The following is a 131423-nucleotide window of genomic DNA, read 5'->3' as shown; positions in this document are numbered from 1 at the left end:
CCGTCCAGACACTTTTCTCCCTTGCTTGTTGAGAACATGCTGAAAACACTCTGCATTCCAGTCTTTAATGGTCAGCAGTCTCTCTCCTCTGAACCTCTGCTTCTTCCATGTCACCCTTCACCTTTCAACTTAATCTCTGTCTCCCCACCACTCCAACTCACCCTGGCTCCTCTCCAACCCCACATCATTGCAGAGACTGTTCCTTATGCCCAAAAGCCCTTTCCATGCATCCATGGGAAACCTTAGTCCATCCTTCAAGGCCTAACTCAAGCATCATCTCCTCCAGGAAGTCTGCCCCAATTCCCCCAGCAAAACCTCTACTTCCCACCATGCAGGCCTGGCCTCACTGGGGTGGAGACACCTGCATGGCTACCTGGCACCCTCATCCAGTGAGGCCTGAGCAGCCAGGAGTGAGGGGTGCTACCTACGTGGGGGGGCAGTTGAGGAGTCAGTACCCATGAGTGGGCCTAGCGCTTGTGTTCCCAGGTCCTCATGTGCAAGCAAACCCCAAATTCAGGCCTTCCTGGGGTGATAGGATTTCTGATTGACTCCAGGAGTCTGTGCTAATGCTAATGCGGGGTTGTGTGCAGCAGGCAGTGTAGACAGGACTTGGAGTCTGGTGGCCCAGGTCACCCCAGCTCTGACACTGGTCTTCTGGCCATGGCCCCAAGCAGCTGCTCAGTCTCTGGGAGTGAGAGCTTCCATCTGGGCTGGTCAGAAAAGTAAATCAAAGTCAGGTTCCTTGCCCCACACTGTGGGAGCTCAGCCTCCGCTGTTTCTTCCCCCTCCATTCCTCCAGGAGAAGTTGAATCTCATCTAGGGGGGCTCAGGCAGGGCCCAGAAGTTGACATCTGTGCCGCGCTCTGGGGACTGGCTCAGCCATACTTGAGACGTGCGGCTATAAACTGTCACAGTCATTCAGGAAATAGTTCTGCGCCCGCCGAGTGCCAGATGCTGTTTGCTGTTTGTGAGGTTGCCGTCTGGCCTTCTCCAGTACATCCTGATTGTCCTCCACCGCCATCACCCCTGATTTCAACCTTGACCCCGAGTTGGCCTTTTGGGGACTGTCCCAAGATCGAACGACACACTCCTTGGCTAACCCCCCGCTGTCTGTGGCCTCGGGGGTTCTATGACATTTCAAAGCAAGGAGAGAAACCAGGATCAGGAGTCCAGCCAGACCCATTTTTCACTTGGCTTTAAAATATGCCCAGAGGCACCAATTCCAGCTCTCAGGAGCAGAATTCTCCACATTCCCAGTGTGTTTCTGTTGAACCCCAAACCTCAAATACATTCTGATGTCTCATTTCCTCAGCGCACCCCGGGGTGACTTAGGCCAGCTCACTGGGAGCTCGTCAGTTCGTTTTGAGTCACCCCGAGGTTTGTCAAAGGAAGGGTTTCTCATCTCAGAAATTGGCGCTTGTTCCATCAAGCACGGCTGGTTCCCACCAACCCTCTGCCTGCATCTGTGCTGTTCATCGCAGGAGCCTGTGGCCAGCTTGGCCCTGCCTGCCAAAATCTGAGCCCCTGATGACTCAAAGGGGCAGCCCCAGCAGCCAGGCAGGGGCTTGTGGACATTGGCCAGGTGTGAGCTGAGCTCCTGGGTTCACTATGGTCAATCTGTGACTCCCAGGACCCCCTCTCCTCCACTGTCAAAAGAGGGACCTTAGCATGTGTCTTGGTGGTTGCTGTCCAATGGCTGGGGTCTGTGCTATGCCTGGCATACAGTAGGTGCTCAATGAGGAACTCGTTATTAAGTGAACAGTGAAACTGTTAGTCTCTCAGCCATGTCCGACTCTTTGTGACCCCATGGACTGAAGCCCGCCAGGCTCCTCTGCCCATGGAATTCTCCAGGCAAGAATACTGGATTGGATAGCCAGTCCCTCTCCAGGGATCTTCCTGACCCAGGGATTGAATCTGAGTCTCCTACTTTGCAAGCAGATTGTTTGCCATCTATGCCACAAGGGAAGCCCTCATTATTAAGAGAGAGGCAGGGAAATCTCTGGTGGTCCAGTGGTTAGGATTCTGCATTTTCATCGCTGAGGGCCCCAGTTCAATCCCTGGTCAGAGAACTAAGATTCTGCAAGATGTATGGTGCAACCAAAACAAAAAAGAGAAAGAGAGAGAGACACACACACAGTGGGACTTCAAAGTAACAAGCCATCTCTTTCTGCTTAATCCTGCTGGCCCCTGGGAGGTGAAACTGGAAGTGAGGGGACTGCCGTGTCTTGGGACAGACCTGATACCACTGTCAGCCTCCAAGCTGACTTCTGCATGAGTAAGTCAGGAGGCCAATGGAAATGCACAGGGACAGCGTCAGTTTGGGTGACCTCGCACTCCAGTGTAAGCATGTATCTCAAGGATGTCTTTTTGAGTGGGAGGGGCTCCTGCAAGATTTTTGCCTGGAAGAAAAGTTTTGGCAATTATTTTCATTACTGTTGTTGCTATTGTTGGCTTGTCTAAGAAACAGCTGGGATGTTCATGGGCTTCCCTGATGGCTCAGGTGGTAAAGAACCTGCTTGCAATGCAGAAGACCCAGGTTCAATCCCTGGGTTGAGAAGATCCCCTGGAGGAGGGCACGGCAACCTACTCCACCATTGCAGCAGCATTCATAATAGCCAAAAAGTAGGAGGAAGCCGAGTGGCCATCAAATAATGAATAAATAGGGAACTTCCCTGGTGGCCCCTGGGCTTCCCTGATGGCTCAGCAGCAAAGAATCTGCCTTCAGTGTAGGAGATGCAGCCAATCTCTGGCTCAGGAAGATCCCCTGAGCCAGGAAGGAAGGAAGCCTGAGAAGGAAATGGCAACCCACTCCAGTATTCTTGCCTGGGAAACCCCATGGACAGAGGAGCCTGGTGGGCTGCAGTCCATGGGATCCCAAGAGTCAGAGATGACTTAGTGACTAAACCAGTGGTGGTCCAGTGGTTAAGACTTTGTATTTTCAATGCAAGGGGCATGGGTTTAATCCCTGATTGGGGAACCAAGATCCCTCACGCCACATAGCGCAGCCAAGAAATTTTTTTAAAAAAAGAACAAAATGTGGCCCATCCACAAAATGGAATATTACTCAGCCATGAAAAGGAAAAACAGACACATGCTCCAACATGGATGAAACTCAAAGACATCAGGCTGAGAGAGAGAAGCCAGAAAAGAAAGGCCACCTAATACATGATCCTGTGTATCCGAAATGTCCAGAGCAGGTGAATACATGGAGTTGGAAAGCAGATTAGTGGTTGTCAGGGGCTGGGGAGGGTAAGTGGGGAGTGACTGCTAATGGAGACAGGTTTTCTTGTGGGGGATGATAGAAATGTTCTGGAACTAGAAGTGGTGGCTGGTTCACAGCATGGTGAACATACTAAATGCCACTGAATTATACATTTTAAAGCATTAATTTTACTTTATGTGGATCTCACCTCGATAAAAACAAAACAATTTTTAAAAAGAAATAATTGGGAATAGAAACTTCAATTGTAAAATGTTGCTGTTTTGAATGAAATTCTTTTCATGAATGGAAATGTAAAATAAAATAAAATTTAAAATAAAATTTCATCAAGGTACGCACAGATAACAAAATATGGTACATACACACCAGGGCAAACAGTGTGCACAATGTACATACATCGTATAGAAAGTATGGAATATTATTCAGCCTTAAAAAGAAGGACATTCTGACACGCACCACGACATGGATGAACCTTGAGGACATTCTGTTGAGTAGGATAAGCCAGTCACAGAAGGACAAATACTGCCCGATTCCATTTATATGAGGTCCCTAGAGGAGTCACCACCAGAAAGGAGAAGAGTGGGTGCCAGGGGCTGAGGGAGGGGCGTGGGAAGTTAGTGTTCAACGGGGACAGAGTTTCAGCTGGGGAAGATGAAAAAATTGTGACAATGGTTGAACAACAATGTGAAGGCACTTAATGCCACTAAATTGTACATTTGAAATTGGCTAAGATGGTGAATTTTACGTTATGTGTATTTTACCACAATTTAATACATAAGCAAATAGGTAGGAAAACCAGAGTAATAACAGAACTGACCTGTAGCCTCTTGGTCTCACAAACAGTAATTTTGCATCTCCTTTGCTAACAGTATTAGCAACAGACACACAGAAAGGATGAAAATTCAAACCCTCTTTTCTATTTTCATTAGGTAATTCTACATAGAATTCTAATTCATTGTAGAATTGGCTAATGGCTACAGTCCATGGGATTGTAAAAAGTCGGACATGACTGAAGCAACTTAGCACGCACGCACACCAAGGCTCCCAGGAAGAATTCCAGGGATGCTCAGCCTTCCCGAGGACCAGTTCTCTTAGGACACTTGTTTGAGGAAGATGACAAACAGTAGAAAAAGGTGTCCAGGGCTTGAACAGACTCCTCCCAGCCTCTTGGGTAACAGGAGGAAGGTGATGTGGTGAGAACAGGCTCTGCTGCCATTTAACCAACTACAAGTGGGAGGAATTTTCTAGATCCAGTGTCACAGGCGCCACAGGCCCTCGGTGAAGGGCAGACTTAGACGAGAGGAGCTCCCTGACTTCAGCCCTTCAGAAGCCTTGCAAAATCTCCCCTCTGTCCAGGGTCCCTGCAGCCCCCAAGAAAGTACACAAGCCCCGGGGAACCCTCAGTCTGTTTTGTGGGGAGGTGACTCAGCCTATGACTGATGGAAAATGCCTGCTTGTTTGCTCAGCCACGCTACTAAAGAATTTTAGTTCAGGGAATACATGTGGCAGTGACCTAGGGTTTGGGGTACAGTGTCAGCAAGACAATATGTGCCAAAACAGGGTTCAAAGGGGCTGGTGTGGATGTGAGAGAGGCAGTCAGACAAAGAATTGCTGAGAAACAAAAAGACTCACAGACTTAGAAAACTTGAGGTTGCTGGGGGGAAGGATTAGGGAAGGGATAGTTAGGAAGTTTGGAATTGACATGTACACACTGCTATATTTAAAATGGATAACAACAAGGTCGTATAGCACATAGAACTCTGCTCAATGTTACATGACAGCTTGGATGGGAAGGGAGTTAGAGGGAGAACAGATCTATGTATATGTATGGCTGGATCCCTTCCTTGTTCACCCGAAACTACCACAGCGTAATCAGCTATACCTCAATACAAAATAAAAGTATAAAAAAAAAATTGCTGGAAATGTGACAAAGGCCCTGAAGACAAACTATCTCCCCAAATGCCACATGCAGGGACTTCTCCTGAGCCAGGACACAGGTGTGGGGAACAGAGATAATGCTGTCATGGGTGACATATTCTATGTCTTAAGGGAGTGCCCCCTTCCACCCTCCCAGCTGAAAATCAGGTTCCTGTCACTTCCTCCATCAAATGAACCACCTTCCTTGGCCCAGTCAATGCTTGAGAGAGAGAGAGAGGGCAACTGGGAAAAGCTTACAACTCAAGAAAGTGGGATGAGGAATGGAAAATGGGAGAATTCTCTCCCCCTGTTGTTGTTGTTCAGTCACTAAATCCTGTCTGAATCTTTGCGACCGCATGGACTGTAGCACACCAGGCCTCCCTGTCCCTCACTGTATGCTGGAGCCTGCTCAGGCTAATGTGAGTCAGCGACACCATCCAACCACCTTGTCTTCTGTTGTCCCCTCCTCCTTCTGCCTTCAATCTTGGCAGATGTATTTCTTGCTTGGAGGGCCAGGCAGGGGAGGTGAAGTAAGCCTTGCAGGTCAGAGAACTGTGACACGGGAGACAGGATGATGGCTCTGTGGCCTCAAACAAGTGTCCTAAGAGAACTGGTCCTTGAGAAGGCTGAGCATCCCTGGAATTCTTCCTGGGCTGGAAGTGATCTGCTCTGTGGGAATGTCTCAGTCAAGGGCTCATGCCAGGGCTCATGCATTCCAACTACCCAGGTTTAAGCGCAGGAGCTTTCTACACAAGAATGCCAAGCTATTTCCAGTAAAGTCTCATCATTAGCTATAAATATAACCACGGTTGAAGTGGTGACAAGCTCATGATACAGTCCTATGGTGCCACAGATGGGCCATGGCATCTGGCCCCCCTTGAGTGGAAAGTCCCCTGGCCAAGCCTCCGGATTAATGGTACCATCTTGGTTTGGGATAAGACTGCCATTTTCCTGAATGGTGGCTGATAATGGACTTGGTATGTATAGGGTGTTCAGTACACTTGAGCCTCCTTCTCTCCCAAGACCACAGAATCATACAGAAAGTTAATGGCAGGGCTGGGCTTCCTGTCTTCCTCAACCCAATATAACTTCTTTTAGAACAAGACTCCTGTAATAAGGAATAATATAGTAGCTTATTTTTAATATGGACAGAGTTACCTCTCAGCCTGTTCCTGGGTAGTAGAACTAGGATACATACACCCTACTCGCAAAATGCAAAGCAATCACTATCGAAGCAGCCACAGCTTTAATAATAACCATGTGATTCAGTAATAACAAAACCCACTACTACTGGCTGGGGGGAGGGGGTAATTGGGAGCTGTTGTTCCATGGGTAGAGAGTTTCAGTTTTGCAAGACGAAAAAGTTCTAGAGAGCTATTGCACAACAAAGTAGATGTACTTAACACTACTGAACTGTACACTTGAAAGTGGTTGAGATGGTAAATTGTATGTCACATGCTTTTTTCAAACCACAATTAGTAATAAAAAATAAAAAACACAACAACTACTACTGTTCTGACTACCTTGAGCATCTAGAAGTTTCTGGATTCTCACCACAGCCTGTGGATTCTGCTGTGGATTCTCACAACAGCCCTGAGAGATAGACGTTATTATTGCCACTTTACAGACAAGTAAAAATGACTGCAGAGGTAAAACTGGCTTCCCAGGCTCATCCCACTACCAAGAGGGGCGCTGGATTTACACCAAGTCAGTCTGACTCCAAGGCTGTGCCCTCTCCAACACACCCATGGCCTCTGCACAGCTTCATGTCTTCTGTGGTTTCCCTCAGAGAAGAGAAATCATAGGACTCTTATCCCAGGATCTAGAACCGGAAAGGAATCAGAGTTCTGGTCTACCACGTTGTCCTCTTAGACCCAGGATCCCTACTTCCTTTAAAAAGTATGTTTACTGTGGAACAATGGCTACATCTTGTCTTGGGTCTTTTTTTGGCTCTTGGATTGGAAACTCTGTCCTTTGTCTTTAGTACAAAGAAACAGTATTCATAGCAGACCACTATCTCAAAAGTCCTTATGCTTCTGGTCTTTGGGAAGGCCTCTCTCTTCCCTTAGTTGAAGTTAGTGTAGAAGAAAAACTGTTGGCAATTCAGTATTGTTCACTTATTAAACTAGTGTTTCTTATACTAGTTTTTTAAAGCTTATAAGATACATATACTTATATTATTAATATATTTATATCAATATATTATTGATATTGATATAATTATATTACTGATTTACATTATATACTGTATTACATTATATGATATTATACTATATCATATGAAACTTGTGTTATTTTTAAATTTTTATTTATTTGGCTGTGTCAAGTCTAAGTTGTGGCACACAGGCTCCAGAGTACCTGGGCTCAGTAGTTGCGGTGCATGGGCTTAGTTGCCCTGCAGCATATGGGATCTTAACTCCCCGACCAGGGATAGAGCTTGCATTCCCTGCATTGCAAGTTGGATTCTTTAAAAAGGAATGCATTTGAGTCAGTTGTAATGAGGTGAATGAACCTAGAGCCTACTATACACAGGGAAGTAAGTCAGAAAGGGAAAAACAAATATCTTATATCAACACATATACATGGAATCTAGAAAGATGGTACTGATGAACCTATTTGCAGAGCAGCAATAGAAACACAGACATAGAGAACAGACTTGTGGACACAGTAGGGAAAGGAGAGAGTGGGACAAATTGAAAGCATAACATTGAAACCTACACATTACCATATGTAAAAGAGATAGCCAGTGGGGATTTGCTGTATGATGTAGGGAGTTCAAACCTAGGGAGGTCTAGGTGGTGATATGTGACCACCTAGAGGGGTGGGATGGGGTGGGAGATACATATTTTTCATTAAACTTTTTGTTTTGTATTGGAGTATAGTCAATTAACAATGTGGTGATAGCTTCAGGTGGACAGCAAGTGACACATTTCTCTATTGTAATATGATTGCCATGGTAGCAATTAGCACCTCTATCATATTATATAACGATCATTTATTTTGAGTGGTGGGAATAATCAAGTTCCAGTCTCTTAGCAAGTTTGATGATTATAATGCAATATGGTTGTCTACATGTGGACAAAATATTTTCAACAAAGATCAGGCTGGCAGGATGACATCTACCTCATTTTCTCCTTATACATTAACTGAGATCCTAAAATATGTGCCTTTTTAGAGATCTGAACAATAATCTTAAGGACCCTATAGCTAGAAAGTCTTCATTAGTTGCATAGTCCAAACTCCTCGGCCAAATGAGGAACCTGAGGTTGGGGGGCCAAGGTCACAAAGCAGAGACCACACAGCATGGCCATCAGAAAGCAAATCAAAGTGAGATATTTAAAGACCCGCTACAGACAAACACAAGTGCAACCGTGCAAGCCCACATCACGTAATTTCTTTGGAATACGCTCGCGATGAGATCACATTTCCATTTCCCTCTATGTTTTTCCGACAACAGCTCATGATACAATTTGTACAGCTCCTGGTAACTTTTACTGGGGAAAACTTTGGGGAAAAAAAAGGACCATGTTTCAAAGGCACCAGATCTGATAAGGAAGCAGAAATATTTACTCTATTATTTCAAGAGGCAGGTTCTTTGTTGGTCAGATACTTCCTGTTTTAAAAATAGCTTTCTACCACTGTTTCAGGACTAGAATGTCCTTTTAAATGAACTTGGCTTTGAAGATGTGATTTCATGTCATTGGAGCAAGTGTGTAATCAATCATCCTTTGGCAAAATGCTGTTCAGACCAGGTACCCCGGACCCTTGGGTTCCGGTCAGACTGTAGCTGGAGCTGGGTCACTGGCCTGTGAAGGGGTTGGGAACCAGTTGCCATGGGTGGGAACCTGAGGGGAGGGCGCATCAGCCCCTAAGCACTCCCAAGCACCAGGGTGGTAAATTGATGATGCTGCAGAATCACAAGCTGCTGCCCATCTGACAGATGTGACTGGTAAAAAGAAGGTGTTAGTCTTGATTTTCTCAGGTGTGACCATGCCTGCCGGTTATGAGAGAAGGTCCCACAGGTCTTAGCCGCGTGCACTTGACCATGGAAGGGTGAAGTGATGTCATCACTGAACTGCTTTAAAGCACATTTGCAGAGAGAGGGAGAGAAAGAAAGGGATGCGTGAAGAGAAAGTGGCAAAACCCAGAGAGTGAGGCTAAGTGACAGGGGTTTATTGTACTCTTCTCGCTATTATGTTTGGAGATTTTTCACAACAAAGATTTTTAAACTGGATACTCTTTGTTTTTTCAGGAAAGGGTGTAAGTGTTCTCTGCCAAGGAAGAGGCTGAGTGAGAACGCACGGGAGTGTGAATGGATTGGTGGATTTGAAGCTGGCTATTTACACAGCAGCTTCCCAGATGGTGCAGTGGTAAACAATCTGCCTGCCAATGCAGGAGATGCAGGTTCAATCCCTGGGTGGGGAAGATCCCCTGGAGGAGGGCATGGCAACCCGCCCTAGTATTCTTGCTTGGAAAATTCCATGGACAGAGGAGTCTGGTGGGCTACAGTCCATGGGGTCACAAAGAGTTGGACACGACTAAGTATGCACACACATGCACATTTAGACATCAGAGGTGTGTGTGTGTGTGTACCTGGGGAAGAAGGAAACAGGATTTAAAACTGGTTAAGGGGGGTTCTTTCACACCCCACTTAAATCAAAGGACAGATCATTCAGATAGAAAAATAAGAAAACATCAGCCTAAAATGACACATTTCAGTTAAGTTCAGTTGCTCAGTTGTGCCCAACTCTTTGTGACCCCATGGACTGTAGCACGCCAGGCTTCCCTGTCCATCATCAACTCCCAGAGTTTACTCAAACTCACGTCTATCGAGTCGGTGATGCCACCCAACCATCTCATCCTCTGTCGTCCCCTTCTCCCGCCTTCAATCTTTCCCAGCATCAGGGTCTTTTCAAATGAGTCAGTTCTTCGCATTAGGTGGCCAAAGTACTGGAGTTTCAGCTTCAACATCAGTCCTTCCAATGAACACTCAGGATTATCTCCTTTAAGATGGACTGGTTGGATCTCCTTGCAGTCCAAGGGACTCTCAAGAGTCTTCTCCAACACCACAGTTCAAAAGCATCAATTCTTCAGGGCTCAGCTTTCTTTACAGTCCAACTCTCACAGCCACACATGACTACTGAAAAACCATAGCTTTGACTAGATGGACCTTTGTTGGCAAAGTAATGTCTCTGCTGTTTAATATGCTGTCTAGGTTGGTCATAGCTTTTCTTCCAAGGAGCAAGTGTCTTTTAATTTCTTGGCTGCAGTCACCATCTGCAGTGATTTTGGAGCTCAAGAAAATAAAGTCTCTCACTGTTTCCATTGTTTCCCTATGTATTTGCCATGAAGTGATGGGACCAGATGCCATGATCTTAGTTTTCTGAATGTTGGGTTTTAAGCCAACTTTTTCACTCTCCTCTTTCACTTTCATCAAGACTCTTTAGTTCTTCTTCGCTTTCTGCCATAAGGGTGGTGTCATCTGAGGTTACTGATACTTCTCCCAGCAATCTTGATTCCAGCTTGAGCTTCATCCAGCCCAGCGTTTCTCATGATGTACTCTGCATATAAGTTAAATAGGCAGGGTGACAATTTACAGCCTTGACATACTCCTTTCCCAATTTGGAACCAGTCTGTTGTTCCATGTCCAGTTCTAACTGTTGCTTCCTGACCTGCATACAGGTTTCACAGGAGGCAGGTCAGGTGGCCTGGTATTCCCATCTCTTTAAGATTTTTCCACAGTTTGTTGTGATCCACACTGTCAAAGCTTTGGTATCGTCAACAGAACAGAAGCAGATGTTTTTCTGGAACTCTCTTGCTTTTTCAATGATCCAACGGATGTTGGCAATTTGATCTCTGGTTTCTAAATCCAGCTTGAACATCTGGAAGTTCATGGTTCACATACTGTTGAAGCCTGACTTGGAGGATTTTGAGCATTACTTTGCTAGTGTGTGAAATGAGTGCAATTGTGCAGTAGTTTTAACTTTCTTTGGGATTGGAATGCAAACTGACCTTTTCTAGTCCTGTGGCCACTGCTGAGGCAAAAATAAGGAAACACCAGCCTGAAATGACACATTAGACCAGAGAGATTTACAGTAAGTCCCCCATATATGAACAAGTCATTCTGAGAGCCTGTTTGTAAGTCTAATTTGTTCAAAGTTAGCCTAGCTACCCAACTAACACAATCAGCTGTATCATACTGTACTGTAATAGGTTTAGGATATTTTTCACACAAATAGTACATAAAAAACAAACACAAAAAAATAAACACTTTTAACCTTACAGTACAGTACCACAGCTGACACACAGGGGCTGGCATCGAGTGAACAGGCAGGAAGAGTCACTGGCTAGAGGAGGGAGAGATGATGGAGCTGAAGGATCTTCAGCAATAGGAGTCGGAGGGCAAGCTGCAGTTTTACTCATGGCTGTGATCTCACTCACTCACATTGATGGCACAGATTCTGGCCTTGAAGTAAAGGTACTGGGCTTCCCTGGTGGCTCAGGCAGTAAAGAACCTGCCTGCAATGCAGGAGACACAAGAGACCGAGTTTGATCCCTGGGTTAGGAAGATCCCTTGGAGAAGGGAATGGCAACCCTCTCCAGTATTCTTGTCTGGGGAATTCTATGACAGAAGAGGCTGCTGGGCTCCAGTCCATGGGGTCACAAAGAGTCAGAAATGACTGAGTGACTTAACACTTTCACTACTGTACTCTACACAGTACTGTAAAGTACACAAAAGCACACCATTTGTAGAGAAGGCATGCATGTGACAATGTACAACAGACACGTGAACTAACTTACATGACTGGACATGTGAACACACGTTTGCATTTTTTAAAAGTTCACAACTCGAAGTTTCCTAGGTAAGGGACCTTGAGTTTTGAGGAGTGGTCAGCTGTGAGCAAGGGCTTCCTCAGTGGCTCAGACATAAGGAATCCACCTGCAACGCAGGAGCCACAGGAGCCATGGGTTCAATCCCTGGGTCAGGAAGATCCCCTGGAGAAGGGAATCTCACCCCATTCCAGTATTCTTGCCTGGAGAGCCCCATGGACAGAGGAGCCTGGCGGGCTATAGTCCATAGGGTTGCAAAGAGTCGGACACGACTGAAGTGACTTAGCACGCATGCACATGGCTCTGAGCACCTCAGGGAGAGGTGGTCCAGTCAGTTCTCCCCCAAAGGGATATAATGGGGAAAGCAGCATGGGTTTTCAGATTTATTCTGATGGTTCTGCGGCAGGAAGAGAAAGCCTTATAAGGATTGCCTCCAGCCATGTTCTAGAAACTGCTTCCTCTTCTAGAGAGGATTAGGGCCACGTCAGAGGTTAGGAAGCCCACCAACCTCACAACAGGTACCAGGTCGCAGACCCAGATCACCTTCCACGGACACAAAGCAATCTCTCTCCCTCCAGGACCTCAGGGAGATTTACCGAGACTTGCAGTGTCCTGGTTGATCTCACTCCCCTAAATCTATTATTAAACACCAGTTTATGGTTTACTTTCAGTCTTACAGAGTACCGCTCTGATACAAGACTGTGTGACTGAACACCTGGGTCTGAAAAGCTGTCTTTCCAACACAAACCTCTCAGACTTTCCTGGCAGTTCAGTGGTACAGAATCCACCTGCCAATACAGGGGTTCAATCCCTGGTCCAGGAAGATTCCACATGCTGCGAGCAACTAAGCCTGTGGTCCACAACTGCTCAGCCCATGTGCCACAACTACTGAAGCCTGTGCACCCCAGAGCCCCTTCTCCACAAGAGAAGTCACCGCAGTGAGAAGCCCCTGCACCTCAATGAAGATTAGACCCCACCTGCTGCAACTAGAGAGAGCCCTTGCAGAAAGACCCAGCACAGCCAAAAAATTAAGAACACCTGTCCCCAGGTGATGAAGGTCAACATCAATGGTAATGAATCCGGTTGATGACATGGACTCCATATGATGTGACAAGAAGGGCGTTTCACCCCAGAGGTCCTCCCCAAACTCGTCACCCCAGACTAACCATGAGAAAAACATGGACACGTCTCAACAGGAGACCACCTACAAGACAGCTGACCACTCCTCACAACCATTGAGGTCGTGAAAATCAAGGAGAGTCTTGAGCAACTATCTCAGGCCAGAGGCACCTAAGGAGACACGACAACCAAATGTCATGTGAAATATTGGGATAGAAAAGGGGCATTAGGGGACAAAACTGACGAGATATGAATCAGGTGTGTGCGCTCACTCAGTCGTGTCCAACTCTTTGCAACCCCATGGACTAGAGCCCACCAGGCTCCTCTGTCCATGGGATTTCCCAGGCAAGAATACTGGGGTGGGTTGCCATGTCCTCCTCCAGGGGATCTTCGCAACCCATGGATCAAACCTGCATCTCTTGCATCTCCTGGATCGGCAGGCCGATTCTTTATACTAGTGCCACTTAGGAAGCCCCATGAAGCAGGTGTACACTTTAATTAATAATCGTGTCCCAATATTGGGTTCCTTTGTTATAACAAACATACCAGCCTGAGATAAGATGTTAAAAAGAAAGGAAGTCGTGAGGGGCTTATGGGAACTCTTCCTCTTCTCTTTGTGATTTTTCAACACATCTAAAACTGGTCTAAAAAATTAAGTTTCTTAAAGTGCAAAAACAAGCAAAGAGATGCCTCTCTCAGAACGATTCCCTGGTTGGGCTAAGGCATCTGGGGTAGGAAGGGGGTTGTCAACAGATGCCCAAGCTGAGGATAGAAGGGGAGAAGGACTGGAACCCAGAGACCCAAAACATGCTCTGAAAAGGAACTTCTCAAAAAAGGGCTTTTATGGGAATTCCCTGGGGGTCCTGTGGTTAGGCTTCCATGCTTTCACTGCTGAGGGTGTGGGTTCAATCCCTTGTTGGGGAACTAAGATCCTGCAAGTTGTGAGGCTTGTGAAAAAAAAAAGAGGGAGAGAGAGAGAAGGGCTTCCAGGTAGCAGAGGGGCTGGGCCTGTGTGTGCCCTGCCATTTCCAGTAAAGGCTGCTTCTGACGTGGAATAGTCTGGGCCTTGTTGGTCCTGGAAATGGCGTCTTGCCCCCTTCCTGCCTGGTTTTAAGGTCAGGGCTTCTCTACTCTATTTCTATGCGCTCAGGCTGCTCAGAGTCACGCGTTTGGACCATCTTCACCTGAGAGATGTTGGCCTGGGCCGTCTTGTCTCCCTGGGGACGTAAGAGGCCAAGCAGAAAGCAAATGTGTGATAGCCTCAGCAACACCGGAGGTCATCCCAACAGTGATGTCCAAGCTTCTGGAAGGTTCTAGGGGTTTCTGGGGACTGCATGCTGGTGGAAGTCTCTCCCTGTGTGCCAATTCTGAGTATAGGTTCCTGGTGAGGAGGCCCGCCCCGCTGGCCTTGCCCCTTGTGCAGACTGGACGGGGCTCCAGTGAACTGCATGGTGGGAGTCTCATTTCATACGGCAGCATGGTGACTGAGGGCTGCCTGCCCTGGTTACAGGGCAGTGAGGTCACTGCCCACCATTTCAAAAGCACTCTGCAACCTGAGGTACAGGGTGACCTCTGAAAACTTCCCAAACTGGCTTTTTTCTGTGGCCTCTGCTCAAACACTTAGAAATTTTTTTTCCCCTTCGGCATGTGGGACCTTAGATCCTCGACCAGGGATTGAACCCATGCCCCCTGCACAGGCAGCATGGACTGCAGGGAACTCCCTCAAACACTTAGGATTTAACCAGAGATATTTGACCTGGTCCTCCACGCTTGCCCAAGGCCGGTCTGCCTTTGTGACATCACGCGTGGACCTTCATGCAAGGAAAACAACAGGTAAGTGAAAAAAAAAGGATTCTTGTGTTTTGTATTAAAATATTTTATATTAATCATTCAAACTTAATTTTTATACAATGAATGCATACATCACCGGGGTGTCTGTCTGAGAGGGGAGTCAGGGAGGGGTCGGGTGGCTGTGAGCAGCAGATGAGGGTAAGGAGACAGGCGCTTCCTCTGCTCGCCCCGTGCTTTGCCTGCCGGTTCCAGGAGGGAGGCGGGGGTGTCACAGCGAACAGGTGGATCCTCAGCCTCTCCCTGGGCCTCCCGCTGCTGGGGTGAACCATGTCTTCTCTTCCTGGGTGAGGCATCCAGCACCCAGGGCTCTCTGACCAGCAAGTCCTTGATGTAACAGTGGCTGTGACTCGGGGACCGCCAAGAGTGAGTGTGTGTGTATACGTTGGAATTTCCAAGTCCTCTCCTGTCGCATGCCCGACCCGTGGCCCTTCTGCCTCCGGGCACTCGTGTGCGGGGCCTCGCCTAGGCGGCGGGCATGTCGGCCTTGCTGAGTGCGATGGCCAGCTCCAGGTCTTCCTGCTCCTGCCGCCGCAGCCGCGCCAGCCTCTCCTGCTCTGCCTTCTCGCTCTCCCGCTTGGCCCATGCCAGCTGCTGCTCCTCATTGCCAAACTGCAAAGGAAAAATGGAGGGTGGGTTACACGGCCCCCGAAATGGTGCCTGCCTGCCAGCTGGCTGGGGTAGTGAGGATGTGGAGGTCTGCCGTGAGTGGATGGGGGGTGTGGGGAAACGCCAGGCTGGGATGCGTTGCAGGGAGGTGCCTGGTACGTGGGGGTGAAAACCAGGAAAAGCCAGAAGCCCCCTCTTGGTTGGGGATGCAGAGGGAACACACATGCCCCAGTCTTGACCCCCAGTCTGGAAGGGGGTCACATGCACTGAGACACGCGGGGCTGAGTCTGACCTTAACCGCCACCTCTACCTCGGAGAGAAACCAGATGCCCCATCCCTGCTGGGAGCTGAAGCAGGCGGAGGCCAGGCATCAGATTAGCGACACTGAGAGACTTTCGGGGACCCTCCCCCCCCGGCCTGGAGAAGGCTTCACGGGGGGGTGGGGGAGGGTGGAGGGGTGAGATGGAGAAGCTCCGCTGGGCCTCCTGTTGGGGGACGGCACGGGCGTCTTGAAGCAGCTGGGGAGCAGAGTCAGCTGATCCCCAAGGAGATGGGACGGCGAACCCGCGGAGCCTGGGCCTCCATGACAGGCCGTGATGCCTGGGCGAGAGGAGCTGGGGCTGGAGACTTCATGCTCGAATAGATCTCTGAGTCTCCAATGTGTACAAGGGCCTTGAGGCCAAACAAGACGACAGGGTCCTGAGACGCAGCAGTGCTGTCTCAGCCATGGTCCCAGGGGCTCCGGGAGGTGCTAAGAGCCACTTTGTACTTGAACATTCACAGGAGCCCTCAGCAATCATGCTGTCATTTGGTCCAGGAGTTTTTCATTCTTGGTGGTGGTGAGGGGGTAGCGGGGGTCCTTTTCCAAAAGGTGCAACTTTTAAAAAAATTTTTTTGAAACAAGAGAAGAAACCATTTTGATCCCAAGATGGTAATTTAGTCGCTAAGTCGTGTCTGACTCTTGTGACCCCATGGACTGTAGCCTGCCAGGCTCCTCTGTTCACGGGCTTCTTCAGGCAAGAATACTGGAGTGGGTTGCCATTTCCTTCTCCTGAGATACGTGATTTCAAACCATTCGAGCGATGGACTTCCAGCTCTATGTAAAGGAAAGCAAAGCCACTTCCCCTGGTGGGCGTCCCCGGCCCCTGAGGCCCCGTGGTCACTGTGCTCTGTCTCCAGGTGAGGTGCCTCCAGCACCACTGACCCCCAGCAGAGCTGCAGCCCGTTTGGGCTCCTAGCCTGCCTGGGTTGGCATCTCTCCTCTGTGCGGAGAAGTCAGCTGAACTCCAAGGATCTGGGACAGTGAACCCATGTGCCCCAGAAAGGAGCTAAGATTTTCCCAAGGACATTCCTGGCACAAGCAAGTGGGGGCAATCAGACTGGCAGTTTGTCAATGTTGCATGACCTGACCGCCACTCTGGGGGTGATGGGGCCAGACAGCGGGGGCTGGGCAGGGGAGGGCTGGCTTGGGGAAGCCTGGTTTGGAGCCAGGTGTGGCCCCGAGGAAGAGGAGGAGGAGATGGGACAGCCCAGGAGGCCTCCCTCCACCTGTCTGGGGAGTCAGGCAGGGGCAGGTGAGGGTCAGCATGAAGAGGAGCCGCCCTCTGGGCACAAAGGTTGAGTCCTGGTTTCTTAGAGAAATGGCCCAGAAAAACACTCAGGGATCAGATGGGCCTCCAGCTTGGACTCCTGAAAGCCAGTCTCCGGCCCTCGTATTTCCACCATTGGCTGCCCTCCCCTCCCCCATCTCGTACTCTTTGGGGAATTTTCCAACTCCTCTTCAGGAGAAAAACAAGGAAAAAACAACAAATGCCGATGGGAACGCCACGGTGCTGCTGACAGTGGTGGGAGGGGACAGGCAGCGGGGCAGACAGGGGACCTCGCCCTCGCCAGCCCAGAGGAGCAGGCGGGTTGTGGGGGGCCGACGAGTAACAGGCCCGCACCTCGGTGGGGCCTGCTCAGCCCCGGAACCTCCCGATCCAGGAGTCCGTGAGTTCAAAGTAAATGTGCGGATGGGTACATTCCAGATGCCTTCGGGGAGGACTCGTTCGAGGCGAGCTTAGGCTCCAGGATGCAGACTCACAGCGGGCACGTGGTTGGAGGCAGACTGAAGGCACGGGCTTCTCTGTGGCTCCTCCGTGTCTTGAATCAGCGGAGCATCCCCTCCCGGGCCCTGGCGGCAGCCCCTCGCCTAGGCCACGCTCTGGTCCTCCGATCTGGATGCGTCAGGTGCGTCACACGACGGCCCGAATCTGGAACACTGGCGCGTGCAGGGGCTGTTCGGCAAGTGGCCAGCTCCGGTTTCTACTTTACTCATGACGGCGAGGGACCAAGCTGACCCGGCAGGTCATGAGCACTCTGCCCCCTTGAGACACTTCACACACCGGGGCCTCATAGACTCTGGGTGGTTTGATTTTGGAGGCCTCTCCGTGGAAATCTGAGGTTCAGAGCCCTCCACCCATGAAGTAACAGCACCCTTCCTCCATGGGGATGGATAACGTGTGCGCCCCATCTGCTGTCACCACGCGTAGGGACACTTCTAGCCACTTCCCGTTAGCTCGCTTATCCTGCTGTTGAAAACGCATCCAACTCGTTTGATGAGGCAAAACGCAACTTATCCCATCTGATATTTGCTCTTAATTGCGGACTTCCGAAAGAAAGCACTATTTGGCTCACCTAGAAATATGACTTCCTAATAAAACACATTTGCCTGAGGCAGAAAAGGCTTGTTTTAAAAGAAACACCAGAGAGGTTTCCTGTGATCCGCTACAAGCACAAGAAACCCATTGATGGAAACTTGGGGTTTGTAAATCAGAGGGTTCCAGAGTGGCAGCACTGGGGCACCAACGGGGCGGGGGAGCGGGATTGGGTACTCGCGTGACACTGGCTTCCCTGACCTCCAACGCGGACCAAGCTGCTTCTGCATGGGTTAACATGTCCTGATGGCATGCTTAGAACGTCTGATCTGAAAGAGCCATGCTGCCAGGCTGCTGAGCAGTCAGAGATCACTCTGCATCTCCCCCGGGAAGCTGAAATACACAAACTCGAGGAACCAACTTTGGCCGTTTTTGAGTTGGCACCCATCTCTCAGGTCCAGTGAACAAAGAAACCATTGGGCAATGGACCAAGTCCCTGGATGCCACAAACATGAAAGATACTCCGAGTCCCCAGGGGTGGGACAGTTCTGTATGACTGAGGGGACAACACAAATCAGCTAGATGTCCTGCGTTCCCCCACTTCCCGTCCCATCACAAGGGGCTGAACCTCCCAGTCAGCTGATTTCCCCTGGGAAGACTGGGGTGCCCGAAGTGGGAGAGGTGATTTTAAACATAAGACAGCAGGGCTGCAGACTGAGTGCAAGTCGATCAGTCATGTCCAACTCTTTGTGTCCCCATGGACTTGTAGCCCGCCAGGCTCCTGTGTCCATGGGATTCTCCAGGCAAGAATACTGGAGTGGGTTGCCATTCCCTTCTCCAGGGGATCTTCTTGACCCAGGGATCAAATCCAGGTATCCTGTATTGCAGGAAGTTTCTATACCACCTGAAAACTGGCAGAACCCAATTCCTTGCCTGGAACTGAGGGTGACTCAACCCCACAGGTGTTTTAAAATAGGAAGTTAACAACTGTGCTGAGATGACCAGAAATGATGAACTAAATGATAACTTGAAATCTTGGGGGGTAAAAAAAAAAAGTGTTCCAAAAATCAGCCATTGGGGGGCAGGAAGGGGACTGTAAGAAATCAAACTGTACATTTCAGAGAGAGAACAATCATTTCTTCAAACTGCTGTTCAAATCCACTTACCCTTCCCCCCTACCTTAAACAGAGTACCCGAGTCACACGTGAATAGCTCAATTTTTTTCCATCAGTGTTTCATTTTTCTTTTTAACCAAAAAATAAAAGCAGTGCTATTCAAGAAACTGTAGATAAAGCAGGTTTTGTTTCTGGCTTTTATTTAACAATGTCACCATTTGTATATATCCAGTGTGCACCAGCTGTCAACAAAACCGGGCCAACTGCAGTTGTAAAATATTTACAGGTTGCCAAGAGCCAGGAACGTGTCAGCATCTTGGGCGATTTCAATAAGCCACAGACTAGCTGTGCATGAGCTGGATCTGACATGAATCAGGCGTGCACTGGGCACTAGAACGGCGGTGCTTGCTTTAAGACAGACATTCTAGGAGCTGAAGCATCTATAAACAATACATCTCACACCTAACGAGGAAACAAGGTACTCTGTCAAACCGAGTGAAGAAAGCCTTTTTAAAAAAACCATTAGGTGCGCAACAGTTTCTGGGAAGACAATGTCTGAAGCTCTCTGAGAACAAGATCTTTGGGTACTCATGAGGGTGCTGAAAGCACACTAACATGAAAGCCTTTTACAGCCTGGAATCTTTTTTTCAAACCGAGACACGGAGCCAGGCTTTCAAAATCCCCGGGTTAGCTTCTGAAAAGGCATTTCACTCTGCTAAATGGCTTTCTGAGTTTTGGTTTTGTTTTTTTCTCCCTGCACAAGGAAGGGGCTTCAGAGCAGCTGTTCTAGGTTGCATTTTGGTTTTCTCCATAGCTGATAAAAAGTTTTTTTTAAAACAAATCAAACTGCTTTCCCTTGGTGTGATCTGCCTGGATCCTTGCTGCCCTAAACTGGGACCATGAGAACTCTCGCACAGAGACTTTTTGAGGACAGCAGCACCCAGATGTAACTTTAGCGATCTTGTTTTCGTACTTCAGAAGTGTTTGACGTGGTGGCTTCCCCCCTCCCCTCAAAAATGAACAAACACAAAAGCCTCTGGGCAACAGAACTACAGAGAGTCTACCCTGAAGGATAAAGAAACAGGCAACTGGGCCATCCTGCCAGAAGGAAATGCATCCTCATCACAGAGTATCCAAACCAGTGCTCTTTTTTTTTTATTGAGAAACCGTTTTTTTCTTACAACAAGCAGCAGTACAGAATAAATAACACGGGTGATGGCGTGAGGTTCCGGGAGACTTGGGCCAGGAGGAGGTTTGCCATTTGAAAGAGACAAATAATAATAATAATAATAATAATAATAGTGATAACCCCAAGGAAGCTGCAAGCGGAGCGGGGGAGGAGGGGATGGCGCGAAGGCAGAGAACTCAACTTACAGAGGTGAAGTCTGCAAAGCCCAAAGAGGAGGCTTTAGAAGGTTTAGCTGAAGAGGAGGGAGCAAATGGATCTTTTCCACTAAACGGGTCCCCAAACCCCTTTTTATTTTGGAACGGGTCACTGCTGTCGGCCCCAAGTGGCTGGAATGGATCAGGGGGTTCGGTAAAGTCTGCAGAACCAAGCTGGTTTACGGGTGTACTTTTACCTGGAAAATTTAGGAGAAAAAAAAAAGGAGAAAAAAAAAAAAAGAAGAAGAAATACAAGTTACTGACCAGGGACAGAACAAGAGTCCTGCCTGAGGAGCTGGGCACCAGCTCCCTGGGAAACTCTATCCTTCACTTGGAAAGAGCTGGAATGTGGCTCGCTCGTGGGACGGACTCCGGGGGGAATCGGCGTGGGTCTCTGCTTTCCTCTCCCTTTATCCCGGAGGCTTAATGGTTTTGTGGGCGGTCCTAGAAAACCACTTCAGATGACCCTTCTCCTCTCCCCACCCACCACAGCTAAAATTTACATCATCTTTAGAAAGCTCACATGCAGGCGTGTTTCAAAGTGATTCATTTTAGCAGGGCAACACATTCACTATCACACTGAGTTTTTACAAAGTCATGGTCGAGCAGAAAAAGATCACTATAAGAGGCCAACAATTAAAAAAAAAAAAAGGGTGGGGGATTACTTGCAACTAAACAGGAAGGATGGGGAATTAGTTTCACGACATGATGTGGAGTTAGCCATGTTAGTGGTAAGGGTCTGTATGCAGCTCACCAGACAAACCCACTCGGCCATCCTGGGTTGAAATTCATTTCTGGCTCCTGCGTCTGTCCCTTTGGCTCCAAGGGGGCAGGCTTTGGGCTTTTGTGGGCTCTTGCCAAGAGGGTGGCTCTGGGAGGCCCAGGTCCCAGCAAGGCAGATCTCCATGAGGACACGGGAGACAGGTGTTTAGAATTGGTAGGAAATGAGGCTGTGAGGCCACGCTTGGGGGGTGTGGCCCAAGGACAAGGGGCTTCTCCCACCAAGTCCTGCCGACATGTCAGAAACATCCACGAGCAACCAGACCCCTCTCCAGGTCTGCTTGGCAAGGGGGGCCCACAGGATGAGCCTCCAGGATCTGCTGGGTTTGGAGGCCAGGTTCCTGCCTGACGCCATTCATTTGCCCAACAGCTGCCTGGGGTACTAAGGTACCCAGGGGGTGAGACGGTCAATTTGGCAGCTCTGTGTCCAAGCCCAGGCTAGGGCATACTTAACATGATTCTGATCTGTTAACTGAGTTGCCCGTGTTTTGCTCTTGCAATTCTAAGACTAATGTGCGAGAAGAAGCCAAAAGCCGAGGGCCACGTTTCATACAGAACCCTGGACGTCAGCTGCACGTCCAGAGGCAGGCCCTGGTCCTAAGTCACGCCTGACCTGTCTGCAGCGCCTGAGCCCAGGGCACCTGCCTTCTCAACCTGCTGGCCTCTGCCATGCCACCTGCCCGCATGTCCATCTCCACGCCCAGCTCCAAAACCATACTCTCTGACGCTGCTTCCTAAGGCCACATTCCTGAGGGTCCCCAGGGGGCCCTAAGGACTTCTGCCTCTGTCCCCTTGAGTTCTGAGACCCAGACCAGGCCCAGTGCCTCAGGCCCAGCTGGCCTGCTTCTGTCTGGGAAGTGGGCATGAAGAGTCAGGGGTCAGAGCCCGTGACTGACGCCCTACCCCGCGTGCAAGCGGGGCTTGGCACACGTGGGGCCTGTGACAACCTGACCTCAGGCCCCTTTGGATACACGAGTTTTTTTTACTTGTCACTCAACATAGCAGCTGGGCGGCCCTAAGGTACAAAGGCTGCCCTGACTCCATCAGTTTCATTCTGAACCTCGAGTCACCAGAGACGTGGTTCTGCCCCCAGGAGAGCCCACGGAGAAGAGACAGGGGCGGAGCCCACCAGAAGCGGTGGTGAAAATCCCCACGCCCCCTCCCACCTGAATCGGGACTTCTGGTTGGGCGGGTGATGCCAGCAGTGTGGATGGAACACAGAGGCCCCGAGCCGCCCCCGCCCCCGAGAGCTACCGCTGATTTCTGTTTGCATGTTTAAGGAAACACCGAGAGTCTTGACTTCCCGAGGCTCACACAGGGCTCTTGAGACATAGGCAGCTCTGCACCCAGCTCTCCGTCACCTCCCGAGGTTGGATCAGAGGACTATATGCCCTTGCCTATGGCCTCATGGGGCCCCCCTGCTGACCTCTGGCCTTCCCAGGTTCTTAGTGTCACAAACAGCACAGCCTTGCCCACGTGTGTCTATTTATAGGAGACGTTCCCTGGTGGCTCAGACAGTAAAGAAACTGCCTACGTACGAGGCAGGGGACCTGGGTTCAAACCCTGGATTGGGAAGATCCCCTGGAGAAGGAAATGGCAACCCACTCCAGTATTCTTGCCTGGAGAATCCCATGGACAGAGGAGCCTGGAGGGTTATACAGTCCACGGGGTTGCAAAGAGTTGGACACGACTGAGCGACTCACACTTTCACACACTTTCTGGAGGTGGGGCTGTGGGTCAGGAGGCGTGCCCACTGCAGCCTGACCTTCCTAGTACCTGCCCAGGCTCCGACAGGAGACACCCTGACCTAGAAGGGAGGGGAGGGGGAAGGCTGCAGGCTTGGGGAGGCTGTAGGAGGTTCCTGGTGGCCACAAGTCAGGTCACAGTCAACCACGAGGCTCCGGGGGCCAGGTGAACTTCTCTCTGCCAAAACCCCTGGGTGGGCCCCACCTGCTGGTCAGGGACACCTCCCTGGAAGGGCGGGGCCAAGTCCACTGCGCAGGACAGTGGGAATTAGGGCCCCTCTTCCCCAGGGCAACTGGCTTCTTCAAGGGAAGTCCTGGGGGCTGTGCCCACACCCCACCTTCTGTACAGGCTGGGTTCTCTACTTCTGGTCCCTCATCTCCTATCTGAGACAGAGCCACAGACTTCAGGCTGCTCCCCCTCCAGCACCAAATGCTTCCCCTTGAGCTGTCCTCCTAGCTGTTGGCTTTGCTCTCCCTCCCAGATCACAGCCCCTTAGGCTTCAGACAGCAGGGAGACTCAATCTGGGTGCCGGCCTGAAGAACCACCTCCCCCAAGCCTATCTTACACAGCAGCCTACTCCCTGGTCCAAGAGATGAGCTGATGGGTGAGTCCAGGCCCCCTGGGCCCGGCACCGCAGGCAGAGGAGAGCCTCTCTTCAGAGGTGAGCAGGCAGCGCTGGCGGGAGGGGTTGGGCAAGACCTGCCCCGCAGCTTGTCAACTCCAGGCTGTACAGCTGGGAGCAGTGAATGAATGGGAAGCCAGGCAGATCACGGGGGCACCCTGGGCAAGGAGGAGGGTGGGCGTGAGCTCCAGGAGCTCTGGTCCCCAGAGTGACACAACCACCCGAGGTGGTGGTCCTCGCCTCCCCTGGGTCCCTGGGAACTACCCCTGCCACAGCCGCTGTGGGCTTCCAGCCCCATGGGCTCCCTGCACTCAGCGAGGCGGCCCTTTAACTCAGAGCTGCGCTGACCCCGCTGAGCTCTCCACCCCAGCCTTGGCCATCCCGCCCCGGCCCAGCACAGTGCCCTGCGCTCGCTGCTACCCAGGCCCAGCGGCCCTCCCCATGTGGGGGCGCATATTCAGAGGCCACCCTCCCCACTTCTGGCGCAGATACCGCTGCAGCCCTTGTCATGCTCTGTCATTAGGTCACTCGCCGTGTATTTCTTCTCTTGCCCAAGAGAACACGAGCTCCAGAAGGCAGAGCGCTTGGCTGCCCACAGCTGTGTCCCCGCTTCCCAGACCGCTCTGTTGAACAGAGCTTTCTAACATGCAAGCTCCACCGTGGCGAACTCAGAAAGCACACACAAAACCCTTCCTCACCTCATCCCCTGACACCCCTCCAGGGGCCCAAGCCATACTTTGCTCCCCCAGGACCCCAACCCAGGGCTTCTCTCAAGGCAGTCCCTCTGCCTTAAGTGCCTGGGACCCACCGTCTCCCCAGGCCTGTGTTCAGCCCTCCTGGCCCAGCCCTGGGCAGGGAGTGGGCTGTGGACCCCTGGAAGATGGGGAGGAACATGGGAACCACCCCCCTCAGCCTCAGCTTCCTTATCTGTGAAATGGGGTTGTGATGGGATGAACTGGTCCCCCACCCCCAATTCATTACGCTCAGGTCCTTTTTCCCCGGTATCTCAGGATGTGGCTGTCTTTGGACACAGGATCTTTGCAGAGGTAATTAAGTTAGAATGAGGTCCTCTGCTGCTAAGTCGCTTCAGTCATGTCCGACTCTGTGCAACCCCATAGACAGCAGTCCACCAGGCCATCCCTGGGATTCTCCAGGCAAGAATACTGGAGTGGGTTGCTATTCCCTTCTCCAGTGCATGAAAGGGAAAAGTGAAAGTGAAGTCGCTCAGTCGTGTCCAACTCTTAGCAACCCCATGGACTCTAGCCTAGCAGGCTCCTCCATCCATGGGATTTTCCAGGCAAGAGTACTGGAGTGGGGTGCCACTGCCTTCTCTGGAGGTCCTCTGAGCGGGCCCTAATCCAACAGAACTGGTGATCTTGGGAGAAAAGAGAGCAGGACACACACATGCACAGAGGGGAAGGCACGGGGGTGGACACCGTCTACAAGCCAACTAGAGCAGCCTCAGGAGAAACCAACCCGGGCAACACCTTGATCTCAGACTTCCAGCCTCCGCAACTGTGAGATGGTCAGTTTCAGCTGTCTCAGCTGCCCAGTCTGTGGTATGTGGTATGGCGGCCCTAGGATACTCAGGCGGGGTAAAAGAGCGTCCGCTCTCCATCGCCACCAGAGCTGGGGTCGGCCTGTGAGGGGGCTGTCTGCTTCTGTAAATCAAGTTTTACCAGTTTGCCAATGCCAGGATGGCGTAGCTCCAATACCCAGAGGTCAGGACAGCTAGGCACCCCTCCATGAGCTCCACACGGAGACTGAGAACCCCACCTGCAGAGCTGCTCAGATGCCCCCCGCGCAGGGTGGTGGGTGGGCGTGTGCAGCCCCCGGGCAGGGGTGGCCTCCCCTTGAGCTGCCAAGTTCCCTGCACTGGACCCCACCTGTTGGGCTCCCTCAAACCCTCCATGCGACCTCCCCCTGCCACGGTGCAGCAGCACCACAGCCCAGGCCTGCCCCCCTTTAGAAGAGCCCCCCCCCGCCCCACAGGGTACACCCAGACACAGATTCTGCCTCGCTTTCCAAACCCCAAGGGGTGGTGTCACCAAAGGCTGATTGTGAACAGACAGACATGATCCTGAGCGAACCCTGTACTGGGAGTCCCTGGGACACCTACACCCCTCCCTGGGCCCCGAGGGATGGGGCCTCACCTGACAACCGACCCGGTGCACGCACCTCTGGCGGGGCGCCCTGGGGGATGGCCTTCTGAGGCATGGGGACACTGACCTCGGCGGGCACAGTCCCTGCAGCCTGGCCACCGCGGTTTCCCTCCCACAGGTACCTCCACCAGGCAGACCTCCCTGCGCCGTCCAGCCCGGCAAACGTCCGAGCACGCATCACGGGGTCAGCTGACCCCAGCCAGGCCCTGAGAGTGACCACAACAGTGCAAATGTTCAAATACACCATCACCCACTTCGGTGCCCCCCTTTTTTTTTCAATTAAGAAGAGCTTCCTCCCCTGGTTTAGGGGATTTTTTTAAAAAAATCACTTTGGGGGCAGGGGTTGGGGGGGTGGGGGCAGTTAAGAATCTAGCCGGCAAGAATGTCAAGCTGAGGTTTCTAACAAGCACGGAGATGATAGGGGAGATCTTGAAAGGAGGCACTCACACCCAAGAACGGCCCGGGGCCTGGTTTTGCTCCACTGCCGAAACCGTTGTTATTTAGAAATCATGACTATGTTAATATGAAACCAGGGCACATCAACTGCTCCTGTTTTGGAGCGGTGGTGGCGGTGGGGAAACGGTTTTTTCTCGGTTATCTGTTCTTGTGCTTGCGCATAGAGGCTGAGTTATCAGACCTGACACGTGCAAAACGAGTGGCCTCCCAGCTTTGGCCTGACACGAGGCTCACGAGCAGAGAAGCCTTTTACAAAAGACACCCTTGCCCTGACTGCCCTTGGTCCACAACACTTCCCACTCTGCGCCCCCGTTTATTTTTAGCAGCTGCACTTTTCATACATTCTGGGGCTGGTTCCTGCTTTTATGTAACCACTTCTGCTAAGTCCTTGTTTTTTTCTGAAGTGGTGCTCATATTAAACGTGACAGGGTAACTCAATCTGCCTCCGTGCCCCTGGGCAGATCTGCTGCCCAGTTTTATGCCTTTCTGTGGCTCCGGGCACTGAGAGTAAAGGAAAGAGGCTTGTCTGGGGCGTGTTTCAGAGAAGAGAGCACAAATCTTTTTTTTTTTCCCTTAAATTTTGATATAAAACTAATAACCAGGATGACACCTGGCCTGTCATTCCTAGACATCTGCCCAGGGAAGGGAGGCCTGAGTGGACGGGAGGCTGTGACGGCAGACCATCAGATAAAGACCCTCCCCCACCCCGGGGCTGGAAGCTGCTGCTGAGCCCCCCAGTGACTCCCCAGCACTCAGAGGAGGCTTCATTACCAGGGTGGGGGAACCAAGGTTGAAGACAGGACAGAACAGGGCTTATTTGAAACCGCAGCAGTTTCAGCAGCTACCCTAGCGGTGCACCGAAACCGCACACAGGACAGCCTTGAGCAAAAACAATATGAACCTGATGGTTTACCACGGTGTGTGCTGTTAAAAAAAACCTTGGTGGCCGGCCCCACCCTGTAGCAGTGTCTTTAGTTCTCCTGCTTCTGAACTTTCCGAGACCAAGAGGGGCCCCAGCACCCAGGATCAGGGAGCGGCAGACCAGGGGGTGCCGGGGGGTGTGAAGCCCTGGGCTGACCTCTCCCTCCTAGCTTCTCTGGGAAGGTCTCCGCCCCAAGAGTCGAGAGTCGGCAGGGAGGGGAGAAAACAATGGAATACAAACCCCCCCACGACTTACAAACACTGAAGGAAGGCAGACTCTCCTGCTTGCAAATTTTTACCTCGAAGGAGAGTTTAACAGGTTTGGGTGACTTGCGGGGCGGGGTGGGGGTGGTGTCTCAATAAATCAGATGAATAGAACACAATCAAAAATAGACGTGAGCCAGAGTCTGTGTTTCCATCCCAACCAGAGAGTTGCTGGGCTCTGTTTATAAGATTCAGGACTACAGTTGGAAAGTGCAGCTCTGTAGATGAGAGATAAATACAAAAACAACCAAACACAAAAATAAAAAACAAAGGTCTGTGGTCAGGACAGCTGCCCCACCTGAGCTATTACTCTCCACAACACAGGACGTTCCCAAGCTGCCATTTGAGGCAACACAGGACACACACAACTATCACTCGTCCCACACAACAGAGGACACCCACACAACCGTCACTCGTCCCACACAACACGGGACACACACAACTATCACTCGTCCCACACAACACGGGACACCCACACAACCGTCACTCGTCCCACACAACACGGGACACCCACACAACCGTCACTCGTCCCACACAACACGGGACACCCACACAACTGTCACTCGTCCCACACAACATGGGACACAAACAACTGTCACTCGTCCCACACAACACGGGACACCCACATAACTGTCACTCGTCCCACACAACACGGCACACCCACACAACCGCCAGACTTCTGAAAGTCATTTTACGGGAGAGCTATGGCTGCGGAGGTGCCCTCCTTGTCACCTTGGCTGCTCCCTTCCTGCCCCCTGAACCCGGCAAAGAAGCTGAACTGGGGGGAGAGAGAAAGCAGGCTGTCCAGAGCTTCACCTTTCACATCCATCATCACTCGGAAACTTTTTATTTACTGAAAAAGATTGCTTTTCACCAATGCACATGAGAAGCACCCGGCCCCCTCTGGTGGGACGAGGAGAGCTAACTTCTCGGGACGTGACCCACAGGGCCACGCGAGCGGCTTGCCAGCCAGGAGCCCTGCAGAGAGCAGCCCCACTCACTCTGGCTCATGCACACGCGAGGAGAAGGCAAACCCCACAGATCAAAGCCGTGCCAAGCAGCAGAGCCCCGGCAAGATAAAATCTGAGGTCCCCACCATCACAACGTTGAGATTTTCCACTAAAAATATTTACTGAATTTTAAGACAAATTTGCTTAATGCATTGAAGGGAGCAGGATGAGGTTTGGTTCTGAACTGTTGAGAAAAGCTGAACAAATATTTACTATCATCCACCAGGCACCCCTACAACTGATGAGCTTGTTTCACCCTCTGCAAGGTGCCAGGGGTGGTCAGAGGTAGCGAGCCCAGGGGACAGTGGGGTCACTGCCCCATCAGAGGGAGAAGGTGAGAAGGGGAAAATGTTGCCACACTTCTGGGGTCCTCAAAGGACAGATACCCTTATGACTGAAAAACACACTTTTTAAGAGGTTTCCACAGGAGATGCCAAAGACATTCGTAAGAAACCTGACAGGGGCTACTTTGGTTCTGTAGCAAACACAGGGAGAGGGTTCGTGACTTATCAATGAATTTATAAATCATAAATCAGCCTTCACAACAAAAATAATACAGCCTGGCAAGTCTCACAGTTCTGCTTTTCTTTTTTTAAAAATTATATTTGTTTTTTGATTTGCGCCTGCAACACTCTGCTGAATCAGCTGTGTGCTGGCCTTACACATCCCCTTGAGGGCCCTTGTGGGCTGCCTGGGGGGGACAGGGAGATGCTAGCTACAGCCATGTGGGGGGAGCCCTGGGGCCGCGGGGGCCCAACCTTTGTTCCTCCCTCCAGAGCGGCGCCCGTGCGGCCAGGATGCCACCTCAGCACGGGCAGGGAGGTGCCGTGCCCACACTGAACAAAGTCCCCAGGGTGGTGCGCGGCGGGTCTGGGAAGGTGAGAAAGCACTCGTGTGCGCTGGAGTGGGGGGTGCAGAGCCCACCGGGAGCCCCTCCCAGTGTGGGGGCAGCGCGAAAGGCACTGAGAGAGCCTGGAGTAGAGGGGGACCCGCCCACCCCCGCTCTCCTGAGGGCCAGTTCCCACCGCCCACTCACACACACACTGCCGTTTTTCAGGTGACAGTGGCGGCAGGAGCGGGGTTGACTCAGTGCTTTGAATGCGAGGAGTGAAGAGATGGGGGACCACATTCACTCTGTCAGAAAAGCCAGCACCTCATGGGGAACATCTCCCTGGGTCCCCCTCACCTTGCTGTAGGTGGAACCAAGGGGCTGGGGGGGGTACATGGGGCCTCCGCCGTGTGCGAGGAGGGGGCCGGGGCCAGGGCGGTAGCTGCTGTCTGTTCACACCTACACACAGATGCCAGACTGGGGATTCCAGGCCCTCGCACCCCACCTCAAGGCCTTGCTACAAATCCCCCCAGGCCCCGGCAGGCTGAGCCCTGACTCCTCTGCTGCAGGCCCCCCGAGTCTGGGCACTTGCACCCCGCTACACAGCAGGTGACAATAGTGTCACTCAACTCCCACTCAACCCACCACGCGACTCTGGGTGCAGGAGGGTGGGCGTGGGCTAAGGTAGGCAAATGCTTCTATTTTTGAACTCAGTCGACTTTGCAAAACAGAAATTCACCCCAGAGAACAATTCGTCTCCAGGCGTTTCACACATTAAGAAGCTGAGAGGAAAGTGACTTTTTTCCCTTGGCCAGGAGCTGGCTCACAAGCACTGCGGTCAGGGGTCCTGCCCAGTCCCAGCATGGATGCTCCTGATAGGCGGGGTGGGGAGGGGGTGGGCAGCCCGCGGGAAAAGGAGGGCTCCACTAGGCTGGGTACCTGAGGTTCCCCTGGAGCTTCCCGACCCTGGCTGACTGGCAACTGCCGCGTTTTTCCACATTCGAGCTGGCAGTGAACTGAATTTGTCCTGTTCTAGAACTATCACACGTACCCACTGAATTATCTCTCTGAAATCATCGTGGGAACGGAATTCAAGTAGTTAAGTTCAAGGCTGAGGTGCTAACCGCTACGGCTCAACTGGAGAAGCCATTTTCAGAGTGGATCTTGTGCGATAAACAAGGGGTCGGGATCCACAGGGGCACTGCGTAATCGCTCTGGTTTCACGCCATACTGCCTGGCCTCTCAGAGCCGAGCACACACCCCAGCTGGTGCCATGGAGGGACCCAGAGCTTCCTCTGCGACCGGCTCCTGGGTGGCAGCTCCCGGGACAGTCAAGCTGACCACCGGGCGAACGGGCTGGCCCCGGGGGCGGGAGGACACCAGAAAAGCACCCAGAAGAAAGATGCCGCATTCTGCGACCCTGTCCTGTTACCGTGTGGAGTCAGTCACAGGTGGGGGAGGGGACTCGGGTTCTAGGGGAGAAATGATGATTTATTTTTTCAGAATCAATTGAATCAAACAGGACCCTAGTTATTAAATAGCATCCCGCTGTCCGGTGTGGGTTGGAAGGATACTGAGGAGGGGGAGGGGGCAGAACGACACACCACGGGAGTGTGCGTGGCTTTATTCTGCAGGTGAAAAGGTCATTAGCTGTAATAATAATTAAACTGGGGAGAGGTTAAAGGTGACTGGCTGGTTAGCGGTGAAGGCACGCTAGCTGGTGTCACCCAGGCGCTGCAGGAACCGCAAAGTGGGGCTGCACTTACAGGAAGTGGCAAGGGTGGGGCCTGGGGCACAGGATCCCGCTATCTGTCGCCGCAGGCGCGAGGGCCCAATCACTGACACCCACACAGCCATTTCCTGCACTTGAAAAAAAAAAATCTGTTTCTCCCTTTGCAAATCAACAACTTTTACCTAGAAACTCTTCGGCGGTGAGTTCTGACTGATCTCGATCTCCGGTCCGTTGCAGAAAGCATACCGCTGTTTACCTGGGGGAGGTGTACCAGCGCTAATTCTAACTGACAGGTTTCGGCGGCTGCTGGAGCGGTCTGTTTTGCATCTGCCTAGAAGAAACTGAGTCTTTCTACCCAAACAGACACCTGCTAGTTATTACATACCTTGATAGACCTTTCTAGAAAAGACCTCTGGGCTCAGAGAACTCAGTGCCAACTCCAGAGCTCCATGAACATGCCCCAGAGGGTGATTCTCAAAGGTTCTCGAGCATCCGCTTTCTGGCCTGGGTCAGAGCCAAGGGCTGGCCCAAGCTGGCCGGCCCAAGGGCTGCTCCACTCGGATGCACACACCTCAGATGCCAGAGCTCTTTCCCAGAGAACCCTGGTGAGGCTCCCGGTTGGTGGGATCCCCACCGTGACTGCACAGGCTGACGCTGTGTGTTGACTGCATGTCAACTAATCTTTCATCAAACTTAAAAGATGCAACCAAAACTCAGCTCCCATAGGCTGTGAGCACTGCAGCCTCTGGGGCACAAAGGCTGGCACCCCCAAAGCCAGGAGTTAACTCAGACCCAAACATCCACCTGGTCCCACATGAGTGACGACAGCTGAGCTTTGCCAGAGAGGACCCTGGAAGCCCTCTTTGAAGTTCAACTACCCACGCTATTTTTTTTCAGCTGCAAAGATTTCTGCTAAACTGCCAACTCATGGGGGAAAAGGATCCTTTGAGAACTCCCTGTACATATATGACAGCCTCAGGCCCAACCTCTGTCTTTTCCTGGGGAAGGAGGACCCTGAGTCTTAGTCCCTGTACCCCAGGGCCGGGTTGGTGGGTACATACCACGCTCATCACAATGCTCATCAACTGTACAAGGCACTTACCAGAGAGGCCACATGCTAGCCCACAGCTGCGCCCGAGTTCAGACGGGGAAACTGAGTCTCGGCAAGGTTAAGACACTTGCCCAGAGCCCCTCCCCGGGAAACGGAAGCAGCCAGAACGTGAAACAAGTCTGATCAAGCATCCTCTTGGGATTCTAGCAGGACAGGGGACCCAGATGCCAGAGGGATGCGGCATCAGACTCGCCTGTCCTGGCCTCACACATCGGAGCTGACTCCAGACACAAAGACCTGGTGGGGTTCTAGAAATCTCTGGGTCCCCTCCAGGCGAGCCTTAAGTGGGAGTGTGGTTAATCAGACCCATTTCCCATACAGAGTGGTGAAGGTGACAGAAGAGCCCATTCCTTCCTCATGATTTCTGGAGTGTGGGTATGAACCTGTATATGTAAGAAAAACCATGATCACCCGGCAGGCTGGACTGTTTGCTCACCTACCTCCATGGAGGAGGGGGTCACGGCTCCACCGCCAAGGCCACACGGCCTTGGGAGCAGGGGACCCGCCTCAGCCCCTCTCTGCTCACCCTCCTAGGACCAACACTCCCTCGCACGGCAGGTGGCCCTTGAGTGTGACGACGTGGCACATTCATGTGCTGGCCACGTGGCCCCTCCAAGCAGGAAAGGGCTGGATCAGCAAGAAGCGCAGAAAAGCACATTCCGTGATGCCCTCACTCGCCATCTGCTGGACTTTGTTTTCTCACAAAGACAACAACCACCGCCTGTGGACATCCCCTTGGTTGCTTCTCATCTTTACGAGCCAAGAGAGCGAGAGCTGAGCCTGATGCTTCCATAACAAACATTCTAAGCGGGATTTTCTCTGACTTTCTGCTGACCTGTCTTGCTCATGAGAAGACAATGGCCAGGCGGCTCCAGTTGAAGAGGCCTCGCTCCCTGTGATGTAGACGGGGGAGAGGAGGGCCATGCACATGGCTGGGCTCCAATCCCACAATCAGGGAAGCAACCTGGAGAGGACAAGTCCACGCCCTCCACCAGCATCCACCCTGCTCGATGACACCTGCTGGTCAGGCAGCCCTCGCAGGGGCATCGACACGGCCAGCAGTTTCCAGGTTGTTACAGGTTAGTACGAAATCACAGCAGAAACACCACTGGAAGTGCTCTGGCAGCACCTGCCACACAGCGTGTACCTACCACCCAGCAACGTGTACAATGCAGGGGTTTCCTGTTCAGCCACTGCTTCTAGGTAAGAGAATCAGATGAAAGACATTTAGGCCTCTACGTGGGCACGGTGTGGCCGCTCACGGGTTAAGCACTGCATGCAGGCTGACTGCTGTCCAGAGCACCCGCAGTTCATGGCGTGGTTCTCATTATAGCTGTCTAAGGGGGCGTGGGAGGCCTGGGAGGGGGGTAGGGGTCACTGGGTGTAGGGCTGGCCCTGCTGCCCCCAACTTGCTACGTGGACCTCTCTCACTTCCCTTTCCAGTTCTGATAAGAGGGCATCATGGTCCGGTCTTGTGGGTCCTGCCAGAATCTGGCAGGCTTACAGTCGTGACCTTACACTCTGAGGGTAGTGATGTGAAGAGGATACTCGGGGCACCCAGCACCTTGCCAGCTGTGGCTCAGCAAGGGTGCAGCAGGCCAAAGCCATGACGAGCAGAGGCAGCCTGAGACGCCCGGGTTACACGCCCAGACTTCCCCTGACACGGACAGGGCTCTGAAAAGCCTGAGCCCTGGGGCCAGCCCCCAGGAGCCGAGCTGCGCCTCCAGAGGGCTCTGCTTTCCAAGTCTACGGCACGCTAAGGGCAGAAGCTGAGCTGGGTGGGGAAGCTCACTGAGGGAGACACAGGGGAGGTGCCAGCTGAGGGCGACTTCAAAGGCACCCCCGCACTGGTTCAGGGAAGGGGAGGAGGCTGAGACGAATGTTTCCAAGAAACCCTGAGAACGAAGCTCAGCGCCTGCCGCAGCCAGCGAGGGGAGCAGCTCCTCCACGAGGCCCAACAGATGCCAAGCTGCTGGGCGTGCATGTGCGTGTGCATGTACATTCACGTGTGCAGCGTACGTGCAGGTGCGTGCAAGCACTGTGTGAGCGCGTGTGCATGCAGCCGTGCAGCGTGTCACTGAGTGCACAGGTTTGCTATGGCTCCCGTCTCTGATGGAGAAGGCCCAATGCCACTGCATCAGGAGACCAGCCAGTGTCCCGCGAGGGCCACGGCCTCTAAGGTATAAGCGGCCTCTCGCAGACACAGGGAATTCCTTCAGAGTTTCTGCTCCCCGCCCCCACTCCCTGCCCCGTTTCAGGGTAAATGCCTTTGAAGCATGGTTTATAGAAAATCTGTCATCAATTCACCCCGCCCACTGGTTGTGCTTTCTCTCGTGTCCCATCCACAAGGAGGCCAAACTGAGCACTGCGGGCAGAGGTCCTGTCCTCCTGAGACAAGGCCCTGGCTGGCAGGGGAGGGGAGAGGGTGCGTTTGTAAACGGCTTCCCCTCTGTGCGGTTCTAATGACAGGTGTAAGAAGGCTGGCCACCCTTGAGCTGATGACCTCCTGTAAGTAGTGACCTCAGGGGGTGGAGGGGGCCTCCACCTTTGCCCAGCAACAAGGCGGAGGCCCTGGGGCTGCCTGAGGGGGCAGGGTGCACTCAGGTGGGAAGGAGAGAGTCACTCTCCAACAGACAGGACCAGGAGAGGAAGGCAGTGAACAGAAGGCATGATCACAGGAATATGTGGTTCTTCTACGACGCTACAGTCTAGGGACAACACAGGGGATTTTGCTAGGGGACCAGAGCAGACCATGAAGAGGGAATACACTAATGATTGGGAAATTGCAGTGACTCCCTCTGCCACCGGGAGCAACAGCTTCCTGCTTTTATGTATGATAACCTGGCCTGTTGAACTATCGCCATCACCCAAGAGAGGTACCCCGCACGAGCTAACCATCCTCAGCACCCTCAGAGGGGCTCAATCCTGAGAGAAACCAGCAACAGCCCACAAAGAGAACCAACAGAGAAGGAAGGGCTGCAGGAAGCTCCCTGTTCGGAGCTACCTGCCTAGATGCTGCGGCAGGAGCAGAGAGGAAGGGAGCCCCAAGCCATCTGGCTCCTCTCACGTCAAATACGGCCAAGGAAGACCTCCCACCCCTCCCCAAGTCCTGAACCAATCTGGAGGCGCAGGATGGGTGCAGGGGCTACAACCACTGCTTCTGCCACCCCCACCCCTGGGCCCTCCCTGAGCCAACCTGGCAAAGAGCTTGGGAGGGGTGGGGAGGTCAGAGGGGCTACGCAGCAGCTCTGCCAACCACCAGGAGGGTTCTTAGCCCCCAGCCTCTGAAGACCACCCTAAAGTCCCACACAGAGCCCAGAGCCCAGGGCCCACAGGATGAGGCGAGGGCAGGAGGGACCGGAGGTGCCTCCAGGCACACAGTGTGTGAAGAACCACGTGACGGGCAGAGGGGAGCCCCTCTGGCTCCGAACACAGACCCTGCAGCATCTGCTCTGGGCTGGTGCACAGAGGGGCCCTCTGTCCCCCCGCTGCCCGGCGACAGGGGGCAGGCGGCTGCGAGAGAAGAAAGCGTACTGACCGCTGGGCGGTTTAGGCCGCGGAGGAGCAGGTTTCTTCGGAGGCACAGCGGGAGTGTCCTGTTTACTTTTAAAGGGGTCATCTGAGAATCCTGCCCCTCCAAAGGAGGAGGTGAAAGGCCCAGAAGTTGGGGGCTGCAAGAGAGGACACGAAAAGAGAGGTAGAAACAATCATTAACATGGAGGCAGGGATGTCCACTGAGCCCTCCAGGCTGTGCGGCATGGCCCCCGCTCGGCCAGAGGGCTGCTCGCAAGCCCCCTGCTTTCCTCCACCCTCGACAGACAGGGTCCTCTGGCCCATGAGGGGCAGCTGGCAAACATATGAGGCAGGCGAGAACACCCAGTGCCTCGATGGGCTTATGTCATGTGGTGGGGCTTGGGGGCGGGGAGCTGTTCCCTGCCACCTGCCTGGGGGTATCGGGTCTTCCTGCTCATACTTCAGAGACGTGTCCCACCCCCTCTCCCTTCAGTCAGTGTGAGGCACTCGGTCAGAGTGGCACCAGACCCTCTCTGTGTCGCTGAGCTGCCCCCCCAGTGACTCAAGCTGGAGCCCACCCCACCCATGTTGGCACAGCCACCACCGCCTCCGATGGGCTCGTTGCCTCTGGCCTGGACCCTCCACCAGCTTCCTCCAGCCCTGGTCTCACCCGTGACCGCCCCCTGCCCCGACATCTACCATCTCACACCCAAATCAGACCACGTCACACCAGCCACAGAGAGACGCCTGGAGAGACAGGTGGGCAGGAAGGTAGGTGGGAAGGTAAACATGACAGGTGAGTTGGGAGGCCAGTAGATGAGTCGGCAGTAGCGCTGAAAGGCCTTGAGGCTTAAAGGTAAGTCCCAGTACTCCTCACGGCACACAGGGCCTTCCTCATAGCCCCCCAACCCCCTCACTGCACAATGCTTCAGCCTCACCCCTGCAGGGGACTCAACCCTCTCTTGGCAATTCTCTGGTGACTGGAGCCCCGGGTACCCCATCCCTAGGCCTCCACACACACAGGGTCCCTGATCAGGGGGCGCTCAGCCCTTCCCGTCCACCCTGAGCCCCTGTTCCTTCTCAGAGATGGCCTGTTCCTTCTCACTGCCGCCCCCAGACCCCTCCCTGCCACCCCTTCCTGTACCAGCTCGGATGTCCTAGAGGGAGCTGACAGGACACATCTTACCACGCCAGGGTCGGGTACCCAGGACCCTCCTGTCTAACCGAGTGGCCTGAAAGTGAAAGGCAAGAGGCACTGACAGGGTGCACACCTGCCTGCGGCGGGCAAGGACTCGTCTGTACGTGCGCACCCTCCTGGAGCACCAGCATGGCGCTGGGCACGACAAACCTCCACTGATAGATGGATGGGCGCAGAGGATCAGTGGCGCCCCAAAGGGAGATCACTTTATGGGTGGGGGATCATGTTCACTCATACAGAAAAGAACTAGGGAAAAGTAGAGAGAGGAGATTCAGAGCTGTTGGACACAAAGGGAAGTAGTGGACACTGGAGTGAAAACGCTGATATAATCCTCAAAAAATCAAAGGAACGGAGATGCACAGGGGGGCAGGGGAGACTATGCACGGTGGGTATGGTGGGGGCGTGAGGAGGGGCACTTGCAATGCTCCCCCCAGTGTGGATGGAGGGGCCAGTCAAGGGGCGGAAGGCAAAGCAGGGACAGGAGAGCCCACTTTTGGGACTTCCTTAGGTACCGGGTTCCCACGCGTGGAGGGAGCAGTGGGGAGAAGGGCGGGCATCAGTCACAGGGTTGTGGTCATGGGGACAAGGACACAGCCAACCCTGTCCCTGGTACCTAGTTCCAGATACTCGTCTTGGGTGGGAGAGAGGCAGCTGGTCCACAGAGATAAGGAGGGGGCCCCGAGAGGGCGGCAGCACCCTCAGCCAAGACCGCTGGGCACCCCGGTTCCTCCCCCGGAACCTCAGAGGGCCCCCAGGGTAGGAGATGCTCACTCTGTGCTGACCTTAGCACATCATCCCACCGGCCTGGGCACAGAGTCCTCCTGCCACCCCTTCCATCTCACATGCCGGGAAGCTGAGCAACTGGGAGGAAACACAGCCTGCTGACCTCACAGCACCCCAGGGTGGGAGACGGAGGGGGAGGGGGAGGTGGGCTGGGGATCCGTGTCATGGCCTCCTGGCCCTCGGCTGCTGGCAGTCCACCCCTCCCACGGGAGGTCTGGGGGCTGTCCTCATGCCAACGGGGTGACACGCCCAGGTGCAGGCAAGAGGCAGAGCAGGAGAGGGGCCCTTGGGAGGACAGGGGTCAAGTGGGAAAGGCTCCTTTCCCTTCCAAGACCACTGGACCCGCCGGGAAGCCCTGGATGAGTGGTGCGGCTGGGCTGCGGCAGAGCCGAGAGGAACCTCCGTCCACGGCTGCCGCCCCCTCTCCCGGGCGCTCTCTGGAGTGCCTGCCCTTTCAGGTACACAAGTCGGGCAGTTTCTATCTGCTGCAGGGCCCCGCTCCTGGCTCCGTGCCTCTGCCTCCTCTTCTGTGGAGTGACAATCATGACTGGCCCGCACTCGCAGGGCTGGGGCGAGAAGTCGCAAGGGAACATAAGCGGCTCCAACCGGCGCCTGAGCCACATCAGCAGAGACAGCACAAGCAGCATCATACTGAGGATGTGGACGTGACTAGGATTCTCCTGGATGCCCGCAAGAATCTGCAAATGCCCACTGGCCACAGACACTGTGTTTCTGCTGCTTCCTATCATCCACAGAGCCTTTCCCAGATGGAGCAAGCCGGAGAGCCAAGGTGCAGCGTGGACCTGCAGCTCAGCTCTAAAGTGAGTGGGTTAGGGTCTGCTGTTCGGGAAAGAAGACGGAGCAGCCGCTGAGGAGATGGAGAGCGTGCAGCTGCTTCTGCTTCTGCTGTTCCCAGGACATGCCCTGGGTTGACAGCTCTCTCCATGCTTGCCACAACCTGAGACAGGTAGGCGAGAACCAAAACCAATTTCTTGGCAAACAGGGGGCGTGACCAGCTCCCAAGGCCCCTGCGTGGACCTGTTCTTGTCCTGGGAGCTGGGTATGCGCCAGCTCTGGGGAAGGGGTGCAGAGGGACACCCGGGACCCTCTGGGTGCAGACCCCCCGCCCCCGCCCCCAGAGCTGCATGGCACATGGTGAGGCCCTCGTCCACCCGGCCTGTGCACTGCACCCCGGAGCGCGAGCTGCACTGAGCCTCCCGGCTGGCTGGGGACACCGTGGGCCAAGCTGACTCTCCGCCCCCTCATCTGTCTAAACCCACTGCGTGGCTGGTGGACCGGCTCCAAAGAGAAAGAGTTCGCCCACAGCAGGGAGTTTTATCACTTCTGACACCAAAAAGCCTGCGTCATTTCCGAATCCTGACTTTCATGACTTGAAGTTTCCCAAGAAGCCTCCTCTGGGACCTGACTGGTTCCTACTCAGGCTGCGGCTTCAGGGAAAGTTGCTATTTTTAGAAGGGTTTCAGTAAAGCCGGTAGGGGCTCTCTGGCTGGGCTATAGCGAAGTGTGCTCCAAAAAAAAGAAAAAAAAAACAGAAAAGGAAAATGCACAGACAGAAAAGCTACTATACAAGACACAGCTCTAAAAGGTTTACAGTTTAAAGAACTGACTTAAAACAAATGACCTTCAAATTTAAAAAAAAAAGCCCTAAATAGAAATGCATGCTTGAAAAACGACTGAAAATGGGCTGACAAAGGGCAGTCAAGTATTTCATAGCTGGCTTTTTTTTTTTTTAATCCTAGGGTGGGAGGGGTGAAATAATTAAGCTGGAGTCTTGTTTTTATTCTCAGATACTCTCTGAGATCTACTTTGGGGAAGGTGTTCTTAACGCAAGGTAATACTGCCTAGAAAAATCACCTCAGGTATGAGGGGACCTCAACTAAGAGTGCAAGCCTGGAGAAACTCCCAGAGGAATCCAGGGAATTCAGACTGCTGGCGGGCACTCTCTCCTCCAGCACTGCCAGGCAGAGTGGGGGACATGCCAGTTTTGGGTGAAGTTAAGAAAGGGCGCCAGCCTGCATGGCCTCCCCACCCCACTCAGGTGGAGAAAAGACAGTGATGTTCAAAACACACACACACACACACACACACACACACCCCAAGCAGTTAAAAAAAAACACCTTCTTGCCACTTTACTTTCATTTCCTTCAGCATTTTATTTATACACACAATGTTGTTCTTGAAAAACAGAAAGGGAACCAAAAGGGAAAAACAGAGATCTATGAGATTAGGGCACTGAACTGAGCTGGGCAAGTGGCATGAGATCAGGAGCTGATGGGATCGTGGAAACAAAACAATGGAGAACCGGACAAATTTTCCATGGCCCCAGCCAGCCCTGTCCCGCCCAGCACCACCAACAGGAAGGGGCGCTGGCTTTGAAGTCACAAGTGCACGTGTGTGTGGCCTGATCTGGGACACGAGATCAAAGAGAGGGAAAGCGGAGTAAAAGAGGGAAAACGCAACTGTAGGTTAGAAAGGGCACCAAGAGGGAAGGGCCAGGCTCTGAACTGCCTGGCTCGGGGTCGCCTCTGCAGTGAGCAGAGACACAGGTGGGTGCTGCCTGGAGGCGGCGGCCTGGGTCCCGGCAGGCGGCCACTCCACACACAGCCTCCAGCACTCCCTGCCACAGAGGGCTTGGATCATGCCCTTGTCCTCGTCCCCTTGTCCCAGCTCGGGGGCACTGCTCTCCCTCATTCCCCTGCCTGGGGCCGGCCCACTGGGGGAGAGGGCCCGCTTGTGCGGGCTTGAAAACACAGCGTGAGCCCCTTCCCTGGAGACTACCGCCCCCGTGTGGCAGAGCTTTCTTTGCGTCAGGGGACAGCTTCCCGCCCGCTACGCAGGGATATAAGCCAAGGACACATAGCTCTGCTCAAGGAGCGTATGTAACAGCCACACAGTGACAGGTGAACATGAAGGCACATCGCAGGCTCTGGTCCCTTCTGGCCGATCCCAGACCATCAGCATCCCAGTTCCCATAGGAGGGTGACTCCCTCCAGGCGCTGGAAGGAGACAAGACGGAAACCCCAGCACCGCCAGGTTCCCTCCCGCGGCAGCCAACGGGCAGATGCTCTGTCTCCAGCCAGGAGTTAGATTTGCTACCTCGACAGTTTACACTCACGCGCTTCTCTGAAAACCTGAACAAAACCTCAAACGTTTCTTGGAAGCCACATGCCACAATCACACGTCGCTAACCACAAGCACTCAGCACCCAGACAGCCGTGCGCCCCTCGGGCTGAGTGAGGCAGGCGGGATGCCCCTCTGAGGAGCTGGCATGTGGGGTGCGAGGGGGTGGGCAGTACAGGACTCCAGGCTGTGGGACTCCCACCTGCTCCAGGGTTCTTTCTGCAGCCACCCCACCCCCCCACCCCCCAGCTAAGGGGCAAGATCAGGGACAGGAACTGTATCTGCATGTGGTCACCAGGGCCCCAGTGGCCATGGAGCCGGGCCACCTGGACGGGAGCAAGTGGCTGGAAAAAACTGGAGGAATAAATGGAGAACACGGGGGCTTCAACAGGCTGTGCTGCACCCGGTTCTGTATCCTTGAGGGGGACCCCACCCTCCCAATGAGGCCAAGACACATACACCAAACTCTTCCTTTAACTCTTGTTAACCTGGGCTCGCAGTCGAAACCAAGGGATGCTAAAGGTGAGGACGGAGAACAGAAGCAACAAATCAACTCCCCAAGGCCACCGTTTTCAACTTCCCAGCAGTTTCTTCTGGAATGTACCTCAGAGTCATGGGCTCTCTACTCTTATTGCTTGCTCTGTTTCGGACAATCTCTACCGACGGACTTCTTGCTATGTTAAAGACTGAGCTCTCCAGCCACACCTCCTTCGAGCCCCTCTCCACAGAGTGATCACACCGCGTGTGGGGCTACATTTACAGTCAGTTCAGGTAATTATAGCCACATAGACACCGCCCAGGCCGAACAGGAGTGACTTATGGGCCTTCCTGAACAGCTCACTTTTCACCCGCATATTTATTTACCGACTGAGCCCAGGCCTCGCTTTTCACATTATTCTCAGGTTCTGCCCACAGGCAGCTCCAGACACATCTGCGTTCGGGCCCATGGTCCCCGGTTCCGGCCTCAGCGGGCTGCACGCCAGGCCTGGCCCACTGTGCCCAACACCTTCTTGCTTTGTTTGGCCATTGGGACGGCTTTATCACCTGAGGTCTAACGGCCATGAGACACCAGCGAGGGCAGGAGGGAGCCCCTCATGCCCATGCCTGCGCGGCAGCGGGGCGGGGGGAGGAACTCAGGGCTCTGGCAGCGCCACTTGGAGGAAGGGAAATGGGTCCAGCCACAGCCATGGACACCTTCTAGACCCTGTCTGCGGACTCATGACCTCACATGAGCATGCATTTTGCATTTCAGAGTTTGACAGGTGCCAAGGAAATACATACGTGGCGTGAAACAACTATGCCTGGCAGCCCGTGACAAGACCACGACCACGACCACAGCACAAGGACACTGGCAGAGGCACAGAGGTTCCACGGGAGAGGTTTTACCTTGGACATCTGGCTGAAGTCAGCAAAGCCCTCAGCACTACTGAAGGACCCACTTCCAAAGGGGTCTAAGGCTCCAAAGGGACCTGCAAGCAGCACCGGGAGAGGCAGAGTTACAGCGCGCTCACGGAACACGCCTCCTGGGGGCAAGCCGAAGTGTCGGCTCTCAGACCTCAAGAGCACCAGAGCAGACCCAGGGTGGCCACGTCTGTTTGCGGGGTGGCGACTCCGGGTGCAGGTCCTCAACCAGGACCCCCCCCCGTCCCCCCGCCCGGCCCACTCCGGCTTGTGGTTGGTGCAGCTCAGCCAGATGGTCTGCGGCCACGAGAGCTGGGGGCACTCAGCCCTGTGGCTGGGCTGCCAGCCAGCATTGTTCACAGTCACGGAAGGAGTGACAAGCCCCCCATGGAAGGACAGGCAGGGCCTGGTGTCTGTCCTGCTGGACCAGGAAGGGGGAGTGAGAGGGAGGGGGCTGCCGCCCACTCAGCTCACGTGGGGAGGGCATCTGTGGGTAGAGATTTCTGTTGAGCTTTTTCCTTTGGTGGGTAGTGTGATTTTCCTGGAGTAGCCCACAAGCCCACCTATGAAGTCAAGCTCTGTAACTAACAAGCCAAGATGTGAGGCAAGGCAGCAGTACCAAGTGGGGCCTGTTCCCACAGGCAAGGTGGCGGGGGGGGGGGGCAGTCCGCAAATGCTCCCCTCCCTTAGAGGCACACCTAAGGGTTTTACGCTGTGAAGGGAGGGTCCCTCAAACCCAGCGCCCACAGCACAAGCCTCAACAGAACTTTGGATTTATTTAGGAAAAAAAGCCAAACATACAAACCAAACATTCATAAGGAAGACTGAGTAAAGAGTAACTAGTACGTTGGTGTTATTACTGAATTAATCCCTACAGCCAAGCTTCCTTTCTAGCAAGAGGCCAGCTCCCCCTCAGGAAGACGAGGGCCATGGCTTGGGCCACACTGCCTCGGGTGAGGATCCGGGTGCTACTTACTAACGACACAAACGCTGAGGACACACCAGCTTTGGAAACAGGTGGGCCATTCTACTGCCCAGGGAAGAGTGAGAAGTAAAAGAAGCCATCGGTCTCACCTGATCCTTTTGAGGAGACACTGGAGGATGAAAAAGGATCGCTGGATTCAAAGGGGTCGAGCTGAGTGAAAAGGAGAGAGGAAAGAGTGAAAAGCAGTTCCTGTGCCCATCACCTATTCATTCAACCACAAACTCTCTGGACATCTGCCCCAGCCAGATGGGGAGGACACAGTGATTTAAACCAAATCCTGGCAGAGTCCAACAGGCCAACCCCTCCTGCATATAATACCAACAAATACTCTGGACCAGGAAAAAAAAAAGCAATCACCTGAAGACCTAGGAAGTGAATCAAAGCAGCAAGACTTTGGAAGAGAATTGAAATTTGGCAGTAAAAAAACAGTACAAGGCTGAGTTTTCCAGGTTTTGTTTGATCTTGGCCCACTGCTCAGCTTGTGGGATCTCAGTTCCCTAACCAGGGACTAACCCGGCCACGGCCATGAAAATACTGAATCCTAACCACTAGACCACCAGGGAACTCCCAGGTTTTCCGTCTTGATAGCTACAGTCTGCAAATATTGAGAGGCTATGGACTCCAAAAGAAAACTCACTGTCTTTCCGCACTGAAGCTCAGAGGCGGGAATCCCAGGACAACCACAGCCATGAAAAAAGGGATGTGGCCCAGCAAAAAAAAAAAGCCCAGGGGAGAATTAAGCTGTCTTCATACCTGCAAATGATGTAGGCTATTTTTGTTAAGACTGTTGGAATTTACTAACCATAATTACAACGTATAGTCCGAAGAATGTTAAGTAACCTCCTTATCATGTTAATCAACTGTTCTCTTATGAAGATCTATTGTGTTGACTAATTGAACAATAATTCAAGTAGAGTATCCCAGAAAGAAACCCGCTTGCACTCCCTCTTTGGAGTCTGGCTGGCGGCCTTGAGTATCGCCAGCGGCCCCGACGTGTCCTGACATCGTGTCCTTGTTGACAGGCCTCGTCCTCTGCACATGGCTTCATCCCCAGGTGGCTGGAAACGACCTGGGGTTGTGTTTTATTTGGGAGTTATTTGGCCAGGGCCTTTTGAACAGCAGGGTCCCAATGAAGTGCTGGATATTATTTATTAGAAAATAAACTAATTAAAAAAAAAAAAAGAATAAACTTTTCTCTTTTTTTTTTAACAATAATATCCTTTCAGAAATTTCTATTTTGTAACTGCATGACTTAATATGGTGATAAAACAGTTATTAAAAGACTATCTTTTCCAAAGCTTAAAAAAAAAAGGTGGGGGGATGTGGGGTCTAGAAAGGAGAGGCAGAGAATGGGAATCCCAAATTCCATGATAAGCTCTGCCCAGGTCTCAGGCTGACCCCTACACTGTGTGTGGGTGGGCAGACTCAGAGCAGTCTATAGCTAAGGCCACAGGAATGAAACCACAGGCCTGACAGGGACAGACTACAGTGTGAGTCTTACCAAGTTAGTTGTCTGCTGAAACAAAACCATCCACACTCTTTGGAAGAATGCAACAGAATCAAGTCTCCACAACAGAGTACTCACAATGCACAGGATATATCTCTAAGTTATTCAAAATACAAAAAACAAGAAAAATATGGTTCTCAAGGGAAAAAGATAATTAATGGAGACGATCCCAAAATGACCCAGATACTGGATTTCTCAGATGAGGATGACTTTACAGCAGCAGTGACTGGGCTTAATGAGATAAGGGAAAATACACCGCAGAAGAACAATAAGACAGGAGATCTTAGTAGAGAAGTGGAAACTATACAGATGAAACATGGACATTCTAAAACTGTAAAGTACAATACCCAGAATAAAAGCTTCAGTAGATGAGCTAATCAATAAATGACAAAAATGTAAGTGAAGTTGAAGGTAAATCAGTAGAAATTACACAATCTGATAAAGAAAAAGAGGAAAAAAGAAAAAAGAAAAACAGGGCCTCAGGGAACTTTGAGGATAATATTAACACCTGTATGACTGGAATCCCACAAAGAGAGAGAGAGAATAAAAAAGAAAAATTTTTTCGAAGAAATAATGGCTGAAAACATGGCAATTTTGGTGAAAGACCTAATTTATAGATATAAGAACTTCAGCAAACCCCAAGCACCATAAATAAAAAGAAAACTATCCAGACCCTACACAAACTACTGAAAAGCAAAGATAAAGAAAGGTTCTTTAAAATAACCAGAGAAAGGAACATATTACATGCAGGGAACAACTATCTGAAAGGCTGGTAACTTTTCATTAAGAACAACAGAGACTAGAAGGTAGTGGGACAACATCCTACAAGTGCCAAAAGGAAAAATGATACTAGATTAGGCACAAATATACTCAAGGATGACAACAAAGCAGTCCTGAATCACAAGGGCTAATGTAAGTTCTTCAGGCTGAAGGAAAATGATAATGGAGGGAAAACCAGATCTTGAGAAAGGGATGAAGAACTTGAGAAATGGTGACTATATGGGTGAAAACAAGAACTACTTTTCCCCTCTTTAAAACTGATCAGTTCAGTTTAGTTCAGTTGCTCAGTCATGTCCGACTCTTTGTGACCCCATGGACTGCTGCACGGCAAGCTTCCCTGTCCATCACCAACTCCCGAAGCTTGCTCAAACTCGCATCCATTGAGTCGGTGATGCCATCCAATCATCTCATCCTCTGTCATCCCCTTTTCCTCCTGCCTTCGATCTTTCCCAGCATCAGGGTCTTTTCCAATGAGTCAGTTCTTTGCATCAGGTGGCCAAAGTCTTGGAGTTTCAGCTTCAGCATCAGTCCTTCCAATGAATAATCAAGACTGATTTCCTTTAGGATTGACTGGTTTAAAACTGATTTAAAACTGACTGTAAAACTGGTTTAAAACTGATACAGTGGATTAAAGCAAAAATTATAACACTGTCTTAAGGCAATTAATATATTTAGACATGTTACATTCATAGGACAACTATAACAGAGACACTGCTGTTTGGGGATAGGTGGATAAATGGATCTACATGATGGCAAGTTTTTTACATTTTACATTAAGTGTTGTTTGTTGATGCTGTTCAGTCGCTAAGTTGTGTCCGACTTGCTGCAACCCCATGGACTGTAGCACGCCAGGCTCCTCTGTCATTCACTATCTCCCAGAGTTTGCTCAAATTCATGTCCATTGAGTCTGTAATGCTATATAACTATCTCATCCTCTACCACCCCCTTCTCCTTTTGCCTTCAATCTTTCCCAGCATTAGGGTCATTTCCAATGAGTCGGCTTTTCGCAACATGTGTCCAAAGTATTGGCACTTCAGCTTCAGCAAATGATGTAGTACTAATTCCAAGTAGCCTAAACAAAGTTAAGTGTGAAAATGGCAATCCCTAAAGCAACCTCTAAAAATAATAAAAAATAGTATAGTTAAAAGAGGCCAGTAAGCACTACAAAATGGAATCCTAGAAAACATGCAAATAACCCAAAAGAAGACAGAGGGGAACAGACGAATAAAACACAGAGAATAAAAGGAAGTAATTAATAAAATAGTGACTTGAACCTAATTATATTGATAATTGCATTAAATGTGAATAGACTAGAAACTTCATTTAGAAGGCAGAAATTTCCAGACTGTATAGAAAAGCAAGGCCCAACTGTTGATACATGCTCAACACAAAAGACATCAACTTCAACTCCCAGATAGGTTGAAAGTAAGTGGATAAAAAAAGATAAAGCATGCAGAATAAGCATAAGAAAAATGAGGTGGCTGTTTTAAAACGTGATAAAAATAGATTAAGACAAAGATTATCACCAGAGGAAAAATGGAACCCTTTTAAAGAAAAAAGATCACTGCATCAGGATGATGCAACAATCATCAATATGTAGGCAACTGACAGATCTTCAAAATACATGTAGCTAAACTTGACAGAATTAAGGGAGATATGGACAATGCTGCAATCCTAGGAGAAGATTTTAACACCTCAGCAACTGGTAGAGCTAACAAACAAACACCTTAAAAATAGATGATCAGTCCTCTATTAGAACATAATGGAAAAGAATATGAAAAAGAATATATATATATATATATAAATATATAATTGAATCACTGTGGTGTACACTAGAAACTAACACAACATTGTAAATCAACTAAACTTTCAACTAAAAAAAAGAAAGAGGGGGAATTCCCTGGCCACCCAGTGGTTAGAACTCAGCACTTTCACTGCTGTGGCCCAGGTTCAATCCCTGGTTGGGGCACTAAGATCCCCCAAGCTACATGGGCGTGGCCCCCTTAAAAAAAAATGGGGAAAAAAAATAGACCTTCAGAACAACCACCTTGACCTAGCTGGCATTTACAGAACATTATACCCAACAATGGCAAATAGATATTCTTCTCAACTGTACCCTGTATGTTCACCAACAAAGACCATAAAACGAGTCTCAATAAATCTAAAAGGATTGAAAACATACAAAATATGTTCTCTAATAACAATAAATCTAATTAGAAACCAATATTATAAAATACCTGGAGGGGGGCAGTACTTCGAAATGAAACAATACCCTTTAAATAATCCATGGTTCAACAGAGCATTCACAAGGGAAATTGAAAAATATCTCAAACTGAATGACAATGAAGATACAACATAGCAAAATGTGTGGAATGCACCTAAAGCAGGGCCTGAAGAGAAATGCACAGCCTTTCTATAAAAATAATCTTATTTATTTTTGGCTGTGCTGGGACTCCGCTGCTTTGCAGGCTCTCCTCTAGTTGTGGCAAATGGGGACTATTCTCTAGTTGCGGTGTGCAGGCTTCTCGTGGCGGAGGCTCCTCTTGTTGTGGAGCACAAGCTCCAAGCGCTCGGACTCAGCAGTTATAGTTCCTGGGCTCTAGGGCACAGGTTCAATACTTGTGGCACATGGGCTCAGCTGCCTCGCGGCATGTGGGATCTTTCCAGACCAGGGATCAAGCCCGTGTCTCCTGCAGTGGCTAGGTGGATTCTTTACCACTGAGCCACCAGGGAAGCCCAGAAATAAGTAGCATTAACCACTTACATTAGAAAAAGAAGATCCAAGATCAATGACCTAAGGTTGGATCTTAAGAAGTTAGAAACAGAAGAGCAAAGTAGGAAGAAGGAAATTATGAGCAGAAATCAGTGAAACAGAGAACAGACAGGAGAGAAAATTACCAGAACCAAGTTGACTTGTGGAAAAGATGGATAAAACTGATAAACACAGAGGTGAGAACACAGACCACCAACATCAGGAATGAAAGGGGACCTCACAACTGGCCTCAGAGACAGAAATGTTCCAGGTTAATCCTTGCCTTCAAGGAGCTCTGGGGCTGGTGCTGCAGACCAGTAGGCCCATGGACATGTGAAAAGCCAAGGCATGGGTAAAATGAGGACAGAGATGCAGCCTAGAACATTCAGGAAAGCTACGCATGGCCCTCACTTAGACACGAAATTCTCATTCCATCACAAAGTCACTTTTCTGCTTTTTAAATCCTCGCTGACACCAATTTAAACAAGTCTGTTGGGCCTACTGTACAAAACACATGGTTTACTACTTGCTGGGGGGTGGGGAGCACACTCAGGGCAGCCAGGTTGTGCGTCTGGATTTCCTCCTGCAGTGGCTGGGACCCACTGGGGCACGCTGATGCCAATGTCACATCAGCACTGGGCACTCAGAAGGCAGCAGGGCAGACCTGTGGGAGTGTGTGGTACTCTGTTTTGTCTCTGTTGGGGGATGCAGTGGCCAAGCAGAGAACCCAGCCAGTGGGCCTGAGCAGAAGTAAAGGGGCACAGAAAGGGATGGAGGGGTGACAGCTGTTCAGGACACAGTTCAAGTTGATGTGGGCTCACCGGACTGCTGGATGTGACACCTTGCTTCACAGGGCAAGCCTCCACAGGGACCAGCAGAAACGGTCACCGTGCCATCCAGGAAGGAGGTTGGGCCTTCTAGCCAGCTGCCAGGTAATGGCCCGGCCTCTGACCGCTCTCATCTGCCAGGCCTAGCAAGCTCAGTTTGAGAGATGGAGGCCCTGACTTGGTCCAAGGGGGGTGGGAAAGGCTGCCTTCATACACGTAGAGCACGCACACAGGCCGCACTGGGAAAGCGGCCCTCCTGAGGTCACTCACCTTTGACGGTAAGGAAGGGTTTTTCGTGAACGGGTCTGAGGTAAATGGGTCGCTCTTTGTCTGCTTCTTAAAGAAGTCATCAGGGGTGGAGCCACGGAATGGGTCACTTTCTTTGAAAGGATCCCCACCAAATGGATCTGGAAGGTGTTTTGGAAGGAGAAGAAAAAAAATGCCCTATGAATAAACGCTATGCTTAGTGAGAGAACTCCCATAAAAAAAAAAAACCACGACTGACTAACACCACTTACATGAAATTCTAGCAAACCATAGTGGCAGAAAGCCAGTCGGTGGTTGCCAGAGACCTGGTGGCACAGGGGTAGAGGAGCACTAGGGGACCTTTAGGGACAATGCAGATGTTTTCTCGCTCATCTGGCTATACACATGTTGAAACGCATCCGATTCTACACTCAAGGTGGGTGAGTTTTGTGGTATGTTCATTATACCTCTCAATAATGCTGATTTTAAAAATAAAATCAGTAGAAACAAACAACGTGGGTAAGTCCATAAGGACAGAAAGCAGACTGGCGGCTGCCAGGGGCTGGGTCGGGGGGAACTGGCAGAGGAGGTCTCCTTTTGGGGTGACAGAAACGTTCTGGAACTACATGGAGGCAGTGAGTGCACTCCACAGTGAACCCGCTACAGGTCAGTGCAATGTGCACTTTACGATGCTTAATCTGTGCTATGCAAGTTTGTTAAGCTTGTGTTACACGGATTCCACCTCAATAGGAACAAATAAATAACAGGGGAGAAGGAAATAAACAGGCAACATGATGCCAGCACCACCACGCCCAGAGTATGTTCATGTGGGGTGCAGGCCTGGCGACCGAGAGGGGAGCCCCCATCACCTGGAGGGAACAAAATGTTGGGCTTTTTTTTTCTTTATGATGTGGACCAATTTTAAGTATTTTTTAAAACCTTTTGTTTACTTGTTTTGGCTGTGCTCGGGCTTTGCTGCTGCTCGGGCTCTCCTCTAGCTGTACGGAGTGGGGGCCACTCTCTCGCTGTGGTGCTGGGGCATCTCCCTGCGGCGGCTGCTCTTGATGCAGAGCACAGGCTCTGGGTGGGGTCCTCCCGAGTCAGGGACTGAACCTGTGTTTCCTGCATCGGCAGCTGGATTCTTTACCACTGAGCCACTGGGGAAGACCAAGATGCTACGCTTTTGTGCAAAGTGATGCTGTCCTTCCCTGCTTACACCACTGCCACCCTGAGTTTGTGCGGGCAGAAGTGCCACTGCATGCAGGTACCACACAGGACACCCTGATGCCGCCACAGTGACACAAGCAGGCACAAGTGATCAAGCATCTGAACAGCCGTCTGGCTATCAGGGGCTGGCTTTCTGGTTCTAGCTCTCATCATGCTGTGTGACTGGCAAGAAGGGGCACCAGAAAGGGAGGGACAACAGGGCTTCCTTCAGAAGCTCACCTGGCACAGTAGGCGGCAAGGTGTTTCTCCATTTCCCCCAACCTGAACTAGGACTGGGAATCCTCTTCTTTTTGAATTTTTATCAGAGGAGGGCACGGCAACCCACTCCAGTATGCCTGCCTGGGAAATTCTATGGACAGAGCCGCCTGGCAGGCTATAGTCCATGGGGTCATGAAGAGTCAGACACGACTCAGTGACTCAACAACAAAATAGGTGCTTGCCAATGTTGTGTTGGTTTCTGGTGTAGAGCAAGATAAATCAAGTATATCTACACACACACACACACATATATATATATATATATATACTGCCTCTGTTTTGGATTTCCTTTCCATTTAGGTCATCACAGAGCACGGAGTAGAGTTCCCTGTGCTATACGCTAGGTTCTCATTAGAATGGGAATATTCTGGGGACCAGTTCACAGAACGTTTCTTTTAACGAAGGCTTTTTTTACCTGTTGAAGCCGTCTGTTGCTCGGCAAAGGGGTCACTCTGGAATGGGTCACCTGGATTAGAGAAGAGAGAACCATTCAGCTCTGTGGTGGAAATAACCTTGGCAGAGCAAAGTGGGAAAGCAAGGGTGGACAGTGGCTGAGGTAGTTCATCATGGCAAGGATGATGAAGATGAAACGACAAGAACTCTGGCTACTCAACGTGGGCCCAACTCGGGGGAAATGTAGGACCGGCCTGAATTCACTCTCTTTCTACGCCCTGCTCATGGTTCACCCCTCCCCTCCCCATCACCCCCCAGGGTTCCAAGAACCTGAGCCCCCAGAGCTGCCCCCTCCTCAGCCTCCTGAGACACCTGAGCCTTGGCAGCTGCCCAAGTCATCTCTCAGAACTCGGGTGCTTCCACTCCAAGTCTCTAACTGGAAAGGCACTCCCACTGCCCTCTCCCTGCCCTGGCATTTTTCTCAGGAAAATACAGATAGCCTTCTTGGAAATAGTTTTGCTCTGCAAAAAAAAAAAGAAAACTTAGGAAATCTTGTTTCTAGAATTCTTAGTTATTCTTGACTCGTGTGTGACTCTGGGTGAACTCGCTGTGTTAAGACCTTAGAGACTGTGTATGTGGGGATCTGCTGTTTACTAGGCGTTCCATAATCACCACTACATCCACTTATCTTAGTCCTGCAAGGTGGATGCAATCTCAGGGCCAAGTCAGTTACTCTTGAACGTGGACATCTCACAGTGAGCTTGGAGCTCTTCCCACCCCCACTCAACACTATAGCTCTTCAGTTAACCAGGTGAAGTGAAAAACTCAAGAGGCCAATTAGGCTCCAAGAATTTCTTTCCTCCCCCCACGTCACAGGGTGCTGCCCGTCACTAGACAACCCAGAGGGGCACAAAACAAACAGCCTTTCAATGACAAAGTGGGCGCCAAATGAGATACCTTTGAAGGGATCGGCTCCTTTAAATGGGTCGGATTTGAAGGGGTCTTCTGCCTGAAAGGGATCCGGATGCAATTCTTGGGCGTTGTTGCTAAATAACAAGGCTTTATTTTTGAAAGGATCGTCCTGTAATTTTGCGAAGAGACAGGACAGGGATTTCATTATTTCAGATTTAAAGCCAAGTACAGAATTCTATACCTAACTGGTGTATTTTCCCCTCTAAGTGATGTGACCCTAAAGAGAGTAATTTAAAAAAAAAAACACAGAAAATGGATTTTGGTTAATAATAACGTCAACAATAGTCCATTAATTGTGATAAATGTACAAGACATTAATAATAGGGTAAGCTGGCTGTGGGTTATACAGGAACTCTCTGTACTATCTTTGCAACTTTTCCTTAAGTCTTTTAGAATGAAAGTCTATTTAAAAATCGTTGAGTGGAAGCAACCCAGGCATCCAGTGATGGATGAACGGATAAGCAAAGTGTGCTATGTCCATACAATGGAGTTATCATTCAGCCTTTAGAAGGAAGGAAATTCTGACACATGCAACATGGATGAACCCCGAAGACATTAGGCTAGGTTAAAGAAGCCAGTCACCAGAAGACAAATACTGTGTAATTCTACTTACATGAAGTCCCTAGAGCCATCAAATTCATAGAGACAGAAAGCAGAATAGTGGGTGGTCAAGAGGATGGGGAGTAGTGCTTAATGGGTATGAAGAAGTTCTGGAGCTTGACCGTACAACATGAATATACTTAACACCACTGAACTGTATAATGAAAGATGGCTATGATGGTAAACTTTATGTTATGTCTTTTACCATAATTAGAAATATTTTTTAATAAATCACTGTGTCAGAAAAAAAGTCATATTTTTGGAAATGTCAGAAAGAAAATGTAACAAGTCCCTCCAACGACTGCAGCTCGAAGCCTCCTTGTTCAAAAGTGCACATCCCTCAAGCACCTCCTCAGAGAGTATGTGCCTATGTGGGCATTTTTAAAAATGCCTGCTTCTACACCAAGAGGCATGATGGCTATTTACATCCAGAGAGGAAGTAAGTGCTTATGCACTTGGAACTACTAGAGCATACACAGCACTTTGCATTTTTTCTTTAAAAAGTGCTTATTTGTAGAAACAAACAGCATATTTAAATCGGGGGTGGGGGGGGAGACTTGCTTTTGAAGACCAAGTTTTTACAGTGGAAAAATTACCTGAAAGGGGTTGGGGAGGGACTTCACAATATATGCGGGAAAACAGTGCCCTTGGTTTAGAAATACTGAGATATTTTGGTTCAGAAAGACACACCCTCAGTGAAAACACAAAGGTTTCACTATGACATTAAAAAGCACAACATCCTCCTTGAATCTGGCAAATGTGTCAGCATCCTTGGGGTGCAAATTCAGCCATTATTCCACCTGACGGAGACCAGGTGATGAAAGAGCTGGGGCTTCCATGAAAATACAGGGCAGTGACGTCAGAGGTGCCCATGGGAAGGTCCTGACAAGGCTGGGTGACTCCAGGGAGCAAGCAGGACGTGTCTCAGAGGTACCAGGCCAACAGGAAGCCCCAGGCTCCCGAGGAATAGACCAACACCCCTTCCCTCTGATGGATGTGGAACGATTTTCCTTACCTGAGAAAGATTACCTGGGGCCTCCAACCACAGGGGCCTCCAACCACAGGTGGGGAAGCCACGCCAGGTCTTGGGCAAGTGAGTACCAACATCCGCAAGAGTGGCGTCTGAGTCTGCAATGTACAGACTCAGTAAGGATGTTGTGGTGCTAACTACCAGGAGGCGCTCACGCCAGCAAGCACCCAATGCAGGTCTGAAACACAGACCAACATGTCGGAGAAGTCCTAACCTACTCAAGCCAGGAGGCCAGCATGGAAAATCAACGCCCTTCAGCCCTGGGGAAAGGAACGTATTTGTTCCAGAAGGAGAGAGAAAAACGGTGAATGATTTGGATAAAGTAGTGAATTAAGAATGACAACTTGGAAAACTAAATAGAATGAAAGCTTCTATTTGGTTTTTAATTAGCAGTGACGTACCAATTGTTTTTCGGGTTTTTATGTTTTCAAATGCCACTTGGAAGACTTGACAAATAACAGTGGACGATGGCAGAGAGGACACTGATTCCTGGGTGCTCCGGCTGCAATTCCCCTAACTGAAAGGCAGGTCTGCTATCTCTCTCAGGAGCAACTGCTTGGCCTGAGGCAGCAGCCGCTTCCTCCCCTTCAAAGGAGAAGCCTAAGACAAACCCCGCAGGATTCATGTGCTTAGGGTAACCACAGGTGGTTCAGATTCCATTTCAGGTTCAGAGCAGAAAGCTAGATTTGCCCTGGCACAAAGATGCCATCAACTCCACCATCTGCTGACCACCTACTGAGGAGCACGGAGCCATCTGCCCACCTGGGAGATGCAAGTGTGGTGGCCAAGCTTGGGGTGAACGGCACCACTCGTGGCAGAGAGTGAGCGCCATGAACAAGGAGCTCCCTGACCAGTCTTAAGCGCCATGAACAAGGAGCTCCCTGACCAGTCTTAAGTTCTTCACGTCTCAGGAAACAGACGTTGACAACTCCAAAAGGGCATCATGGTGGCATTCTGCGACATTCCTCCCCTTCAGATGGGGGCTGGGCGGTGGTGTGCCCGTGAAATCAATACTCTCAAGAGAAAATAAAACATCTGTTTGATAGTCACTGCCAATTCCCATGGTGTCACTACCCCACTATGGCTCATGTCCAGTTACCAAAGGTGGAGCTGTGGTTTACAAAATTCCTATTCAATCATCAGCTCTGAAGAATCAGTAAAAGTGGCTCCAGTAGGCCACGGGCTGAATGTGACAGACAAGCCCGTCCTTCGTGATGAGTCTGTGGTGAAGCCGAATTCTGCTTCTCTCTAGTAGACAGGCTGGCTGAGCACTGACTCCAAGGATAAGAAGCCAGTACCCTTATCAGCAGATGAGACACAAGGATTAAACACGGCTTTCGGAACCCTGCCATCTTGGACAAAGTAAAATCATGTGAGCCTAACACTAAATCCAGTGACTTCAGTAAAACTGTTCAGACATAGAACGTTCTAGATGCACCTCTTTGGTTACACTTGTTCTCGGGAAACTAAGCCCTTTAGTTTCACCCCTTTCGAAGAGAACTAAGAGACCGCCCTCTCCTTGGGAGCAGTCTTGAAATGTCCAGGAGTGAACAAAAGCCCTCTTCACAGTGTTTATTAAGAAATGGAAACAAACCAAAAAGTGAGTGCTTTAAAGATTGTATTTGTGCAACAAGATAGTTTTTCTTCCAAACAGTGGTTGTGGGTTTCTATGTAACACATGTGACGTCAACGTTTCAAGATGGATTGACCATCATGTAAACATCTGTAGTAAGATGAATAAAAATAAAGGCAAAAAACTCTGTGGGGGGGGTGGTGATGGGGAGAATCCCTGTTTTCCAAATGACACTTCCCTGCCAACTTTTTATCCAAGGAAACACATCTTATCAAAGCCTGCGCGACAGAATTTAAGAGTGCGCTGTCCCATGGACTAAGATGGAACAGGCAAGCAAGAGCTGTGAGGGTACCTGGACAGACGGCACGAGTAAGAGCAAGGCTATGAAGCTGGAACACACACGCTGAGGCAGACAGACGGTCCAGCAGGAAATCCCGCCTTAGGCGGTTCATGAAGGAGGACCATCCACAGTCTCTATTCAGACGATGAAGCTGCCTATACGGCCCCTGGAGCGGATATGGGACTCCCTCATTTGCCATTTCCAAGTGGAGAGGAATGTGTGAATGGCAGAGGGAGGCAGAGGGCCAGAGATGGGAGGCATTAGAACACCAAGAGTGTCTTCGGAGCACTCTGGAGAATTAGGCATAAGCCTTCCTGTAAATCCTGGGCACGGAGCACTTGGCTACTGAGAAAAGAAACACGTCAAGAAAGGCCCAGAGTCTCACATGGAGAGAGACAGAGAAGCTGAATTGTTATGGGGAGGGGAAGGAATCCACGAAGCGAATAAGGCCAGGAGCAGGAGCCTGGAAGAAAGAGACAGCAGTGCAGGGCGTGCGGCCAAAGGCTTTGGGGCAGAGCACAAGGCAACTAGAGACCAGCTGTGTCCCCTCGGCTCCCACAGCAGCACAGAGATGCCTTCATCAGCCCAAGTGAGCTGGAAATGACACACACCAGGACTCGGGGCCACAGCACTGAACTCTGGCCAGAACAGAGGACTAAGTAACACTGTCTGGATGCAGCAGCCTGAGGGCCCGCAGAAGCCTAAGAGGCCAGCAGGCCCCCACCAGGACCCCCAGGGTCATGCTGCGTGAACCCAAGTGCTGACATTTCAAATGTGACCAAAATTTCAGGAGATGGGCCAATTCGTGGGTGACACAGCAACACCCCAGGAGGGCTGACTGCCATTCCTATTGACTTTTATCTCCACCTGTGATTTTTCAAGGTGCTCCTTGTAGAACATGGACACACACACACACACACTTTTCCAGCCTCCCAAAGAGGAGAACGTGGGGTTTCACAATGTGTGAGAATTGATCCCATTTTGGGGAAACCCTCCCACTGGGAGGCACTAGCCCACAGAGATGGAGGTCTTCCCAAACTGGTTTTACAAAGGATCCAGGCCTATCCTCGGCTTTGTCCCAGATGCCATGCTGCAGGGCTGGTGGGGAGAGGCAGAGCAGCCGCGAAAACGAGAAACACCCTGCACATGGATAGGATTAAGGCTGGCGAGGGCTGGATCCAGCAGGAGGCGCCTTCTCTGAGCCCAACATGGGAACCAATCCCAGGATTGGAAAACACTCATTCAACCTTTACCATGGCTCCAAAACTGCCCCTCTCTGTCAGGGAGACACCCGCGCTCAGGTCTGCTAGGTTGCTCAGGCTGATACCAGGGGCCCCGTCGAGCATCTCATCGTACTGCTCCAGACTGCGCTGGGCTTCCTGGTGGCTCTCATGCAGCTGGGAGAGCTTGCTTCTGGCCTGGACAATAAAGACATTGTTGGCATGGAGGAGGGCTGGGGGGAAAGCACTAGGCAACATATTTTTCTCTCAGGGCATCCCGCCCCAGATGATTCACGCAGATAACTGAGTTACCTGTCTACAGAGCAGAGGGTCCCTGCAGCCATGTTTATAAGACTTGAGGCTGCTCATAAACCGAGACAGAGAGAGAGAGAGAAAGAGAGAGAGAGACCCCCTTCTGCCTGCCCTCAGGCGGCCTCTTTGTATCCCCGGTCCCTGAGAGAGGCAAGTGTTCAAACAGACATTTGCTGATTCGGAATAAACTGAAATGGGACAAAATTCAGATTCACTATCTATTCAAAGTGATGTTCAGCAGTCATTTTGCTTTATGGGATTTTTATTGCCCCATTTGCTCCTCCTTGTTCCTGGAGAAGGCATGTGAGGCCAGGGAAAGGATGGCAATCTGTGGGCAGACAGACCCCGGCTTTATCTTAACTGTCTCCTGCACACGGGTGACTTCTCCTCTGTTTCCTCTTCTCCAAAATGGGATTGATGAGTAAGAGCCCTCTTGCACTGTATGGCAGGGTGGCCTTAGTAAGTAGTAGCTATCATGTTTAACATCATTATTATTATCACTAACATACATTTATGTCTTGGCTGCTATTTTATAAAGGCTGGAGGACTGATGCTGAAGCTGAAGCTCCACTGCTTTGGCTACCTGATGCTAATAAGAACCGACTCATTGGAAAAGGGAGAAGGCAATGGCAACCCACTCTAGTGTTCTTGCCTGGAGAATCCCAGGGATGGGGGAGCCTGGTGGGCTGCCGTCTATGGGGTCACACAGAGTCGGACATGACTGAAGTGACTTAGCAGCAGCAGCAGATTGGAAAAGACCCTTAGGCTGGGAAAGATCGAAGCCAGGAGAAGGGGGCAACAGAAGATGAAATGGTTGGATGGCATCATCAACTCAACAGACATGAGTTTGAGCAAACTCCGGGAGATGGTAAAGGAAAGAAGAACCTGGAGTGCTGCAGTCCATGGGGTCGCAAAGAGTTGGACACGACTGAGCGACTGAACAATAACAAAAAGGCTGAGTGGGAAAAGACTCTACAGATATTAATTAACAATAAAGCACATTGTTAGTGTTAGTTGCTCAGTTGTGTCCGACTCTGTGACCCCATGGACTTTAGCTCACCAGGCTCTGCTGTCCATGGAATTTTTCAGGCGAGAATACTGGAGTTACGGTAGCCATTCCCTTCTCCAGGGGATCTTCCCAACCCAGTGACTGAACTCAGGTCTCCCACATGGCAGGCAGATTCTTTACCATCTGAGCCACCAGGGAAGCCCCATAAAGCACAATATATGTTATCAAATCCCTGAGGTTTGAGTTTGTAATCAACTTTTGCCTGTAAACTGGCAAAAAGAGCCAAGAGATCGATTCAGTCAAGAAAGGAAGCACAGATATGCATTTTGACATTGCCAAGGTCAAACATAACGCTCACTGTATAGGTGGGACATTCGAGGGCCAGCAAGGAGGCCTTTGGCCGTTCCACACAGGGCAGCGGCTGCAGGCCTCGGGACCTTCTCCCCAGAGCAGGCCAGGGAGGGGCGGAGCTCCTGAGAGGGTGGGGCCTCCTCGCTGTGCCGCCTTTTGAGCTGCATGGGGACAGAAGGCATCCTGGACTCTATCCCTCTTGCTTGTGCAAGGACCAAGGCTGGTGAGACAGGTCCTGAACCTAGGCTCTCTTCAAACCAGTTAACGTCATGTGCTCACTCAGCCCACACCCACTCCTCCAAAAATGATGCGCAATCCAGCAGGGAAGCAGAAGGCTGGTGAGGGAAAGCAGATACTACCAGGCCAAAGTCATCATGACAGGGGAACATATGCTGGGGGTTCTCAGCACTTCACCTTCAGGCTGAATAAGCCTCCCAAGGAGAGAACCTAATGTAAATGAGGTGGGCAGGAGCGACGGAGACACCGGAGACACCTCCTGCAGCGCAGACACCTGGGACCGCGGTCGCACACATCTCCATAACTGCTCTGCTTGTGGCAGCCACCCTGCTTGGCAGGAGACCCCAGAAGCCCCATCCCACACCCACCCCCTCCCCCAGCCCCAGCCAGGGGTGGCAGGCCCTGCCCCACCTCGCCCCCTTGGAGATACCTGGTTAATTTCGTCTTGAGTGGATTTCAGGGACTTGATGATGGTTTCCAGTTGAACTTTCCCAGCCTGGATGCTCTGTTCCAGCTGTGTCTCCTCCTGCTGCAGTCGGTTCAGCTCAGATTTGGCCCGGTTAAGGTCGTCTTCCTGGGACTTGAGGTCAGATTCCTGAGACTGGATCTGCGTCTTCAACGAGGAAATCTGAAATGAGATTAAATGCAACTTCGAGGAAGAATCCTGGTTTGTGTTTCTTGAGATGAGCTGACCCAGGGAGGGAGATACCAGCCCGAAAAGTGGACGCCTAGCTTCCTTACATGGACCCCTCTCCACATGTGGGAGAAGCATAGGCAATCTGTCTGTCCCTTAGGGCTGAACATCCGCTCATCTCAGAGATCTGCTGAGGTCACAGCCTCCTTGCTTATGACAAGCAGCAAGACACCCAGGGGAGGGGAGACAGGTATGCTGTGTCGCACAGGCCAGGGTGGGGTGTCCACACATAGCTTCACACTTATATGTGTGACAAGGCGGGTAAGATGGAGGTCAGGCCACAGATGCTTGGACACTTTCCCAAATGATAGGTTCAACTACTCTACTAAACCAGTAGGATGTCTCAGCCTTGATTCAAGGTCACGGTGAGCTCAGGGAAGTTCCTAAAAAGCCTTCTTCTCCTGCTAGGCTGGGGGCGTGGGGAGACGACTCACCATCTGGGTCTCGTCCTGGCACTTCTGCCTGACGTCACTCAGCATGTCTCGGAGCTTGGCCTTCTGCTGGTCCATTTCATCCAGGCGGTCTTGGGCATCCTGTTTTTGAGCTTCCAGCTCTTGCAAACTGCTTGTTTCCCGGTCTAAATCATTTTGTAATTCCTAGGGAAGGATCACATGAATTTACCTGAGACTCGTTAAAATGGGGGCATGTCCAAGCTAACTGTCACAGCCTAGGCTGGAGCCCCCAAGACAGTCTACAGGGACTTCCTTGGGGGTCCAGTGGCTGGGACTCCACGCTTCCACTGCAGGGAGCCAGGGTTCAATCCCTGGTTGGGGAACAGAAGATCCTGCATGCTGAGTGGTACAGCCAAAAAATAATAAAAATTATTTAAAAAAAGAAACAAAAATGGCCTACAAACCCACACATAGCACAGCAAACAATGTACACATCCCAGCGTGGCGGCCCCAGCTGAATCTCTCACTAAGGCCCTCAGAAAGTATTTACTGACATCCTAAGAGAGGCCAGGCACCAGCAGAGGGGCTGGGTTCCTGGCAAGATGAGCTCTCCAGTGACTGGTGGTCATGAGGTGGGAGGGAAGAGGCGTCAGTCAGACGTAAATGAGCAGAGATGAATGGACAGCTTGGGTGCTGTTGGTCAGAGTCGCGGGGGTGTGGGGAGACCAGACCGACGCTGCACGGGTGGAGAAGAGCCCAGGGAAGCACACTTCAGTGGACCTAAAGGTCGAGCAGGTGGCAGCCAGGAAAAAGCCAGGAAGGTGAAGAGAAGATGGGGGGCCACAGAGGACCTGTAAGAGAAGGGGGTGCTGTGCTCCACCTGGATCAAAGGAGAGCAGGCTCAGAGCACCAGAGGCCATGTGCCACGCCAGAGATGCCACTGGCTTCTGCAGACAGAAGACCCTGCGGATGTCCGAACATGGGAGCAGGACATGATGGTTCTCAACCACTAAAGCTCCTCCAAGCGGGAGGAGCTTGGCTCCAAGACGGCCAATGCAGGTGTCCTTGTACTTGTCTGTTAAGACTTCTAGGGGAAGGATCCTAGAGGTGGAAGGGCAAGTGTGAATACGTGCACTGTCTGTGACGGCAGAATCTGAAAGCGATGCAAATTTCCAAGCTGAGCTGGCTGGACTTTCAGGACAATGCACCCTGAGGGACACTGCACCTGGTGACTGAGTTACAGAGCGAAAAGAACAAGGCACGTGGCAGAGCATGCACATGCGAGGCACACCAGCACTTGTGCACACAAAAAGGCAAGAACAGGCACAGACATCTCTCCTTAAACACACAGAAGACCTTTCTGCAAGGCCTTGTGGGAGCTAATGGACTGCGCCTCTGGGGGAAAGGGGGTTGGGGTGGGAGGTAGGAGGCATCTCTGTCTTATTTTCAACCAGGTGAATGTCACATCTACCTGCAAGGTAGAGAACTAAAGGAGAGACAGGATGGGAGGGGAGAGTGTGGCTGGAGGCTGACAAGAGGCAGCAGCCAGCGGTGGTGGGGAAGGGGCTCAAGCTGGGGCCGAGGGCAAGGCGACAGTAGCCTGGGCAAGGTGGTGGCTGTAGGAGTTGAGGGAAGGGATGGACTCGAGGTGACCGCTGGGGGTTGGGGAGACAGGAGTAGTGAGACCGGTCCCCAAGACTGGCTGGGGCTGCCAGAGGCTGACGTCCTCTCAGAACACAACCCAAAGGAGGTGCAAGGTCTCCCTTTCCCTGCTTTTTTAATTTTTACAAAATATTTATTCATTTATTTGGCTGTGTTGGGTCTTAGTTGTATCATGCGGGATCTTTTAAGGCTGCGCATGGACTCTCTAGTTGTGGCACCTGGGCTTAGTTGTCCCACGGCATGTGGGATATCTCAGTTCCCCAACTGGGGATCGAACCCACACCCCCTGCATTGGAAGTCAGATTCTTTACCACTGGACTACCAGGGAAGTCGTTCTCTCTCCCTGCTTTGAGAACAAAAAGTCATGGCTTGCTCCTCTTTGTCCGCCAAAGCACATCTCTGAGTTATTTGTGGGACTGAGTTTTCTGCTCCCCAGTCTCCTTGTCCCTGACCTTTAATTTGAAGAACAGACCTTGAGTGTGACAAGTCTGGAAGGGATAAAATCAAATGTTTTTGAGAGAAGGCTAGTGGCAGAGTAGAAACATGGGTTTGCCACTTTTGAGGGAAGGACAAGTGGTGGTGGAGGCGGGGAGACAGAGGAAGAAGGAGGGTCAGACCCAGCCGCTTCATCACGCAGGACGTCAAGGAATCTGGGCCTCCTTCTGTAATGCAGAAGCAGTCGTGGAGGAGCCCAGGGGAAGATGGGCTGCCAGCTGCTGGTTAGGAAGGATGCTGGGTCAGAGTGGAGGAGGTATCTGAGCAAAGAGAAGACAGAAAAAAAAACCCAGACAACCTACAGACCCAGTTCAATCCCAACTGGAATGCCAGCCATCTTCTGACAGGCAGACTCCAAGATTCAAAAGGAAATGCAAGGGATCCAGAACAGACAAAACAGCCTTGAAAAATCCGAAGTTGAGGATGCAAATTTTCCAATTTCAAAACTTACTACAGAGCAACAGTAATCAAGACAGTGTGATTCTGGCATAAGGAGAGACAGGAATAATGGGACAGAACTGAGAGTTCAAAAATAAATCCACATGTCTATGAGCAACTGATTTTTGAAAAGGGTACCAAAACAATTGAGTGAGGGGAAAAAAAGAACAGTCTCTTCAAGAAAAGGATCTAACTGGCCCTCCTCGTGCAAAACAATGAAGTTGGACCCCTACCTCACACGATATGTAAATATTTACTCAAATGGATCAAAGGCCTAAATTTAACAGCTAAAACTACAAGACTCTTAGAAGAGAATGTGGGGTAAATCTTTGTGACCTTGGATTTGACCGTGGGTTCCTGGATATGACACCAAAAGTAAGAGCAGCGACTTCCCTGGGGGTCCAAGATTCCTCACTTCCAATACAGAGGGTACGGGTTCGTCCCCGGTTGGGGAACTAAGATCCTACAGGCTGAGTGGCACAGCCAAAAAAAAAAGAGCAAAAAATGGAATAAATAAGCCAGACTTCATCAAAATTTAAAACTTTTGTGCTTCAAAGGGCCACCGTCAAGAAAGCAAAAAGATGACTCAAGGATGGGGACATGATATTTGCAAATCATGTATCTGATAAGAGAATTTATCTGGAAAATATAAAGAACTCTTACAACTCAGCTACAAAAAGGCAGATAACCCAATAAAAAATGGGCAAAGTATATGAGTTGGCTTTTCTCCAAGAAGATACACAAATGGCCAATGAGCACATGGTAAGATGCTCACCATCATTAGGGGAAGCGTTATGGGCAATGAGATACCACTCCAGACCCACTAGGAAGGCTATTAAAAAAAAACAGGACTAATATCAAGCGTTGGTGAGGATGTGGCAAAACTGGAATCCTTATGCATTATTACTGGTGAGAGTGAAAAATAGTGCAGCCACTTTGGAAAACAGTCTGGAATTTCCTCAAAGGGTTAAACACAAAGTTACCAAGTGACCCAGCATTTCACTCTTAGACACACATACCCAAGAGACGTGAAATCACAGGTCCACACAAAAACCTGCACATTAATATTCATAGTGGATAATTTGCAATAGCTAAAAAACAGAAAGACCCAAATAGCGATGAACTGGTGAACAGGTGAGTAAAGTGTGGTGCAGCCACACAATGAAGCCCATTTTTTATTGGGTTATCTGCCTTTTTGTAGCTGAGTTGTACGAGTTCTTTATATTTTCCAGATAAATTCTCTGGACCCTGGTGGTCCAGCATATATTCAGCTATTTAAACAAAAAAAAGAAGGAGCTTCCGTAGTGGCTCAGCAGTAAAGAACCTGCCTGTAAATGCAGGGGACGTGGGTTCAATCTTCGGTCCGGGAAGGTCCCACATGCAGCAGGGAAACGAAGCCCATGCACCACAACTACTGAGCCTGTGCTCTGGAGCCTGGGAGCCACAACTACTGAAGCCCATGAGCCTAGAGCCCGTGCTCTGCAGCAGGAGAAGCCGCCACAATGAGAAGCCCGAGCACCGCAACTAGAGAGCAGCTCCCACTCACCGCAACTGAAGAAGGCCCACACGCAGCAACAGAGACCCAGCACAATCAAAAATAAACTAATACAATGTAGAATAAAAAATAATAAAAAACAGAAGATAAAATAAATCTTTACAAGAAAAAGAAATGAAGCACTGATACATGCGACAACATGAATGAACCTTGAAACTATGCTGAGTGAAAAGAGGTCAGACACAAAAGGCCCACAGTATATGATTCCATTGATAGGAAATGTCCAGAACAGGCAAATTCAGAGATGGAAGGTACACTGGTGGATGCCAAGGGCTGGGAAGGACTGGGGACTGCTAATGGGTATGGAGTTGCTTTTTGGAAGGATGAGAATGTTCTGTAATTGACTGTGGTGACAGCTGTGCAACTTCATGCATATTCTAAAAACCACTGAATTATACACTTTAAATGGATGAATTGTAAGGTATGTGAGTTACATCTCAATAAAGCTGTTGTTAGAAACACAAAACAGAACAGTAAACCAGGCAAAGATGCCACAGGATCTCACTAGGACAGTCACGGAAATGGAGAGAGACCCCCTCAGGCAGGAGGGGGAAGGGGAGGTCTTTGGGGGCTGAAGCTGAAGCTCCCATTGCTTAAAACCAAACATAAACTGGCCAGAGGTCCAAGGCCTCCTAGTCAGTGCTGGGCCCTATTCTGGAGCCCATGCTAGCAGGTGTGACATATGATCTCCTGGCCAAACCCATCTGGGAAAAGGCAACAGGAACCAGAGTCAGACCTGGTTTTCACCAAAGAGCTTTAATACATATAATGTTCTGAGGGGACCCTGGTGGTCCAGTGGTTAAGACTCTGTCTTCCAATGCAGGGGGCACAGGTTCAATCCCTGGCTGGGGAAGTAAGATCCCCCATGTTGCATATGGCATGGCGTGAATAAATAAATAAATAGTGTTCTGTCGCTGCCTAAGGAGCTGCCATCTCATTAGAGCAGAGCCCCGTCCTGGTCTGAGTACAAATGAGGATCCCATGCAGCAGGGGCTGGCCTGGCTGGCGCTGGCCCTGCTCCAGCTCTGAGGGGATATGGGGTGCACAGGGACACCACATCTCAAAGGCTGCAGGAGTATGCTGTTAGAGCCCAGCAGCGAGGTTCTGGGGGGCCTCATCCAGCCTGCTGTGCAGACCAGAGGGGACAGCACCTCCAGACATCAGATCGACCCGATGGCTTTCTCAGAATCACCCAGGAGCAGGTGTCAGAGACCTGGGGACTGGCTTCCCTGGAGTTCAAGGACGTCACAGCACTCAGATCCTCAGGGACAGAAGACCGTACGAAGTGGCAAAGACACGAGAGGGAGGACCGCCCAGGCATTCGTGTGGCCGGCTGGGCCAGGGCCAAGTGGAGACGGAAGATGAGACCAGCATCCCTGCACCAAACAGGATGGAGGGTGAGTGAGACGGGACGGGGAGAAGTGAGTCTGAGGGAGCGCAGTTCTAGGACACGGATAGAAATCAGAGGGCTGAGGTGAGAGTAATACATCAGAACAAACATGCAAACACCCAGAAAAATATAGTCCCTTCACCCATGGCCTCATATATGATGCAGCTTATTTGAGCACAAAAATAAAACAAAAAATATGACGATAGAAGCAGGCTGTTCCCTGCCTTTTGATTCAAAACATGCCAAGGGACCATCTAAGGCCCAACCCCCGATGCCATCAAGTACAGAGTGAGAAGCCAGGAAAGAAGAGTCTGGACACTGCAGTGTGTGAACCAATGAGAACCCACCCTACCCCACCTGCAGATGGAAGCTGTGACAGAGGACGCCTCCTGCAGCTGGTGAGCAGGCACTGCACGCCGTCTGTCCACTGGGTGTCTCGTGACATCCCCCAGCCCTCTTGAACAGGGGAGGGGAGGGGGGTAGAGTGCTACCCAGACCCCTGCACTTCACTGAGTCAGGTGCTGCCTCCCCTGGCCTGGCTCAGGCCACCGCCCCAGGAGGTGGCCCAGAAAGAACCACCCACGGCAGGGTGGCGGGACGGCGCCTGCACATCACGGCCAGATGCTGCTCCCGCCGCTGGTCCTCCTGCTGATGGGAAGACCGAGGCCAGGAGGTTCAGCCAACGCCTACAGTCTCCCAGGTGAGCCACGGTGGGGCCAGTGCTGGCTGCTCTGCCTCACTCCTCTTCCCCCAGCTCTGAGCTCAGAGCACTCAAAGGCCCCACACAGAGACCAACAGGCCCAGCAGGACACATTCTCGGAGGAGGGGGGCACAGACAACTTGAATCTCCCCCTGGTGGCAGAGCCATTCTCTATTCATTCAGACCTGAGACATCTTGGGAACCAAGGTCTCTTCGAGCGTGCAGCTCCCAGGCACTGACCACTGCGTTTCCAGCACAGCCTCACTCTGCCCAGACGAGGGAGCACAGAGCACCTGCCGGACCCCAGGGCACCAGCCCTGTGTCCAGAGGAGCGGAACACTCATTACCAATGTTGCATAAGGTCTAGAGATGTTACATAACTTGCCCAAAGGCACACAGCTGCTAAGAAGAGCCAGGTTTGAGCCCTGGCACTCAGACCCCAAACAGCCGACTCAGTGGAAATGACCCTGATGCTCGGAAAGACTGAAGGCAAAAGAAGGCAGCAGAGGATGAGACGGTTAGATGGCATCACCGATTCAATGGACATAAACTTGGGCAGACTCCAGAAGACGGTGAGGGACAGGGAGGCCGGGCACGCTGCAGTCTGTGGGGTTGCAAAAAGTCGGACACGACTGAGTGACTGAAAAACAACTCAGACCCTCAGTGTCCACCGTCACCACCCTCCACAAGGAGAATCTACAAGCAGGGCTGTCCTAAGAACAGGTTAGAGAGCACTGTCTGAACCTCAGAACTTCAGGCTAAGTGAGAGAAACCAGACATCAAAGATGGGATGTAGTATGAGTCCCTTTCTGTGAAATGTCCACAACAGGCAAATCCATAGAGACAGAAAAGAGCTTATCAGGGGCTAGAGGAGGAGATAGGGAGTCACTGCTAATGGTGATGGGATCTCCTTTTGGTGTGATGGAAATGTTCTGGAGCTAGACAGAGGTGATGGTTAAGCAATATAAAGAATATTCTAAAAATGACTGAATTATATACTTCAGAAAAATGGATGCTATGTTACATGAATATCCCCTTTTTTAAAAAAAATCCACTATCTACGGTTACAGGAAACTCAAAATAAATCACTTGTAAATCCCCAAAAGCTTGAGTTTCCAATGAGTGCCACACTGCTACCCTCTGCCCTGCCCCACTACTCCCGCCGGGAGTCCCTGAACCACATTTTTGGTAGGTCCATCCTACCAAAACCAGCTGCGTGCTTACCTGTACTTCATTGGTTTTCTGTCTGATTGCCTCTTCCTTTTCTCGAATGTCTTGTTCCAGTGAGTATTTCTCCCTATGTGTTTAAACAGTCCATGAAAGCACAGACAGAGGGCAGGAGGAATGAGCTGACCGTCTCCCTGACACTTCTTCCCAACGACCATCTGCTTTTAGTCACCCTCTCCCCTCCAAGTGTGGGTGGAACCTGTGGATACCACAAACCTTTGCCCCCAACATGGTCACATGAGCCTTTTAAAGTAGAGGATGTTGGAGTGACGCCCAGGGTGAGAAGGGCTGGACATGCCTCTGCTGACTTTGAAGATGGAGGGTCACAAGAGAGGGGCACAGGGCCACCCCTCAGAGCAGAATGAGCCCCACCGACATACAGCACGGAAAGGAGACCCCAGACTCCCAGCTCTGAGGAACGTGGACAGCACCTTAAACTCGGCCTTGTGAAGCCCTGAGCAGGGGCCCAGCTGAGCCCTCCTGGATTCCCGGTCTGCAGAGCTGCGCACAAATGAATTTGTGCTGTTTTAAGCCATTCCATACACAGCAAGAGAAAATGAATATGCTCTCTAAATCCTTGGTGCACCTGCTCATGAATGGTGAGCGCCTCATTCTCAGAAGACCAAGCGCTGAGGACACATGGAAAGGGGCCCAGCTTTCAGGGAGCTCACAGGGGACAAATGAACACACAAATGCACACAACCTAAGTACCACGGAGGGAAATCCAATGGGATAAGGAAAGGGGGTGGGAGTGTCCTGCAATGGATGACCAAGGAAGGACATGAGGACATGGCCTGTGAGTAGAAAATGTGATGGAAAAACATTCCTGTCAAGGGGCACAGGAAGGCAGAGCTCAGCTGGGCGAGCCACGGTTGAGTCCAGAGTGATGCAAAGTGGGCTAGGGACTCCAGAGGGCTGGCCTCAAGGAGTGGCGGTGAGGGTCTCTGAGGCCAGCTACTTCTCACAGGAGGCTGTGGTGGGCCGCTGCACACACTGGGTGCTTGCTGGGGCCTTGTCTGTCACCTCAGCTGCAGACGACTCCCCCACCCCCGGCAGCAACCAGTCTGGCTCTTCTCCTGGGAGACAAAGGTTTGTGTGCCCCTCCCCCAAATTCATACAGTGAAACCCTAACCCCCCCTGTGATGGTGTTAGGAGGTGGGGCCGTTGGGAGGTGATTAGGTCATGAGGACAGGGCTTCCAGGAAGGGGATTAGTGCCCTTACAAGAGACCCCAGAGACCTTCTGCGCCCCTCCACCATGGGAGAACATCCCAAGAAGATGCTGTCTGTGGACCAGGAGACACACCATACTGGACACCGGATCTGTCAACACCTCTATCTGGACCCCCGGTCTCCATGATGAGGAGAGTATGTGTCTGCTGTTTAAGCCCCTGCAGTCTGGGGCGGCTTGTTACAACAGCCTGAATGCACCAAGTGCCTGAATGGGCTGCCTCCGTGTCAGAAACCTCACGTGGCCAACACACCCTGCCTCCCCTGCCAGGAACCCAGCACCTGCTCAACAACAAGGCCTCCTCTGGGTCACAGGGTCAGAGGTGGAACAACCGTGAGAGCTTGCATATTCGTTCCCACAAATCTAAGGACCACCTAACAATACAATGTCCCCTTCAGATCCATTACGACTGGGTCATGTCTCCAGGGGAGAGGTGCATTTTCGCCACACCCCCAGGCAACAGGCCTGAAGGTCACTCTCAAGGCCACCCAGGCCCGGCTTCCTGCACAAGCTTGCTCTACACACACTTGCTTCTCATCTTCACCAGGAAGTGCTCCAGGCTACCCGAGGCTGCACAGCTGTGAAGAGGCAGTCCTGGCCTGACTCAGACACCAAGACCCCAACCCTTGCGTTAGAGGGTCCTCTCCCTCCTCTATTTGCGGTCCTGATTAACAGCCTCACCCCGGCTCTAAGAAACTGGCCCTCCATCCTCACAGACCCTCTCTGCCTTGCCAGGCTGCCTACACTGATCTCTGGTTTGGAAATACGGCCCCAGGGGAGCCGGGGACAGAACAAGAGCCATGTCCTGGGCTGAGTATGAAGCAGAGAATCTGGCTTCAGGAGGTAGCCAAGGCTGAACTTAGTGGTCAGCCAAGCACCCACCCAACTGGCCTTCCACGATAGCTGATCTGCCTTTGCCTCTCAGAGTTTTGTTCCATCAGGGTGCAAACACGCCCAAGGGGCACCCAGCTGTGAGCAGGGTCTCACTTGCTTTGGCAAAGTGACACCATTTTCACTTTCAGCCCAGAAACACTCCCTTTCTGGTGGATGGCGGGGTGCCCTTGGTCCTTTCACTGGCTACGCCCCACCTCCCGGCCCTCGGAAGTGATGAGAGCCCATCCCCCACCCCCAGAATTAGCTGATAAGAGGATGCTGCTGTACAGAAGACCACAGGGCACACCGCAAGTAGAGGTCTTCCTTCAGCCAGACGCTGAGAGTACAGACACACCCGTGAAAGCCCTTGTTTACAAGTGGGCGCTGGGAGTGAAGGTGGAAACCTGGACACGAGGCCTCGCTCACAAAGTTCAGCGGTTCCTCCTAAGTCACAGTCTCGCTACCTGAGACTACTTGCTTTACATGTTTGGATATTACAACGCCTTCCTGCAGAGGGGATGGGGGTGCCCTCGGTGCTGGAGACCCCGCATCCCACACTGGCTCCCACTGAGGAGGTCACGACTTGAGCTCATTAAGTCAATTCAGGAACTTGGGAGAATTTGTGTCCCTTTGCTCCTGCTGAACAAACTCGTGATGGCCAAGTTGAGAGGCAGTCCACAAGCCTCTGCTGCTTCCAGTATCAACCTGGGAAAACAGACTGGAATCGGAGGGGAAGGGGACACTTTAGCATACCTCTGTAACTGGGTGATCTCCTGACTGATGTCATCAAGTTCCTTCACACCAGTAAACTCTCCCGATCCAAGAGTGCTTGAACTATCCTGGAACCAAATTCAGACACAGAATTACAAACTGGCAAGTGGACCTCATAAGACAGCAGGGGCTACAGGTCTTAGAACGAGGTGCGAAATCATTAATCTCCAGCCCCCAACCTGGAAACCATCTGGGCAGTCCAGACACACCCTGTGGGGCCCCTGGTGAAGGCTGGGCAGACCGCCAGCACCCGCTGGCTCGGTGGGCTGCCGGCGCCACCTGGTGGTGGGCTGAGGGGAACGACGCGAACACTAAGGGAATGAAGGGGAATGAATGGACCTGCAGCTACTCACCGGGATGGGAGTGCCTCTCTCTGAGGGCGGCACCATGTCTGGCGAGAGGACTTGAGGGGGGTCGATGCCTTTACTGACCTTCTGCTGAATGAAATACATAGCTAACGCGAACTGGTCTTTGCTTAACTTCCCCGTTTGCCTCGTATCGGCCAGGGCCCTGGGAGAAACATGGCAATGCTGATTACACATCACAAGCACCAGCGTCAGTTCTGAGTACGAGGAACCCACACTTCTAAAAAATGGCCCGTGACAGAAATTGAGAACAACACATCACAGCCGCGGTTCCTTTTCTACTGAGGAGCAGTCCCCCACCACAGCAGCCCCCAACCCAAGCGTCAAGGCAGGAAGGGGCTCTTCTCCCAGGGGGAAGAACTGCCTCGGGTCCAAACACCGAGCCAACAGGGCTGGGTGAGATCCCCCTGAGAGTCTCTACTGAAGGCTGGTTTTAAGACATCTCTGCTCTTGCTCCCATTCAAGGGCAGGATAGAAAAGCTTGAACTGCAACTATGTCTCCTGGTTCTCCTGGCGAGGGCCAGTCCTGCAGCACGCCCAGCCCACGGCGGCTCTCAATCTGCAGTCTCGTCTCTCCGGCCCACCCCTGCTTCCAGGTCACTGAAGGCGCAGAGGCTCCCAGGCCCACAGGTTGGGGCTGCTCTGTCCGAGTCCACTCAGGCAGCGTCACTCTGCTTGTTTTGACAAGCTCCCTGGGCACTTGCAGGGGCTAGGCCCACATCCTCGTGTGGTCCCTGCGATCCTTCCTGGCATGTTATCTCCACTTTGGTGGCGGCCCCCTCCCCCGCCCCCAGCCACCTGCAGACAACCCCAGACTGTCCTTTCACCATGCCGGTGGTTAGTCTAGAGCTCGCTCTTCCTGTCCTCCGCCTTCACTCTGTATGCCATCCCTTCCACGAGCCTTCCTTTAATCCGAGTATATTTGTGATTTCGTTGTGTCATTTATGGGTCGACCCTTACAGGTCGAGTTCCATGTTATAAATTACCTTCCTTTACATTATGATCTGCCATAATTTGAATCCCATTCACAGGCACGTAAGCATCTGAGGGCTCAGGCTGCAGGAGTTGTCACAAGGAGCTGGGCCTCCCCCAGCCTTTCTAGTGACTGACTGGGAGGCATGTGCTCCCTGAGGAGGGATGGCCCATTTTCTCAGTTGAGGCCTCATCTCACAATGCAGCCATCTCTCAGTTATTGCTAAGGATACTTATTTCCCCAAGTCACTCCTGAATTTCACAGCTCTGCTGGGAGGGCTTCATCCCTCCAGCTTCATGGAAATTCTCTTACAGCTCCCAGGTAAAGCCCTCTAAGGGAGGACTCGCCCCTCTGAGAAGATAGCTAGGAAGTAACTTCCACCACCGGCCATCCCAGAGCCGTGAAGACTGTTCTGCTCGGGACGAAACGGGCAATGGAGATGGTTCCCTGACCGGTCCTGAGGTGCAGACTGGAGCCTCCCTCTCCCCACCACCGTATCACTGGCCTTCACGGGGCAGGGCCTCTCAGGGACGTGGCCACAGCCCTGAGGCCCAGGGTGGCCCTGCTGGAGCCTTCGGCATCCTCACTGCACCCCCAAGGGGTTGGGATCAAGCGCCTGCAGCCCCAGTGGCTGTGCTGAAGGCTGCATGACCACTAGCAAGAACTGGCCCCGGCCATTCAGACTGCCCCTGAGCTCCCCACAGGGACAAAACAGGAAGCCTTTCTGCTGGAGGACTATGTGGACACGCATGGAATGCAAGGAACAGGCCCTTACACTTGAACCTGACAGCCACCCGCTCCAGCCTTGCCCACACACAGCCCAAACCTCACCGGGAGGGTCAGTGAGGCCCCCAGTGCTGAGGAGCAGAGGTCCGTCTGTCTGCCCTTACCATATGTGTGCCAGAAGGTTCTGGGTGAGGCCCGAGTGCATGAAGATCTCCTTCACCTCCTGGCCACTCACATAGCCGTCCAAGTCCAGGTCGGTCTTCAGGAAAATCTCATCAAATCGCATCTTGTCTGCCACTGGCACCACCCAGTTTACTGTTGGCTGAAAGGGGTTTTCAGAAGTTAATCCTCAAGCTTTGGGGCTTCCCTGGTGGCTCGGTGGTAAAGAATTCACCTGCCAACACAGGAGACATGGGTTCAATCCCTGGTTCGGGAAGACCCCTCGAGACATGGAGCAGCTAAGCCTGTGCCCCACAACTACTGACCCCGTGCTCGAGGGCCCAGGAATCGCAACTACTGAAGCCTGCACGCCCTAGAGCCTGTGCTCCATGACAAGAGAAACCACTGCAATGAGAAGTCCGCACACTGCTGAAGAGCAGCCCCTGCTCTCCACAACCAGAGGAAGGCCTGAGAGCAGCGGCGAAGACCCATCACAGCCAGAAATAAACAGACACAACTGCTGTTTTTAAAAAATCCTCGGGCTTTTTATCACCTACAAATATTACACCATTAAAGTCTTCTCATGCTCATTGCAACAGAAGACCCTCCATGAGGCGAACGGGCAGACAGGATCTCTGGTCTGTAGATAGGAAAACTGAGGCTCAGAAAGGTGAATGCTGACTCGGTCAGTCCCACTCAATGGCCCGTCTGTGCCTCTTGCAACCCCATCACAGCGCCCTGCACCTTTGTCCCGAGAGAAATGTGAAGACTCAGCAGGTCTATCTGCCAACAGCCCATCCATCCCTGCTGCCTGGGACACAAGGGAAAGCCGGTTACCCCTGCCAGGAGGAGGCTCCAAGTGCACCAGAGAGGACCCTCCTGACCACTCATTCTAGAAGGACTGTCTCCCAAGAACTGGCCCAGCAGCCAGGCCAGCCTTCTCGGCCCCCTCTTTTCCACCTGCAGGTGTTCTCCGCTGCCGCAGGGCCATCCTCACAGCCTGCAGTTGCAGACCCTGCACTCCATCCTCCTTTGAGCCTGAGCCCACTCCCTGAGACACAGCAGACCCTCTGTGAGGCGTCAGTGCACACTAGGCACTGCCATGCAGTGAGTGGGGCTGATGTGCAAACTGCGCCCATGGGACAGGTGGGCACCCCGAGTTCGCAGTGCTGGTGCGGGAGCCCGGGCCTCGGAGGAGCACGACCACCACCCAGGAGGGCCCCACTACCCAGGAGGGCCCTGCTGTGGCGGACGAAGCTGAGAGCCCAGCAAGTTGTTGTGACTTCGGTGGTCGGTCACCCAGCACATGTGTGATCTCTCCTCACACCACCTGCTCAAGTCCTACACAAGAAAGGTAGATGCCAGGGTCCACCAGGGCCAGGGCAGGGCTTCCCTGGTGTCTCACTGGTAAAGAGTTTGCCTACTAACGCAGGAGACGTGGGGTTGGTCCCCTGTAACTGGCCCTCTGGGGCCCAGGTGGGGCTTTGCTCGCCTAGGGATGAGGAAAGTAGCAGGGATCGGGGGCAGTGGGGGAGGCATGGAGTTTGTGGGTCCACAGAGATGCCTGTTCTCGTATCTGTGATTCCACGAGCTGCACCTATTCCTGGGGAAGGGGACACACACCCACCTACCTCTGACCCCCAACTGTGGCCAGCAGTACACCGTCTAGTCAGGGGGGTCAGCAACATGCTCCTGGGATCCAGGGAGAGCCGCCAGACCACCAGGGGGTGGGCTGCCCCCACCAGCAATCTCAGCCCCACTTGCTCCCTTGTCAGTAAAACACACCACACGTGGCCTCACCTATGGTACTTAAGAACTCTTGGCAAGAATTCTGCAGACCCAAGGTCTTAGGTCTGGGACTTCCCTGGTGGTACAGTGAATAGGCATCCACCCACCAATGCAGGGGACACAGGTTCGATCCCTGATCCGGGAAGATCCCACATGCCGTGGAGCAACTAGAGCTGGTGCACCTAGAGCCCACACTCCCCACAAGAGAAGCCACCACACTAAGAAGCCTCAGCACCGCAGTGAAGAGCAACAGCCCGCTTACTGCAACTAGAAGAAGCCCGTGTGCACCAACGAAGACTTAGCACAACCAAAATAAATAAATAATTTTTTAAAAGGTGTTGGGTCTTGGAAAATAGCAGCTCATGCAAGTCTAACTCACTGGGCCCAGCCCCACCTCTCTGAGTCCAGCTCACCATCTTCTGGCTCACCCTGTCCCAGCCTTCTTCCTGTTTCAAGGACACAGGGAACGTCCCCACTTCAGAGCCTGGCCAGGCACTAGTCCTCAGGTGGCTTATGGTTCAGGTGTCGGCTCAGATGTCACCGCAGCAGGGGCCTTCCAGCTGGCCCCACCTGCAGGAGTGCAACCCTTCCTCACCCTGACACTTCCAGGCCAGGCCAAGTTCTGCTTTCTCAGGACTGCTGGAGCTTCCTCAGTTTACCAATGTAAACTAAGCCTATCATCTTAAGCTTAGATTATCGTCTGTCGCCCCAGAGAGTACTGGGAACAGCTGGTGGGCTGGGAAAGGTGCCTGGGCGGGGCCAGCGGCGACTGCCCTTCATCGAGAGCCACGCACAACTCACCAACCAGATGCCATGCCTCTCCAACGAGCTCCTAGGGCTAAGCCTCCTCCTCCCCCTCTGATATCTTTTTCTTTTTTTCAACTCCAAGATATGTGAGCTCCTAGAACCTCACAAGTCGAAAACTGAGCTTTAAATATATGTCACGATCACTGGAATTCCCCTGGTGGTCCACTGGTTAGGAATCCACCTGCCAATGCAGGGAACACGGGTTCCATCCCCAGTCCAGGACGATCCCACATGCCCTGGAGCAACTAAGCCCATGCACCGCAGCTACTGAAGCCTATGTGCCCTAGCACCTGCCACAAGAGAAGCCACCACGATGAGAAGCCTGCTCACCGCAACAAAGCAGCCCCACGTGTCGCAACCAGAGTAAGTTCATGTGCAGCAGTGACGACCCAGTGAAGCCAAAAATAAATAATATTGAGTTTTTTTCAAATGTCACTATCAAGAGACCTCACTGTCTTCTTATGCATTTCTCATTTTCATCATATTGCAAACATGCATGTGGTGCTGGCTGGTCTTCTTGTCACAATTCATGGCCTTTGAAACCACAAGTGAGGCAGAGATGTATCTTATGTTCTTGCATGTTTCAATGTCAAAGGTGCCTTTTCATAAAGAGCCCCTTATGATGCTGCCAGAGTGAGAAGCATATTTTTTGACAAATAAGGTGCTATCATGTGGAGGTGGAGCCCCCTCCTGTTTTCCTAACGTGAGACAGATGCCTCCCTCCATCATCTGATTACTCAACATGTATTTACTGAGCATCAAAGCACCAGAGATTCTTCTCGACGCTGACATTATAATCAGGAACTAACTCTGCTCTCACAAAGGTAACAGCAGAGGGCTGGGGGTGAGGGGGGAACCTGAACAGACGATACATAATTAACTGCAGAACAGACCAGGTGTGCAAGATCTAGAAGAATGCAGGTAGAGGGTCAGCAGTGGCCACACCAGGCTTTCCAGACAAAGTGACCTGTGAGCAGAGGCCTTGCGATGCCAGGTGCCTCGGTGGACAATCTGGGGAGGCGCCCTCCCAGCCAAGGGTCTACCCGAGGTAGGAGGGGTGGGAGGGTGAGCAGAGAGCCCCGAGGTGGGAGCATGCTCAGTGTGTTTGGGGAAAGGTGGTGTTTATGTATAAGTGAAGGAGAAAGTTAATTCTGAATCCCTGTTGCTATGGTCTGAATGTCTGTGACCCCCTCAATTCATACATTACAAGTCCTAAGCCCCAGTGTGATGGTGTTAGAAGTGGTGGGGGGCCCTCTGGAAGGTGACTAGGTCATGAGAACAGAGCCCTCATGAATAGGATTAGTGTGCCCTTATAAGAGGGACCTCAGAGAGCTTCCGCACCCTTTCAGCTGTGTGGGGACACAGTGAGAGGACAGCCATCTGTGAACCAGGAAGTGGCCCCACCAAACACCGAGTCTGCTGGCACCATGATCTTGCACTTTTGCTTCCAGAAGTGAGAAATAAATCTGTTGTTTAGAAGCCACCCAGTCTATGACATTGTCACAGCAGCCAGATGGGCTAAGACATGTGCTATAAAGATGTGATTTAATCACAGACTTAACCCTTCTTGGGTCACAAATGACCACTCCCGAGCAACATCTTACTGGGACTCTATGCAGCAGTGCCAACAGCTGCTCTGAGGCGTGGCCAGCACGCAGAGGGCACTGTACCTGTGCTTGCTTGATGCTGTGCTTGGGAGACAAGCTTCCAGTGCTGTTGAGGCTGCTGACGCTGCCGTGGGAAGGCGTGGAGCGGAGGCTGTCTTTCGGTGGGGGGCTGGCGGGCAGGACAGGCACGGCACCCGCGAACATTGTCTTCTTCCTCTTGGAGGGTGGGATGAGAGACGGGGGCAGGACGGAGGGCACGGGCTCCTTCTCGAGGGCTCGGTACACCAAGTGCATGGCCTGTGAGTACACAAGAAGGCATTTGGGTGGCAAGGCCCATGGCCAGGGCAGGTGGAGGGCAGCTCTTCCAGTGGCTCAGGGATGCCATGAAGACGGCTCTTTCTGAGGCTGCTTCCAAACAGAACGAGTGAAAATAAACCTTTTCTGATGAGCTGTGCCACCAATGCATGATTTTCCAAGACGTTCATTCAATCACACAACACTGAAATGAGTACAAAAAGAGGGACTTCCCTGGTGGTCCAATGGTTAAAAACTCCACGATCCCATTGCTGGGGGCCTGGGTTCGATCTCTGGTCAGAGAACTAGATCCTGCATGCCACAACTAAGACCTGGGGCAGTCAAATATATTTGAAAAAAAAAGGAGTATAAAAATAAAGAATGAGGGGCTTGGGGATTAGTGTTTAATGGGGACAGGGCTTTAGTTTTGCCAGGTCAAAAAGCTCTGATGACGGATGGCAGTCATGGCTGCACACCCTAAAAACGGCTATGATGATAAATTCTGTTATGTGTATTTTACCATAAATTAAAAAATAATAATGGACAGCCAGTGAAAAGAACAGGATAACAGAGAAACACAGGAAATGCTCAAAGAAGCTGATGTGTGTTGGGGAAAAAAACACACCTGAGCAGTGTGGGGTGTAAGGGGTTATGAATGGAGTCACATGAGAAATTTATAATTTTCTTGAAAAATGTTTAAATTTAATCTAGAAGTTTAAAATTTCAAAGGCTTTATACCACAGTACAGTAAGATAGTAATAAGCTTTAATTCATTTGTATGTTGTAAAATTTCATCTTAAATACATTTAAAATTCTTAGAACAGAAGATGGATATTGTTGTATTTCATTGTTTTTCTATTACTTAGGAATTCCCAGATTATTCTGCAATTTTTTTTTTGCTTGAAGTTAACCATGTGTGTGCTTTTTAGTCACTCAATCATGTCTAACTCTTTGCAACCCCATGGACTGTAGCCCGCCAGGCTCCTCTGTCCCTGGGGCTTCTCCAGGCAAGAATACTGGAGTGGGTTTCCATACCCTCCTCCAGGGGATCTTCCCAACCCAGGGATCAAATTCAGGTTTCCCTCACTGCAGGCAGATTCTTTACCTGAGCCACCAGGGAAGCCCTGAACTTAATTACTATTTATTAAAGCATTGTCCTTAACTATAAGCGGCTACTTTATTCTATTTTCGTTTGACATTTAATGGAATGAGATGAGTGAATAAATGTCATAAAACAAGAGAAAGTTCAAAGATGTGAATGAGGAGGAGGGAAGGGAGAAAGAAAAAGAGAGGACAGAATGACATGGGCCCAGGGTGGGGAGATGGGGGCCAGGCAAAGTCAGCCCAGCAGGCAGCTGGGAGAAGTGGGTGGGGAGCTGCGGGGGTGTGGAGGAAGGGCAGCTGCATAGGAAGGCAGCCCATGGGACCTAAGAGCCCCCAACCACACAGAGATCTACCACTGCTGCTAAAGGAGAAGAGGGCAGGAGTGTTAGGGATCTGGCATGGACAGAAGCCGACATGGGAGCGTCACAACACCTGGTGGTCATGTCTATACATACACCTGCTTCCCAGCTCTGCTGAAAGGGACAGAGGAAGCAGTGACATCCCAGGGGCCACTAAGCACTCCAGAGCCCAGACCATGGTCTCTAATACCCTTCTCCACTATAACGAACTGGGGGTCCGGAGAAATAGCTGATAATGGAGCTGAGAGAAGGGGTACACAGCAAGAGCCAGGAACATCACATCACATCAAAAGGAAGCAAATGCTCAAAGAATGATACGATGTGACCAAATGACAAAGGAGTTGGGCTGCAAGGAGCTCACCACTGGGCAAAATAAATCATGCTAGTAAAGGATTCTAAACCATGGAACAGAGAACAGGAGACACGTTCCTAAGTCCACTGTGATGTGAACAAATCCCTTACAGTAGAGGGCGAGCTAGAAAATGTACAAGGAATGACAGAACCAGAAAATTCTCATAAGGCAACTATCAGAAACCTGACTGATTCAGGTGAGATTCCTGGGAGGATGCAACAGCTAGCAGGTGAGAGGTGCAAGGGTACAGGGTGTTCAGTCTCCATGTGTCGTCTCTCATGGAAGACTGAGCACAAAAGAAAACAGTAACTGCAGAGGGAACCCCGAAGCCTCCACCCGACCTAGATCAAAGTTGACATCAAAGTAGAAGACGTGTAATAAGACATCACACGTCCTATCGATGTCCTGTGCCCTGGGGAGAACAAGCATCACCTCAGTGGGGACCTGCCCCACAGAAGTACAAGCCCTGGATCATCACGAGAAAACAGCAGAGAACCCCACACCAAGGGACGCTCTACAAACTGCTGGGGAGAACAAGCATCACCTCAGTGGGGACCTGCCCCACAAAGTACATGCCCCAGATCATGACAAGGAAACAGCAGACAACCCCTCACTAAGGGACACTCTACAAACTGCTGGCCTTAAAACTGCCCACACGACCACAAGACAGGAAGACAGATGCAGGAGCTGACCTAGATTACAAGAAACAGGGCTACAGACACAGGAGACTGGAGTCTCCTTCACTATAAAGGACATTTTTGGGAAAAACTGGCAAAATGTGAGTAATACCCTTAGATTACACAACAGATTAATAAAATAATACATATAATATATATGTGTATATATACAAAACATATATGATATAACCTATAATAACAGATTGATGGTGATTGCAGCCATGAAATTAAAAGACGCTTACTCCTTGGAAGGAAGGTTATGGCCAACCTAGATAGCATATTTAAAAGCAGAGACATTACTTTGCCAACAAAAGTCCGTCTAGTCAAGGCTATGGTTTTTCCAGTGGTCATGTATGGATGTGAGAGTTGGACGGTGAAGAAAGCTGAGCGCCGCAGAATTGATGCTTTTGAACTGTGGTGTTGGAGAAGACTCTTGAGAGTCCCTTGGACTGCAAGGAGATCCAATCAATCCATCCTAAAAGAGATCAATCCTGGGTATTCACTGGAAGAACTGATGTTGAAGCTGAAACTCCAATACTTTGGCCACCTCATGTGAAGGGTTGACTCATTGGAAAAGACCCTAATGCTGGGTAGGATTGGGGGCAGGAGGAGAAGTGGACGAGAGGATGAGATAGTTGGATGGCATCACCGACTCGATGGACATGGGTTTGGGTAGACTCCAGGAGTTGGTGATGGACAGAGAGGCCTGGCGTGCTGCAATTCATGGGGTCGCAAAGAGTCGGACACGACTGAGTGACTGAACTGAACTGATAATAACAGATACTACAATAAATTACACAATGTCAATGCCAATTTCCTGATTTTGAATTAGACAGTGGTAACGTAAAAGAACCCTCTGGCTTTGGGATATACACACTGAAGTATTTCAGGATGAAAAGGCCCACGTCTGAAACTCTAAAATGGTTCAAAGGAAAAATTAATGTGTGTGTATATATGCCTGTATATCTTCATATGCAAATGAGAGGGGGGGGCAAGGAGTGGAAGAGAGGGAGGGAGAAAGAAAGTCATTGTAGTAAAATGGCAACACTGGGAATCTGAGCAAAGATTCAAAACAATTCTGTCAAATTAAACCCTAATTATGTCAAAATAAACATTTAAAAAAAAATTAAACAAGAGGAATTTCTTGGCAGCCCAGCAGTTAATGACTCTGCTTTTCCAATGCAGAGGGCACAGGTTCCATCCCTGGTGGGGGAACTAAGACCCCACATGCCATAAGGCATGGCCAAATAAATAAATAAACAAATAAGATAAAAAAAAAATCCATCCAGGGTGGGAGGGAGGGAATATATGTACACATACAGCTGCTTCACTTCATTGTACAGCAGAAACTAACATAATATTGCAAAGCAACTATACTCCAATAAAAAAAGAAGGAAAAAAGTCCAGAAATCCCCACATGAGTTGCACATTTCCATCCTCAGGAGTGTGGGGAAAAGAGTCACAGTAGGGACCTACCACAGCAAACTCATCTCTGTCCAAGTGCCCATCCTTGTCGATGTCGCTGAGGTCCCAGACCTGCAAGGGAAGAGAAGCTTAGTAGGGGACGGTACCTGGGCTTTCCGCAGGCAGGAAGGGCCTGTGTGGTGGCAGGCACGCCCACCAGAATTCACATTCTGACTGCTGCTGCTGCTAAGTCGCTTCAGTCGTGTCCGACTCGGTGCGACCCCATAGACGGCAGCCCACCAGGCTCCACCGTCCCTGGGATTCTCCAGGCAAGAATACTGGAGTGGGTTGCCATTTCCTTCTCCGGTGCTGCACACCCGGGTTAAGACAAGGAAATCAAAGTGCATTTAAAAATCAGTCTTTAGGTTCTCTGCAAAGCCATCATCCAATGAAGTGTTGTCAATTCCAAGATACTTTCCACCATATTGACGGTCATTTTCACTAAAGAGGACCATGATTATAATCACGTCTAATCTGGTTTTTAGTCTTTGGTTTTAGTACAGTTGTTGCTCTGAACAGAAGCCTGCCCCCCGTGCATGCGTGCACGCACGCACACGCGCACACACACACCCACCCACCCCATCCCCATCATGGCTGTGGAGGGCCACGGGCAAACACTTGAGTAGGACTATGGGATCTTGCCTCCTTTCCCCTATCAATGGATGGTGAGAAAGAGGCCACAAACTATGCCAGGTCAACCTAGCACCCAGAAAGACAAGGCAGGCACGGATCAAATGCCGTGTGCTACATTTTCCAAAGTACAATCAAGGCACAAGCTTCCTGAGCTAGGTCAGCTATCCAGGACTAGTAGGGGGGCCAGCCTGACTCAGACACCAGTGCCCAGAGCCAGGCAAAGGGCCAGGGTCCATCCATGATGCTATGTATGCTGATGCCCACCCCCCAGTCAACCACTAGCTGCTTCAGCCCAGGGCTGCTTGTCATGTGTAGGCCCTCCTCTTCACCTCCTGCTGCTGTGTCCTTGGCTTGGGCCGCTCCATCATTCCACAGAGGCCAGAGCCTCAGCTGGCCTCCCTGCCTCTAGTCCTGTCCCCACGATAACCTCAGGACCTGCTCTAGAATACACTCTCACCCCACTTCACCTCACTGACAGCATTCAGACCCTGTTGCTCCGCCTGGCACAGGGAGCCCTGTGCCCTTAGCTGGTCTCCACGCCCCAGCCCATCCTCCTGGGACTCCACCTTGACCTCTAGGGACCTCAAACTGTTCACAGTCCCCTCAAGCATATGGATGCCCTTTTAAGTGTCTGGCACTGGGTTGAGTGCTTTACGTCCATGGTCTTAACGGAGGAAGTAGCAGCTCCGGAGGAGTAACATTCCCCAAAAATACAGCACATACAGGCGTTCCTGGCTCCACGGTCCTACCCCACCCTGGCACCACCGATGTTTGGGGCCAGATCATCTCTGTGGAGGCCACCCTCTGCACGGTAGGATACTGAGCAGCATCCCTGGCCTCTGCCCACCTGCTATCAATAGCATCCAACCCAGGTGGGACAACCAAGAATGTCTCCAGATACTGCTCAACATCCCCTGTGGGTGGAACTGCCTGGTGAGAATGCCAGCCCTCCTCGGCATGCTGGGCGGCCTCTGCTCATGCCATCGTGCACCCGGCCTTCTCAACCCATCATCACCCCCTGTTCCATCCCTCTAGAGGCTATAACCCAGGGGCATCTCCTCTAGGCAGCCTTCCCTGCCTGCCCTGAACCCCTTCGCTCAGGCAGGTCAGGTACCTCCCCTTCTACTACTGTCCCCACCAAGCAGAACTGTGATTATCTAAGAAGCAATGGTGGGGTGGGGGAGCACCAGGGAAAAGCGAGGGCTCTGGGACCACCAGGACCTCATTCCCTTCTCCATGAAACCCTGAGCAACTGACTGCCCATTCTCAAGGCCCTCATTTCCTCATATGGAAAATGGAGGACTTCCCTGGCAGTCCAGTGGTTAAGACTCTGTGCTCCCAATGAAGGGGGCACTGGTTCAAGACCCAGTCAGGGAAGATCCCACATGCTGTATCTCAAAAAAAAGAAAGAAAACAAAAGTGACAGCATCCATAACACTATCCATAACAAAGGAGTTGCAAGTTACTCAGTGACTTCATTCCTGCAAAGCTGTAGAACAGGGTCTAGCACATACTAAGCCCTCAATAAATAAATACTAGGATCTTAACTATTACTTACTTATTTGACCTCCAGGACTGTATCTATTAATAATTTCATCCCCCTCCTCCCAGTGCTCAGCGCAAGGCTGGCCCAGAACAGACTCCACAAAAAGGTTCCAAATGACTAAATGGATACCCAATGTGTGGGTGCAGGGGTGCACAGATGAATGAGTGTGCACAGAGATGCATGGATGGATGCCTGGGTGCACCAATGTGTGCATGCACAGATGGGTGGGTGCGTGGACGTGGAGGTGTGCAAGCGTGGATGGGTGGGTGCATGGACGTAGAGATGTGCGGACATGGAGGCGTGCATGCACAGACGTGTAGGTGCATGGACATGGAGGCATGCATACACGGGTAAACGGGTGCACATGTGGGCTGGTGTTTGGAAGGAGGGAGAGAATGAGAGAAGAGCAAAGAAGTGACCCCTGTGGACAAAACCTGGCGCCAGGGTAGAAGATCTGCAGAACCCACCCTTCCAAGCTGTAGCTCCCCTTCTAGTAAGGCACACCCTACTTCTGTCGATCTCCTTGCCTTGTGCATGACTTGGCTCTACGACACTATCACAGCCAACTGTCAGGTACTTTGAAGAACTGCCAAATAAAGGCACACTCTGTGCAGGAGCAGATCACCCCATCCTGCCTCATAAAGACCACTGGTGATCACTGTGGGTCCCCCTCACAGGTCTCCGTCTATACCACACCACGACCAAGAGACAAAGGGATCTGTGAGATCCCCTTTCTTAGTGGCCTCATTTCCAAACAAAGTCTTATCTGGGTGCTATAAAAAGGGCCAGAATCTGCAAATGTGCGACTCAAACAGGGACGTTACTAGGTGAATCCAAGTGGGCAGGAATCTGCCCCTTTCCCCACAGTTCTACCAAATGTCATGAGCTTGACCCACAGGTGTGGCCTAGGGCAGCAGGGACCTTGCTCTGTCCTCCTGCACCTGTCACATCAGCAGTTCCATCCAGACAGAGGACAACATCCATCCCCCTAGATCCAGAGTGGCACAGAGACAGCCACTGCAGAACTGGGCTATGTGCACATGGCAGACATGAGGGGCCATAACCAAATCTCATCAGAAGGAAAACAGTCAGGTTTAGAGAGCTGCATCTAAAAAAACTTGTAGGGACTTCCCTGACGATCCAGTGGCTAAGATTCTGTGCTTCCACTGCAGGGGGCATAGGTTTGATCCCTGGTTGGGGGATGAAGATCCCGCATGCCATGCAGTGTGGCCAAAAATAAAATTTTAAATACTTGTGTTTAATAGAAACAAAACTGAGGCTTTAAAATAAAAGGGAGGGGGTGGAGAATGCATAAAATTTTATCTAAAACTGCAGCAGAATTGAAAGTACCTTTACCTCAGGTTCACAGGCAGGAAAAAAAATTAAAAATAGAAAGGAAATACAGACATATATGACCATACTCGTCCCCTAGAGGTCTGGGTTCAAATCCAGCTTGGCCTGTCCTCAGCCCTGGGCAGTGAGAGCACCTTTGAGGTTGCCAGCCCATGCGTGCTGGGGAGCCTCTGTGAGCTGCACCCTGTGAGGCCACGAGCCAGCCCAAATGCAGTGACTACTCCATCCACGTCAGCCCCTGTGAAAATTGATGGTGTATGGCTGTGCCATAAGGCCCTGAAGTGTCGGGGGAGGTGGCGGGGTGGCATACCAACCAGATTCAGCAGTAGTGCCCTGTATGAGAGAACCACTTACCCTGCCCAGGACATCGAGAGGCAGCTTTGAGTTCATGAGGACTGGCTTGACTTTGTCTCCAGACAGCAAACCACTGACAGGTAAGAGGCTTTCAAAAATTCCATCAAATTTTGCCTTTTCTTCTACCTAGTTGGAAAGAAACAGCCTGAGTGAGGGAAAAAGTATGAGTACCCAAAATGAGCCCTGACCTTGAAGCTGACTGAAAGTGGGCAAGGATCCAGCACTGGGCTCACCTAAGAGCACAGGACAGTCTTCTTGCACTTCCAAAGTAAAGTCTAGGCAGAAGAATACAGTCCTCAAGTGACTATGGATCTGGTGGCAAAGGTCAACAGGGGAGAGGGGAGCCTGGCAGACTACAGTTCATGGAGTTACAAGAGTCAGACATAACTTAGTGACTAAACAACAACAAAAACAACCCAAGGTAATCCAGAGATTCAATCCCTATCAAAATACCAATGGTATTTTTCATAGAATGAGAACAAGTAATTTTAAAATTTGTATGGAAATGCTGCTGCTAAGTCGCTTCAGTCGTGTCCGACTCTGTGCGACCCCACAGACGGCAGCCCACCAGGCTCCACCGTCCCTGGGATTCTCCAGGCAAGAATACTGGAGTGGGTTGCCATTTCCTTCTCTAGTGCATGAAAGGGAAAATTGAAAGTGAAGTCACTCAGTCGTGTCCAATTCTTAGCGACCCCATGGACTGTAGCCTCCCAGACTCCTCTGTCCAGGGGATTTTCCAGGCAAGAGTACTGGAGTGGGGTGCCATTGCCTTCTCTGTATGGAAATGCAAAAGACTTCAAATAGCCAAAATAGTCTTGAGAAAAAAGGTAGAGCTGGAAATATCAAGCTCCCTAACCTCAGACTATACTACATAGCTACAGTTATCAAAACAGTATCCTACTGGTTCAAAAACAGACACAAAGATCAAAGGAACAGAACAGACAGCCCAGAAGTAAAGCCATACACTTATGCTCAATTAATCCAAGACAAACGAGGCAAAAACATACACTGGAGAAACGACAGTCCATTCAGTAAGTGGTGCTGGGAAAACCGGGCAGCTACATGTGAAAGAATGAAACCAGAACATTGTCTTACACCACATACAAAAATACGGCAAAGTGGATTAAAGACCTAAATGTAAGACCAGAAAATTCCGAGAAGAAAACATAGGCACACTCTTTGAAATAAATCATGGCGGTATTTCTTTAGATCTGTCTTCTAAAGCAAACAAAAGCAAACACAAAAAGAAAGAAATGGAACCTAGTTAAAAGCTTTTGCACAGCACAGAAAACCATCAACAAAACGAGAAGGCAGAGAGACAAGATGGCAGAGGAGCAGGTGGAAGTGGAGTACATCTCTCTCCACAGATACATCAGGAATACATCTTCAGATGCAGAAAATCTTGCAGAGAACAGCTGAGTATGGGCAGGAGTCCCTGACCACCGGAAAGAACACATAGACTCAAGACCCAGCACCTCCCAATTGCCGGTAGCACCCAGCGCAGGATACCTCACCCAAATAAGGAGCAAGGTAAGAACACAAACCCAGTCATCAGCAGACAGGCTTCCCCCAGATACCCCAAAACACACCACCTCACAGAGCCCTGTCACCTCCTCCCACCAGAACACAAGAACAGCCTCTCCCAACATGAAGCCTACACAGGCCACTGGGCTAACCTCACTCGGCGAGGGCAGAGACCAAAACAGAGGAACTATGACGCTCTGCCCTCAGGAAAGCAGACCTCAAACACAGTAAGCCAGACAAAATGAAAAGACGAGAAATACTGTGCAAATGAAGGAATGAGATAAAAACTCACAAGACCAAACAAGAGGAAATATGTAAACTACCTGAAAAAGAATTCAGAGTAATGTTAGCAAAGATGATCCAAAATCTCAAAAATAGAATAGGGAAAACGCAAGAATCATTTAACACACTTAACAAGGACCTAGAAGAAACAAAGAAAAAACAGTGACGAACAACACAGTTACTGAAATTAAAAATACTCTAGAAGGAATCAATAGCAGAATAACTGAGGCAGAAGAATGGATAAGTGAGGTGGAAGACAGAATGGTGGAGATAACTGCTAAAGAGCAGAACAAAGGAAAAAACAATGAAAAAAACTGAGGACAGTCTCAGAGATCTCTGAAACAGTATCAAATGCACCAATTTTCAAATTATAGAGGTCCTAGAAGAAGAAGAGAAAAAGAAAGTGTCAGAGAAAATTTTTGGAAAGATTATAGTTGAAAATTTCCCCAACACAGGAAAGGAGATAGTCCATCAAATCCAAGAAACACAGAGAGTCCCATACAGGATAAACCCAAGGAGAAACACACTGAGACATTTATTAATCAAACTAACAAAAATTAGACACACAAAAAAAGTGTGAAAAGCAGCAAGTAATATACTTGCTGCTTTGGGAAACCCCATATGATTAACAGCTAATCTTTAAGGAGAAACTCTGCAGGCCAGAAGGGAGTGGCAGGATACATTTTAAGTAATGAAAGGGAAAAATCTACAACCAAGATTACTCTACCCAGCAAGGATCTCATTCAAAATTGACAGAGAGATCAAAAGCTTTAAGGACAAGCAGAAGTAAAGGGATTCAGCAGAACCAAACAAGCTTTACAACAAATGCTAAAGGGACTTCTGCAAGCAGGAAACACAAGAGAAGGAAAAGACCTACAAAAATAAACCCAAAACAATAAAATGCTAATAGGAACACATATATCAATAATTACTTAAAATGTAAACTAATTAAACACTCCAACCAAAGATACCAACTGGCTGAATGGATACAAAAACAAGACCCATATATTTGCTGTCTACAAGAGTCCCACTTCAGACCTAGAGACACATACAGACTGAAAATGAGAGGATGGGAAAAGATATTCCATGCAAATGGAAATCAAAAGAAAGCCAGAGCAGTAATTCTCATTATCAGACAAAACAGATCTTAAAATAAACAATATTATAAGAGATAAGGACACTACATAATGATCATGTGATCAATACAAAAAGAAGACCTAACAATTGTAAATGTTGATGCAACCAACATAGGAGTGTGCTCAGTCGCTTCAGTCATGTCCAATTCTTTGTGACCCTATGGACTATAGCCCACCAGGATCCTCAGTCCATGGAATTCTCTAGGCAAGAATACTGGAGTGGCTTGCCATTTTCTTCTCCAGGGGATCCTCCTGATCCAGGGATCAAACCTACATCTCCTGCATTGCAGGCAGATTCTCTACCACTGAGCCACCAGGGAAGCCAAACATATAAGGCAAACACTAACAGACATAAAAAGGAAAATCAACAGTAACACCATAATAGTGGGTGACTTTAACATCCCACTTATACCAATGGACAGATCATCCACAGAGAAAATTAATAAGAAAACACAAGCCTTGAATGACACATTAGGCTCAGTTCAGTTCAGTTCAGTCGCTCAGTCGTGTCCGACTCTTTGAGACCCCATGAATTGCAGCACGCCAGGCCTCTCTGTCCATCACCAACTCCCGGAGTCTACCCAAACCCATGTCCATCCAGTTGGTGATGCCATCCAACCATCTCATCCTCTGTCGTCCCCTTCTTCTCCCGCCCCCAATCCTACACAGCATTAGGGTCTTTTCCAATGAGTCAACCCTTCGCATGAGGTGGCCAAAGTATTGGAGTTTCAGCTTCAACATCAGACCTTCCAATGAACACCCAGGGTTGACCTCTTTTAGGATGGATTGACTGGATCTCCTTGCAGTCCAAGGGACTCTCAAGAGTCTTCTCCAACACCACAGTTCAAAAGCATCAATTCTGCGGCGCTCAGCTTTCTTCACCGTCCAACTCTCACATCTATACATGACCACTGGAAAAACCATAGCCTTGACTAGACGGACTTTTGTTGGCAAAGTAATGTCTCTGCTTTTAAATATGCTATCTAGGTTGGCCATAACCTTCCTTCCAAGGAGTAAGCGTCTTTTAATTTCATGGCTGCAATCACCATCAGCAGTGATTCTGAAGCCCAAAAAAATAAAGTCTGACACTGTTTCCACTGTTTCCCCGTCTATTTCCCATGAAGTGATGGGACCAGATGCCATGATCTTAGTTTTCTGAACGTTGAGCTTTAAGCCAAATTTTTCACTCTCTCTCTTTCACTTTCATCAAGAGGCTCTTTAGTTCTTCTCCACTTTCTGCCATAAGGGTGGTGTCATCCGCATATCTGAGGTTATTGATATTTCTCCTGGCAATCTTGATTCCAGCTTGTGTTTCTTCCAGCCCAGCGTTTCTCATGATGTAGTCTGCATATAAGTTAAATAAGCAGGGTGACAATATACAGCCTTGATGTACTCCTTTTCCTATTTGGAACCAGCCTGTTGTTCCATGTCCAGTTTGAACTGTTGTTTCCTGACCTGCATACAGGTTTCTCAAGAGACAGGTCAGATGGTCTGGTACTCCCATCTCTTTCAGAATTTTCCACAGCTTATTGTGATCCACACAGTCAAAGGCTTTGGCATAGTCAATAAAGCAGAAATAGATGTTTTTCTGGAGCTCTCTTGCTTTTTCGATGATCCAGTGGATATTGGCAATTTGATCTCTGGTTCCTCTGCCTTTTCTAAAACCAGCTTGAACATCTGGAAGTTCACGGTTCACGTATTGCTGAAGCCTGGCTTGGAGAATTTTGAGCATTACTTTACTAGCATGTGAGATGAGTGCAATTGTGCGGTAGTTTGAGCATTCTTTGGCATTGCCTTTCTTTGGGATTGGAACGAAAACTGACCTCTCCCACTGTGGCCACTGCTGAGTTTTCCAAATTTGCTGGCATATCGAGTGTAGCACTTTCACAGCATCATCTTTGAGGATTTGAAATAGCTCAACTGGAATTCCATCACCTCCACTAGCTTTGTTCGTAGTGATGCTTTCTAAGGCCCACTTGACTTCACATTCCAGGATGTCTGGCTCTAGCTGAGTGATCACACCATCGTGATTATCTGGGTCATGAAGATCTTTTTCGTACAGTTCTTCTGTGTATTCTTGCCACCTCTTCTTAATATCTTCTGCTTCTGTTAGGTCCATACCATTTCTGTCCTTTATCAAGCCCATCTTTGCATGAAATGTTCCTTTGGTATCTCTAATTTTCTTGAGATCTCTAGTCTTTCCCAATCTGTTGTTTTCCTCTATTTCTTTGCACTGATCGCTGAGGAAGGCTTTCTTATCTCTCCTTGCTAGTCTTTGGAACTCTGCATTCAGATGGGAATATCTTTCCTTTTCTCCTTTGCTTTTCGCTTCTCTTCTCTTCCCAGCTATCTGTAAGGCCTCCTCAGGCAGCCATTTTGCTTTTTTGCATTTCTTTTCCATGGGGATTTTCTTGATCCCTGTCTCCTGTACAATGTCACGAACATCTGTCCATAGTTCATCAGGCACTCTGTCTATATGGACCTAATTGATATCTTCAGGACATTTATCCAAACGCAGAAGAATACTCTTTCTTCTCAAATGCCACATGGAACGTTCTCCAAGATAGATCACATCTTGGGTCACAAATCAAGCCTTGGTAAATTTAAGAAAACTGAAGTTGTACCACGCATCTTTTGACTACAACACTATGAGACTAGATATCAATTAGGGATATCTAAGGGGGAAAAATGTAAAAAACAAAAACACATGGAGATTAAACAATATGCTTCTAAATAACCAACAGGTTACTGAAAAAGTCAAGGAGGAAATTTTAAAAATACCTAACAAAAAAAGTGACAATGAAAACACGATGACTCAAAACCTATGGGATGCAGCAAAAGCAGCTCTACAGGGAAGTTTAGAGCAATACAACTCTACCTCCAGAAACAAGAAAAAGATCAAATAGACAACCTTACCTTATACCTAAAGCAACTTGGAAAAGAACAAAAAAACCCCAGAGTTAGTAGAAGGAAATAAATCATAAAGATCAGAGCAGAAATAAATGAAAAAGAAATGGAGGAAACAATAGCAAAGATCAACAAAACTAAAAGTTGGTTCTTTGAGAAGATAAACAAAACTGACAAATCATTATTCAGAATCACCAAGAAAAAAAGGGGGAAGACTAAAATCAATAAAATTAGAGATGAAAGGTAGCCTATGAACGGGAGAAGAGATTTGGAAATGATTTACCTGATAAGGGGTTAATATCTAAAAATATACAGAGAACTCATTCAACTCAGTATCAAAAACCAAACAACCTGATTAAACAACGGGCAGAGGATCTGAACAGACATGTTTCCAAAGTATTACAGATGGCCAACAGACACATGAAAAGATGCTCAATGTCATCATCAGGGAAATGCAAATCAAAACCACAGTGAGGTATCACCTCACACCTGTCAGAATGGCTACTGACAAAAAGACAACAAATAACAAATGTTAGTGTGAGTGTAGAAAAACCTTCTGCACTGTTGGCAGGATTATAAAATGGTCCAGCCACTATCAGAAATAGTATGGAAATTCCTCAAAAAATTAAAAACAGAACAATCACACAATCCAGCAATTCCACTTCTGGGTATTTTTCCAAAGAAAACAAAAACCCTAATTGGAAAAGACATAATTCCTATGTCCACTACAGCTTTATTTACAATAGCCAAGATAGGGAAGCAACCCAAGTGTCCATCGATAGAAGACTGAAAAGAAAATGTGGTAGGGGCTTCCCTGGGAGCTCAGTGGTAAAGAATCTGCTTGTCAATGCAGGAGACACGGGTTCGCTCCCTGATCCAGGAAGATTCTACATGCTGCAGAGCAACTAAGCGCATGTGCCACAACTACTGTGCCTGTACTCTCGAGCCCAGGAGCACAGGCGGCAACGACTGAGGCCCGTGTGCCCCAGAGCTCACACTCCGCACAAGAAAAACCACCACAATGAGAAGCTTGCACACCGCAACTAAAGAGTGAGCCTCCACTCACTGCAACTAGAGAAAAGCCCATGCAGCAATGGAGACCCAGCACAGTCAAAAATGAATAAAATTATTTTTTTAAAAAGATGTGGTGTGTGTATATATACATACACACACACACACATATATACACACAATGGAATTATTACTCATTAAAAAAAAAAAAGAAATCTTGCCATTCATGACAACATGGTTGGATCTAGAGGGTTTCATGCTAGATGAAAGAAGACAGAAAAAAAGAAATACCATATGATCTCACTTACATGTGGAATCTAAGAAACAAAACAAAATGAAAACACTCTTAGATACAAAGAAGAAACAAGGTGGTTCCCAGAGGGGAGGTGGTGGAAGGTTGGACAAATAGCTGAAGGGAATTAAAGGGTACACACTTGAAGGTACAAAACAGATAAGCCAGGGGATGCAATACACAGCATAAGGAATACGGTCAGTAACACTGTAGTAACTTTATATGCAGACAGATGCTTACTAGGCTTACCATGGCAATCATCTCATCAACATATGCAAATGTCGAATCGCTGTGAAAACTAACATAACACTGAAACTGAAACTACATAATATTGTACTTCAACTATATTTCAATTTTAAAAAACAGTTAAGACAGTGAATCGGGGCTTCCCAGGTAACTCAGTAGTAAAGGATCCACCTGCCAATGCAGGAGGCATAGGAGACTCAGGTTCAATCTCTGGGTCGGGAAGATCCCCTGGAGAGGAAATGAGGACCCCCTCCAGTATTCTTGACAGGATACTCCCGTGGTCAGACCATGGGGTCGCAAAGAGTCAGGCACGACTGAGCGCTCATGCATGCAAGATAGTGAATGTGTGATGTATATTTTACCACAATTCAAAAGAAAGAAACTGCAATCAGAATACAAGCAGACACTGCACTCGAGTCGCCGTCAGAGCTGAGAAGCCCACTTCCCTGCATCTGCCTGGAGTGTGGAATTCTCTGCGGATCTGTCCGACTTGCCAACTCTGGCTTCAAGAAGCTCAGGGACTTTCACGACAGAAAAGAACGCTAACACTGGTCACTGATCTCTGAAGGGACTCGAAGCTCCCTGCCCCATCACAGCACCATTCCTCCCCCAACTCCCCTCTTCAAGGCCTCACAGGCTCCTCAGCCACCAGCTCTTCTCTGGAGGACTCAACACAGCCCCTGCTGGAAAGGGGCTGAAACGGTTTGAGGAATAATAAGAGCCCTTTAGAACCGTCTTTCACAATGAAGCAGCTGCTTTTCAAAGTAGATGCCATGCAAGTGGACTACACAGAAAGAAATCCTTCGGTACTACAATAACGGCTGGCAAAGTGCCTGATTTATCACAAAGGCAACTCCTTGCCCCTGGGTCAGCTGAGGCCTCCCCGCCCTGTCCCTGCACAGACCTCTCCCAAGGGTTCCCTCCTTGAACCCTTCCAACTCTATTCAGTTCAGTTCTGTCATACAGTCGTGTCCGACTCTTTGCGACCCCATGAACCGCAGCACACCAGGCCTCCCTGTCCATCACCAATAAAAAAGGACAAAACCACCTGGGGCTGGGAGGTGTCTATTTTTTTAATTTACTTTTAATTGGAGGGTAATTGCTTTACAATGTGGTATTGGTTTCTGCCGTACAACATGAATCAGCCATAAGTATACATATATCCCCTCCCTCTTAAGCCCGCCCGCCCCACCCCCATCCCAGAGCACTGAGCTGAGCTTCCTGTGTTATACACCAGTTTGCCACTAGCTATCTGTTTTACACATGGTGGTGTATATATGTCAATGCTACTCTCCCAACTAATCCCGCCCTCTCTTCCCTTTGCTGTGTCCACAAGTCCGTTCTCCACGTCTGTGTCTCTATCCCTGCCCTGCAAATAGGTTCATCAGTACCATTTTTCTAGATCCCATACATATGCATTAATACACGATATCTGTTTTTCTCTTTCTGACTTACTTCACTCTGTATAACAGGTTCTAGGTTCATCACCTCACTTCAACTGAAGAGAGGTGTCTATTTGATAGCAGGACTGCTATTAATGCTGGTATTTAAGTCAAATAAAACTGAGGCAATGTAACAACAGTGAGTGGGGAGGAAGTCTCATTGGGAGACCATCTCTTGAGTCATACACAAATTGCCTTCAAGAGTAATTCTGCACTTATTAAGAGACACAACACTCATTTCTTTTCTTTCTAGAAGCAGCAACACAGGTCTGTGGCCTCAACATCCTGTCTTTAAAAGAACACTTAAAGTGGTGAGAGAAGTTTTTCAAAAAGCAATGACAGCAACAGAGAGGAAAGAACTGTAAAGCATAAACTGGCTGGAAATAAGGGAGAAAGCTAAGAAGACATTCTGGAAGTCTTCATGCTTGAGAGTTCTCACAATTTCTCCTATCCTGATTAACCTACCTGGGCAGCAAAATCACAGAGTGTGACCTAGAAATACAAGGTATCCACTGTGAAATTTTCAGAATGCAACATCTGCCTGCCTTAGTAGGCAACAACACCCAATTACAGGAAAAGGTGATGGTTTTTGCAAAAGACTCTAATTTAGAAAAGTATTTCATCCAAATTCTGTGGCACAGTCACTCTGAAACAAAGTGGATGATACAGTCATCCTATGAAATGTGCTGAACGTCATAAATGACTAAAACAAATGCATGTGAAAGACAGCTGAGGGGGCGCCTTGCCCATCACTTACCCTCACAGCCCAGTGGGCCTCTGCAGAAGGCGGCGTGACCATCAGAGGGCTGCTGGTGTCATGCTGAGGAGAAAGAGAAGCACTCCACTGTAGCTGGCACCGAATTCTACTACAGGAGCACGTGTTTATTGTAAGGGTATCCCTTTCAAAGTGCTCTCAAAAGGGAGAAAGATCTCAGAAAGTTAAACACAGCATTACCACATCACTCAGCAATTCTACTCCTAGGTATAGACCCAAAAGGACTAAAAACAGGTGTGCAAACAATCCCTTGTACATGAATTATTATGTCCACCAACAGACGAAAGGATCAACAAAATGAGGCAGACCACAGAATGCAATCTTATTCAGTCATGAAAAGGCATGAAGTACTGACACATGCTACAAAGTGGATGAACCTTGAAAACAGCATGCTAAGTGAAAGAAACAAGATGTATGATCCTATAAAATGCACAGAGATAGAAAGCAGATTAGTGGCTGCCAAGGGCTGGGGGCAGGGAGAGGGGCGGGCAGAATCAAGAATTACTTCATGGGTACACGGTTTTCTTTGGGGGACTATGACAATGTTCTAGAACAGACAGAGGTGATGGTTACACAGTGCTGTGAATGCACTAAACAGCACCCAGTGGTTCATTTTTAAAATCAATTTTAGATTATGTGAATCTCCCCGCAATTTAAAAAAAATTAAAAAGAGAGAAAAAACATGGAGAGAGAGAGACAAACAGAAAAATTAGAGAAGCATGGAGGGTTTTGACACTTACAAATTTAGGCGGTGGCATGTTCAAATTCAGATTGCTCAAGGTAACTTCGTGGCCACTCTGTGCACAGGCCACTAGTCTCAGTGCAACATAGAAACCCTGCAAATCCAAGAGAGGGGGAGGCGTAAACCCCACCCAGCTGGCAGCAGTGGTGGAGGAGCTGTCTGCAGTCAGGGGCTTTGGGGGACGAGGGGTTTCATGTCACTTCAGCAAGGGAGCCCACACATGCTCAAGTCTCTTACAGACTCAAGCAAAACCGGTCTCACCCTGGGAGCACTGTATAAATGAATGTGCTACGACAGACTTAGCCCATTGCTTTCTGAATGCTATAAGATTTCAAATAGGTGTGTTTTCAGAAACAATGAGCTCTCAACATTTAGGAAATGCTAGAGTGTACAGTTTTAAGTCTAAAGGGTGGTTCAAATATGTACTGACTTTTTAGAAATGGTTTGGAATAGACACAGCTGTTTGGGACTTGACACTCATCATTCAGTGGATCCCCCTGGCCTCACTGAACAGAGTATCCCCCACTCACCCCCTGCTCCCCAATGGCCGGATGTGGACTTCATCTCCCACACAAGGACAAAGGACCTGAACTAGGGCCTTGCCTCCTCCTCACCCTCCTCCGAAGCCAAGACTGGCCATGCCACGGGCTTAGGGGACTAGTGCAGGATCACCTAGTTTTTCTAAATTGATCAACAGGCTGAAGAACATGGATTCTTTTTAAAGCTATAAACACAATTATGGTTTTAAAATCTTCTTCACAGAAATGTGAGCACTAGAGCAGCCTTTCTCTGGCTGATGTCTACAGAATGCCCGTGTACCATGTAGAGAAATGGGGACATCAGTAAAGTTAGAAGAACTGCACTCAGCAAAGATAACAGGGTTCTTGGGGCTTCCTTGGTGGTCCAGTGGTTAAGACTCCACACTCCCAATGCAGGGCGCAGGGGTTTGATCACTGGTCAGGGAACAAAGATCCCACATGCCACGTGCTGCAGCCAAAAATTTTTTTAAAAGAGAAATAAAACAGGGTTCTCTCCCACAAAGGTCCTCTGAACCCTTAACACACAAACGTGCGCTATGAATCTCAAGCAAGGGAGGAGGAGAGTATGGTGCTTACTCCACAGGTCAGATCATGGACAGTGAGACACCAGGAACCACACCCCTTTGAATAGTTTGGGGAAAGACTGAACTAAATTAAAATATGACCAGTTAAAAATCATAAGTACTAGCTTCCCAGATGGCGCAGTGGTGAAGAATCCAACTGCCAATGCACAAAAAGTCTAAAGCACTATAACATTCCACTTACAGAATATTCTCAGAATGACGGGATTACATCACAGAAGGACCCAGTGGTTGCCAGGGTTCAGGATGTGACGCCCAAAGGGCAGCATGAGGGGGACTCTTCGGGGGCGGTGAGAATGTTCTAATCCTGACGGTGGTGGTGGTTACTTGAATCTATGCAGGCGATACAATTACACAGAATCCTATACACCAGAGACAAAAACCACACCAAAGTGCCTACGAACGTGGTCAGCTCCGAGTTAGGCCTCTGGTCTAGTGCTGCGCGGACCTGAGCACCGTGCTTTGGGGAGAGCAGGGAAAGGACACACAGGAACAACCTCAACTATTTTCTGCAACTTCCCTGAGAGTCTGAAGTCATAGAACATTTGGAAAACATCTGAGTCACCTGTAACCACACAAAATATTAAAAAGATTACGCTAACCAGGAAACATGGCTCCAAGAGTTCAAGAGACCTTTATTCTGAAGTGAAACCTTGCCGTTTTAACAGTCTGATGGCCCCATTGATGTCTAGCGACACTCGTCAGTGGGGACAACAAGGGAGGAAGTGCAGAGGTGACCTGGCCTGGGGGCCTGGCCCAGCCCTCCACTTACTCTGTGTGTACGTGTATATACCTGTTTGTCCAAGTACCCTTTACCTTCTGGGTCAGCCAAGTCCCATATCTGTGGAAACACAAAAATGCTCATGAGTGTGACCGCCGATCATCTCCTCACCAAGCAGGAGCCATCGTCGCCACTGACCTGCACACGTGAGCCTTATGTACAGGTCCCAGCAGCCAGACTCAGACGAGGTGAACGGCCTGGGCCCCTCCCTCTCCCCAGCGAGGCAGCAGCACAGGCCAGAGAACTCCTAAGTGTACCAGGCTCCAAGGCCAACATAAATCCACAGCTAAGACCCCAAGAGCGCTCAGGCCCCTTGTCTGCTACCCAAGCAAAGGGGGGCAGCAAGCATTAAAGCATTTGCACCCACCAGTTATAGCCCCGAGAGGTTCGCAGTGGCCAGCCCGCTTCCCAAGAGGAATACAGACCCCATGAAGAGGGGTCTGCACAGGCCAGTGTTCACCTGCCAGGGGAACCCTGAGGGTGGTCGCAGAAGAGAAATCGCTATCATTCATCACCTACCTTCCCAAGGATAATGTCTGAGAGCCCAGACTTCTTTAGAAAAAGTGCAGCTTCACTCGCCCCAACTCGCCCTGTGTATGCTGGGTCTACCTGGAATTGGGGAGCAACACTTGAGATAAGGCTTTGGCAGCTGAGCAGCAGGGAAAGCAACACCCATGACACTGGCTGCTAGCTGACAGCTGGGAAACAGAAAGGGAGGCAAGGCCTCTCTGGGTTGCAATTCAGCTGGGGGTTTCCAAGTCACTCTCTCTCTAAGCTCAATCCAGAAAGACACTAGCGAAAACTTACCTGCTTGTAGTAAGACTCATATAATGGATTTCCGGTGGGAATCTGTAAACAAAACCACAGACACTGGTCAAACGTGGACACAAAGCCTCTCTTTAAAAAAAGTGTCATCCCCTCAATCTGTCATCACCAAAATACATAAATATCAAAATCAAAATGTAGGCACCGTAAATGTCCTCTCTACACAGACTCCCTGGAGGAGGAAATGGCAACCCACTCCAGTATTCTTGCCTGGGAAATCTCATGGACAGAGGAGCCTGTCGGGCTCCAGTCCACGGGGTCGCAAGGAGTCAGACATGACTGAGTGACTTAACAACAAAAAACCCAGACTGCAGTTTATTCTCAGACAGACATCTCACACTTCCTCAGTTTAGAAAAAGGAAATGCTAATGCTCTCAAATAAGTCCTGATTCCAACACAAACCACGCAGCTCTTCAGGAAGGAGTGGCAGCCCAGGGCTGGTTTCCATTCACTGACCGACGGGATTTCGGTGCGTCCGGGAGCTCACAGGGAGCAGACACCATTATCCTTTGAGACTGTTTTCTGGCTCCAGAACCGGAATAGGAGTCTCTGCAAGTCACCATGAATCACCAGTCACACCAGCTTCAGACTGGTTTCCTTGCTCCAAGTCTTATCCCCACCCATCTGGTCTTCCTCCAGCCACCCACCCGAAGGACTGGGCAAAAAGGCACAGACCAGCCCCAGGCACCAGGAAAGACTTGGCCAGTGACAGCTCCCACTATGACAGGCAGGAAGTTCAAAGTCCTCAGCTTGGCACGGAAGACACTCCACATTCCAGCCATCAGATTTCCTAAGATGCTGCTGTTCAGAGAAGATAACCACCTGATCTACAGTCAAGAGGCTAACTGAGACACGCCTGGATTCAGCTTGGTGGCAGCCAAACCCTCACAAATCCAAGTGTCTGTGGTCTCTTTCCAACCTCAGCGAATCGCCCCCCAGTGGCGAGGAGATCTGCGGGAGTGTGCCAGCAGGGGCAGGAATTGAGCAGCCTCTAAGATGCTGGCTGTAAAGGCTTACACGTGTCTTTTGTTGCGTGAAAAGAAAAAAGCAGGACACGGCAAAGGTGCTGTTGACTTAGGGAGCTGAGAAAAGTGAAGAAGACAATATTATGCTTAATCGTATGGAAGAACAGGTGTGTAAACAGCTAAAGAGAAGAATACCAGGAAAAATGAGTACCAGATGACAGGTGGGATGACTGTTCATTTTAAAAGTCTTCAAACACTGCTGTGCAATTTTTCATAATGAATAAAACGGGTGAGGTGGGTTCCTTTCGGCTAGAATCACTGACTTGAACCAGCCCAAAGCTTGCATACTACTGAGTGGTAAAAAGTCACTTCAGTTTAAAAATAATGGCCAGATTATGGTCAGCTTCTCCCGGGGATGGCAACACCTGCAAACACAGGAAGAAGTGAAAGTACAAGAACAGCAGCCATAGCGAATGAAAATAGAAGAGAAAGAGTATAAAGACCTGAAAGGGAGGCAGAGGAGAGTCAAAACAAAAGAAAGAGGGGAAGTCCTGAGAAGGCAGAGAAAGAGAAGCAGAACATATGAAAAAGCAAGAAGCGGGACTTCCCTGGTGGTCCAGTGGCTAAGACTTCACTTTCCCCATGCAGAAGCCCACGGTTCAATCCCTGGTCAGGGCACCATTCCCCACATGTCGTAACGAAGACTTCTCTCAAGCTGCACCTAAGACCCGCTGCAGCCAAAATGAATAAATAAATATTTTTAAAGTACATTGCTATGTGATAAAGATATCTTTAAAAAAAAAAAAAAAGGCAAGAACGGAGGGTAAAGCCCGATGCTTGAGCAAGAAAAGATGACGACACCAATGAGAAGAAGCTAACAGCTGAGTGGGGACTCCCTGACAGTCCAGCGGGTAGGACCTGGTGCTTTCATTGCCATGGGCCCAGGTTCATTCTCTGCTCAGGGAATTAAGATTCGGCAAGCAGTGTGGCATGGCCAAAAAAAAAAAAAAGCTAAGTGTACAGCAGCTACGGCAACTCCCTGGCCGCTAGCTTCCTCCTGCCTTGGGCCCTTGCAGATACCATTCTGAGGGAGGCTGTCCACCTTAGCTTCTTATGACTTAGATAGTAGTGACCACCATCACGCCCTGTTTGATCGCCAGAATTTTAAATTCCACATGATATCACAGAATTCAACAGCAAAAAACAAAACAACCCAATGAAGAAATAGGCAGAGGATCTCAATAGACATTTTTCCAAAGAAAACATTACAGATGACCAACAGGTATGTGAAAAGACATTCAACATCACTAATCGTTAGGGAAAGGCAAATCAAAACCTACAGTATCCCACCTCACACTGGTTAGAAAGGCTAGCATCAAAAAGATTAAAAAAATAACAAGTATTAGTGAGGATGTGGGGAAAAGGGAACCTCTGAACACTGATGGTGGGGTGTAAATGGCTATAGCTGCTATGAAAGACAGTACGGAGATTCCTCAGAAAATTAAAAATAGAACTACCATACGATCCAGCAATTTCACTGCTGGGTGCTTATCCAAAGGAAATGAAAACACTAACTCAAAGGAAAACAAACAAACAGAAACCTCCATGTTCATTGCAGCATTATTTACAATAGCCAAGACCTGGAAGCAACCTGAATATTTACTCATTGATGGATGACTGGATAAAGAAAACGTGGTGTGTACACACACATACAGAGGAATATTACTCAGTCGTTAAAGAAGGAGATCTCGCCATTTGTGACAAAGTGGATGAACCCTGAGGGCATTATGCTAAGTGAAATAAGTTAAACAGGGAGACAGGATCTCACTTGTATGTGGAATCTAAAAAACAAAAAGCCAAACCCACAGATACAGCGAACAGATGGGTGGTTGCCAGAGGTGGGAATAGGGTGTGGGCACAAATGGGTAAAGGTGGTCAAAAGGTACAAAATAAGTTAGTTAATAATATCGTATTGTATACTGAAAGTTACTAAGAGGACACCTTAAAAGTTCTCATCACAAGAAAAGAAATTTTATAACTATGTGTGGTGATGGATGTTAAGTATTGTGATCATTTCACAACATGAATAACAAATAACACATCATCACATTGTACACGTGAGACTAACATAATGTTATACAGGTCAACTATAATCTCCATTTAAAATAATTAACTAATTAAAGGTCTACATGCTCTCAAAACACATCACCCCAGAGGAATAAGGCCAAGAGAGGAAGCAAAGTCAGGCTAGCTGTTTGTCACCTCTCAGTAAAGGTGGTGGTGCTGGGTCCCGATAGTACATCATGTGCTCGTGGCGCAAGGGAACAGAATGCAAGACCACAGGGACGCCCCTCCTGCCTGGACAAAGATCCCCTTGCTGCCAGCAATCGGAGAGGCATGGCTCTAAAGCGAATTTCCAGTGGTTTTTTTTTTTTAAGATCTTATGGTAGGCAGGAGAGAGGTTTCTAAGATACTATGATTCCAATGAAAAACAGAGTTATGGTATTTGGAGCACCGAGGGTTAATAACTGTCTCAAACTTCCCAAATGCTTCTGAATCAGATCCACAATCAGGAGAAACAAGACCCCAGATAGTCCAGAAAAGGCCCTGAAGCCCCAGGCTGGACTGTCAGTGCTAAGGGCTCCTCTCATAGGCAATCTGTAGTCAGAGGTCGATCCCAAATGACCTACAACTAATGGAAAACCACAGAGTATGCCTCACTCATTCCTCACTAAATACAGGGATCAGTCTGGGTAACCTGGGACAATGACAGCAGTTAAGAGGTTCTGATTTAATTACATACACGTCAGCCACTACACAAGCAGAAGGGGGCGGGGAAGGGGAAACATCGGTGGATCTAATTGGCACTTCCTCTTACCACACAACTTCCCCCCAGGGACACTGGAGTCATGCCTGCCAGCTGCCCAATACATGATTGCAACAAAACTGAAGATAAATGCTGCTAAGGCCTCGAGCCCCTAGATGACAGGCAGAGACCTTGGACACAAACAGCTCGCTGGTGCAGGCAGCCACGCTGCTAGGACAGAGGCCCCTGAGTGCTGAGAGTGGGCACCAGAGCTGTCCACCTCTGCCCAACCCCGAAGTGAGGCCAGGGCAAAAGTAGAAAGGGAACAGGCCAGGGGACAAGGCCTTCAGTATTCAGAGGCTGTGGACAGCTCAGAGATGGCTTCAAGAACGGAAGTCAGACAGCCCGCACAGGAGGGTGATCTCCTCCACCAGCCCAGGGTGCTAAGAGGCCATCTTTGACTCTGAATTATTCACTGACATTCAGTATAACTCACTTTGGGGACTTTCCTGTTGGTTCACCGGCGAAGACTCTGCACTCCCAATGCAGGGGTCCCGGGTTCAACCCCTGGTCAGGGAACTAGATCCCACATGCCACAACTAAGACCTGGCACACCCAAAAAAATAAAAAACCTTTGAATCTGATCTTTCAGCTGGTCTCCTAAAATACTAAGAAAAGTTCCCAGGGCCTCTTCACTCTATCTATCCTCCAGCCCAGAGTGAAAGTTGCTCAGTCGTGTCTGATTCTTTGCAACCATGGACTATACAGTCTATGGAACTCTCCAGGCCAGAATACTGGAGTGGGTAGCCTTTCCCTTCTCCAGGGGATCCTCCCAACCCAGGGATCGAACCCAGGTCTCCCACATTGCAGGTGGATTCTTTACCAGCTGAGCCACAAGGGAAGCCCAAGAGGCAACGTACAAATGGGAGACAGGAAGGGGAACACAGCAGGGAACAAGTTCACATCCTTCTGCTGGGAGGCCTTTAAAACTCCACAGTTCATGCAAGTGTGTGCAATCTTAACATTTGGGAAAAAGCAGCTTGAGATGAGGAACATGGTAGTACTACTTTGGAGGGGAAGCCCTGAGGATTGGGCTTCCTAATCCTCTCAGGACTGAGTCCATCAGCTCTAATTCCTGCTTTCATACCAGGCAGGAGCTCTTCTGCAAAACAAAACCAGGATCGCTAGCCTTGCTTGTTTCAAAACGTTTGTAACGTAAACCTGTTTTCATTTTTAAACTTTTAGAAAAAAGTATCTATAATTCCTTGTTCTGATAAATAGTGGATCACATTTACTGAACTCTCACTGTTTTCTGTCCTGTATCTCATTTAATTGTTTCCAACAATGCTACAGGGCAGATACTACTGTTTGCCCCAATATATGGGGGAAGGGACCAAAGTTACCTTGCCTGGGGTCACACAGCCCAGGAGTGATGGAGCCAGAGGAGACCCAGGCTGTGGGACACAAATCCACTCTGCACTCTGCAAAAACAGCCGGGGCGTGAGAGAGCTGGACACAGGGCCACTGCACAGCCTCCTGTGCACACTCACCTGAGAAGATGCAAACACGTGACTGTGTCGTGGTAGACTGCATTCAACGGACGTGGTCAAAGTGCAACACTTGACTTCAGCATGAGAACTGACTTGAAAACCAGGGCAGACTGCCATTTCCTCAGGAAAACTGAGACTCCGTAATGGCCGTGTTTTTTACAGCTATTGCCAAGTTTTGCGGAGAAGGCAATGGCACCCCACTCCAGTACTCTTGCGTGGAAAATCCCATGGACGGAGGAGCCTGGTAGGCTATAATCCATGGGGTCGCTAAGAGTCGGACACGACTGAGCAACTTTACTTTCACTTTTCCCATTCATGCACTGGAGAAGGAAATGGCAACCCACTCCATTATTCTTGCCTGGAGAACCCCAGGGATGGCGGAGCCTGGTGGGCTGCCGTCTATGGGGTCGCACAGAGTCAGACACGACTGAAGCGACTTAGCAGCAGCAGCAGCAGCCAAGTTTTGCAGGAAGTTAGGCACATACCACCAGAAGACATCCCTGTTTGAGTTCCTACTTGGAAAACCAGATGCTGAGACCAGAACAGGCCTAGAGAAGTGCTCACTTGATAATCCCTGCATTTCACCTTCCTCTTAAGTTCCCCCGGCGGTGCACACAGCCACCAACCTGGCGGGGTGCGCGCAGCCTTCACCCCAGCAGGGTGCGCGCAGCCTTCACCCCAGCGGTGTGCGCGCAGCCTTCACCCCGGAGGTTTGCACAACCATCACCTTGGCTGTGTGTACAGCCCTCCAGGCAGGCCAGACCACAGTCTGAAGGTAAGGAAACCAGGATATAACTCAGTAGCTCTCAAAGAGCATCAGCAAACACTGGGGCATCCTGAACCTCCCTGAAACTGACAGCTCCCTCCAACTGCTGGATCCGAGGCTTCTAAGCCAGAGCTAAGGTGAACACTGTGGGAAGAACTGAGACAGGAGACAGAGCCTTCATAAATCCTGAGGAAAGAGATGTCCCAATTTTAAAAAACTAGCCAAGGATAAGAAAAAGGCGATTCTGAAAGAAGGAATGCAGCAAAGTTAGGGGAGATGTTCAGTTAGATACTACAAAACGGCAGGAAATGCCAGTGTTTGCTATCAGGATGGCAAAGGTACAAACACAACCCAGGCCCTGCCAGTGGGAAAATTAAGTGAGTGGAGGGGTTTTCTGGAGGCCAATGCAACATGTGGTACACATGCATGCCCCTGACACGCAGGTCTAATGTGATTCCGCCAAGTCTTCATTGATACAGATCTGGTTACTCTAAAATTTATATAGAAAGGCAAAGGAACTAAGATAGCTAGAACAATGTTGCAAGGGAATAGAGTGGGAGGACTCTGTCCACCCAATTCCAAGGCTTGCTATAAAGTTCCAGTAATCCAGTCAGCGTGGCACTGACGGAGGTAAAGACACACAGAACCATGGAACAGAACAGCGAGCCCAGAAACAGACCCACGTAGATATGCCCAACTGACTTCTGACAAAGGTGCAGAAGCCAGCCAGGAAGAAAGAGGCCCGTGTCCACAAATGGTGCTGGAGCAACTGGCCATCCTCCAGAGGAAGAAAATGAGCCTGGAGACATTAAGTCTCACACTTCCTACAAAATTAATTCCAAGGGGACCATGAACTTAAATGTAAAGCCATAAAACTTTCAGAAAAAAGCAAAGGAGAAAATATTCAGGATCAGCAGCTGGGGAGAGAGTTCAGACTTGCCACCAAAAGCCTGATTCAAAAGGGAAAAAAAAAAGAATATCGATAAACTGGACCTCAACAAAATTTAAAATGTTTTGATCTATGAAAGACTGACAAGTGGATGCAAAGACAAGCCACAGACTAGAAGGAAATACTGCTGACCCTTGAACACTGACTGTGGAGGTTAGGGCACCCACCCTCTGCACAGTCGAAAATCCAAGTGTAACTTATAGTCGGCCCTCTATATACGGCTCCTCTGTTCCACATCTGTGGAGTCAACCAAACTCGGATCAAGTAGTACTTGATTGTAGTACACATTTACTTTAAAAAAAAGTTTTAAAAATAAAGAAAAAGAGGCCACTCCTTCAGGGTTGGCCTGCTCAAGAAAGTAAAAAGAAAAGAAAAAATTCACATATAAGTGGACCTGCACAGTTCAAACCTGTATTGTTCAAGGGTAACTGTATTTGCAAATCACATATCCAACAAAGGACTGGTACCCGGAATACATAAAGTAAAAGTGAAAGTGTTAGTTGCTCAGTCATGTCCGACTCTTTGCGATCTGCCAGGCTCCTCTGTCTATGGAATTCTGCAGGTAAGAATACTGGACTGGGTAGCCATGCCCTTCTCCAGGGGATCTTCCCAACCCAGGAATCAAACACGGCTATTCCACATCGCAGGCAGATTCTTTACCATCTGGGCCACCACAGAAGCCAGGAAGGAATACATAAAGAACTCTCAAAACTCAACAACACAAAAAGGAAACAATTCAATGAGAACATAAGCAAAAGACATGAAGGTACATTTCACTAAACAGGATATACAGATGGCAAATAAGGATACGAAAAGATGGTCAGTATACCTTCAGCTGCAAAGTGCAAATTAAAAACCACAGTGACAGGGAGCTATATTCAATACACTGTAATAACCTATAATGGAAAAGAATCTGAGAAGTTATATTTATAACTGAATCACTTTTCTGTGCATCTGAAGCTAACTCAATATTGCAAATCAACCATACTTCAATTAAAAAAAAAAATTCTCTTGAAAAACCACAGTATGAGGCCACCACATAGCTATCAGAATGGCTAAAACAGCAAACAGTGACACTGGTGAGCATGCAGAGAAACTAGGTCACTTATACACTGCTGGTGGGAATGTAAAAAGGTACAATTACTCTGGAAAACAGCCTGGCATGCAGTTTCTTAAAAAAAAAAAAAAAAAATTAACTAAACATGCAACTGTCACAGACCAGCAACTATCCTGGGCATTCAGAGAAATGAAGATTTAAATTCACAGAATATCCCATACTCAAATGCTGAGTGCAGCTTTATTACTAATAGTCTCACAAAACTGAAAACATGCCAGACCTCCTTTAATGGGTTTTTGCTTTAATGGACCATGGTCCCACAGCACCATGGAATACTACCTGGCAATGAAAAGGAATCAACTACGGATAGACACAACAACCCCGGAGAATCTTCAGAGCACTACTGTAGTGGTTGTTGTTTAGCTGCTAAGTCATGCTCAACTCTTTGCGACCCCCTGGACTGCAGCCCACCAGGCTCCTCTGTCCATTCCCAGGCAAGAATACTGGGGTGGGTTGCCATCTCCTTCTCCAGGGGATCTTCCTGACCCAGGGAACAAACCCACATCTCCTGCATTGGCAAGTGGATTCTCTACCACTGAGCCACCAGGGAAGCCCCCAGAGCACTATACTGAGTGAAAAAGGCCAATCTCCAAAGGCTCCATACTGTATGAGTCCACCGCACATAATCAAAATGCTAAAATTACAGAAATGAACAGATCAGTGGTTGCCAAGGGTTAAGGAAGGAACGGGGTAGGAGGGAAGGGGGTGTGGCTGTAAAAGGGCAACCAGAGAGATCCCTGTGGGGATGGAGCTGTTCTGCATCCAACTGTAGAGCACATCGACTTTCTGGTGAGGGTGGTGTCCTGTGCGTGCGTGCTCAGTCGCTTCAGTCATGTCCAACTCTGTGCAACCCTATAGACTGTAGCCCGCCAGGCTCCTCTGTCCGTGGGGATTCTCCAGGCAAGGACACTGGAGTGGATTGTCACAAAACTTAAAAAATTTTAAAAAGAGACTCAGGAGATTTCACAACCAAATGCAAGGTGATATTTTTAGATAATTAGGGAAATTTGAATTATGGACTGGGTATCAGATAATACTAAGCAATTTTTATTAATTTTTTTACGTTGTGGTAGGGCACAGCAGTGATGTAAAAGAAAACAGTCTCAACTACTAGAGGTGCATATTGAAATGTGATTTTTTTAGTATTTATTTATTTTGCTGCTCTGAGGCCTTCAAAGCCACATGCAATCTTCGTGGTTGCGGTATGTGTGATTTAGTTCCCTGACCTGAGACCAAATCCAGGAGCCCTGAATTGGGAGTGCAGAGTCTTAGCCACTGGACCATCAGGGAAGTCTCGAAATATGATTTCTAAGGTGAAAACAAACTTGGGTAAAGATATTTGCAAAATGTTGGCATCTGTTGTGAACTGGTGGTAAGTATATGGGAGTTCATTAAATTCTTCCCTCTGCTTTTAGTCTGTTTAAAATTTTCACATAATTAAAGACCAACGTTTGATGTGTTTCTGCTCTGGCAAGGATTTTCATGGTACAAGCTGCTTCAGGTTCAAGTGTGATAAATGAAGAGCAGCTTTACCACTGGCAGGATGGTGCTTTTGTCAAATAATAAAAACCAGAATTTAACACATAACCCCAGGGATTCAGTGATGATCAGATATGCAGGAAGGCAGAAGGGCAAGAAGGTTAGATCCATGTGCCCTTGTTGCCGGCAGGGACTGAAGCTGACAGTCAAGGGCTGAAAGCAGTCAGTAACGGGTTAAGCCAATAAATGAATTATTGTGTCTCCCTGGGACAGAATACCACAGAACAGTAAAAACAGCCCAGGCAGAACGTTTATGAAGTTAAAAGGGCCCAGAGCAGAATGCCCGGTGATGACCTGGCTGGGGGGCACACAGCAACCACGTCCACAGGGATCTAAACCTGGCGGGGTGGACACCACAGGTGTGCAGTGATTCTTCCCTGTGAACTGGTGGCCTCCCCCGGCTTTCTGAGCTCTCCAGTTAACACACACTGCTTTTGTAAACAGGACAGAAAAGGGAAAAGGAGACGTGGAAGATGAGGGATCTGAAGGAAGATACATGATTCTCCCTGAAGACCCAAATGACGCCACGATGAAGGACCAGCCGCCATGTGGCACAGAAGGCAGGGCCTCCCTGCGGCCCAGGCAGACCTCAGGGCCTGCACTGGCGACATGACACAGGGGAGTGACATTTATAGTCCCCACCTACAAGGAGACTTCCCAGGTGGCACAGTGGTAAAGGCTCCGCCTCAATGCAGGAGAGCAGGAAATTCAGGTTCGACCCCTGGGTGAGGAAGATCCCCTGGAGAAGGAAATGACAACCCACTCCAGTATTCTTGCCTGAACAATTCCATGAACAGAAGAGCCTGGCGGGCTGCAGTCCATGGGGTTGCAAAAAGTCGGACAAGAATGAACAACTGAGCACGCACACACAAGGAGAACCATGGAGCAAGAGCGTTCAGAATGTTCAGACACACCATGAAGCACCCAGGTGAACAGGCAGGCAGGGGGAGTTCAGGGCGAGAAGCCATTTGGAGGAACACAGAATCAAGATGTGACAGCTTCCGTGCTCCCAGGAGACCAGAGCTCTCTGCCCCATCTACCAGAAATGGAAGGGAGGAAGGAATAAAGTCACTAGAGGCCGCCTTCTGGCTCCAACACACTGATACACACGGGATGCAGGACCTACACGGAGCCCCAGCGTTCCCCAAGAAAGCCTCTGCCCACACCTCTCAGCCAGGTCTTCCCATCACCAGGGGAAGCAGAACCACACAGAGCTCAAGAGCACCACCACACACATGTAGACTCAAGTCCTATCCCACCACTGGGATGCTGTACAACCCTGGGGAGGCTGAGCAGCTTTGCTGTGCCTTGATTTCTTCATTTGGAAAAAGAGGACAAGGATTCCCACTGCTGGTCGCTGACATGTGGTGAGCACGTGACAAACACTGGCATGTCAAGTCCTTCCACCGGCTCCTATATGCTCAGAAATGCCCACTCCATCATGACTGCGTCTCAAACTACCAAGTTCCTCCTGTCCTTCACAGACAACTTCTTAGAACAGTGGTATGCCCTTGGATTTGCCAGTTTTCTGCTCTTGAACTTACGAATTCATTCATTCACTTATAAACGCATACTTGTTGGGCTTCCCTGGTGGCTCAGTGGTAAAGAATCCACCTGCCAATGCAAGGGACACAGGTTCGTATCTTGAGCTCTGAGGCTCAAGAAAGGGAAGAGGCAGGCAAAGTGAGCCCAGACTCCAGCACAGGAGCCTTGGCTGTGACAATGGGAGGCACGTCCCGGGCCTGCAGAGTCAGAGGGAGAGGTCAGGGATGGGCGAGGCCCACTCTGCAGTGAGTCCCCCAGCAGGGACTTGGGGTCACTCAGCTGAAACACGAGACAGGAAGGGCAGACACAGTAAGACAACAGGTCTGCCCACCCCTTGCTGAGCGGTCAGAACATCTTCCCATCCTCCTGAAGGCGAGCTGAGCAGATGCACTCATGACCAGGAGGACCGAGTATACACTCAGCTACTGGGAGCGGGTGACAGGAGGGAGTGGAGGAAACTGGGGAGACACTGCCTCGTCCTCCAGGAACGATGCCCAAGAATGCAGCCATCATGGGGCAGAAACACACGGGAGAGGGGCTGCTCACCCCGAACATGTCTCTCTGCGAGGTCTCTACGGGGCACCGAGCTGGCAACCCCTTCTCCAGTCCGCAGCACCTACGCAGTGCCCACCTGGTTCTGGGCACTGGCCTCAGTGGGGGTGCACCAGTGAATAAGGGGATCCCCCCTCAGCCTCCTAGAGCCCCTGGCCTGGAGGAGGATGTCATTAGACATGACAGTGACAACAGCGGGGCGCCAGTGCTGTGAGGAAAAGGCAGGATGAAGCGACTCAGGGGCCCCAGACACAAAGCTGTGGGGAGAGGAGATGGCAGCCACCTTGGCCGAGTCTGCCCGAGGGGACAGCAGACGCCGAGCAACGCGCTGAAGCGCTGGGTGAGGACGGGCCCCGACTGAGATGGAAGGAGCCACCAGTGGGGCTGGGGCCCTGGGGGGACTGCCAGGCACAGAGGGAGGGGTACGGGGCTGAGCGCAGCCACACGTGGAGCAGGTGGGCGGGAAAGGGACCTTGCCCAGGCCGCCTGGAGGGAGCAGGGGGCAGCTTCCAGCCCCAAACTCCTGCTTAAGAGCAACACAGCCCTGGCCTCCCTGTATCCCTGTGTATGTGTTAGTCTCTCAGTCGTGTCCGACTCTTTGCGACCCCATGGACTGTAGCCCATCAAGCTCCTCTGTCCATGGGATTCTCCAGGTAAGAATACTAGAGCAGGTTGTCATGCCCTTCTCCAGGGGATCTTCCATACCCAGGGATTGAACCTGGGTCTCCTACATTGCAGGCAGATTCTTTAGCCTCTGAGCCACCAGGGAAGCTCATAGCCCTCCTAGACGCGGCTCCTCCAGGCATCTCAGAGAACAGCTCCTCCCCCCATCATTTCCTTTCTATCTTCCCTTCCTCCACTGGAGGGACCAGGCCCTGTAGACTCACAGGGGTGACACCTTAGCAGTCAGTGCCCCCTACATGCCGCAGGGCACTGACAGTCCTCCTTGAAAGTGCCCATTTCTCACAGTGGTCCAATTTCCCCCAAGTGTGCCCTGTTGTTGTTCTCAGTTGTGTCCGACTCTTGGTGACTCCACATACTGCAGCCTGCCGGGTCCTCTGTCCATGGGATTCTCCAGGCAAGAACACTGGAGCGGATTGCCATTTCCTTCTCCAGGGGATCTTCCCGACCCAGGGATCAAATCCGAGTCTCCTACGTCTCCTGCATTACAGGTGGATTCTTTACCACTGAGCCGCCAGGGAAGCCCCAAGCGTGCCCTGAGCCTTCCCCAAATCCCTTTCTACCTCAGCCACCCCGGGGTTCCAACATCCCTGCCGTCTTCTGACCCCCGGCGCAACAGGGCACCAGGACCCGGGCCAGATGGGGTCAGCAGCTCTCCGTGCTGCCTCCCTGCTCCCCTCTGCAGGCGGCCGCATCAGGCCTCCCAGCCCCCACTGCTCGGTAGAGCCCAGGGCCTCTAGAAGTTCCCAGCCCCAAGCCAGGCTCCCCCGTTTCACAGTGAGTGAAAAAGACAGTTCCTGCCACCACCGAGCAGAGCAACAGGTCTGGTCAGAGAACAAACCACAAAGGCAGAAGAGCAGAGGCTCGGGCAGGGGCAGCGCAGGAACGAAGCCTCGTCCTGAAGGAGGGAAGGGTCAGGCAGACAGCAGCGAGGGCGGCCTTCCAACCCGCTCTGCACTCTGCACACACTTCGGCCTCTCAGCTGGCGCCCGCGCTCACCCGCTGCCCTCTCCATCCCACTTGGCATAGGGTCACAGCTCCGCTGGGAAAGACCCTCAGTGGTTGCTGAAGGAGTACGGAGTTCCACCTGGTCATGCTCTCTATGTGCTCCACAGCCACCTTCTGGCCCTGATGGCTTAACTTTCCCCCAGACTCACCCGTACACACACACTCACACACTCACACTTACACTGGCTCACAGACACGCACACAGCTGTCAAGCCCCGCCTGCCCTCCCTCCCGGTCTGGCGGATGCTGTGCACCTCTCACCTTGTCTGAGCGCAGATTACCCCTAGTGGGGAGTGTGGTTGTGTGTCTGCCTGCTGAAAGCCAATTACCTTCCAGCCCCCGCACCAAATCTCCTGCTGTAAGAAGCAGTCCAAATTCCCCACTGAAGTGAGTCCCTCTCTCCCATGCTTCCGTAGCCCCAAATTTATAAAAGAGACACTTCTTAAGGCCTAATTTATGTTAAGACTACTGTACTGACTGGGCCCCTTCTCTACATTTCACTTCTTGGGGGATGGAGTTTCACACCCATAACACTGGGTCAGAAAAAGGTTGTTTGCGGGATAGGTGAGATTTAGATGGCGCCTTGGAAGGGAGGGGCTGAGATGGGTGGAAGGTGGTCAGCCCTCGGGCAGACAAGGCTCCCACTCGGAGGTGGCAAAGTGAAGACGAGCTTGAAGCCTCTCGGGGCCTCAGTTTCCCCATCTGTAAGATGTCTGCTCCTATGTTAAGTGAGAAAACGTAGATAAAACACTCTCTGCAAAGGGAAGCACTTACAAGATCTATTATTATGGTGGCTTTTATTACTGTCACTGAGACAGAAGACCAGGTTTTATCTACAAAGAACTGTTGGGAGGGAAGTCAGACAAAGCTGTTAGGACATGTGCTGCAACACCAAACCATGTCACAGCTGGCAGTGCCAAACGATCTTTTCAGCAAACAGTAAAATATTTCACCAAGTGCTGGCCACACGATGGTACATATCATCCTCGTTTTCTCTCTCAACTCGTTGGCTGAGCTGCTCTCAACAACAAGACAGAACAGTCTTTCAGTTCTCTTAGTTTCTGTGGTTTGTTTTTATTTAACATATAATTTCACATATAGTAGGCTAAAGAAAGAAAGAAAGAAAATTGCTTAGTCGTGTCTGACTCTTTGCGACCGCATGGACTGTAGCCCTCCAGGCTCCTCTGTCCATGGAATTCTCCAGGCAAGAAAACTGGAGTGGGTTGCCATTCCCTTTTCCAGGGGATCTTCCCAACCCAGGGAATGAACCCAGGTCTCCTGCATTGCAGGCAGATTCTGTACTGTTTGAGCCACCAGGGAAGCCCACAGTAGGCTAAGTACATACCAATAAGAACCCACTCACAGGACTGTGAATGAAAGAATATTTTCTAGTGGCAAGAAGGCAACAGAAAAAAATCAAAAAGTAGAAAGCCAATACTAGAAACTTGGTCTGGAAGAACCTACTGATTCCACGGCCTGATGTGTGAGCACCAGAGCGACCCACAGGCTTGCCCAACTCACTCAGCATCATGGGTGTCGGCTCATCCCCTGGGGAACCCCCCTTCTGCACAGGGAGTATTCAAAATGGGGAGTATTCCCTGGTGGTCCAATGGCTAAGATTCCACACTCCCAATGCAGGGGGCCTGGGTTTGATTCCTGGTCAGGGAACTAGATTCCATGTGCTGCAACTAAAGATCCCACAACTAAGACTCAACACAGCCAAATATTTTTCCCTGTTCAAAATGGACATAGGAGTGTGCTGAGGGCACAGAAGCCGTTCTGACCCTTATCAAAGAAAACATCCAAAGGGAGAAACATTTGTAATCACACACACCGAAGTCAATCAGGTTCTGGGACCTCAAACACGGCTGTCTCCCAGGTCGGGGGCGACTTAGAGGCCGGTCGCAGCCTCAAAACTTCAGAGTCCTAGTGGTTAAACTGTCTCCAAAAGAGGGCCTCACTGTCAAGTCGTTTTCTTGTTCAATCTTTCCTCTTTAAAAACAGCCTGAAAGAACAGTTTTCTGTTTCCACTGGAAATGTAAAACTGAAAGCCCCACCCTCGGACTTCCCTGGTGGTCCAGTGGCTAAGACTCTGCACACCCAACGCAGAGGGCCAGGGTTCGATCCCTGGTCAGGGAACTAGATCCCACCTGCCGCAACTGGGAGTTCACATGCCACAACTAAAGATGCTGCGTGCCATAACTAAGACCCGGCTCAGTCAAATAAATAAATAAATATTTAAAGTATTAAATCAATAAGCATAAGGATGATGGCAATGACACCTGACAAGGAATCAGTGGTGAATGGGCACAAAGGGGGTGTCCAACCATACTCCCTTATTTCCACGCAAGACCTGTGCCCCAAATCTCTCCCCAACACCACTCTGGGGGACGCTGGGTGACCAGAGTCCAGGAACTGGGGCTCTGACTGGACGGAAGGGGTGGGAGAAGGGAGAGGCAGGTCCCCTCTTCCACCTCTCCTCACTTCCAGCCCAGTGGAGGCCATTCACTCCACCTCTGCGGGCTGCCACCTGCCCTCCACGAGACCTCTGCCACCGTGTGCCCTGATCATCTGGGAGCCCAGCCCCAGTTCAGCTGTCTAAAGGGTGGGTGCTTGGTTTTATTCATCTTGGGCCTCAGCCAGCACACATAAGTGCTCGGTAAACATAACATGGGGGTGTCCCCAGGGGATGGGTTGTGCCTCTGTGTGGGGTCTACCCTGGCCTGGAAGACCTGCTGCAAAGGGGAGACAGCCGCCACCTGGCACCACCCGCCTGGCTCCCAGGAAGGCTAGTCTTGCTGCCGGCCCACACTTCCCACCCACCCCCTCGGAGGACCCCGTCCAAGGAGCCGATCCACACACTCCTTTGATCGCCAGCCCTTCTGCCCACCAGGCACCCTCCGGACAGGCTGCTCTGTGTCACTGCAGGTCCCATCACAGCAGATGTCTCCGAGCTAGCACCAACTCTGGCCATTCCCTGTAGAAGCAGTCAGACGACCTACGCTTGTCGCTTCACTCCTCAAGAACTGTCAGAGAGCCTAACTATCTCTCATAAAATGGACTTGCCCAACCAGTCACCCTTTAGCTCAATAGATGATTACCAGCACCTAAAGCTGATGTTCAGTCTCTAAGTCATATTCAATTCATGCAACCCCATGGACTGTGGCCTGCCAGGTGACCCTGTCCATGGGATTTCCCAGGCAAGAATACCAGAGCAGGTTGCCATTTCCTTCTCCAGGCCATCTTCCTGACCCAGGGATCAAACCCATGTCTCCTATGTTGCAGGCAGATTCTTTACCACTGAACCATCAGGGAAGCACACCCAAGGATAAATTAAAACCGGCACAGTCCTTGCCTTCATAGACACAGTCCACGCAGTGGGGAAGAAACACCATCAATCGAAGACTCCCACCAGCACAAAATTACAAACTGGTATGTAGAAAAGCACAAGGTCTCCCCTAAGGCAGTAACAGAAAAGCTGGGCCAGTCTGTCAGGGTAGCGATGTGCTAGCTGAGATATGAAGAGCAGCTGGGATTAACCAGAGATGTAGAGGGAAAAGGACATTCCAGAGAGGCCATAAAGAGCATGTGCAAAGGCCCTGAGGCAAGAGAGAATGTGCAAGCTACTGAAAGCAGGGCCTTGGGGCTGCAGGGCAGAGTGACAAGTCTGGGAGGTGCAGGCTACAGGGGCGCCAAGTGTGGGGCAGGGCAGGAGCCTGGTCCAGTGCAGACAGTGGAAGCCAGGCACCACCGTCCCCTGCCTTCAGCCAGTTTGCACAAAAGGAGAACAGACTCTGTGTCAGCCAGACCAGAACACAGCCACTGAATCCTTTCTTTGGTCAAACACTGCAGGAATCCCGCCCAGCAGGCAGAGCGGGTGGCAATCCGGGGAGATGGCTGTTTGCGGTCATCTGTAACCTCTACTTCCCCCCCTCAGCAAGTGGCAGTAAGAACTGGGACGGCCATGGCGGGCCTGCATGCAGGAGCAGTCGTGGGGCCTGTGAGCCAGCACATCTCCCTTCCTCCCCCGCGTCTGCGTCAGCCCCTCTCTGGGCAAGCGGACACCCGTCAGGCCCTTTTGTCTCGGGCTGATTTGTAGGCCAGGCACAGACTCCTGTGTCCCATTTTACCAAGCCACCTTCTTCCCTCCAACCCTAAGTCACCCTAGTTAAAAGCAGGACATATACCCCAAAGTCCCAGCCACGACGGCCCTTTGAGCTGGAGCTCTGGTTTCTCGGCTTCACCTCATTCTGTCCTGCCTCTGTCAGAAAGGCCGTGCCTATTTCCCCTCCCAGGACCACCCCGACCAACCCCCACCCCCCACCCCACCCCAGCCCTGTCCACGCAGCTGTCTCCAACACACCCAAGCAAGTCAGCCGCCCCTCCTCCAGCTTGGACCTGAGCCGCCCTGGCCTGAGCAGAGTCCAAGCTCCCTCTGGGCTGGGCGAGGCCCGCTCATTCCTCCAGCAGCCTCTGGAAGCACCGAGGAGCCACGCCAGCAGGGAAACTTGCTGCCCCCTCATAAAGATAATGAGGAGGTTTTTCCATCTCCCCCTCCCCCTTCCACTGAGACAAGATTAAAACAATAAAATTAAAATGCAGGGCTTCCCTGGAGGCTCAGTGATAAAGCATCTCCTGCCAAGGCAGGAAACACAGGTTCGATCCCTGATCCGGGATGATTCCACATGCTATTGAGCAAGTAAGCCTGGGAGCCGCAACTATGGAATCCACATACTGCAACTACTGAAGTCCACACCCTAAAGTCTATGCTGCACAACAAGAGAGTAGCCTCCACCTTCTGCAACTAGAGAAGAGCACAGGCAGCAACGAAAACCCAGCACAGCCAAAAATAAATCACTGAAAACATAACCAAGTGATCTTCTCCCCACTAGACTATGCAGAACCCAATGAGGAAGCAGCATGAGTGCTGTTTAAAAACAGATGAAACTTCACATTATTGTAATGTTTGGCAGCTTTAAAAAACAAACTCCAGGACAGGAAACTACAGAGCAACGCAGAGTCCAGGGAGGGGGTAAGAAGAGCCATATTGGCGTGAGCTTGCTGGGTGCAACATTTCACAAGTGACATTAGGTCTCTGGGCCTCAGTTTACCGCTTTATAAAGGCAAGGAGGAGACCAACCAGGGTGACTGGGAGAATGATCTGAGTCAACTAAATGCCTGTCCTGCTCAGTCCTTGGGAGCCTGCATGAACTCCAGGCCTTCCCAGACCTCTACATCTGACTGCCCTCCTCAGCTTTATACTTTTCAGAGCACAGATGGCATCGCTTCACTGCGGACAGGTCTGTGCATTTCTGCAGGTCTGTGGTTCCCAAGTGGCTCAGTGGTAAAGAATCCGCTGCCAATACAAGACACACAGGTTTGATCCCTAGGTCGGGAAGATGCCCCTGGAAAAGGAGATGGTAACCTACTCCAGTATTCTTGCCTGGGAAATCCCATGGACAGAGAGGCCACAGTCCATGGGGTCGCGAAGAGTCGAACTCGTGAACAGTCGGACACAACTTAGCGACTAAAGGACAATAACAGGCCCCTCCTGAGAACCTCAGCTCCCTGAGGCAGGAGGTCTTCAGGTTCACAGGTGTAACCTGCTGCCCAAAAAGCACCTGCCCAGAGAAGATGCCCAGTAAGAACACTTGCATGAACAGCACAATGAAGGCACACTGCACACACAACTACCACTCTGAGGGACCCTGACACTCCACTATCGTGAAACCGATAAAACAAGTACAGAGTATTATTCCCCATCTGCAGATGGGGAAACTGAGGTACAGAAAGTACTGCACAACTAAGGTCACTGAAAGAATACCTAGGGGCCCAAACATGGAAAAACAGGCACCCTGATGGGGCTTCAAAGGATAATGGGGCCCTGCAAGCACCATCCCAAGGAAGACTATCAAGCAGCTTTCTGAGTGAGTGCTGGCTGCTCAGGTCAGGTCAAGGTGGAGGGAACCCAAGACCACTCCTTGGAGTGGGGTTCACGAGGTGCCTCTCACCTGGGTGGTGACTGGGTCTGTTGGCACAGCCTGAGGCACCAGAGAGTGGACACTCTATCCAGTGCGTGCGTGCTAGGTCGCTTCAGTCACATCTGACTGTTTGCAACCCTATGGACCATAGCCCACCAGGCTCCCCCGTCTATGGGATTCTCCAGGCAAGAATACTGGAGTGGGTTACCATGCCCTTCTTCAGGGGATCTTTCTGACCCAGGGTCGAATCCGTGTCTCTTATGTCTCCTGCATTGGCAGGCAGGTTCTTTACCACTAGCATCCCCTGGGAAGCACCCTCTATCCAGTTCAGTTCAGTCACTCAGTCGTGTCCGACTCTTTGTGACCTCACGGACCGCAACAAGCCAGGCCTCCCTGTCCATCACCAACTCCCGGAGTTTACTCAAACTCATGTCCACAGAGTTGGTGATGCCATCCAACCATCTCATCCTCTGTCGTTCCCTTCTCCTCCTGCCTTCAATCTTTCTCAGCATCAGGGTCTTTTCAAACGAGTCAATTCTTCACATCAGGTGGCCAAAGTTTGGAGTTTCAGCTGGAGTTTCAGCTTCAACATCAGTCCTTCCAATGAATATTCAGGACTGATCTCCTTTAGGATAGACTGGTTGGATCTCCTTGCAGTCCAAGGGACTCTCAAGAGTCTTCTCCAACACCACAGTTCAAAAGCATCAGTTCTTCGGCACTCAGCTTTCTTTATAGTCCAACTCTCACATCCATACATGACTAATGGAAAAACCCCCTATTCGGTACATCTGATCAAAGACACTCACTCACTTCCCCCATCAGCTGATTGGGATTAAGAATTAGGTGTGGGAAAAGTTGTTTTAAAGCTCAAAGCTGGGGCAGAAGAGACAAAACTTACATGTTCTTTATGTGACTGGGAGCCACATAGTCAACAAAGACCAGGTTGATGCAGGTCACTAAGACAGAGACAGCCAGGATCTCTGGATCTTACAGGGTGGGCCAGATTTACTCTAAAACCTGACTCTCTATCCCATCCACCCCCAAGTTATACCGCATTAGCATCTGAGTGAGATATAGAAACTAGTGATTACTCTGGAGGGAAAAACAAGGGAGGAAAGGACAAACAAATGTCCCAAGCCCTGAGCCTTCATTCCAGACACATTTGCTGGATGATGCTGTGGGTGGGGTTCCCAGTGGGCCGCCTGGAAGAGCAGAAACTGCAGGGCTCGGCAGGCAGACAGAAGTGTATTTAACTCCATCTCTGCACTCACCACCAATGGGACTTCAGCAAGTTATTAACACTTCATCTCTCTGAGTCTCCATTTTCCGCTTGTAAAATGGGAATAAAAGCTTCTCGGAACAGTGGCACACATTAAAAAGAAGTGAGGCGCGCCTAAGCTGTGTGCCACAACTACCAAGCCTGTGCTCTGGAGCCTGCAAGATGCAACCACTGAGCCCACATGTCCAGAGCCTGTGCTCCCCAGCAAGAGAAGTTACCGCAGTGAGAAGCCTGTGGACCCCAACTAGAGAGTGGCCCCCGCCAGCCACAACTAAAGAAAGCTGCGCGCAGCAACAAACACCCGGCACAGCCCAAAATAAGTAAAATAAAAATAAATATTTTTTAAAAAGAAACTTATGACGAAGAGGAAAGGAAGGAAGAAGGAACTCCGTGAGCACTGGGCAGACTCATTACCACTGAGCCCAATGCTCTCCTTCCGTTACCACTGCTCCTTGAGTCTGGGGACCACGTAAGGGACCCACAGAAGGTACAGCGGGGAGAACGCCCAGCGGAGCTGAGGGGAGACACCACCAAAGAGGCCTCTGGGGCAGACAGGATTCGACAGGAGGTCACAGCATGAGGTTCTGGCCATGGGGTCTGGGGTGGGAGAGGGGGAGTTAGAGTGCTCTGCACCAGAGGCGGGAACACACAGAAAGAAAGGATGCAAGCAGCAGAGAAGAGAAGACAGTAAAGGCTGCGGTGGACTACAGGGACTGACAAGTGTTGCAGGCCACTCTGGTTCAGGTCAGCAAGGCGGCCAGGAAAGCACAAGAGCACCTGGGAGAAAGGGGGTAAGGAACACAGGTACAGTTCCCGGTGCGCTGCAAGAGGAGAGTTAAAGGGGGGCCTGGGAGAAAGAAAAATCAATGAGATGTTGATGGAGGGGGAAAAAAAAATCACTGTTAGAGGGAGAACTATCCACTCTTCAAATTGACAAGATTTATATTCAGGGTCAGCAGAGACTATACGGGGAGAGGACATCACAGATACGGCTGAGTAGGGAGCAGACCAGGAATGAGGCTGATAAGAAAAACCCAGACAGGGCTGGAGACAGAGGAAAAACACCTCACCCTCCACAAACTCACTGGCTACTAGCTTCACTCACCTTCAACTGGCCATTCACATTCCAAGGGTGCCCTACACCTCAATCCAGCCAGCTCATGGTCTCCTGATCCAGGGGGTTCCCCTACTGCCCCCAAACAGAAACTATCCTGGAATTACATCCATGCTTCCCCGGTAATAATCGTGAACTTTTGGGAGGCCCTCAGCTAGACTGGAAGCACCTGGTAGGTCTGGGTCGACAGGAATACGTGGTGCAGCGCTTCACTTAACAAGCGTGAACTGCTGACAAGATTATCCAAGGAAGAAAGTCTGGCCATGTCACCATCCAACAAACGTACAGAGAAAGGAACAGGAAAAAGCACACCCGGCAATGACCTGAACTTGTCAGAGACCAGGAGATCCACGCTGTGGAGCTCCCTACCCTCAAGGCCGAGATCCCTGGCCAGATGGAGAGAAGAAAGGCCACCTGTGAAGGGTGCTGGGTGGTGTAACACCCCCTGGGCGCTGAGCAAGAAGCCTGTGTCTGGTCGGATAGGGACACAGCAAAGAGACCCACAGACCTCTGTGGAGCACGACTGGTGCTGATGGTGGTGTCAGGGAGGCACCCTGCTGTTCAAGAGGGACTACTTAGGACAGGTAACCAGTGAAGGCCTCTCAGAAGAACAACATGTGAGTGGCCACCTGAAGGGAGCCAGGCTCTGGCAGCATCAAGGGTAGAAATAGGGACGGACGCTTCAGGAAGAAGGAACAACCTGCAGGACACCGGGAGAACAGACAGAACTTAGGCTATGGGAGGAGGAGAAAAGCCACAAGAAGGGCTGCCGTGTGGGTGCCAGAGTGGGGAAGAGGCAGGAGAGGCTAAACAGGCACCTGGCCACCAGGGATTCCTGCGGGGTGGCGGGGAGGTGGTGGTGTTAGGGGGGGATTGGGACTTTAGTCTAAAGGATTCTAAGCAGGGGAATCACATGACCTATTCAGCTTTTCATATCTGACCTCACAGCAGCAAACCACTGGCTTTCTCTAAAGCTTCATCGGTAAAGAATCCCCTCTCTTTGTTGTGTGGATAAGCACAAGTTAGAATTATTTAATAAACTCTAAAGCACTCAATTAACATTAGCTACTGTCATCAAAGTGCAAATTAAGGCAAGTGTCATTTGGATCAGAAGCTTTAAAAATCAGAGGCACTTCATCATTAAATGAGCCTACGGGTGTTTCACCCCCCCATACCCTAAAATGTAGCGACTGGCTATTAATAATAGTATGTAACATCTGTAAGGCACTTAATAGCTTACAGAGCACTTTCATATTTGTTAATAACCACAGGTCTCCAGTGCTTTGAACTTAGTGACAGTGTTACAAATTGGCTAGTTCTGGCAATATCTAGCAAGTAGGCACCCTCTCTCTCCATGGATCAGCTGACCAGTCATGACAACCTGCCTAAGAGCTCTTCTGGGGTTGGGCATTCTCACTGCTGTCATCTCTACTTCCAAATGTCCCAATCTGCCAGAGAAGTAAATAATGGCCCTAATTACAGGATCACGGAGTGATACCGATGTGCCAAGCACTGCTGTAAGCACTTGACATGCTTAATCTTCACCTGATCCCAATACTTTTGTAATATTTCCATTTTCCAAAAAAGGTGACTGAGGAGTGAAGAAGATAAGGGCTTCATCCAAGGACACCCAGAGGAGTAAGACCCAGAGCCAAGATGTGAACACGTGATAATGTGACCCTGTGTCCTCACTCTGAATCCCAGCGCTGTGCTAGATCATTCTGGCAAACTGCACATAATTCGGTGCTTGGTACGACACAGAAATTCAGCAAATAAGAGCAGCTGTTATCAGCAGGACATGGGTAGTTTCTAGGTCCCACGAGAGTGTCACCTCCAGGAGAGCAGCGACCTTGTTAGTCTGGGTGACTGCTGCGCTCCCAGCACCTGGCCCTATGCACATTTGAAGGATGGATAATGAATGAACGTGCCTCCCAGAAGGCAGGGCTGCCTGTGCATCGTTCTTATTTCAGATCTGTGTCGCGCCACTGATACTGCCCCTCGGTAAGAGCATCAGGCTGATCTGAGGCACAACAAGGAGTCCGAAGACTTGAGACCCCCACCTCCCTTTCACAGCGCAGGGGTAGCGGAAGGGGCTCCCAAGGGAAGAGACGAGTCCGGGGTCGCAATGCTGGTGGGTCCCGGCTCCGGCGGGGCTCTGCCCTCCACCGCGGCGGAGATGCTGGCCGCCCCGGCACCGGGACCTGACAGGAGACAAAGACCCGCGGGGCCGCCGCACCCGCAAAAATGCTCGTGCCCCTCGCCCACCTCCCCGGGAGGCAGCCGAATGCTACCATGCATCACCCGGCCTGGAAGCTGCGGAGAATACCGGGCGCCGGACGGAGCGGACACGCGATGAGGCCCTGCCTGCGGGGTCGCCGCCCGCAGAGGGTCGCTAGGGTGCGGGAGGCCGCGGGCCGGACCGGCCTGTCACCTTCAGGACCGCCCGCCCACTCGCCCGCTCTTCGCCGGGGACCGTCAGCGTGAGCCGCCGTCACCCAGCTGGGCCTCCCCACGCTAAGGCCTCCCCGCAGCGCCCGCCTCGCGCCCCGCACGGCGACGCCGCACCCTCGCCCGTCTGGCCAGTACCTGCTGGGAAAGGGGGATGAGCGGGGCCGCCATCTTCCCGCGGACTCGGGCTCCGAGCGCCGGCGGGGAATGGGGCGGGGCCGCGCGCGCGCACTGGTACGAGGGACGGTGCGCGCGCAGCTGAGCCCAGGGGAGGGCGGGGCCAAGGCGGGGCGGTGCACGTTCCGCGGAGCTGAAGGGGCGGGGTCGGGGCGGGGTCGGGGCGGGGTCGGGGCGGGGTCGGGGCGGGGTCGGGGCGGGGTCGGGGCGGGGCCGCGCGCCAAGCCCCAGCCGAAAGGGGCGGGACCATGGAGGTGCGCGGGCCAGAGACCTTTGCGGAATTCCTCCTGCATTCCTTCACCACCTCTTTCAGGATTTCTCCACTCCTTTGCCAAGGTCCCTTAGCCTGCCGGGTCCCTGCCGATTCTGGGCCCTCTGCAAGGGATGCCGTTCCCATTCCCGTGCGCCTGGCAAAAAGGATCCTCACGCTTCCCAACAAGGCGCCCTGTTCCTAGGATAGGTTTTGTGTGTCTGTGTGTGTGTGTACACACCACCCTTCCCAACAACTGTGTGTGTATGTGTGCGTGTGTGTGTGTACACCACCCTTCCCAACAAGGCGCCCTGTCCCAGGATAGGGGGGTGTTTGTGTGGTGTGTGTGTGTATGATATGGGTGTCAGCGAAACTGGGTTGCAGTACCTCTCTGTGCCGCAGCAGCACCCACAACACCTGGGATTATTTCCCAGCCGCCACCTTCTTGATGGTATCACAAATATCTGTGAAAAGGAAGCGAAAAGCAAAGGAGAAAAGGAAAAATATACCCATTTGAATGCAGAGTTCCAAAGAATAGCAAGGAGAAATAAGAAAGCCTTCCTCAGCAATCAATGCAAAGAAGTAGAGGAAAACAATCGAATGGGAAAGACTAGAGATCTCTTCAAGAAAATTAGAGATACCAAGGGAACATTTCATGCAAAGATGGGCTCGATAAAGGACAGAAATGGTAAGGACCTAAAAGAAGCAGAAGATATTAAGAAGAGGTGGCAAGAATACACAGAAGAACTGTACAAAAAAGATCTTCACGACCCAGATAATCACAATGGTGTGATCACTCAGCTAGAGCCAGACATCCTGGAACGTGAAGTCAAGGGGGCCTTAGGAAGCATCACTATGAACAAAGCTAGTGGAGGTGATGGAATTCCAGTTGAGCTATTTCAAATCCTGAAAGATGACGCTATGAAAGTGCTGCACTCAATATACCAGCAAATTTGGAAAACTCAGCAGTGGCCACAGGACTGGAAAAGGTCAGTTTTCCTTCCAATCCCAAAGAAAGGCAATGCCAAAGAATGCTCAAACTACCACACAATTGCACTCATCTCACACGCTAGTAAAGTAATGCTTAAAATTCTCCAAGCCAGGCTTCAGTAATACGTGAACAGTGAACTTCCAGATGTTCAAGTTGATTTTAGAAAAGGCAGAGGAACCAGAGATCAAATTGCCAACATCCGCTGGATCATCGAAAAAGCAAGAGAGTTCCAGAAAAACATCTATTTCTGCTTTATTGACTATGCCAAAGCCTTTGACTGTGTGGATCACAATAAACTGTGGGAAATTCTTAAAGAGATGGGCATACCAGACCACCTGACCTGCCTCTTGAGAAATCTGTATGCAGGTCAGGAAGCAACAGTTAGAATTGGACATGGAACAACAGACTGGTTCCAAATAGGAAAAGGAGCACGTCAAGGCTGTATATTGTCACCCTGCTTATTTAACTTATATGCAGAGTACATCATGAGAAACGCTGGGCTGGAAGAATCGCAAGCTGGAGTCAAGATCGCCGGGAGAAATATCAATAATCTCAGATATGAAGATGACACCACACTTATGGCAGAAAGGGAAGAAAAGCTAAAGAGTCTCTTGATGAAAGTGAAAGAGGAGAGTGAAAAAGTTGGCTTAAAGCTCAACATTCAGAAAACTAAGATCATGGCATCCGGTCCCATCACTTCATGGCAGATAGATGGGGAAATAGTGGAAACAGTGGCTGACTTTATTTTTCTGGGCTCCAAAATCACTGCAGATGGTGACTGCAGCAATGGAATTAAAAGACACTTACTCCTTGGAAGGAAAGTTATGACCAACCTAGACAGCATATTAAAAAGCAGAGACATTACTTTGCCAACAAAGGTCCATCTAGTCAAGGCTATGGTTTTTCCAGTGGTCATGTATGGATGTGAGAGTTGGACTATAAAGAAAGCTGAGTGCCAAATAATTGATGCTTTTGAACTGTGGTGTTGGAGAAGACTCTTGAGAGTCCCTTGGACTGCAAGGAGATCCAACCAGTCCATCTTAAAGTAGATCAGTCCTGGGTGTTCATTGGTAGGACTGATGTTGAAGCTAAAACTCCAATACTTTGGCCACCTGATGCGAAGAGCTGACTCATTTGAAAAGACCTTGACGCTGGGAAAGATTGAGAGCAGGAGGAGAAGGGGATGACAGAGGATGAGATGGTTGGATGGCACCATCGACTCGATGGACATGAGTTTGGGTAAACTCCGGGAGTTGGTGATGGACAGGGAGGCCTGGCGTGCTGCGGTTCATGGGGTCGCAAAGAGTCGGACACAACTGAGCGACTGAATTGAACTGAACCTTCTTGATGTGTGACCTTGGCAAGTAGCCTCTCTGCACCCCCAGTCCCCCTTCTGAAAAAAGGAAATGGTAGTATGTATTTGCTATTGTTCTACCTCTGCACTGTACCCTGCACAGAGCAGGCATCTGATGTTTGCCGGAGGACCATTACTGGAGAGGCATTTATTTCTTTAGACATGTGTTACCTTCTTTTTGCTATGGACACCTGCTCATCTGTGGGTCAGATGGTAAAGAATCTGCCTTCAACACAGGATAATGGAGTTCGATCCCTGGGTCAGGAAGATCCCCTGGAGGATGGTATGGCAATGCATTCCAGTATTCTTGCCTGGAGAATCCCATGGACAGAGGAGCCCGGTGGGCTACAGTCCACAGGGTCACAAAGAATCAAACACAACTGAGCGACTAACACTTCCTTTCTACTCATCCTTAGCCAATTTCCACTAAAAGGATGACGAAGGAAGGTCCCACTGGGTATTGACCACAGCAACACAAGGCTTCTTCAGCACAGGTTCCCCTTACGTGGTCTCTCTTGTGACAGTGGTACTTCTCAGGCAGTCAAGCTGGAAGGTCGAGCAATCCTAAGGTAGTGAGGGCACAGCTTCTGGTCCACCTCCTCCACTCTGAAGTCTCACAAGCTTCCTGCTCCAGGGTCTTCAGCAACGTGATGTACCTCGTGCCACTCAAATGAGCACAACGTGCTTTGTGATTCATTCAACAAACTATTCACAGTCAAATGTTCACTGTGCTCCATTGGTGAGCTGGGCAGATACACGCTCTCCACAAATAGGTCTCACCCTGGAGCTACCCAGAAGGTCTGCTAAACAGACTGGGTCTCTGATTCTGATTTATAGCTCTGGGTGGGACCTGAGTCCATTGGGCTGCAAGGAGATCAAACCAGTCCATCCTAAAGGAAATCAACCCTGATTAGTCACTGCAAGGACTGATGCTGACACTGATACTCCAATACTTTGGCCACATGATGCAAAGAGCAGACTCATTGGAAAACACCCTGATGCTGGGAAAGACTGAAGGCAAAAAAGGAGAAGGGGGTGGCAGAGGATGGCATCACCAACTCAGTGGACATGAATTTGAGCAAATTCTAAGAGACAGTAGAGGACAGGGAAGCCCGGGGTGCTGCAGTCCATGGGGTCAAAAAGAGTTGGACACGACTTAGCGACTGAACAACAACAAACAAATCCCCAGGAGGTGCTGAAGCTGCTGGTCTCAGGCCACCCCCCGTCCCCGCCATTGTGAGAACCACAAGTCTAGAGGAAAAAAAAAATCCAAAAGAAAAAAAAAATCACGTGAGGAAATAGATAACTATACACAGTGATAAGTGCTACAGAGTAGTCCAAGGGTGTGAGACTTGAAGACTGAGGGTGCATTCAGTGATGGCGGGGGCTAGGAACCATCACAAGCAAAAAGGAGCTGAAGAGCAAAGAAACATATTGAGACTGAGACACTGGAGCTCATAGAGCAAGAGAGAGGGTCTTGAAAGTAAGAGTGAAAGTCCCTTAGTTGTGTCCAACTCTTTGCGACCCCATGGACTATACAGTCCATGGAATTCTCCAGGCCAAAATACTGGAGTGGGTAGCCTTTCCCTTCTCCCGGGAATCTTCCCAACCCAGGGATCAAACCCAGGTGTCCTACACTGCAGGCAGCTTCTTTATCAGCTGAGCCCACGGGGTCTTGAGACAAGGCCAGATCACATATAGTCTGATCGGACAACACCGCATAGAGCAGTGAAACAAGACCATATGTGATTCAGCCTCATTTTGAGACCATCTTGCTCTCCGAGCTCCAAGTTCTCAGTCTCGCATGCTCCTTCACTCCCTGTGCACAGAGAAAGGGGAGGCCACCAGACTGGTTTGCACATGATCAGCTTTGTGTTCTAGAACAGTGGCTCTGGATAAGGCGGGCAAAGTGAATGGAAGGGGGATGGGTAGAAGCAAGTGGAACAGCTGGAAAGATGCAGCAGTGGTCCAGGTGGGGGTGACAGAGGCTTTTAGGTGCCTTGAGTGCTTTATCAGTCCATGTACAATAAGGAAAAGAGAAGCCAGCAATATCTGTATTTCAAACAGAAGGCAATTTGATAGAGAAGATTGAGTACAAAATTGTTGGAAAAGCAGAGGGGAAGGCAAGGTTACTGAAGATTAGTAACAGGAGGAAACTGCTAGCCTGTTTAGGGTTAAAAGTCAAAAGGGAAAGGGTGTTATGCCAAAACCCACCACCACTGGGCCCTGAGCAGGAGGAACCCAGATGCTGGTTCTCACTAGCCACCGCTGTTTCTGCCATTATCGCTTTCTGTTTTGGCCATGCCACATTGTGGGATATTAGTTCCCGCATCAGGGATCAAACCCATGGCCCCTGCATGGGAAGCTCAAAATGTTAACCATTGGACCACCAGGGAAGTCCCTCTGCTGTTGTTGCTAAAGTCATTGCTATTGTCTCCACTGACTAAGGGACGGGCAGGAGCCTGGGAAAAAATTGGCTTCTCCTCTCCAGCTGTCTTCTGACGTCCTTCTCACAGAACATGACGGGACACTAGTGGGCAAGGGTGTCTGGGAAACGTGTGCAGGCTTCCAGCCTCACTGTCAAGAGTCTACAGGGGTGACAACCACACAGAGACTCTCTGGCCTGGTCTTGACTGGAATCAGAGGCTCTATGATAAGAGTCCCACCAGGTCACTCCCTCTACTGCTGTGGTGGCCATCCTGGGTGGTGATCAACCATCCTGGGGTCTCTCTCACCGGAGTCTAGAGCTGCACCATCCAACACAGTAGCCACTCCACATATGGCAATGTGCCTGCAAGACTCTTTGTGACTCCATGGACTATAGCAGTCCAGGCTCCTCTGTCCTCCACTGTCTCCCGGAGTTTGCTCAAATTCGTGTCCAGTGAGTTAGTGATGCTCTCTAACCATCCCATCCTCTGCCTCCCCCTTCTCCTTTTGTCTTCAATCTTATCAGGGTCTTTTCCAATGAGTAGGCTCTTTGCATCAGATAGCCAAAGTATTGGAGCTTCAGTGTCAGTCCTTCCAATGAATGTTCAGGGTTGATTTCCTTTAGGATTGACTAGTTTGATCTCTTTGCTGTCCAAGGGACTCTCAAGAGTCTTCTCCAGCACTACAGTTTGAAAGCATCAGTTCTTCGGTGCTCAGCCTTCTTTATGGTCCAAATCTTACATCCATACATGACTACTGGAAAAATCATAGCTCTGATTATACATACCTTTGTCAGCAAAGTGATCTCTCTGCTTTTTAATGTGCTGTCAGGCAATGGCAACCCACTCCAGTACTCTTGCCTGGAAAATCCCATGGATGGAGGAGCCTGGTGGGCTGCAGTTCATGGGGTCGCTAAGAGTGGGACACGACTGAGCGGCTTCACTTTCACTTTTCACTTTCATGCATTGGAGAAGGAAATGGCAACCCACTCCAGTATTCTTGCCTGGAGAATCTCAGGGACGGGGGTGCCTGGTGGGTGGCCGTCTATGGGGTCGCACAGAGTCGGACACGACTGAAGCGACTTAGCAGCAGCAGCAGCAGCAGCAAGGTTTGTCTTGGGGCTTCTCTGGTGGCTCAGACAGTAAGGAATCTGCCTGCAATGCAGGAGACCCAGGTGTGATCCCTGAGTCAGGCAAATCCCCTGGAGAAGGAAATGGCTACCCACTCCAGTATTCTTGCCTGGAGAATTCCATGGACTGAGGAGCCTGGCAGGCTAGTCCATGGGGTCGCATGAGTCGAACATGACTAAGTGACTAACACTTTCAATTTCACTTCACTAGGTTTGTCATGGGGAAGGCAATGGCAACCCACTCCAGTACTCTTGCCTGGAAAAGCCCATGGATGGAGCTGGTAGGCTGCAGTCCATGGGGTCGCTAAGAGTCAGACACGACTGAGCGACTTCACTTTCACTTTTCACTTTCATGCATTGGAAAAGGAAATGGCAACCCACTCCAATGTTCTTGCCTGGAGAATCCCAGGGACAGGGGTGCCTGGTGAGCTGCCATCTATGGGGTCACACAGAGTCGGACACGACTGACGCGACTTAGCAGCAGCAGCAGCAGGTTTGTCATAGCTTTTGTTAACCATAATGATGTCATTTTAACTTGATTACCTCTATAAAGACTTTATATTTTTTAATTTTTATTTATGTATTTTTGGCCACAAAGTATATGGGATCTTCATTCCCCAACCAGGGATTGAACCATGTCCCGTGCATTGGAAGCTCAGAATCTTAACCACTGGACCACCAGGGAAGTCCCAAGACTTTATTTCTCATTTTAAAATGTATAGAAATACTGAATCACTACGTTATGGAATAGGCATTAATGTAGTGTTGTAGGACAGTTATACTTCAAAAATAAGCTCAGAGAAAAAGGGATCACATTTGTGGTTACCAGAGGCAGGGGGCTGGGGGAAGGGAATTGGATGAAGGCAGTCAAAAGGTACAAACTTCCAGTTATAAGAAAAATAAGTACTAGGAATATAATGTACCACAGGATAAATATAATTAACACTGCTGTATGTTATATATAAAAGGTGTTGGGAGTAAATCTTGTGTTCTCAGCACAAAGAAAACATATATTCTTTCCTATTTCTTTGATTTTATATCTATATGGGATGATGGACATTCACTGAGTTTATTGTGGTCATCCTTTCATGATGTGTGTAAGTCAAATCATTATGCTGTACACCTTAAATTTACACAGTGCTGTATGTCAATTATATATCAATAAAACTGGAAGAAAAAATTAATTAATTACAATTAAGTGAGATTAAAAATTCATTCCTCCTGAGAAGGTACAGCACCAAGTGCAAACCCTAATGCACAGTAGGATTCTGGGTGATAATGATATATCCGTGTAGGCTCATCAGTTGTCAGAAACGAACCACGGTGGTGTGGGATGTCACTGGTAGGGGAGGGTATACGAGTGTGGGGACAGACAGTGAATGGAAACTCTCTCAGTTCTGCTCAGTCTTGCTGTGGATTTAAAACTTCTCTAGAAAATGAAGTTTATTAATGTACAAAATTATTTTATTTTTATTTTTTTGGTTGCACCTTGAGGCAACCAACCTTGAGGTGGGATCTTAGTTCCCTGAACAGGGATTGAACTCACGCCCCCTGCAGTGGAAGCATGTTTTCTTAAACCACTGAACCACCAGGGAAGGCCCAATGAAGTTTATTAATTAAAAAAAAATTCATTTCTCAGTCTCACCAGCCACATTTTAAGGGCTCACATGTGGCCAATGGCTACTGTATTGGCTGCGAAGATGAAGAAAGTTCTCCAGGATTGTGCTGCTGCAGAAGATGAGTCCTGCAGGGTCTGAGCTGGTCTGACCCACCTTTGTTCAGTTGTTTCTGGCATTTTCCCTCAAGTTCTAGCACTGCTTCTTTCCTCATTAACTTTTCCCTTGTTTAGAGATTTAAAAGGTGGGCAGTGTTTGAAACCCACCACTGAGCTTCCAGGGAGTGAGTCTTTAGCTTCTGAGACTGGTTTGTTGTTGTCCAGTTGCTATTAAGTGCCCAACTCTTTGTGACCCCATGGAATTTTAGCCCGCCAGACTCCTCTGTCCATGCGATTTCCCAGGCAAGCATACTGGAGTGGATTGCCATTTCCTCCTCCAAGAGAACCTCCCAACCCACAGATCAAACCTGGGACTCCCGCATAAGCAGGCAGATTCTTCACCACTGAGGCACCAGAGAAGACCTCTGAGACTGATAACCCCTGATTACCTGGAAAGATGAAAATGATCCAGCAGTTGAGAAAGTTCAAGGTTGCAAGTCTCCCAACTTCAACTAAAGCCAGAACAAAACTTGGCCAACCTTTACTTCCTGGTCAGACTTTTCATACCAATCATTTATCCACATGCTCTGTATCATTTCCAATTTTATTTGGCTTCCTTGTAACATGACTAAATTCCAAATTCCAAAATTGGTGTCTTAAACTTGATTATTTCCAACACAAATTTCTGTGTGAAAACAGAGCTCTTCAAAACAGAAGCCTCTATGTGTGACTTTTTCAAAGCAAGTCATTTGATTTAAGGGAAAAAAATTAAACTACAAAGTAATCACTATTTTCACTTGAGAGAATGGATTTCATTGCTCTGTTTTACAGAGAACCAGCGGCCATAGAAGTGGGCCACAGAGTAGGGGGAAAAGCATCACCTTCTTTATGGAATGTTAAACATGTAGGTACAAGGCCTGGTTTCTCTGGATAACCAGCGTGCACAGGAAGCATGCAAAACCTTTCCAGACCAAGGGTGCTGCATAAAGATTCCATATTGGAAAAGTTTCCCATATGTTATTAGGATCTTCCCAACCCAGGGATC

At 50.1% G+C, this 131423-nt stretch overlaps 1 protein-coding gene across 21 annotated transcripts; it reads right to left on the bottom strand.

Moving 5' to 3' along the window:
- Nucleotides 1–14947: 14947 nt before the first annotated feature.
- EPS15L1 (epidermal growth factor receptor pathway substrate 15 like 1) lies at nucleotides 14948–122535 on the bottom strand. 21 transcript variants are annotated; one of them, XR_014055662.1, is made up of 27 exons: nucleotides 122475–122535; nucleotides 98019–98060; nucleotides 97731–97820; nucleotides 97224–97271; nucleotides 95309–95404; nucleotides 94551–94613; nucleotides 84954–85079; nucleotides 81080–81139; nucleotides 76881–77114; nucleotides 72621–72778; nucleotides 70746–70902; nucleotides 70375–70460; nucleotides 67517–67589; nucleotides 60095–60256; nucleotides 59397–59594; nucleotides 57091–57255; nucleotides 52280–52403; nucleotides 51345–51395; nucleotides 49469–49605; nucleotides 43422–43482; nucleotides 42333–42415; nucleotides 35850–35982; nucleotides 27622–27847; nucleotides 26005–26194; nucleotides 25314–25487; nucleotides 20670–20875; nucleotides 14948–15547 (listed from the first exon to the last, which is right to left on the bottom strand). XR_014055662.1 is itself a non-coding variant. In XM_081496589.1 (26 exons), the coding sequence occupies exons 6-26, from the start codon at nucleotides 95324–95326 to the stop codon at nucleotides 15401–15403; spliced, it is 2490 nt and encodes an 829-aa protein (XP_081352715.1). In that variant the 5' UTR covers nucleotides 95327–95404; nucleotides 97224–97271; nucleotides 97731–97820; nucleotides 98019–98060; nucleotides 98439–98585; nucleotides 122475–122535; the 3' UTR covers nucleotides 14948–15400. The 21 variants fall into 21 exon arrangements, 18 of the variants coding, with proteins under 18 accessions (XP_081352715.1, XP_081352717.1, XP_081352711.1 ...); XR_014055664.1 differs by lacking the exon at nucleotides 98019–98060 and having other exon boundaries at nucleotides 97731–97860; XM_081496589.1 differs by lacking the exons at nucleotides 25314–25487; nucleotides 26005–26194; nucleotides 27622–27847 and adding exons at nucleotides 33463–33510; nucleotides 98439–98585.
- Between the last annotated feature and the right edge of the window lie 8888 nt (nucleotides 122536–131423).

This window comes from Giraffa tippelskirchi, chromosome 6 (assembly GCF_054371585.1).
Source record: "Giraffa tippelskirchi isolate mGirTip1 chromosome 6, T2T-mGirTip1v1.2.pri, whole genome shotgun sequence".
Lineage (NCBI taxonomy): Eukaryota > Metazoa > Chordata > Mammalia > Artiodactyla > Giraffidae > Giraffa > Giraffa tippelskirchi.
Note: the sequence above shows the minus strand (reverse complement) of the source record. Positions and strands in the feature narration are given on the sequence as shown.

What these genes read in the sequence shown, in the direction of transcription:
- EPS15L1 (XM_081496585.1), bottom strand. Translation starts at nt 98,484, where the DNA reads ATGGAAACCAGCCCTGGGCTGCCACTCCTTCCTGAAGAGCTGCGTGGT. An exon ending in AGAAAACCAATGAAGTACAG is followed by an intron (nt 60,257 to 67,516) that starts GTAAGCACGCAG and finishes ATCCTTCCCTAG; the next exon opens with GAATTACAAAATGATTTAGA. An exon ending in GCAACAGACGGCTTCAACAG is followed by an intron (nt 49,606 to 51,344) that starts GTAAAAAAAGCC and finishes AACACCTTCCAG; the next exon opens with ATCCATTTGGTGGGGATCCT.